At 46.8% G+C, this 143,176-nt stretch overlaps 1 protein-coding gene across 1 annotated transcript; it reads left to right on the top strand.

The window, feature by feature from the left end:
- The first annotated feature begins 27,117 nt into the window (after window positions 1–27,117).
- On the top strand, window positions 27,118–92,021 carry WNT9A (Wnt family member 9A). Its single transcript, XM_064703259.1, has 4 exons — window positions 27,118–27,235; window positions 70,792–71,051; window positions 79,147–79,409; window positions 89,606–92,021. The coding sequence occupies exons 1-4, from the start codon at window positions 27,141–27,143 to the stop codon at window positions 90,077–90,079; spliced, it is 1,092 nt and encodes a 363-aa protein (XP_064559329.1). The 5' UTR covers window positions 27,118–27,140; the 3' UTR covers window positions 90,080–92,021.
- Window positions 92,022–143,176: the final 51,155 nt, after the last annotated feature.

Here is a 143,176-nt window from a genome sequence, read left to right as displayed (position 1 = left end):
TCCCATGGATCCCGCAGATTTTGGGTTCATCAGGAGCACCAGGGCAGCTTTATCTGCACCCAGAATATCCTGGAATTCACAGCTCTTCCTGCACAACGAGTGCAGAGCAGGCAGAGTGGATTCCTCACTTGTAACAGTATGAAAAAACCACTTTTTGTTTGGTTTTGGTTATTTTTGTTCCCTGTAGTTTTTCACTCCCTTGATTCAAAGCCTTGTTTCCAAAGGAGAAAAAGCACCTGAAATAAATAAATGTCTTCAGCTTGGCAAGGATTATTTTATTTAATTGCTGGTTATCTCTACACTGGAGATGCTCATCTGCTCATTCCAGCTCCCGGAAGCCCATGGAAATCACGGGAGAAGTGGGGAATGATGAGTTTTCATTCTGACATAGAGGAACAATTGTGATTTTAGGGTGATCTGGAGCTCCCTGTGCTCCAGGCCAGGTTTGTGTCAGGATTTCTGTTACATTATTCCCCAACTTGTGGCACTCTGGCTGGAGAGACCCTCGTGGAGTGGTTTTGTGTCAGGAAAGAGATGCACTGGATCTTTTTGGTCTCCAAGTTCTTGTTTGTTGTTATCTTATCTAGAGTTTTGCACGCTGTCCACACCAGGCTCAGCATGCTGGAAAAGCACCACAAAAATGGCCAACAATCTCTTGTTCCAAAGTCTTTTAAGACTAAACTATCCAATTAAGAGCTGACACCTGGATTATTTTCCCTTTTAACCCAATAACTGATCCCACAGAGCTGCAATGGGCACTTTTCTGCCCAATTACAAAATGCCACCCAAACCCATGGAGAAGGAGGAAGAAGCAGCATGAAGAAGAAACCCAGGATGACACCCTGTGCCCTCCATCTTGCTGCCATCCACAACACACTAAAAACCCCAAATCCTCAATTTCTCACCAAGTGACACACCTACACTGCTCTCTATAATCTATTGCACACTTTTGTGGGTTCCAGTCTATCTTGAAGTCTGGGAAATTTTCTCCATGGATGAGGGTCAGAGTCAGTGCTGCCCTGGGGGTCAGGGCACCCCAGAGCAGACACAGAAATATTCCCAGTGCCCTGGGTTTGCACACAGGGTTTGTGGCCAACAGATGGGGCCATTTCCACACCCTGCTCCTGCAGATCCCTCAAAGCAGCTTCTCCCAGTGCCACAGCAAGGTGGCTCCAGAGTCCCTGTGATGAAATTTCCATGGGATGTGCTGAGGAAAAGCTTTCAGGTCAGTGGAAAAGGTCTTGGAACAGACCAGCAGGCAGGCAGGAGCAAGTCTCCAACAAATCCTGTTCCTCTGCTTCTTTCCTGTGATAAAAGCTGCCAGTTCTGCCAATAAAACCTGGAAAACTCCCCGAGGGCAGTGGTGGTTCCTCACTCAGAGGAGCAGCAGGGCTTTGCCAGCCGGGAGAACAGCACAGATTTTTCCCAACTTCTTCCACGAGCATAATCTCTGTTCCTGAGCTTTCCACTTGTAGGGATGCAGGATTTCTCTCTGCCCTGGGAAAATCCAGTTTTTCATCATTTAGTGTGCCATGGCACTTTGGGAATCCTGTGATTCCTGGTGTGTATCTGACCTTCTCAGACTGGGCATCAGGGACCAGCAAAGAATCCATCAAAAAGGCAGAAAAACCATTTTTTTCCCCAGCCCCACATCTGGAAAAGCAGAGAAACACCTGCTGCAGAAGCAAATAAGAGCCACTCTTTTATTCCATTTTCAACACTTTTAATGCCTGTGCGTTAAGACCTCGACCTGTAAAAAGCAAAATAAAGGCATTGAACTTTTTATAGCAGGAATCTTCCTGCTGATTAAGAATATAAATAATAATAAATATTAATAAATAAATAAAATATAAATAATAAAATAGAATTAAAATTATAATAAATAATAAATAACTAATAATAAATATTGTTCAATTGCCAGGTGGAAGAGAGCAATGCTGGGACTTGCTTTGGCCTGCCAGGTTCCATCCTATGTGTGGATTTAATTGCCTGAATCACTGAGTTCTTACTTTGTTAACCTAAAAATCTCTAATTAACAGACCAATACCACTACAATCATAAAATCCAGGCAGTAACCCAGCACCACTGTGTTCACCACTAACCCATGACCTGTGGGAAGGAGAGAAAGCCCTCAAAGCAAAGAGAAAAACCCCAAACATCAAAGGAAAACCCAGTAAGGTGCAGTTTTAGCCCAGGACAAGGCTGAGTCACCCAGGCATCATCCAGCAGCACAGGTAAGTGCTGGTCCTGCAGTTTTACAAGGTTCCTGCAAATCACACTTGGAATCACAGAATATCCTGAGCCAGGAGGGATTCACAAGGATCAAGAGGTCCAAATCCTGGTCCTGACCCCAAAATCACACTGTGGTTTAATAAGGGAGCACAAGGGAGAAAATGCAAACCCCAAATTTGCACCTGAGGAAAGGCTGTTACCTCATGTCCTTCACCTCCTCCCAACTGGCTCACCCAAAATCCTCTCCCCAAATTTCAGGCTCCTCCTATTGTAGGAATGTGTTTTGTGTTGACAGAGTGACAAAATTATTTTTTGTTTTTTAAAAAGGAAAGAAGTTTAGAAGTTTTTTCCTTGGATTAGGTGAAAAAGGCATTTTATAGGCCTAGAGGACTTCAAACTTAAGGATAGCTAATTGGACAGGAGCTAAAAAGTTTCATTTGGGCAATTTACAACAAAATGAAGAGAACAAAGGATCCATGAGGATAAACAGATCCAAATCCTGGCCCTGCCCAGGACAAGCCCAAAATCACACTGTGGTTTAATAAGGGAGCACAAGGGAGAAAATGCAAACCCCAATTTTGCACCTGAGGAAAACTGTGTTAGGCCAGTCCCCACATCCTTTACCTCCTCCCAGCTGCCTCACCTAAAACCCTCCTCCCAAATTTTAGGCCCCTCCTATTGTAGGAATGTGGTTTTTGTTGCTGGACTGACAAAATTATTTTTTGGTCTTTTTAAAAAAGAAAGAAGTTTAGAAATTTTTTCCTTGGATTAGGTGAAAAAGGCATTTTATAGGATTAGAGGACTTCAAACTTAAGGATAGCTAATTGGCCAGGAGCTAAAAAGTTTCGCTTGGGCAATTTACTAGAAAAAGAACAGAACAAATAAACCAATGGCTTTTGTGAGGTGTTGTACCAAGAGCAAGAACCTCTTGCACCTAGATTGGTTTTTCTCTGTAAAGAGTTTATAATTTGCCTTTTATTGAACCTTTTTATTTCCAGGACTGCCACAGAAGCCATCCTGCTGATTTTATGCCTGCAAAAGTAGCTGAGCTATCTTGAGTGAAAAAAAGACCTCCAAGAGCTGATGAGACCTGGCTGGAGGAGGCTCCTATTGCTTCAGACCAAGACGAGAAGCACTGACTTCCACTATCAAGGCCACCTTCAGCCCCTAAATCGTCACTCACCATAAAAGCTGCTAATGGGGATTTATCCCAGCCTTTTCCAGCTTGGCCTGCCAATCCCAGGCTTTGCTGCAACTTGCAGGAGCCCTGAAACCTTCAGTGTGCCTTTGCTTCAAGACAGGACCTGAAGGAAGCATGGCCGAGGTCCAGCCTGTGCTGGAAGTGCCAACGAGCCTTGGCCTCCTCGCACATACTTGGGAGGATTTAAAGTCAGTGCTTAAATGGGATGGGAATTGCTTTTATCTGCCCAGCAGCCCAGGCCAGCAGGAACACGCTGCTGGAAGTTGCACACCTTCTTTTTTGGCTTTTGAAGGTGCCCAGTAGAGGAAGCCAGGGCACAGGGGATCCTCCCTTTCCTCCACGTGGGACTGTCACCATGATATTTAATGAAAAATCCCTTTGCCGGGATTTTTCTCCTGAGAAGCCTCAGAAAAGAAATGTAAACAATAACGATCTGATTGCTTCTCCCTGAGTTTTGCTGCTTTGGAATGTGGCAGGTGCATCTTTGATTGGTTCCGTGTGAATTGTTTTTAATTAATGGCCAATCACAGTCCAGCTGTGTCGAGACTCTGGTCAGTCATGAGATTTGATTTGATTTTTAATATATTTATTTATTTATTATTCCATATTTTATTTTATTTTATTTTATTTTATTTTATTTTATTTTATTTTATTTTATTTTATTTTATTTTATTTTATTTTATTTTATTTTATTTTATTTTTATTGTAATCCATTCTTTTCCAGCCTTCTGTCTGTATCCTTTCTATATAATTTACTATAATTTAATATATAACATAATATAATATTTAGTATCATATAATATATAATCATAATATTAAATAGTATAATATTTCATATAATATAACATCATAAAATAATAAATCAGCCTTCTGAGAACTGACTGGTCAGTCACAAGATTTTATTTTATTTTATTTTATTTTATTTTATTTTATTTTATTTTATTTTATTTTATTTTATTTTATTTCATTCCATTCTTTTCCAGCCTTCTGTCTTTATCGTTTCTCTATCCTTTAGTATAGTTTCAATATATAATATAATATTATATTATATTATATTATATTATATTATATTATATTATATTATATTATATTATATTATATTATATTATATTATATTATATATATTTAATATCCAAAAATAATAAATCAGCCTAAAATAATAAATCAGCCTTCTGAGAACTTGGTTTGGGGGTGTGGATGTGAGACCCCTCAGGAGGAGTCTGGTTTTGGGATGGATGTGAGACCCCTCAGGAGGGCTCTGTTTTTGGGGGGGTGGATGTGAGACCCCTCAGGAGGGGCCTGGTTTGGGGGGCTGGATGTGAGATATTGGTTTGGCCTGGAGTTGGATGCAGAAAGAATGTGGGAATAGAGGAAAAAAAAAGACCTGGGCTGACAAGAAGGTTAAGAAGGGGATTAAGAGCTGCAAGGTGTTCGTGATGATTTCTGTGTTTTCCACCCTCACTGCTTTGCCTGGCTCAGGCTCACACCAACAAGCACAAAATCTCTCAGCAAAACACCCAGAGGAGACCCCAGCAGATGTTCTGGGTGTCCTGTGCCTTGGCCATGCCTCACCCACACCAACCTCAGGATTGAGAGGTGACCCTGCAGCAGCTCAGTGCTCCAGGGGCCTCTCTGCAGGAGATTTGTGTCCTTTCCATCACTCCTTTCCAGCACTTCCCATGTCTGAGGCATCTCAGTGTGACAAAGCTGCTTCTCCTACACCCACAGAACCCCCTGAAAATGCCCTGAGCTCCCCAGAGCCTGGCACTTGGGTGAGGAACCACCTCAGGAGCGCTGGGCCTGCTCATAAATCAGGCCATGGTGGCAGGGGATGCTTCAGTGCTCAGCCCCTGACCTGTGGCCTGCTGTGTGTGGGTGCTGACAATGATTTACAGGCCAGCAGAGCTCTGCATGCCCACACACACTGCCAGGGGCCAAAATGCCCTTGCAAACTGCAGCCACAGCCTCCATGGAATCCCCTGGGAATGGGGCAGGGCATGGGTTCTGCTGCTCAACTCAGAGCCAGCAGAGAGAGGAGAGCAGATTGCTTCCCTTGTGCTCCTTGTAGAAGTTTGGGAACAACCAAAACAAAAGAGAGGAGGGAAAGGTGATGACTCAGGTTTAGCTTTTATATTTTCAGATTCTGTGCTGCTCTAGTGTGTGGGTCTGGGCTTCACATCAGGGCATGGTGAGCTCTGTGCACAGAGCAGGGAGACAAAACAATTCCTGCTCCAGCTGGGCACCAAGGACAAATGATCCAAATCTCAGCCCAGGAGCACAAACCCCGTGGGCTGCAGAGAGAAAAACAAGCAGGGTGGGACTGCCTGGGCTAAAGCTGGGATGGGACAATGAACTGCAAGGTGCAAATGGAGCAGAACTGATCCCAGGGAGAGAGCCCGGGAGCGCTCGTGCATTTTGGGGCCATTTTGGTTCATCTTGGGTGCAGCCCTGGCTGGGCTCTGGTGCTGCCCAAGGTGCATCCATGGAGGCCTTTGAATAAATCCCTGCTTTATTCTTTAGCTCTGTCCAGTTTCTGTTCTAGGTCAGGCTGCACAAGGCATCAGGGGCAGATGGGTGATGGGGACTTGGCAGGAGGAACTTGGAGAGAACCTTCCCCATCAAACCTGCATCAGTTTTAGAATATCTCACTGCATTCAGAGCTCAGGTGTGCTAGGCCGGTCCCAGCATTGCCTGTGCTTGCCCAAAAACCCAGGGTATGAACCAGGATCCTGTGGCACTAAATAAACCAAGCTGGAGCATGGACAAAGCCCATCCAGGTCCCTCTGTGGTGTCCCCACTCCAAACAGGGTGGCTGCCCCAAACTGGCTACTGGGAAAATGCATTTTACCTAAAAGTACTCCAGAGATCCCATCCAAAAAAAGGTGTGTTGAAACACATCTACATACAAACATATCCTATCCCTTGCTCCAGGTGTGCACAAGGTTCAGGCAACCACAAAAAGCTTGGAAAAATATTCCCAAGCCAACCACCTGACCTGGGACTCCTGCCCATGGCCCAGTGATGTGATGTGACTGTTTTGGAGGGACATAAAGAAACCTGAGTGCTCAGCAGCTCCAATGCACACAGCAGAACATTTTCCTGCTATCGGCAGGAAATGATTCCAAAAAGCCAGAAGATGAAGGACAGTAAAAGTAACAAGGAGATAAAGTGGAAATTAGTGATCAGGTGTCTCCTAAACCTCCCTGGCAGCTGGGGAAGGAAAGATGCAAATACAGAACCACACTTGGTCTGGTTTGTGGCTCCTTCCAAGGTCAAATTCTCACTCCATGTCCAAGCTGAGGGCATCAGGCAAAGATGTGCAAGTTCTCCAGCCACTTAAGGGCCTCTGGGTGCCAGAAACCTCCCAGAAACCTTCTGAATCCAGCAAATCCAGGGGAGTTTTCCTTACATTTGAGTCATTCCAAGTGGCTTGAGAAGGCCCAGGCATGAGTAGGAGGAAGATCTTTCCAGGGATTGCCCACATTTGGTGATGGGATCAGATCCCCTCAGATCGTAACAAAACCTCAGATTCCCTCTCACATGGAGCCCCCAAATCTCAAATCATCTGCCTCAATGTTATTGTATTTGCTGGGACCCTCGTGGCAGGAAGGAATGATGAATCTGACTCCATGTTCTCAGAAGGCTAATTTAATATTTTATGATACTATATTATTTTAAAGGCCAATTTATTATTTTATAATACTATATTATATTAAAAGAATAATATTTAATATTACATTAAAAGAATAAAAGAATAATATGCTATACTATACTAAAGAATACAGAAAGGATACAGACAGAAGGCTAAAAAGCTAATAATGAAAACTCCTCACTCTCTCCAGAGCCCCAACACAGCTTGGCCCTGATTGGCCAAAGAGGGAAAACAACTCACAGCAGAATCCAATGAAACAATCACCTGTGTGTAAACAATCTCCAAACACATTCCTCATGAGCACAACACAGGAGAAGCAAATGAGATAAGAATTGTTTTCCTTTTTGTCTGAGGTTTCTCAGCTTCCCAGGAGAAAAATCCTGAACACAGGGATTTTTCAGAGAATGTGAATGTGACACAATGGAGGTGTTTAATGTTGTCTGAGACACTGTGGGGCACCTGGGACGTGGAGGTCATCAAACCTTCTGGATGTCTGCATGCAGGTGGGGCGGCCCGTGGGGGATTTTAGGTGGCAGGAAGTCCCTGTGGTCAAACCTCATCAAGGTGCAGACACCAATATTTAGATATTTCAATGTGCAACCAAATCCCAATTCTTCAAGGTCTGGAGGTTAATCCAAAGGTTTCCTGTGGCCAGCAGAGCTTTAAGGGCAGTGGGGAAGAAGAAAGCAGGCAAACTGGTGAATTTGTGGTCACTGGGACCTGGGGGTGCTTTTCCACCCTCTGCATCCTTTTCTTGGGCATGAACTCTGGCACCAAGAGTCTCCTACATAGTCACAAGTTGCCCTGGGCTGCTGCCAGATTTTCCTTTGGCCATAGAGCTGAGAGCCCCAGAGCTCCGGTTTTATTGGGAAGTGATAAAATAAAACCATTTGCTGCAAGAACATTCAGAAGGGGAATCCCCCAGGATCAATGTCAAGTGTTGTACCCAAGCTGTTTTTGCAGGGAACACGTGGCCAAGAGCAATGGCTTCATAAAGGACAGGAAATTTAAACACTGAAGTTTTTATTTAGCAGAAAATTAGTGTGGCAAACAATTTAGACCGGCTGGAGAGAGAAACCTGGCTGAGGACAGAGGTTCTGGTTGCTTTTATTGGTTGGCAATGATCTGTGTTGGGCATTTTTTGGGGATCATCTCCTCTCTCTTCCCTTGCACAGGCAGGAGTTTCAGTTTCTTTTTTAGGACAATGCAAAAGGAGACAAAAAATAAAAGCTTTAAAAGAGTGAGATGGGGAAAGTGGAGAGTGGGTACAGGAAGCAGCAGAGTGATCTTCAGGGAGGAATGATTTTGAAATGACTGATGGATGGATGAAACACTGATTTTCTGTAGCTTGTAGATGCCATTTGCAGAAAATGAGTTGAGATCTGAATTGAAACTGAATTTTATGGATTATAGCCCTTGGAAAAGGCAAAAGTGGCCTCAAAAAGATGTAGCTGGTCAGAGTGAAGAAAGTTCCTGTGATTTTCGTCTGCTGCCCCATCCCTGGCAGTGTCCAAGGCCAGGCTGGAGCAACCTGGGACAGTGGAAGGTGTCCCTGCCCATGGCAGGGAGTTGGAACTGGAGGATCTACAAGACTTCTTCCAACCCAGACCATCCTGGGGCTTTGTACCTAGGCCTGAAAATACATTTAAGCTCCTCCTCAGCCAGGTTTTTCCTGTATTGCCAGTAAAAAGTAAATCAGCCTGGTAGCAAAGGTTTGAAATCAAAGCAATCAGATCACAGCTGTCTTTCAGGGGGATGAGATCCCAAAGGATAGAGGGTTTGCTGCAATTGGATGGAGAGGAGCTGGGCTAAAACAGAGGGGACAAACAGACAGTTTGTTGTGTATTTGAACAGGCAGTTTATTGTCCATTTAAAATAAACTGTGTTTATTTTGAATAGGTTCATTTTCTGTGCAGGGGAGGTTTTTCTGTGTGTTATTTTGCATTTCCCTCTTGAGGACGAGGAGATATTTTCTCTTTGCTCCTTTGAGTAAAATACTCCTTGTTCTTCTACCATTTGCCTTGGTGAATTTTAGCTCCTGAGTGAATTTCCTGGGTGTCCTGAGGTTCCTGGGGTTGGAAGCCAAGCTGGTGATTTCTGAGTGACCCCTCCACCCCCCAGCCCTGTCCCTGCTGCTGCCAGCCAGGCCTGCAGACAGGTCACACTAATGTTTAACTCCAGCCTGTGTCACTGCATTCAGAGCCTGCTTTCCCTCCCCTCCGCACAGGTTTATTCCCAGTGGATGCAGTGACCCCCTCACCTCTCGGTGTCCCCTACACCAAACAAGGCTGGCTGTGCCTCCCCTGCCCTTCACAGGGCATCTCCTGAGAGCTCCTTTCATCTCAGCTCTCCAGCTCTGACCCTCTCCAGGGGGCACATCCTTCCCTGGAGCAGCAGAAGGGATTTGTGTGGGGAGGAACAGGTGGATTCCTGTGCTGGGGTGAGGATGGGGTCCTGAGACAGGTCAGATCCAGGACTGTGGGGGGAGAGGGCTCTGACTTAATGAAAAGCCATCCCTGGGATCCTTTGATGTCAGATTTACTTCCTTATCATTCACTTCAAGGTTGGATATTTGGTCAGGGCAGTGAGATCATGATTGATGACTATGATATGAGGATTACAATGATGATGACGATTTTATGTTTTATTGTTATCTATAGTTGGAGTTATTAGGATGACTATTATGGTTATGGTTTTATTATGTATTTATTGTATTTGCTGGGTCCCCTGATGAAGGAAAGAATGATGAATCTGACTTCATGTTCTCAGGAGGCTAATTTATTATTTTATGATGCTATAATATATTAAAGAATACTAAACTAAACTATACTAAAGAATACAGAAAGGATACAGACAGAAGGCTAAAAAGATAATAATGAAAACTCCTGACTCTCCAGAGTCCTGACACAGCTCGGCCCTGATTGGCCAATGAGTGAAAACAACTCACAGCAGAATCCAATGAAACAATCACCTGTGGGTAAACAATTTCCAAACACATTCCAAAGCAGCAAAACACAGGAGAAGCAAATGAGATAAGAATTATTTTCCTTTTCTCTGAGGTTTCTCAGCTTCCCAGGAGAAAAATCCTGGGTGAAGGCATTTTTCAGAGAATGTGAGTGCCGCATACACTATTCTCATTATTGGTGTGATTATGATTGATGATTATTGATGATGATGATATCAGATTATCATCACCACCTGCAGTACCTGTGCTGTGGGCATTGCCCCAGAAGCTCCTCCAGGAATGCAGAAACCTCTGGCACAAGGGCCCATGGAGTTGTTCCTGTCTGGACCCAGACAAACAGATCCCTGCCAGCTCAGCCTGGCTGTGTTTACCTCACTCTAAATTTCCTTGAGGAGAAGCCTGCCCCATTCCCCCTGATTTTAGAACCCTCAGCACATTTTCCCCCTGGAGACAGGGATTAATTCCTATTGCTGACCCTCTTCTCCAGCCTGGTGGCCACGACCTGTCCCCACCATCCTGGGTGACATCACAGCTTAACAACAGCACAATCAGCTCCATGACCCAAGAATCCAGCCAGGCTGGGGAGCTCTCTGAGTGGGAAGGGAACCTGCACTTCAAAGCTTACTCATCCCTACCCTGGAAAGCTGTGAGTGCTTCCCAAGTGCCAAGTGTCCTCTGGGGAGGAACAAACACTCCAGGTGTTTGCAGACCACTCTCCTCCTGCCTCTTTCCTCCTGGGATGATGACAGAAAGTCAATGCTGCTGTTCCTGGAGTGGACTTGAAGTGTGTTGACCTTGCTGAGTCACACAGGCCCCAAGGCTGCTGAGGGTAGTCCTGTGTCTGGTCTGTCAGCCCTGAGTGGCTCAGGTGTCTCTCTTTTCCCCTCCAGGGTGTTGTTTCCTGGCCTTGGGGGGCCAGGCTGTGTGTTTTAGGAGATAGGGAAATGGTTATATCCTGCTCAGGGTGATGGGAATGGATCGAGGGAGTTATTAAGGATTGGAACCCTGATTGCTGAGAATTTCAGATTTCTGTGCTGCCAGGCACTGATCCCCCAGAGAACACTACACTCACCTCAGACTGTGGAGAAGTTTCCAAAATGGAATGATAGAACTGGGATTGTGGGTGTGGAGTTTGAATAGAAGTGCATGATATCACAGTGTGTGGTATATCAGAGTTTAAGGGTTTAGAATATAGAAATAGATATAAACATTTTTGAGCAGTAACTAGTTCTTCTTCTTCAAGGGTTTCAGGAGTATTTTGTAATTAGACAAAAAAAAAATCCACATTACGAGACACGAGTGATTGGTTATTAAGTAAAAAACAAAAAGGACATAATAAATAAATAATAATAAATTAATAATAAATAAATTTAAAATAAACAAATAAATAAAGGACATGTTTCCAGTGTATTGGGAGTGGTGTTTCCTCCTATAAATTCCTTGTGGGAAGGGACAGATGCTCTGGAAGGACCCAGCTCAAGGGAGTGGAGTTGGATGCTTAATTATGATTATGTGTGGAATCAAACTCCTGTCACATTTAGGTGAATCATAGAATCATGGAATATCTTGAGCTAGAAGAGATCTACAAGGATCGTCCAGTCCAACTCCTGACCCTGCACAGACACCCCAACAATCCCACCCTGGGCATCCCTGGGAGCAGTGTCCAAACCCTCTGGAGCTCTGGCAGCCTCGGGGCTGTGCCCATTCCCTGGGCAGCCTGGGCAGTGCCAGCACCCTCTGAGGCAAGAACCTTTCCCTGATATCCAGCCTGAACCTCCCCTGGCACAGCTTCGTGCCATTCCCTGGGTCCTGTGCCTCTGTCACTGTCACAGAGAGAAAAACTCAGTGCCTGCCCCTCCACCTGGGGTGAAAATGCACATTTGTCACTGTCACACAGAGATGTTTAGGCCAGGATGCAGTAATGAAGTTTGATATTTGCTGAATACACTAAGGGAGAAAATTTGACCCAGAGGCTCCTTTGTTGACACTGACAAACTCTGATTTCTCACCTGGGTGAGGTGACCAGGTAGATGTCCCCAGGGCCACACAGATGTGGTGCTTGGGGACATGGCTCAGGGGGATTTGGCAGTGCTGGATGAATAGTTGGGCTTGATTCCCAAAATCACAGAATCACACAAGGCTGGAAGAGACCTTCAAGATCATTGAGTCCAACCCAGCCCCAACAGCTCAACTCAACCCTGGCACCCAGTGCCACATCCAGGCTTTGTTAAACACACCCAGGGATGGGGACTGCACCACCTCCCCGGGCAGCCATTCCAGAACTTTATCACTCTTTCTGTGAAAAACTTTTCCCTGCTATCCAACCTGTATTTCCCTTGAGGCTGTGTGCTCTGGCTGTGTCAGTGCTGCTGCAGACAGAGCCCAGCCCCAGCTGAGCACAGGCACCTTTCAGGAGCTGCAGAGAGTGATGGGGGCAGCCCTGAGTCTCCTTTTCTCCAGGCTAATGATGGTGATCTTGGCTTTCCAACCTCAGTGATTCCAAGGTCTCCCAGGAATTGAAATATTGGTGTATTCCCTGTGTGAGACATGTTCAAATAAGAAACTCCTCCAAAATGATAGAAAAGAGCAGAACTGAGCCCCCTGACTCCTCCCTGACATCTCTGATGGATCTATTCAGACAGCAAAGGGTGCAGGGTGGGGTGTGCAAGCTCAGGACTTGCATTCAGAGTAAGAGGAGACGCTCCTGAGACCCAGAAACCCTGAATGGTGATGGCTCTCACTCTGCCCTGCTGCTAAAAGAATTTGGAATGAGCTTTGCCTATAAGCTCACAACCATTTGTGTGAAATTCCACCTGCTCTAGGGGAAGGTGTCCTGCCCATGGACAGATTATTTGTAGGATCCCTTCCAACCCAAACCATTCTATGATTCTGTGATATCTGATAATCATTTATCAGATATCTGATGAATTATTTAACTGATATCTAATTTAACTGTTGGAAAACCATTTGGGGTGGAAATAATAATTTAAAGACCAGACAGGAACTCCTCCATGTGCCCTTGTGCCAGAGGTTTCTGCATTCCTGGAGGAGCTTATGGGGCAGTGCCCACAGCACAGGTACTGCAGATGGTAATGATAATATGGTATCATCATCATCATCATCATCAATAATCATCATCATCAATAATCATAATCACACCAATAATGAGAATAATATATAATAAAAGACATAGCCATAATAGTCATACCAATTACTCCAACTATAGATAATAATAAAACATAAAATCATCATCATCATAGTCATCATATCATAATCATCAATCATCAAGGTAATCTCACTGCCCTGACCAAATATCCAACCTTGCAAGTGAAAGGTAGAAATAATAATTTCATCATTTTATTTTGAGGATCTGTGTGTGTTTCTGCTCTGCACACATTTTTGTTTGTGCACACAATGTGTGTATTACAGCCACATATGGATTTAGCAGAGTGTATGTCTAAAGCCACACATGGATTTATGTGTGTTTTTACTCATTTTGTAACCACCAGAATCCTCCCAGCCTGGCATTTTCCCTCTCCCTGCTTGTCCCAGTGTGAAATCCTTTCCTGCTGCCTGGGAAGTCAGCCTGTCACATGAGCAGCAGGCCAGGGGCATTATCTGCCTGCCTTTCCTCCTGAACAATGTGAGTAGATGATTAACCATTAAAGCAACACACTTTGCTGAGCCATTAACCAGGGAGGAAGGCCTGAGCTGGGCTGAACAATGGGCTCCATACAGAAACCAGCCCAGCCTGCCCATCCTGGAAGTGCCTCTCTGACAAAGCCTTGGAATGGCTCAGTTTGGGCTCTCACACAGCCAGCTCCGTGCTCCCCACTTTTCCATCTGCCCTGTGCTGACCTTGGAAGCTGATCTTGCCCTAATCAAACTTTGGGAGGTTTAGGAGCTGCCACTGCTTTTCCAGCCTCCCTTTTGCGCGCTGCAGGAATGCTGTGTGGGAATTGAGGAGCTGCTAATGATGCCTTGAGAAGGCTGACCTAGAGCAGAGACTGGACAGAGTTAAAGAATAAAGCAGGGATTTATCCAAAGGATCTCCTCCATGGATGCACCTTGGGCAGCACCAGAGCCCAGCCAGGGCTGCACCCAAGATGAACCAAAATGGCCCCAAAATGCACGAGCGCTCCCGGGCTCTCTCCCTGGGATCAGTTCTGCTCCATTTGCACCTTGCAGTTCATTGTCCCATTCCAGCTTTAGCCCAGGCACTCCCACCCTGCTTGTTTTTCTCTCTCCAGCCCACGGGGTTTGTGCTCCTGGGCTGAGATTTGGATCATTTGTCCTTGGTGCCCAGCTGGAGCAGGAATTGTTTTGTCTCCCTGCTCTGTGCACAGAGCTCACCATGCCCTGATGTGGAGCTCAGACCCACACACTAAAGCAGCACAGAATGTGAAAATATAAAAGCTAAACCTGAGGCATCACTAAGTCAGCCAGATTTACTTATCTGGAGGCATTGGCCAAATACATGAGACAGAATTAATCATTTCTCTCTAGATAATAATTACTAAATAAATATTTTTGGGATTTATGGTGCTCCATCCCATCCTGTCTGTGTCTGTCAGATTCATCCTCAATCAAACCATCCCAGAATCACTGAAGGGCTTGGGTTGCAAGGATCCTTAAACACCAAGTTCCATCACTCCTGTGTTTTAAAATCCACCCATTTCTATCTGGATGTGTGTTTCAGAGTCCCTCTTTTTGTGTTTTAAGACCATCTAATGTGTTTTAATGACCATCTAATTCCATCATTCCTGTGTTTTAAAGACCACCCAGTTCCACGATTTATTTTGGGTCTGTTCCTGCTCAGCTGTCCCATACTTACCCCCTGGCATTCTCCTTGGTGGGTGCCACTGGAAAATCAGGGAAAAGAATTTCCCAACCCTCTGATTTCAAAAGAGAAGGAAAACTGGTGATGTGATAAAACCAAGGAGGGAACCTTTCTATCTGGATGTCATCAAAATCAGGATGTGACACAAAAACTGGATACTGAGATGGGAAGATTCCCACTTTTTTGCCCCTGCCCAGGTTAGTACATGGATACAGACTGGGGGGATGCTCTGCAGTGTGTACATTTGGTACATGGAATATTCCTGGTGCACCTCAGGCTTCCCAGGAATACTGAAACAGGCAACGCCCCAAAGGCAGAGATCCTTGGAGCTCCATTTGACTCAGATGTCCAAGGTTCTTTAGAACAGTGAGTATGAAAACAGAACGCAAAATATTTCTTTTGGGTCTGGGAGGAAGAGTGAAAAATGGGTGAAAATCCTGCTTTTGTGGCACTTGGAGATCCAGTTTTGGGGTGATTATGTTGGTGTTGGGTTCATGGTTAGAGTGGATGATCTTGAAGGTCTCTTCCAGCCTTGATGACTCTTTGATTTCCCAAATTGAAACTTTGAAAAAATCATTTATTTGAAACAAATAAGGATGAACTTTCCTACATATTGAGCTTCATCTCTGCTTCCCCCTACAAATTCCTTGAAAAATTCCTGTTCAGATGAACTAAATATATGACAGAAATCAGATTTTGGGCCAGATCTGGAGTGACCCAGTACCTTTAGGATGAGTATCCTGCCCTGGATTCTGCACACCCATCCCAGCTTTCCACTGGGGATGGGCTTCCCATTGCTCTGCTTCCCTCCCGGGTTTTGTGTGATTGAAATGGCTCCCAAGGTAGTAAAAAGTCTCTTTTTTCCCAGCCCTGCGACCGAAGAAGAATTCAAGATTCCTCGGTTCTGCTTTTCAAGGTTGTTTATTTTCTCTTATCTATTCCATTCTTTCTCTGACCTGCTGAGATCTGTCCAGCAGGTTGGTTTGGGGCACACTGACCATCCTTGGGGCACTGTTGGCTTTTTATACTAAAAACTATGTGTACTTTATTTACAATAATTTTCCAATACCTATGACCTGTGTTAGACACTCTGTCTCTACGCTAAACCAATCCAGAAGTGCCACCAGCACAGCAGAAGATGGAGGACAAGAAGGAGACAACAAAGAAGACGAAGAAGAAGAAGAAGAAGAAGAAGAAGAAGAAGAAGAAGAAGAAGAAGAAGAAGAAGAAGAAGAAGAAGAAGAAGGACAGCACATGCCCAGATTCCTCCATCTTGCTTCTTGAACCCCCATTCTAAATCCCAAAAATTCTACATTTTCACTCTGTGATAAATTCACTATCATTCTGCTCAAACCCTTGTGGCTTGTAAATCCTCACACAAAGTTGGTAATTGTTTCCATGGGTTAAAATCAAAGGCACAGGTGTTTGTGACTCCGTGCCAGGGTCTGGAGTCCTCCAGGGCAGCCAGAGGAATGTCCTGGGTTCTGACACTTCCCAACTATCCACAAACCCCCATGGTGATGTCCCATCCCAAACACCCACCAGACAACACAGCCCTGGACTCTGAGCTCACCCAGCCCTGTGGACACAGAAATTGGGATGCTCCAAGATTCCAGGGCTTCCAAACTGGGTTTGGTCAAAGATTTGGACAGAAGAAAACGGATGACAGCAAAACCAGAAGGCCCCAGTGATATTCAGATTTTTACCTGTTGAGAGTTGGGATTTTTGTTTTGCTGCTTAGCTGGAAACAATCCTGGGAAAGGATTTCAGGGATGCAGCAGGCTGGGATGAGGTTTGCAAGAACTTGAGCAGCAACTGGAACTTGTAAAATGATTATTTCTGTAATTTTGGCTGGGCAGAGAGGCAAAACCACTGGCAGTAAACAGGCAGAGCAGCAAGAAAAATACTCTGTGCTCAGAAACTCCAGAATTACGGAACAGATTGGGATGGAAGGGTCCTTAAAGATCATCCAGTTCTACCCAGCAACACTTCCACTGTCCCAGGGTGCTCCAGGCCCCGTCCAGGCTGGCCTTGGACACTTGCAGGGATCCAGGGGCAGCCACAGCTGCTCTGGGAGCCTGAGCCAGGGAGGAATTCCTTCCCAATACCCCATCCCAACCTTCTCTCTGTCAGTTTGGACCCATTCCCCCTCATCTTGTCACTCCAGGCCCTTGTTAAAAGGACTTTTGAACTCGAGTTTTCTTTCAAAAGGCTCATTTTACTCACAAGAACAGGGATCGCTCACAGGAACCTTCTGCTAACTTGGCCAAAGCCTGGCAGTGCTCACAAACCAGGCCAGGTGACAGCACCCAGCTCCCAGAGACTCTGGCTGGGGACCAGGCAGATGACAGCCTTCAGGACAATCACATTTCAGTTCCAGCAGGATACCATAAGCCCAGCTTCAAAGAAAGCAAAGCCCTGTGAAATAAAACACTTTTATTAGCAGGGAACATCCAAAAAAGTGAAATAACAGCACCGGCATCACCCGTCCTCCAAAAATAAAAGCAGAGAGAGAATTTTCAGCAGAGCTGGAAAATCCCTGACACACTTTCAATGGGTGGGCTTGATGCTGTGGCTACAAAAATATTTCTGCTCAGTTTGTTTCTGGCTGCTCTGCTGCTGAAGGGTTGCCAGGGTCGGATGGATGTTGCCACATTTCTCTTCACAGAGAAAAGCAAGGCACAATTCTTCCCAAGAATATTTCTGGGATTCATATTCTCTGAACCTCACAGAAAGGAAAAAATAATTCTTATTTGCTGTGCCTGTGTTTGTTCTCAAGGGAAATGCATTGTAGGAGATTGTTTACTTAAAAAAAATTAGTAATTAAATTCTAGTGTGTTTTAAGTCACTAACCAATTAAATCCAAGTGTGTGTGTATCAAGACTGTCAGCTGACAGTCACAAGATGATGCACAGTAAAGTACAATTAAGTGCTTAGCAAATTCAATTTAAATGTAATATAATATAAATATAATGTATTTATATAAATTTTATTATATATACATTTTATTTATATATAATGTAAATTATATATTTATTCTATATAATAAATAGAATAGAATAGAATAGAATAGAAAATACAATATATAAAAATATAATATACAAATATAAAATAAAATATATAAAATAAAACATATAAAATAAAAAATGAAATATACAATATAAAATAAAATATATAAAATAGAATATATGCAAAATATAATATAAAATGTAATATAATGTACTGTAATGTAATGTAATATAATATAATGTAATGTAATATAATATAATGTAATGTAATATAATATATAAAATCATATTTAACCTTCTAATAAGATGAAGTCCTCCTCATCCTTCCTCTCCTTCATCAAAAACAAAAATACCCACTACAGCTGGATCCCTTTTCCTTCAGCATTCCCTAACATGGGATTGCTCATCCCAAAAATGCTTGGAGGGATGGTGGACACTGGGAATAACTCCCCTGGTAAATGTCCTAGAAATATCCCAATATTTTGAGCCACAGCAACTGTCAACAACTTCAAAGAAATTCCTTAAAAAAACCCAAAAAATGTAATTTTTTCTCCAGAATTTCAGGCTGGGAATAGCAGGAGTGAGGAGCAGCAGTTTTCCCATTTTTGTTAAATAAGTGTGGCTGCTCACAGGATGGAGCAGCACAGGAGGACACATCCCTGGGGACACTCCTGCCCCCCAAAAGGTGCTTTGGGGTCTCCCAGAACCCAAAACCAGCCCAAATTCAGGAGGAAGCTCAGGTAGTTTGGAAACAACAAAGGAATTCGGTCTTTTTATCTTCTTTTCCAAGGCTTTCCATCAAAAAACGAAACCAGAGAGCAGCAAATGTCCCTTAGCTCAGCCCAGGACATCCCTGGAGCTCAGTTTTGTTCCCTTCTGAGGGCATTTCACTCTTCCCTTTCCAGCCTTTCCTTTCCACTCTGGGATTTTTTTTTAAATCCAGCTGCAATTTACAGGCAAAAAGGTCATATTTTGAAATATCCAAGGAAATCTGTTGATATTTTGGACCTGCATTGGGAATATTTTATTTTTTTTCCCCATAGAAATTTTCTCTCACCTTTTGTGCCACCCACACAATTTCAATGTGGATTTTTTTGGTTATCTTCTCTTCCCTGCCAATCTCCATTTCCAAAAAATTCACTATTAAAAACAACAAACAAAACCAAAAACCAACCAAACAAACCAACCAAACCAACCAAACAAGCAAAAAAATAAAATAGAAAGAAAAAGAGAGAAAGCACTGCCCAGACCTGCTCCTCATTCACTATTTTTATGATTTTTTCTTCTTTGCTGTGCTAAAAACTGATCCAACATCCCATGTCGCTTCCCAGTGAATCCAATGGAGAGAGGACTTTTTAACTGGAATTATTTTATCAGAACAGTAATCAATTAGAAGAATTTCCAAAAAACCCACCAAAATTATTTTATCAGAGCAGTAATCAATTACAGCAATTTCCAAAAAACCCCCAAACCCATGGTGGAATGCAGCACCCACAGACAATGGAGATGGTTGGAACCTGTTGCAAAACTTCAACCAGAAATCAATTTGTAGAGATATCGAGAAGTTTCTGTTACCTCTGCCCAAGGTGACAGCAGTGACCACAGCCAGGGGCAGCTGAACTCCAGCTTCTACTCCCCACTTTCTACTCTTTTTTTCACTTTTTTCCCCTTTTTCCTTTATTTCTCCCTTTTATCCTTTTTCTCCCCATTTTTTGCTTTTTTTCCTCTTTTTTTTCTTTTTTTTCCTCCTTTTTTCCCTCTTTTTTTTCATCTTTTTCCCCTTTTTTCTTTTTTCCTTCCTTTTTTCCCCTTTTCCCTCCTTTTTCCCTCTTTCCCCCCTTTTTTTCCTTTTTTCCCTTTTTTCCTCTTTTTTCTTTATTCTTTTCCCCCTTTTTCCTTTTTTCTCCTTTTTTCCTCTTTCCCCCCCTTTTTTCCTCTTTTTCTCCCTTTTCTCCTCTTTTCCTCTTTTTTCTTCCTTTTCTTTTCTTTTCTTTTCTTTTCTTTCCTTTTCTTTCCTTTTCTTTCCTTTTCTTTCCTTTTCTTTCCTTTCCTTTCCTTTCCTGAAATTTCCTGAAATTTCCTGAAATTTCCTTTCCTGAAATTTCCTTTCCTGAAATTTCCTTTCCTTTCCTGAAATTTCCTTTCCTTTTTTCTCCCTTTTATCATCTTTTTCTCCCTTTTTTCCTCTTCCCTCCCTTTTTTTTCCTTTTTTCCTCCCTTTTTTTCCTCTTCCTGCCCCTTTTTTTCCCCCTTTTTCTCCCCTTTTTCCCCTTTGCCTTTTCTCCCACACTATCTCATCTCTCCTCTCCCCTCAGGAATTGTGCATTAAATGCTTTAATGTATATTCAAGGTCAAAGAGCCTTGGCTGGGGCATCTCCCTGGCCCCTGCCTCCATCCCCAGAGGGACAGAGGGACAGAGGTGGGTGACCCTGAGGACAGAGGGACAGGTCAGCACTGGGATATTTACCCTCCCTGTAACCCTTGATTCTCCCCCTTCTCCCCCAATTCCTGCCCCCACAACCCAAATTTCTTCATTTCCCCCTTCCAGTCGCTCTCCCAGTGAGCCCAGGTGTGTCACAGCTCAGGAATAGCTCAGGGTTTCAACGTTAATTTTATTCTAGAACAGAATTAATCAGCTCAGGAATACCTCAGGGTTTCAATGTTAATTTTATTCTAGAACAGAATTAATCAGCTCAGGAATATCTCAGGGTTTCAATGTTAATTCTATTCTAGAACGGAATTAATCATCTCAAGAATATCTCAGGGTTTTAATGTTAATTTTATTCTAGAACAGAATTAATCAGCTCAGGAATATCTCAGGGTTTCAGTGTTAATTCTATTCTAGAACAGATTTAATCACTTCAGAGAGGTGCTGAGCTCACACAGGGGTTTCTCCCTCCCTGTGCACAAGTCCAGGTCTCTCTTTTACACCTGATTTTCATAAGGAAATGACAATTTTCCGATTGTCCTCACAGTCCCTCAAATAATGGCTGGTTAATGCAGGTTTTACAGCACAGGCTGAAGGTGGGAAGAGTCCCTGCTCCCTTGGCACTGCTCCTTCAGAGCTCAAAAATCCCTCCTCCCAAAAAAGCTCTGCCCCACAAAATTCCTTCATTCCGGACGTGTCTGGGTGCCATAAAGACAAAAGGGACCCAATTTTGCACTGGGATTAATTGTACTAAAAAGCATTCAGGTTCAGACTATAAAGTCCATCATTCTCCATGAAATTACCAGCAAAAAGGTGAATTCCATGTGAGGAATTCCTGCCTGGGTTTTCTCAGAGGGGCTGTTTTTATGGGATGGATGTAATGAAGATAAAGCTTTGCAAGAGCAGAACACAGCTCAGGAAGGGTGTGCATGGAAGCAGGAGGCAAAAAAAAAAAAAAATTTTAGGTACTTTAAAAAAATAATTTGCCAGCTTTTGGAAACATCAGTGAAAGGAAATGTGTTTTGTTGCCAGAACAAAAGGATTGGACATTAATAGAAGCAAGAAGAGAGAAAAAGAGGGACATGAGGGACTGGAGCCCCCCTGCTCTGGAGGGTTGGGAATGTTCCCCTGGAGAGGAGAAGCTCCAGGGAGAGCTCAGAGCCCCTGGCAGGGCCTGGAGGGGCTCCAGGAGAGCTGGAGAGGGACTGGGGACAGGGATGGAGGGACAGGACACAGGGAATGGCTCCCAGTGCCAGAGGGCAGGGATGGATGGGAGATTGGGAATTGGGAATTCCTGGCTGGGATGGAATTCCCAGAGCAGCTGTGGCTGCCCCTGGATCCCTGGAATGTCCAAGGCCAGCTGGACAAGGCTTGGAGCACCCTGGGACAGTGGAAGTTGTCCCTACTCAAGGCAAGGGTGGGGCTGGATGAGTTTAAAGCCCCTCCCAACCTTTTTATGCTTCCATGATTCCCTTAAGGAAGGCGCAGGCACCTCAAGGTCACTTCATGCAAAAAGGTGAAGAATTGGTGCTTCCTTCTGTTTAACTTGGAAGCAACAACTTCCTAAATTAGAGGGAATCCCTGCAAATCCAACAGCAGGGTGTGATCCCAGTGGGACAAACGCTGTCCTGTGGGCAGGGAGCATTCCCAGTATTATATATGTGGTGTGCCCCCACAAAGGCAGGAATGATGAATCTGACTCCATGTTCTCAGAAGGCTAATTTATTATTTTATGACACTATACTACATTAAAGAATGCTATACTAAAGAATACAGGAAGGATACTTGCTGAATGCTAAAAAGATAATAATGAAAACTCCTGACTCTTCTCCAGAGTCCCAACACAGCTTGGCATGGATTGGACAGTGAGTGAAAACAACTCACCAGAAACCAATCAAACAACCACCTGTTGGTAAACAACATCCAAACACATTGCAGATGAACTAAACACAGGAGAAGTAAATGAGATAAGAATTGTTTTCCTTTTCTCTGAGGCTCCTCAGCTTCCCAGGAGAAAAATCCTGGGTGAAGGCATTTTTCAGAAAACGTGAATGTGACATTCCCAGCTCCTGTCTGTTATTTCAGCCTCCCTCCGGAGGGCACAGAAACACCAGGCCCACTTCTAATTCAGGGAACTGAGGAAGGGAAATGTGAGTGGCTCCTCATGGAGGAAACACCACCAGAGGCTTCTCAGCTATCCCAGGAACGGCCCCGGCCACCCGGCCCAGCCCAGCCCGGTGAGGTCCCTGCCCCTCCTGCCCTGCTTGGGTTACTCCAGCCTGGGAGTGGCTGCCAAATATCTCATGGGGAATCCGTGCAGGACTGGCAGGGAGGGATGAGCGAGATGAGCTCACGGGTATTTTCCTCGCCTCTCATCCTCCTGTGAGTCAGTCCTTCCTTCTGAGCTGGAGTGGCTGCCCTGGAGAGGAAAGGAAACCTCCATGGGCAAAATCCCCTGCTCTACAATGGATTGTTGGATGGTGGGTGGAAGCTGGTGTTGCACTGCAGAAAAAAACACCTGGAGCAAAGCTTTGGGGAGGGAAGGGTGTTGGGATCTCTCGCTGCTCAGAGTGATCCTGAGAAAAGTTGGAAAGTCTCTTTTCCCAGCCTGGCACTTGAAGAAGGAGTCAGAGCTCTTCATTTCTCGGTCTCAAGGTTGTTTATTGTTTCTTATCTATAAAAAATTTTCTTCTGTCCAGCTGAGGTCTGTCCAGCAGGACAGTTCCAGGCACTCTGCCTGCCCCCAGGGCAGTGTTATGTCTTTATACTAAAAACTACATATACAATATTTACAATTACTTCCAATACCCATCACCTGTGTTAGACAGTGAGCTTCTACTCTAAACCAATCCAAAAGTGCCACCATCACAGCAGAAGATGGAGGCCAAGAAGAAGAAGGAGAAAGGCTGGACACACCCAGTTCCCTCCATCTTGCCTCCTGAACCCGCATTCCAAAAACCCTAAAATTCCCTTTTTTCAGCCTGTGATAACTTCACTAATATTCTGTTTAAACTGTTGCGGCTTGCTGATCTTCACATAAGGTTGGTAATTTGCTCCATGGATCATAATCAAACCCTCAGGGGCATGTTGGGCTCTGTTCCAGGGTCCCTGAGCCCCCTGGCAGGGTCTTGGCAATCCAGGACAGCCAGAGGGGTGTCCTGGCTCCTGACAGAAGGGAAGCCCTGGAGAAATGATGAGCTGCAAAAATCACATGGATGGGAGCGAGGGCTCCTCTGGGATGGGGAAGCCTCAGGCAGGTTCTGCTCCAGAGCTGAGTCATGGAGCAGGAAAACCTGAAATCACCCTCCAGATCCCCCTGGGAGGAGCCTGTTGGGGTGGACACAGCAGTTCTGGCACCTGAGCTGCCGTGGGATGGTGTCACCCACAGGACAGGGACACAGGGAATGGGATGTCAGGACCCTTTGCAGGATGCCAGGTTGGATCCTCACACGTCACTCCCACAACTGCTTTGCCTGCAGGAGCACATTGCAGAAGCACAACGGTGGGATCGTGGTCATTTAAAAATTCTCTACAAATGCATTTCCCACAGGGGGAGGACACAGGGTTTGTGCTGCTGCCACACCAGAGGTGACAACAACTCTGGGGCTCCTTGTCCAGCATTATCCATGCACATGACATCTTTTCATCCCAAAGAAAACAATTATAACCCTTTGGAAATGCCACTTTGTGACGGTGTTCACAGGGGTGTCAGGTTGAGGGAAGAGACGAGGATCTGACTCCATGTTTCAGAAGGCTGATTTATTATTTTATGATATATATTACATTTAAACTATACTAAAAGAATAGAAGAAGAGGTTTCATGTCAGAAGGCTGGCTAAGAATAGAAAAGGAAAGAATGAATAACAAAGGTTTGTGGCTCGGGCTCTCTGTCTGAGCCAGCTGACTGTGATTGGCCATTAATTAGAAACAACCACATGAACCAATCCCAGATGCACCTGTTGCATTCCACAGCAGCAGATAATCAATGTTTACATTTTGTTCCTGAGGCCTCCAGCTTCTCAGGAGGAAAAATCCTAAGGAAAGGATTTTCATGAAAAGATATCTGCGACACCACTTACACCACCAAACTCTGGGTGCTTGGCTGCTTCCCCGTGGCTCTGCTGTGTCCCTTCCCTCCCGGACAGAAAAATTCCCTTTTCCAGAGCCTGTGTGGCACTGCTCCTATGTGGCACTGCCCTCTGCTGTCGGTGGCTGCGGGGACAGCGCCCGAGGCCACTGCTCTGAGCAGAAACACCGAGATTTCTGTCACCTGAGGGACCTGGAAGCCACCAAGCTGCCCCAGGAAGATGCTGCACGCGTGGTCCCCAAGCAGCAAAGCCCTGGAGGAGCCACTGCCTGCTCGGGCTTCCCTTTTTGTCCTGGCTGGAAGCAGAAGTGGGGACTATTTTTGGAAAGAGTCACACACACAGAGCCAGGGCATCACCCCGGGTCTGGCAGAGAAAATGAGTAACAGCAAAGGGGCTCACTGCCTTTCCATGACCCACAGGGGCTGCCTGGAGCAACTGGAGTTTCCTTCCACGTGCTGGGATCACCAGCTTCTTGGGGATGTGCGTGGAAAATGACTCCTAAGCTGCTTTTTCCACCAGAGAAACGCTCAGGAAAAGCCTCCCAGTGATAACATTGCTTGTCCTGGCCTCCACCTCCAGCCCTGCCTTGCCTTTTCCCAAGCTGGAAGGGCTCGGGTGGCAGGATAAGGACACTCAGCATGACCTTGGCACTGGTCCTATCTGCCGAATTCTCCTCCAGGAAAGGCCTCTAGATGGGGCTTTAATGAAATAAAATGACTGTGGTGGCCCCATGGGGCTTCTGACCCCCAGCACCCACAGGGGGCTGACTCGGTGCCACTTCAGTGGGAGAAGGAAGCTGAGATATTCCCAGATAATGGTGAATCACGTGGATTTGAGGAAGCTGGAGTGGATGTGACACCCACCCCAAGGAAGTTTCAGCCCTCACCTCATGGGGTGCTGATGCAGAGCCACAGTGGGAGCCCTACATCCCATGCACAGGTGGATGTGGGAAGCTTTGAACGGTGCTTTTCCACAAGGACGCTTTTGTTTTGTCAAAAATGTGGTCAGGGACTGGGCTGAGATGTTTTAAACATTAAAAAATAAAAACATTTTAAAAAATCTTTGTCTTTCTCACCCCAAATATAAGCAGGATCCACACAGTTTGCACAGTGCTGGGAAGGCTGGAAATGCTCAAGGGTACAGTCAGGGGTGAGAATAAATTTATTGAGCTGAATTTTGTGTCGCTCCAGGAGCTATTCCAGGACAGAAGGTTCATCCCCATGAACTGTCCCCCTGTGTGGCTCCTGAACTGCTCTGCCCACACATTCTGGGGGTCAGAAACACCAATGACCCCACTCTGAGCACCTTGCTGTTCATCATGCACCCAATGTCACCTGCTGGGCACAGCTCTGGTGGCTTTGGAGATGGCAGCCCAGTGCCAAGTGTCCTCCTGGCTGTGTCCCCACGGGGACACGGCTGGCTCAGCAGTGTGACACACACACGCTCAGCAGGGGAACCTTCCCGTCCTCGGGAGCTGGAATCACCTCCAGGATGACGGTGACAGTGACATCGACAGACCTGGAAAAACGCTGCCGGCCGCAAGGGTGACATTCAGGGCATTAACTGCTTCCTGCCCGGCCTGCTCGCTGTGCCTGCACTGCTCACAGCGCTGTGGGTGTGCACACGCGTGTGCAACGGCTGTGCCTTCCCACATCCGACCTCTGCACAGCTGCCCAGATGTGCCACACCTATCCTTTCCCCAGCTGCCCACCCCAGGCACATCCAGTCCTCTCAGGACTGCTCCCTTCTTGCACAGCTGCCCAGATGTGCCAAACCTCCCCCTTGCACACCTTCCCTGACCCTTGCACCACCACCCAGCCCTGTCACCTGCAACATCCACACCTTGCACAGCTGGCAGAGCTGCCCATGCCATGCTCAGATGCCAATCCCTTGCACACCCACCCAGATGTAGCACACCTACCCCTTAGCACACCCAGCCCTTTCAGGACTGCTCCATTCTTGCACAGCTGCCCAGATGTGCCAAACCTCCCCCTTGCACAACCTCCCTGATCCTTGCACGGCCACCCAGCGGTGTCACCTGCAACACCCACGCCTTGCTGCCCATGCCATGCCCAGATGCCAATCCCTTGCACACCCACCCAGATGCGGCACACCTACCCCTTGGCACACCCAGCCCTTTCAGGTCTGCTTGATTCGTGCACAGCTGCCCAGATGTGGCGCACCTATCCCTTGCACCACTGCCCTCCCCTGGCACATCCAGCCCTTGCCCAGCTGCCCACCCCTGGCACATCCAGCCCTTTCAGGACTGCTCCATTCTTGCACAGCTGCCCAGATGCGGCACACCGACCCCTTGCACATCTTCCCTGTTGCAGCCCCGGCACCTGCAACCCTCACGCCTTGCACACCTGGCCCTGCTGCCCATGCCATACCCAGATACCAATCCCTTGCACACCCACCCTGGCACACTCATCCCTCTCTCCCCTCCTGCCCTCTCCCCTTCCCCACCGCGTCCGGCTCTCCCCGCTCCGCTCGCGTTCCGCGCTCTCTCCCCGCCCCTCCGCTCCGTGTCCCTCCTCCCGGGGCGTGTCCCCGTGTCGCAGCCCGCCTCTCCCCCGTGTCCCTCCCCCCCCGGCGGCCCCTCCCCGGCCCGCCCCGCCGCCGCTCGGGCTCTCTCCGCCGGCCGCGCTATAAGAAGCGGGGCGGGCGGCGGGGCCGCAGCGGGCGCGGCGGGGGAACGAGATGAGCAGCGCCGGCGCCGCTGCAAGATGCTGGATGGACACGTCCTGCTGGGATGGCTCTCCTCCTGCGCGCTCCTAGGGCTGCTCGCCTGCGCCCCGCGGCCCTCCGCCGCCTACTTCGGGTAGGTGCCCCCCGCTCCTGCTCTGTAACTTTTGCCCGAGTTTGTTTTTTTTGACGCTCAAGGGGTTTTGCGCTTTGGTGGGGATGCCGCTGTTCTTCTGCGGGTACCCTCCGTTCCTCGGGGGTGCGGGCATCCCCTCTTGGAGTGACAGCCGGGACAGGGGCAGCGACAGCGCTGTGCCCGCGGCTGTCCCGCGTCCCAGCGCCCGGAATCCCCTTGGATTTGCCAGGCGGGACCGGGCGCTCCGGGAGCCGAGGGTCACAGCCCCCCGGGAGCTGCCGGGCTGAGTCCCGGGGCCGGGGGCGAGTGAGCGCTTCGTTCCCCCATTCTCCGCACTGAGCGGACCTGCAGCGCACCAGTAACCCCGCAGCACGGGACAGTGCGGAGAAAATTCAGTTTTCCCCGCAATTAAAGCATGGGTTTCTATACCAGGTGCCGGCAAGGGGGTGCTGCCCGTTGTTTTTTGGGGGATCCGCGGGTGCGGGCGCCGCATCCCCGGCGCTCACCTGTGCGCGGGGCGCGGCCGGCAGGGGGCGCTCCCGGCCCGGCGCGCGTCGCGCAGGTGGATCCCGATCCCTTCCCGACCCCCGATCCCGGGGATTTATCCCCATTATCCCGGGGGTTTTATCCCCCTTATACTGAGGTTTTATCCTTCTTATCTCGGGGATTTATCCCCCTATTTTTATCCCTCTTATCCCGCTGTCCCGGCTCCATGCGGTGAGCTGGACCAGCCAATTCACCCCGCTCCCGTTCAATACCCCCCGCAGCCGCCTCAGCTCCGTGCGGGTTTTCCCTCTGTGCTTTTTGGGCTGTCGCTGCCTCTTATCCTTAATTTTAAACCCTTTGTCGCAAAACGTTGTCGGTTTGAGAGAGGAGTTTGACGCGAGCACCTGTGTAAGAGGTTTTGTGTAAGTTTGCACAACAGTGGGAGTTCTTGCTTCTTTTTCTTTTCTTTTTTTTTTTTTTCTTTTCCCTTTTTTTGGGATGTTGTGTTGCGACCACTGGTAGGAGCCACTGGACCAGCCCTGGAGAATGTTTTAGCAGACTTGAGGTTTTCCCCCCTTCTTTCCAGTAAAACAAATCCTGGTGTTGAGGCTTGTCCATTGCTTGTGGTCTGGCAAAGTTTTCCAAACAGCGCTACTTACATCTTCTGTTTCCAACTCCACAACCGTTTCACTTCCTGCTGCTGGGGCTGGTTTTCTAAGGAAACAGCCTGTCCTGTGTGTGCAGGTTTTTAGGAAAAGCCCTTTTCTCCCTGGGCAGTGTGCACAGGGCTGTTCCCAGCCCGCTGGCTCGTGTGTCTGCCCAGGACCACCGGCACTGTGCAGCTCAATTGTGCCTTGGGGACTGACAGGCTCTGCAAGGAGCTTGGCTGTAACTCTCCCATTAATCCCTGCTGTGCTGCTATCTGCTCTAGAGCAGCAGGTAACTCATTCCAGTTCCTTCTGGGGTTTCTCTCTTGGCTTCCAGAGGTTTTAACTGTAGGAGGAACATTCTGAGCCAAGGGCAGTGTCTGCTGTCTGTCCTGACCGCTTTGGGATTTTCTCTGTCTTGGTACAGCTGCTGTTTCTGGTTTGAGACTCCCTGCCTGGCAGAGAGGAGATGCTGCCAGATGTGCCCCCAGCCAGATGTGCACTCCAGGGCTGCTGTGCAGTGGAGTTTGCTTATGCAAAACCTCCTTGTTTCTGGTTAAAGCCCCAGTGAAGGAGCAGCTGATCCCCTCTTTGTTCTTCCAAGAGCAGAGGCTGCACTTGCAGAGCTGCTGGGGCCACTGGGAATAGTCAGTGCTGAGATCCCAGCTCCTGATAACCCACAAGTGTGTGTGGAAGAGCTGAGCCCTCCTTGCTGTGGGTTTCTCTCTGTTGGTAAGGAAAGAAATCCCACCTGGTAAAAAAGCTGGGTGTTCCTGCAGAACTCCCCAGTTCTCTCTGCAAGTAGAACTGCAGAGAGTTCCTGCAGAACTTTCCAGTTTTCTCTGAAAATGCCCTAGGAAGGCTGGTATTGATCTTTTTTCTTTGCCACGTGCATGAAGGAGCTGCTCCAGGTGAGGCAGCACATCTGTTCATTCCGATAAATCCTTGCTAACAGCATGGCTGGATGACCTGAGCTAAAACACACCCTCCAGGCAGGGAAAGGATGCTTCTTTTGAAGCAAAGCCACTTTTTGGTGGCCTGCTGGCCCCTCTGGGTGCTGGCATCGCTGTGGAGGAGGTGGTGGGGCACGGAGCGAGGCAGCGCTCAGCAGATGTCACACTTTGGCTGCTCCCTTCCTCAGCCTGGAGGGGGACAGAGACAGCTGTGGATGATCCCTTCCCCCCCCAGCCCCAATGTCTTATTTCAGGGAAAGAATTCCACGTCTCCAAATGTTTGGCCTGGTGGGGAATGAGTGCCCAGGGACAGAAACGGGGCATGGTTACAGGGTAATGAGATTGTGTCAGCATGGAGTTATGTCTGAGCCTGTCCCAGGAGGGGATGCTGGGCTGGGGACACCACGGCTGGAGGCTGCTGTGCTTCCCTGGTGTTCTTGGAAGGATGCACAAGTGGCTGAGTAGGATAAACACCCTCTGGAAGCAGAGTTTGGGGTGCAGGTGGGGCTCTTGCTGCTGTTCTGCTCCATCCTCAAGCTGCCTGAGTGGGAGATGTGCTGATGGTCTGTGGAGGGAGAGAGAGATTTTCCCATTTTCCCTTTTTCTGAGGGGAATTCTGGCAGCTGGATATTGCTGCCCTCCTCCTGGAGCAGGTGCCAGCAAGACCCAGGGTTCCTGCACCTGCAGTGATGCTGAGCAGAGCTGAGACCCTGCAGGCACCTGCTCAGGAGGGGTTTGGAGGGTTTATCTCTGCCCTAACTCTTGGGAAGCAGCTGGAGGAGCTGCTGGTGGGATGTGGTGATGCTGCAGCTCCTAAACCTTGGCTGATAAGGAACTTTTTGACAGAGAGAAAAAAGCATGTCTGCAAAACTGAGCACAGCCTTGCTGGCTCTTGGTGCACTTAGAGCTGCCCCTAAGCAGATGATGATGATGGGAGTGGCTGAATTTTGTGGAATTTTGAATTTTTGGGGGGAGGCATTGCCTGGGGCTCGGTGTCAGCCCGCTGGGATGCACTGGCTGCCCCAGGGGTGAGCCTGCTTTTATGTCCAGCCACGGCCTCTGCAGCTGGGCTGTCTGAGCACTAATTTGCACCATATTCCAGCAGGCTGCTGGGGGGAGTCTGGAGCAGCCCCAGGCTGCCAGGATCCCTGAGAAAGCATTGCATTTCAGTTTTCCTCCCTGCTCTGCTTTCCCGGTGCCTGACACGCTCTGGGCGTGGGTACCTCCCCTCCCTCCCTGCCTTTCCTCTCTCCAGTGTGGCTGGGGGTGGTGGGAATGCCAGAGCAGCATCTGGGAGTTGTGCTGGGACTTGCACTTCTGGGCTTTGGAGGTGGCAGGTGACAGGATTAGCCATGCTGGGGTGACAGGGGGGCTGAGGAACTTCAATCCTGCTGTGCCCTGTGCTGGTGGGAAGGGAAACCAACCCGTGGGAGCTTCTGCTTTCCTGATCTGGGGTGACCCAAGCCATAAATCAACTCCTATATTTTCTGTTCTGATTTAGAGTCTGATTCAGTTTTGATGCACCCCTTTAAAAAAAAAATATTATTTTTTAATTCTTGCTGGAAGGAATATTTTTGCTGCTGGTTGGGATTTTGCTCTGCTTTCCCTCCGGGAGCAGAAGGATCCCCGCAGCTCTGCCCCCTCTGCAAACACTTGTCAAGACAGTAGTAATGTTACAAGTGGCTCATGCTTACATAGTGTTTATATTGACAGATTGCAATGTTCTGCATAAATGTAACTGATCTGTCCCCTGCACGCAGGCAACAGGAACCCTCAAATGCTCACGGGGGGAGAGGGAGGGAGGCAGGGGAAGCATAGCTTGCCCTAATTTACCAACACACCACTCACTGCGGGCTTTGCAGTGTGGGAAGCGCTGTGTATTTTTATTCCCTTTGGCAGGTGCAGGATAGGTGCCCTGCTCTGCTGTGGGGTAGAAACCTCGCTGTTCAGAGTGTGATTTTGTTAAGAGGGACTTGGAAAAGAGCAGGATGTTGGACTTGAAGGGGCTGTTCAGGCGCCCTCAGGGTTCCTGAGTGGGGCATGAAATCACCGTGAGTTCCAGTGTCAGCCGTAGGACAGAAACCTCATCCTTCAGGGTGTGATTTTGTTAAGAGAAACTTAGAAAAGAGTGAGATGTTGGACTTGAAGGGGCTGTTCAGGGTGTGATTTTGTTAGGAGAGGCTTAAAAAAGAGTGAGATATTGGACCTGAAGGCGCTGTTCATGTGCTGTGAGCACTCTGGGGTGGGTTCCTGAGTGGGGCATGAAGTCACCCTGAGTTCCAGCATCAGCTGTAGGATAGAAACTTCACTGTTCAGGATGTGATTTTGTTAAGAGAGACTTAGAAATGAAGAGGATGTTGGACTTGAAGGAGTGTTCAGGCACCATGAGCACTCTAGAGTGGGTTCCTGAGCGGGATGTGAAGTCACTGTCAACTCCAGTGTCAGCTGTAGGATAGAAACCTCATCCTTCAGGGTGTGATTTTGTTAGGAGAGACCTGGAAAAGAGCAAAACATTTGACTTGAAGGGGCTGTTCAGGTGCTGTGAGTGTTCTGGGGCATCAGGGGAAGCTGAGCAGGGTGCAAAGTCACCCTGAGTTCCAGCGTTAGCTGTGGGATAGAAACCTCGTCCTTCAGGGTGTGATTTTGTTAGGAGAGACTTGGAAAAGAGGAGGATGTTGGATTTGAAGGGGCTGTTCGGGCTGCTGTGAGCGCTCTGGGGCAGGTTCCTGAGTGAGGCATGAAGTCACTGCAAGTTCCAGTGTCAGCTGTAGGATAGAAACCTTGTTCTTCAGGGTGTGATTTTGTTAGGAGAGACTTAGAGCAGGATGTTGGACTTGAAGGGGTTGTTCAGGTGCTGTGAGCATTCCGGAGTGGGTTCCTGAGTGGGGCATGTCACTGCAAGTTCCAGCATCAGCTGTAGGATAGAAACCTCGTCCTTTAGGATGTGATTCTGTTAGGAGAGACTTAGAGCAGGATGTTGGACATGAAGGGGCTATTCAGGCACCGTGAGCGCTCTGGGGCGGCTTCCTGAGCGGAGTGCGAAATCACCCTGAGTGTCATCTGGAATGTCCCCTCCAGAAGAAGCAATCCCACGGGCTCTGCCAGGTGGAGTGTCCCCTCCATGAGAAGCCATCCCACAGGCTCTCTGCCCATTTCCCAGCCCGTGGGCTGCTCTGGGCGATGGCAGAGCCCGTGTGTGTGTGGCTGTCACTGGAGGGTGGTGTGGGGCCACGTGCAGGCCGCTCCAGGCCGCGGTGGCTCCGCCGGGCTCTGGCGTGTGTGAGATGGAGCAGCTGCTTCCCAGCACGACCCAAAAAAACAAAACCTGGCCTGGGCTGGTGAGGCAGGAATGCAGCAGGCAGGCAAACACAGCTGGAGTGCCCGGAAAGGCCGGCTCAGCCATCCCGCCCTGAGCCGCGCGTTCCGCTGCTCCCACACGGCTCTGCGGGGTTCAGCTGCTGCTTTTGGGGTTTTCTTTGGAAAAATGGAAGGGTTTGCCTGGTTTGGGTGGGTGGGTTTGTTTTTTTCCCACCCTTCCTGTGCTTTTTTGGAGCTGGGTGAGTTGTCACTGCTGTGAGTCCTGCCTGGCTTGGCTCCCAAAGTTGGCCTCTCTGGGTCAACTCAAAGCAGTGTTTAACCTCCATTCCTCTGGAGAGGGAACCCTGTGCCCAGAAGCAGCATTTGCTTTGGAGGTGCCTGGAAGTGGAACTGGATTTGATGAAGTGCCATGAGTGTGGTGGCAAAGCCAGGAATATTTGGAAAAATAACCGTGCCAGACCTGCATCTTCATCCCTGGGGAGCAGGATTTGTCCCAGATCGGGCTGGGAAGTGTCTGGAAGCTCTTCCTGGATGGAGCAGCATTAACTCAATCAAGAATTAGTAATTTTTTGGCTTAAGTAGTGGATTGATCACATTGCTTGACATTTTGGAACCACCACCTTGTGCCTCAGTTTCCTTCCCTTGGAGCTGTTCCTTTCTGAACACAGGTTAATGATGAGCACTGCTGCAGCCTCCATGTCCAAATATTGCATTTTTCTTTTTCCCAGTGCTGTAAATGACACCTTGGAGGGGGAAGATGGGTTGTTAGGAGACTATTGAGTGGATAACTGGCAAAGCAGGAGGCTGGTGACTTCCTTTAGCCTGACTGGTGATGCAGAACCAGAGACCAGGAATCCACAGGACTCTGGTCTCCTGCTGAAAGGCCTGGTCAATGATTAACTTGATTTCTGGAAGCTGCTGACAACAATAAAAGGGAGTCCAGCCCCACAACCCCAACACAAAGAGCCCCAGAGTGTTTAATAATTAAAGGCCTTGTGCTTTATCGGGGTAATGAGAATGGCCTGAAGGCTTATTTGGTGGTAGGTAATTGAATTAGGCTGTGGGATTGGGAAGGGGGGAGCAGGTGAAGTGGAAAGTCTGGAAGACTGCATGGAGAAGCCTCTGTGATGCAGCTTAGTCAGAATCTTTCTGACCAGAGCAAGTTTTGTCAGTTTTTGCTGCTTTCTTCATGTTTCTGTCGGATTAATTAATTCTGCTGGCAGACTTGGTGTATTTTCCTCTTGGAGGATCATGGAATGATTTGGCTTAGAAAGCTTTTCTAGTTTCACCTCCTGCCATGGGCGGGGACACTTTTCACTGTCCCAGGGTGCTTCAAGCCCTGTCTAACCTGGCCTTGGGCACTGCCAGGGATCCAGGGGCACCCTGTGCCAGGGCCTCACCTCCCTCCCAGGGAAGGATTTCCTCCTAACACCTCACCTAAACCTGTTTTCTTTCACTTTAAAACATTCCCACTCATCCCATCACTAGCTACCTGTATAAAAGCTCTCCCCAGCTCTCTTGTGGATATTCCTGGCCCAGGGATGCTCCATTCCATTCTCTTCATTTAAGGATGTGCTTACAGTGTTGTTATTTCTAATAAATGTTGGTATTTAAACATTTTTAAAGTTTTTTTTAAGTGGAAAATCTGAATCAGAAGAAACTTTCGAGGTTAAGCTGTTGTGGAGGTGGCTGGGGAGTCAGTGGAGGTGCAGGACCAGTGACCACCAGTGGTGTTCCCACAGTGTGAGGCATTTGTGGTCCAGAGCTTCACAGGGATAGTGGCACATGGAAATGTTGGCTCAGGAGAGCTCAAGACTGGATTTGCCTTCCCTGTCTCCTGTTTCATCCCTGTGCCTTGACCCCTTCTAAGAGGGAGTTAGGTTTTGAAGATGTTAAATCAGAATGCCTCCACTGTGGGGACTGCCAGAGGTGGGAGGACTTCTGATGCCAGAAGCTCCATGTAGATCCTCTCTGCTCCAATTCCATGGAATAATGTGGCCCCTTCAGGGCTTGGGTTCTGTGGAAGAGGAAGGTGTCAAATCTTCCCCTGATGATTGAGGAGAGAACTTGATGCATTCAAATTGTCTTGATCTGCTCCCCTCAATTTCTGTCCCTATGGTTCCAGCTGCCTTGAGAGACCCCTGTGGGGTGGGATGGTGCTGAGTTCACTCTGAAACCTTCTATTAAACACCAACTTCCCAAGTTCCCAACTCCCAGGGCGGTGTTGGAGCAATCCAAGAACTCTCCTGGACCTGTTCTTCTAACCTGAAACCTTCTGAGGCTCTGGCTTCCCTCCACACTGGAGCTGCCCCTTCTCCCTGCAGCCAGAACAGCTCTCTGGTGGCTTGTGCTGTGTTCCTACAATGGGTTCCTCGACCTGAGGAGCCCTGGAGCACAGGGCTTGGTGTTTGCACTCCTGAATGGTCATGGGGGGCCACTGCTCCTCCTGCACAACGTGGCTGCAGGTTCCTGACCAACATCAGCCAGCTAGGATTTGCTTTCATGACTTTTTCCAGAGCTCAGGAACCAACTCAAATCAAGTTGAAAAGTCGAGAGGACCCAGAACTTATTAGGATTATTATTATCGAAAGGGTTAACCCTTTAGAAGCTTTTTTTGACGTCAAGATGCAAATTTTTTTTTCCTCTTCTGCTGTTTGTGACTGTGCTTTATAAGGTTCCTTCAGCTGCTGGCTGTAAGTGCTAATGAGCCTTATCTCTGCAGATACTGTCATAAAACACACTTATGAAGTTTATCAGCTCAGCAAGCTTTACATTTTATTGTAATGCGTGTTTGCACTTCCCCAAGTGGAACAGGGAGTATTTTGATTCTGTGAATAAACACAGCACTTACAGGATTTGCTGGAGCTGATAGAAGAATATATCCTGATTTTTTTTTTTTTTCTTCCCTCAGTTCTTACCAGGAACTCTTGTTTCAATTGAATCCAGCAGCTCCTGATTGTGTTTTGTAGCATTCCAGTCTGTTATTATAAACTGTTCTCTAAGGTGTGGGGAGCATTTTGTTAATTCAGTTGCTGAAGGATTTTGGGGGAAGGGGAAATGACAGGTTAAAAAAACCCTAAACTCTTTTTTGGGCAGGAACACAGAGGAAAACCTCTTTTCTCTTCATCCACCACAGAAAATGCAAACTCAACAATTTCTGACAGAAATGCTGAGTCTGGGATACAGCATGGAACACCCAATTCCTGTTGATTCCCAACAGGCTGGATGGGAGTCGGCAGGAATTTCATGAGCAGATCCATTTGGCCTAGCTGATTAAAACAGCATTAATTGCTCATGGAGTTTGGGGCAAACTTGCTCTGGTTTCTGCATTTGCCATGTGCTGGATGGAGGAATTTCCCAATTGGAGCAAAACTTTCCTGGAAAAATTTCTTGGGGTCTTCCAGAGTGGAGCAGCAGATGATTTCCTCCAGATCTGAGTGAAGCACTGAAAGAGACCCACAGGGACATCTGGGTTTAGCTGCAAACCCTCCCTGCTTATTGTATTTGTGGGGTGCCCCATGGCAGGGAGGAATGATGGATCTGACTCCATGTTCTCAGAAGGTTAATTTATTATTTTATAATGCTATATTATATTAAAGAATACTAAGCTAAACTATACTAAAGAATACAGAAGGGATACTTATAAAATGCTAAAAACATGATAATGAAAACTCCTGACTCTCTCCAGAGTCTCGACACTGATTGGCCAATAAGTGAAAACAAGTCATACCAGAATCCAACGAAACAATCTCCAAACACATTCCAAAGCAGTAAAACACAGGAGAAGCAAATGAGATAAGAATTGTTTTCCTTTTCTCTGAGGCTTCTCAGCTTCCCAGGAGAAAAATCCTGGACGAAGGGATTTTTCCAGAAAATGTGAATGTGCCACACCTGCTGGCTGGCTGAGGCAGGAATGGGCAGAAGTTTCATCAGAACCTTGGTGTGCTGTTGAAATTTTCTGAATTTCTGTGGAGCAGCTCCCAGCACAAAGAGGGTGAAGCCACTGCTGTTTTCAAGGCCAGATCATTTTGGAAGAGGTCAATGGATGAGCAAAAGAAATAATATCAAAAATTAACAGCTTATTTTGAAGTACCCAGGGAGGTGTGTTGAGTGTGACCCCTGGGTGGGGACACAAGTGGCAAAATGAATTGTTCGGATTCAGAGTCCACAGCTTGGCACTGGGATTTCTGCTTCTGGGTCTTCAGCACCTCTTAACTCTGACCTCAGAGCTCCTTCTAGTGCTTAAAGGGGCTCCAGGAGAGCTGGAGAGGGACTTGGACAAGGGATAGAGGGACAGGACACAGGGAAATGGCTTCCACTGCCAGAGAACAGGAAAAATGAAATATTGGGGAGGAATTCCTCCCTGTGAGAGTGGGGAGCCCTGGCACAGGGTGCCCAGAGCAGCTGTGGCTGCCCCTGCATCTCTGGAAGTGCCCAAGGCCAGGCTGGATGGGCTTGGAGCACCCTGGGACAGGGGAAGGTGTCCCATGGCAGGTCTTTCTCATGACTTGCTGGGATTTTTGTAGCCTTCCCTCACCTGATCCTAAAAGGAACAGCATGGAGGGATTGCTGTGCCCTGCTCCTCATGGCTTTCCTACAGCTAATTCCCAGTGCAGACCTCAGTGGGAACCCCTGTTGTCAACCCCTGCTGAGCTGAGGCCATTGTTTCTTTACTATTTTACTAGAAATATTAATATAATAATTCTACAATTACTATAAATATTAATATAATGCAATGATATAATTAATATAAATATCAATATAATACAATGATATAATTACTCTAAATATTAATATAATTAAATAACTAAATATAATTAATAATATAATAAATGTAATGTAAATATAATAATATAAACTTAATACATAAGAATAAAAATATGACATATATATAATACATTACATGTATTAAATGTAATATATATTAATATATATTATATATTAATAATTAACAATAAATATATGATATAGTATAAATATAAATAAGTATATATGTATTTAATAATTTAGTATTAATTATTATATATAATAAAATATAGGATAATTAATGCTAAATATAATTAATATAATTCAATTAATATAATTTCTCATTATCTTTTTGGATTAATTTTTTTTTTTAAGATTTATGACCTGATGTTTGGTATTCCAGCAAAACAAAGCCAGGCAGCCCTGGTGGTGTAAGTGTACTTTTTGTTGATGGCTGCTGAAGCTTTTGGGTAGTGGGGAATGGTGGCTGAGGGCTCATCAGCCAAGGCTTTGAAAATTACCCAGATAATCAAAGAAAATGTGTTTGCACTTGAGTTAACATGGAAAGGCTGCTGGATTTTGGTGTTTCTCAGCTTTTTTACACCCTGGATTGGGAAGCTGGGAGGCAGCTCAGTGGCTGCACTGGGGATGAGCGTCCACCTTGGACTGGATCCACTGGTGTTGGCTGCAGAGCCTCTCCCAGGGCAGTCCATGACTTAGGGGACCGTTCCCAGCTCAGGAACATGGAGATCAGCTGCTCTCCTCTGACAAGAAACCCAATCCTGCAGCCCAAACCCCTCAGGGGACAGCTCACCAGAGCTGATACTTGATTTAAAAGAACTGACTTGTTTGGCTTAATCTTGACAAAATTCTTTTCTAGCCCTAATCCTCTCCCAGTGTAAGGTGAGATCTTGAAATACCTGGCAAACCTGGAGCTCAGCTCTCTCTCTCTGCATCTCTGGGCCTCTCTGCAATCAAAGGTGAGGGGGGCAGGGGAATTTTCAGCATTTTCAGCCCCTGCCAAAGATCAATCTCCTGCTGGGAGCAAGCAGGGAGCTCTTTCCCAGTCTGTGGTTAACAAGTTGATCTGAGAGGCCAGAGGTGAAGCAGCCACTTGAGCTGAATTACAGGGTCTGACCAAAGATCCAACACTTCCTCTGGCTCGTTAGCACAGCTGTGCTGCATCCCTGGGGACTCTTTCTATCTCCTGGCTTGTCCCTTGTTGACTCTGGAAATCCAGAGGCTTAGCATGAGTTTGGAGAGAGAGAGGGCTGGAGCTGAAGAGCTGCCCTTGGGAGGGTGTGAGGGAGGCTTTGAGCAGTGCCTGTGGTCAGTGTTACGAGCTGTAATGTCCAAACTGGTTTGTGGAGCTGAGGAAAATGTGTTTTCAGGCCGATCTGCCTCTCTGCAAGGTGCAGGGCAGGCACTGAGCTGAAGGGATGGTGATTGCAGGGTGGTGGGACCAGGCATAATCCTGGATCAGCTGAGCTTGCGGAGGATCCCCAATGATGAAGAAACAAATCTGATGTTGTGGAGATGCCGTAGGAGTAACTGCAGTGGGATTTTGTGTTCCCAGAGCACAGCCTGGGTTCAGCAGGGCTGTCCCAGGGCAGGAGAAGGGCATCCTCCCTCAGCCCTGCATCCCTGGGGCTGCTCCAGGCTCATGGAAAATCTGAGAGCTCTGCTGGGAGGGGGCAGCTGAGCTGACAGCCTGGCCTGGGCTGACTCACAGCCACACAAACGCCTCAGTTTGGGGCTGACCCTGTGACACCACGGCTCTGGGGGCGTTTCTGCCTGGATGTGCCCCCTCACACACTCATGGTGAGCAGTGGGGGCTGACTCCTCCCAGAGCCTGCAGAGAGCCAGGGCTGAGCTGAGCTGCTCCCAGGGATGCTCAGTGCTGCTGCTGGCCACATCAGTGGCTTTGCCCAAACAGCTGCTCCTCCCTGCCTGTGTGGGGCTGTTTATTCTCCTGCCAGGCCTCTCTGGAGGCTCCTGTCAAGTGCTTTGGGTTGAAGTGGCTCTGGAGCTGCTGCCTGACCTATCTGGATGTTCAGTTTTACCCTGTTGTGGGTGAAGGGAGCAGAGATTGCTCAGGGTGTGCGTGGCTTTGGGTGCTTCAGTGCCACATTCACATTGTCTGAAAATTCCCTTTGCCCAGGGTTTTTCTCCTGGGAAGCTGAGAAGCCTCAGAGAAAAAGGAAAACAATTCTTATCTCCTTTGCTTCTCCTGTGTTGTGCTCACACGTGGAATGTGTTTGGAGATTGTTTACCCACAGGTGATTGTTTCATCGGATTTCTGGTGTGAGTGTTTTCATTTTTTTGGCCAATCAGTGCCAAGCTATGTCAGGACTCTAGAAAGAGTCACAAGTTTTCATTATTATCTTTTTAGCCTTCTGTCTGTATCCTTTCTGTATGCTTTAGTATAGTTAATATAGTATTCTTTAATATAATATAGAATAATAATAAATAATCCTTCTGAGAACTTGGAGTCAGATCCATCATTCCTCCCTGCCACAGGGCACCCCACAAATACAATACCTTCAGGTGTGGCACAGGGCTGTTCTCACAGGGAGCAGCTCTGAGCTGAGTCAAGGATTTGGTGCACATCCTTTAAAGCCCCAAAAGGCTGTTGAGCTATAGATTTTATTTAAAAATGCCCTCAATATGTGCCTGACAAAGCAGAACCCACTGGGTTAGAGTTTCTCCTTCTGTTGCAGCAATAGAGGAGATGCAAAGGCAAATTTGTGTGGGGGGATCCAAAGACAAATTTATAGGAATCTTCCTGCTGAATTGGTTAGGTCTGAAGTGTTTAAAAGCAGGAAACACCAAGCTCCAGCCCTCGAGGTCTGCCTGCAGAACACGCTGAGTGGTGCAGGCTTCATTTTGGGGGTGCAGCGTTGCACCTGCTCTCCTTTCCCAGAGCCTGGCTGGGAGATGCGTGGCTGCATTTCCAGGGCAGCTGCTGCCCTTGCTTCAAGCAGCAGCCACACGTTGCTCCTGCTCCTGTCAGCTGCCCGAGCTCCTCTGTTTGTGTGTCTAAAACTTGAAGGCTGGGGAGAAGGAGGAAACCTGACCAGTGCAATGGAAACCTTCAATTCCCCGCGGTCCCAGGAGGAGCAGAGCAGCTCCAGGCTGGAGCTAGCAATGAACTCCGTTTGTACGCTGCCTCGCCTCTCCAGGAGGAGCAGCAGCCAGGAAAAATATCAACAGTTCCATTAAAAAGTCTGCTGCTTTGCTCGAGTAGTGGAATAAACATACCTGGAGGTAAAGCAGCCCGAACCGCACAGGAAACATTAACGGCAGCGAACACACGCAGCCTCTCCCTGTGGATGTCCCCGAGAAAAAACACTGCATCCATGGCGATGGGGACATCAAACAGCAGCTGGGGGGATTATTCTTAGCTGGGGAAGCAGTGGCTTGCGTGAAACAGGGGCTCTGTGGTTTCCTAGAAAGGCAAAACCTGGGCTGAGGCTGCCCTGTGCTGCTGGTGGCTCTGGGGAGGGGGGATCTGAGGTAAAAATGGAGGCAGGATGTGGTTTGGGGTGGTTGGTAGCCCTTTGTTTGGTTTTATTGCCCTGATCGCTGTTTCTGTGGGAATTGTGTGGGGCTGACCTGTTTTTGCTCTAACTGAACTGGGATGAAAACCGGTGGGAAGTGGGAGCTTGCAGAAGAGTGGGGTGGGTGTGGTAGCGCTATAAATGGGGGATCCAGTCACCCTCAGCCATCAGTGCACGGTGGAGTTGGCCCCTTCCCACCTGCACAGACCCCAAATCCATCCTCTGACCCCTTTGGGACGGGGGAATGGAGGGAGAGCTGTATTTGATATTTCAGTGAGGGATGGTAGCCCTTTGTTTGGTTTTATTGCCCTTCTTAGCTTTCTGATTGCTGTTTCTGTGGGAATTGTGTGGGGCTGACCTGTTTTTGCTCTAACTGAACTGGGATGAAAACCAGTGGGAAGTGGGGAACACCCTGGGAGCTTGCAGAAGAGTGGGGTGGGTGTGGTAGCACTAAATGGGGGATCCAGTCACCCCCAGCCATCAGTGCAGGGTGGAGTTGGCCCCTTCCCACTTGCACAGGCCCCAAATCCATCCTCTGACCCCTTTGGATCCGAGGGGATTGCTATTTGGTATTTGGTATTTCAGTGAGGGGATGTGAGCATGGCTCGAGTGGGAGATGCTGCCAGTGCTTGTTGGACCAGGAAGCTGCCCATAAAACCCAACTTCCCCTTGGCCATGCCCAGCAAAATGTGGTCTGCCCAGAAAATCCACGTGGAAAATGCCTTTGGTAGCAATCAGGTGGCACCTGTCAGGCACCAGGAGACATTTCTATTAGTGCTCTCATTGGAGTGGTTTGGATCCCTCCCAGGCCTGAGCTGTCCTCCCTGGGGCAGATTGATGGGATTATTGCATGCTAGAGACGGTCCCTGTGCTCCCAGGCCTCATCTGCACAGCCACTTAGCACAACTAATCTGAAGTGACTTTTAAAGTGGATTAGTTCAATTACTCTTAACTAGCCCTGGTGGAAACACTCTCCTTGGGGATTAAAGGTCCTTAATTCACTTTAACGGACTCGATTTCAATGCAAAGCAGGCTGAACTGAATTAAGGGCACTTCAGAGCCTTGTTTGGAGGAGGCACTCCAGAAGTGATGTGGTTTCACCACCCCACTTTGCATTCCTGGGCTCCATTCGTTCCAGTTGAGCATTGCTGGAGTGTCCCCTTACCGGTGACTAATGCAGGCAGCCTCTCACACTGAGAGCTGCAAACTTCACCTCGGCTCCTGTGTGAACCAGCTCCTCCTGCATCTGCTGAGCCACTGCTAAAAATTGGTGTTTTACAGGTGTTTACTCTCCTTAATTTTTTAAACTTTTGTTTTCTTTTCCAAATATTTTTTAATTTTTTTTCCCCCTTTAACTCTTCAACCCAAGCTCTTTTTGTTTTTTCACTCAAAAATGCAGGGCAGTGAGTCACACATCGGCTTTTCCCTGCTGTGCTGAATCTCTGGGTGAACTGGGAATATTTGACCAACAGCTCACTCCTCCTTTAGCTGGGGAGTTTCCCTCCTGTTCAGGGTGAGCTGTGGTTGTGAAAGACTTTTTGGCCTCAGTTTTCCTCAAGTTTTTGTGAAAAACAGTCTCACTCCATGTGGTGCCCTGGATAATTCTTGCTTTGGAGGGAGCTGGGTGGGACAGGGCTTTTCCTCTGCGTTTGGAGTGTTGGCTGATGTGGGTGTGGAGGAGAAGAGGGGAATCCTGCCAGTGCCAGGGAAGATCCCTGAGGGGAAAATATCATGACTTCTTATTTCCTTCATGCTGATCCTAAACATTTTGACTGTGAAGGGGAGAAGATGTAGCGCTGACCCTTCTGCAGATGGGGCTCTCCACCCTTTGTCCTCATCCCACACCCCATTCTCTGACCTAATACCATCCTGACCCCATCAGATCCCTGCTTTGCATCCAAGTTTAATCCCTGAGGAGCAGCTTTGAGCAGATTGTGGAGGGAATGGCTGCTGGGCGCAGCTTTGCCACCTTCCCTTCCCAAGGAAGGGTTAAACACAGTGACTGCAGTGAGTGCCAGCATTGCTCTGGGCAAGGCTCCTCCAGCGTGCCAGAGCAAGGTTTATTTTACTAATAGCCCTGTGTAACTTCACCCTCCCCTCCTGCTCAGGATATTTCAGCTCCTCTCCTTGGTTCAGCATCCCTTCAGAGCTGGGGGAGCACTTTGGGTGGCCACAGCAGCCGCTGGCAGCCCTGTAGGGATTTTTTTTGGGGGTTGGTGAACAAACCCTGAGTTTCTTCAGGTTGGGTTGCTCATGGCTCTGCTGAAGGGTCCCTGCAGGCTGTGGAGAAGGGAACAGACCCTGCACACAGGCAGGACATGGATGCTGCTGCTGCTGCCCTGATGTGCTGGGGCTGTGAGACCTCTCTGTGCTGCAGCTCAGAAATCCCTCAAAGGCCCCTCTGTGCTGTCCTGCAAAGGCTGTGTCTCGCTTACAGCTCTGCCTGAGCCCTAAGCTGATTTAATTTCATTTTCTTGCCGCCAAGGAGCTCCTCCTTCTCTCTCCACAGCAGCTGAAGGACATCACCAAGCTGCTCCTCAGGCCCTGGTGGCCTTCAGGCTTGGCTGGAGCTAGGCACAAACAGTGACAATGTGGCTGCTCTGCTTCTGCTCCTGCTCCAAGTCTGGTTTCTCTGGTGAAGTTTTCTGGAGTGGTGATGGAAATCAATGGCCAGATCTGGGGAGGTTTTTCTTATTCTTAATGGAATGGGTTGGGTTGGCAGGAACCTTAAAGATCATCTCATTCCACCTCCTGGCGTGGCAGGGACACCTTTCACTATCCCAGGGTGCTCCAAGCCCAGCCTGGCCCTGGACACTTGCAGGGATCCAGGGGCAGCCACAGCTGCTCTGGGCACTCTCTGCCAGGGCCTGCCCACTTTCACAGGGAATAATTTCTTTCTGATACCTAATCTAAGTGTCTATTCTTGCTCAAAAAGTACCCTCAAAAATAAATACCTTTTTTAATTTAAATTTTTAGTTATATGACATTGCTTTTAATTATCTGGGCCAAGAGCTCTTTCTCCCTAGGTTTTGGTGGCAGTGCCTGGTGAGCTTAGCACCATGAGGTGCTAGTGTTTTCTTCTTTAAGACACAAAGCCATTAACTTCATCTTTAGCATCTCTTAAGACTTTTGGGGACTTTTTGCTCTGGGAAATACTGAAAGACTACTGAGAACACATCAATTTTATCTAGGTGTCCAACTGAGAAACTCCTGAGAAGACACCGAGATGTTGCTGAGAACTCTTTCACCTCAGGACACATTTTTATTTGGGAATGATGCTGGTTTCAAACCTCAGGATCTAGAAAGAGGTGCATTAATGCATCCTTCAAAACCTCCTCCTATCTTAGGGATACCTGGGGGTGCCCCCATCCCTGGGAGTGTCCAAGGCCAGGCTGGACAGGGCTTGGAGCACCCTGGGACAGTGGGAGGTGTCCCTGCCATGGCAGGGGGTGGCACTGGATGACCTTTAAGGTGTTTTCCAACCCAAACCATTCCATGGTTCTCTGTCTGTTCTAGGGTGGCTTTTTGAAGGCCTCTTTGAGGTCAGGCTCACGAAGTTTGAGTTTGTGACCATCAGCCAAAGAGGGAATCCAACAAGCTGCCCTCGAGGTGGGAGTGCTCACATCCAAGAGCAGCCCAGTGTCATTTTCCATCCCTTGTGGCTTCCTGGGCGGATTGTAGAGCTCCAGAGCTGCTCTTCTAAGCAGTCAGGAGTGCTGGAACCATAAATGCAAGACCTGCTTGTCCTGGGAGGTTTTCATTTTAGACCCAAATTAAATTATTTCACTTCAGGGCCGCTTCTTCCATTGTGTGTTGCTGTGACTGTTGGGTGGGGGGCAAAAAGGATCTGCTGGAGTGGCCCTGAAAATGGGCTTTCAGTAGGTAGAACATACCTGGCAACACCTAAACTAAATTTTCCTCCTGTAAAATTTCATTCTTAGGGATGTTGACCTGTGGCATTCATGGGATTGGTGAGGTTTTCTGTATTTTCTCTGTGAGTTGCCCCCTTCTTTCTATCCCTGCAGCTTTTCCACAGGGATGGAAACTCTGTTTGAGGAGATCCTCAGCTTCCATCTGCAAAAACGAACTAATCAGTGTCAAAATTGGGAGTAATGGATTGACTGTGTATGGATTTTATGGCTTTTTGTGGTTTCATGTTGGGAAGAACAAATCTAGGAAGAACCTAAGAACTTCATGAGTTCTTGCTGTGATCAACTGGTGGTTGGGTGGAGGAGCTGAGCAGATTTAAATCTGGAGTAGAATCACAGCCAAGTCCTGTCCCTTTGAGGATCCAAAGGGAAAATTCCTTTGCCCACCAAACTCTTGTCCAGTTAGGCCAACATCTTCTCCAGTAGTTCCTGAGAGAAAGATGATGTTCTGAAAATCACTGAAAACTCTTAAAAATCACTCAAAATCTCTGCTGTGGGATTTATATACATCCTGCTTAATGGGTTCACACTGGAACACTCCTTGATCTCTTGCTGCCCTGTTTTCAGCAGCCTCTGGACAACCTGAGAGCTGTTGCATTTAGGTGCCAGGATAATTTGGTGAGGATTTGTCCTTTTTAATGGTTTCTTTCCCACCTCACTCTTTAAAGCTGCTCTAATTCCATGTTGCCCTAATTGTGATATGCAAACTTTAAAAGGAAAATCGCAGCCAATGTATTTTAAGATCCTTTTGGGCAAGCAGCCCCCTACTTAACGTGATAAATTTGGACAGCTTTTCTCACTAAGGAAAATAAAAAGCTTTCCAAATCAAGAAAATTATGTAAGCAAATCCGATGAGTGTGCTCTAAAATTAAACCTGCCTCACAAGCTTTGGGACCTTTAGTGTGGAACTACTGTTGGGGTTTTTTGGGGACTTTTTGGTTGGGTTTTTTGTGTTTTTTTGGTTTTTTTTTTTTTTTGGAAGCTGTAAAACCTTGCTGGGGAATGTCCAATGGTTTCTCTCTGATTCACCCATCCACTTATTATGACCAAATGTGGAAGAACATGGAATTATCAGGGACCATCCTTGCCCAGGACCTCTTCCCTATCATCCTAAATGAGCCACAGGAGGTATTGGGCCAGAAATATTCTGGAAGCAGTGATTGCCTTGTCCTGTTCCTTCATGGATCTCCTGCCATGCAGCATCCAAGCATGACTCTGTAGAATTCCAGAATGGTTTGGGTTGGAAGGGACCTCAAAGCCCATCTCATTCCAGCCCCCTGCCATGGACAGGGAACCTTCCACTGTCCCAAGTTGCTCCAAGCCCTGTCCAGCCTGGCCTTGGACACTTCCAGGATGGGGAATTCACAACCTCTGTAGGAACTGCAGTGCTGTTGTAGCTCAGTGTGGATTTTCTGTGCTAGAACCAAATTGTGCTGTCTCCTCATCTGTGACCCAAATTGTCTTGTGTGAGGTTCTTAACCTGCAGTTTGCAAACTGCTATGGACACTCTATCTAAATGATAATTATTCCAGCATGAAGGTGGGATAGAAAGGTTTTTACTGGTCACTTTGCCATAAATCCCTGTCTCTTCAGTCCATGTGCATTGGGAAAGTCTCTTTTCTTGCTGCTGTCTTCATCCTCCCTCCTACTGTATCACCTCAACTCTCCTCCACTTTGTCCAAGGTGTGTTTTTCTGTGGCCAAAGTTGCTTTGGGGACCTGCATTCCCTTGCTGCAAACTTGGGAGAGCTCAGCATTATCCTCCAGGGATAGCAGTCAGCAGCTTCCTCCTGAGGGAGTTGGAGGTGCAGGCACTGATCTCTTCTCTGTACTTGATGCCTTGTGCAGGCTGACCTAGAGCAGAGGCTGGACCGAGCCAAAGAATAAAGCAGGGATTTATTCAAAGGATCTCCTCCATGGATGCACCTTGGGCAGCACCAGAGCCCAGCCAGGGCTGCACCCAAGATGAACCAAAATGGCCCCAAAATGCACGAGCGCTCCCGGGCTCTCTCCCTGGGATCAGTTCTGCTCCATTTGCACCTTGCAGTTCATTGTCCCATTCCAGCTTTAGCCCAGGCAGTCCCACCCTGCTTGTTTTTCTCTCTCCAGCCCACGGGGTTTGTGCTCCTGGGCTGAGATTTGGATCATTTGTCCTTGGTGCCCAGCTGGAGCAGGAATTGTTTTGTCTCCCTGCTCTGTGCACAGAGCTCACCATGCCCTGATGTGGAGCTCAGACCCACACACTAAAGCAGCACAGAATCTGAAAATATAAAAGCTAAAACCTGAGGCATTGTAGTGACCAGTGATAGGATCCAGAAGAACAGCAGGAGGCTGTTGAGGGGTTCAGGTTGGATATCTTCTTCCCCCAGAGGATGGTTGGGCACAGCCCTGAGGCTGCCAGAACTCCAGGAGTGTTTGGACAATGCTCTCAGGGACAGGCTGGCATTTTTGGGGTGTCTTTGCAGGGGTGGAGTTGGACTTGATGATCCCTGTGGGTCCCTTCCCACTCAGGATATTCTGTGATTTGAGTGCCTCCATGAGGTTTCCCTGTTGGGACTCTGGTGCCAAATGCCCTTACAGGTTGGAATGGGAGGGAGACCCTCAGCTCTGCACACAGTTGGTTTCTCCAGGCTGAGCAGGAGTTAATTGACCTTAACATTTGTTCTGAGTCCCCTTTGGGCTGTTGATAGCTTGGGGTGACCTTTAGGGGTTCACAGCACCTTTCCTGGCCAAAGCCAGATACGAACATCTGTAAAACTCAAGCATTTCACCCTACAGAGTCTCACACTGTGCTCTTCACTTGTTGGCCCCAACAGCTGTGTCAGCTCAGCCTCCCAGGGTGTTTCCATGTGGGGAAAATCTCCCCTGATCCTGTTTTACTCCTTTATCTGCAGCCTGGGACAGGTTTCCAGCAAACACTCGCAGCAGTTGTGAGCGTTGCTATCCCTCCCCTCTCTCGTTCTTGGCCCTTGGTCCTCCCGAGCTCGTGCAGCCAGGAGACACTGAAATCCCAACTGTGCAGGACACAGCACGGATAAACATCTTAATCTCACGGATCCTTCAATCTAAATGTTTTCTGGGGCCCTCCTTCAGGCGGGATTAGCCGGGAACGGCGTCCCAAAGGTCGCAGCCTTGCTCTGACTCGCGCCGCTGCTCAGGATGCTGAACGTGTGTGAAAGCCTCAGCAGAAAGCCTGAGATGCCATCCCTGTTCTCCGAGGAGCATCTGTGTGTCCTCTTGGGCTTTGGACTCGGGTCTTGGAGCTCTGCCTGCCCCTGTTAGCCATTGTGATAGCGTTGCCTGGAGCGCCCAAATGTGACATGTAGCAACTGGCATTTTGGCTACACTTAAGTGCAAGATTTTTCCAGTGTAGGTTTATATCTGGTTTGTTTTTTTTTTTTCTTCCCCTCTTCTCTCAAGTGTGTGCATATTACTGTTATGATTTATTTTCAGGCTCTAACTTGGGTTTTATCACTTGAAATGCTTTGGAAACTTTGAGGGTTTTTTTTAAATTAATGGCATGGCACTCTTTACCTCGGAGGAAAATTCCACAGTGAAGAATGCTTTTGATTGACAAAGAAATTATGGTAGAAAGGTTTTCCTCTTATCTTTGTGTTCTTTGGGCATTACTTTCCTCCTTGAAGCTGCCATTTGCTTTGCTAAACTTCACTTTGCTTCTAGAATGGATTAGGGTTTTTTACTGGAATGTCAAGCCCTCAAGATCGATATCCTTCAGCAGAAAGTTGGGTGGGAAGTCATGATCCTGGGAAAATAGTCTTGAGTTCTTGCTTAAAGTGACAGAGGGTGGAAGAAATTAATACAAAGGGTATTTTGATGATTAATAGCAATATTTTTGTGCTAGGATGGGTTATTCTTGCTCCCTTCATCCGGAGACCTGTGACAATGAAGTGAACATCTCCCAGGCGTTCCCTCCCTATATCTCCATGATTTTGGTTAATTTTTGTTGCTCCAGCTGCCTGTGAGCGATACATTTTTGGGGCACTGCTGGTTTGGGGCTGGACTGGGGTAAACTGGAGGGATTCCTTTCTCCAGCACCAGGAAAACAAATGGCAAACAAATGTGGAGCACAAAGCTGCCGCCGCCGTCGTTCCCGCGGTCCAGGCCGCGGCATCGCTGGCGGGGTTTCACAGAAACGAGCTGTGGCACATCCAGGTTGGTGTCCCTGGGGTTATGAGGGTCAGGGATGGATGCTGGACACCTCCCCAGCCTCAGGGAGGTCTGGCAGGAGGCTCTGGCAGCGAGGGGCCGCCGAGGCTGGGAGTGGGACCGGGCTCTTGACACGGGGCCAGCGGGAAAGTCTCGGGCTCAGACGGAGCGAGGGGCTGGGGAATGTGATCCCGGCTCCCGGGCAAGGACGTGGCCAAGTTCTGTCACAGAGCTCTTGGGTTTCAGCTGCTGCTTCAGCAACGTGGTTGCGTAGGATTTGCTGAAAGAGCTGCGAATTCTGGTTTGGTTTGTCCAAGAAACCAAAGGCAGATCTCAACCTGCGTCTGCTTAAACTCCCAAGTTTCCTTGAATCTCCTGAATTTCCTTTCAATTTACATTCATGCCCTTCCTTTTAAATATGTTTTGCCGCAGGATTCAGGGAAAAAATAACGACTCAGGCTAAATTGGAGTGCAAGCAGGGCTCAGACAAATTTTTCTTTTGCCCTGAGTTGTCTTCTTGTATTGAGTGGGCAGCTCTGGTTCTGCTTATCCTCCCTGCTGAGATTTATTAATTAGCAAGTTTTTATTTTAATTTTTAATTGGGAATATAAGTATGCTCTTTCTCCAATATCATTATTAATAGTTTTTTTTATATTTTACTCAATAGCTGATCATCTTTGTGACCCTTGAAAAATAATTCAGATTCTTCTGCTTTTATTTTTTTTATATTTTTAGCTTGTTAACTCTAATTCTGATGGGCTCCATGTAGCTGTGCCCTGTATCCTCCTGGGAATAATGACTCAGTGTCCAGATCCACAGAAGTAGGTGGGATGTGGGATTTGTACAGCTAAGCCCACGTGCATTTTGGAGACAGATGGAAACTCCATTTCAGGCTGGGGCTGCTCTGGTTGCGATTAGCTCTAATGAGCATCTGTTGATGGAGTAGTTCAAGAATGGTTCTCAGTGTTCTTTATCCCTGCTCGTGTTGGAATATCAAGAGCTGAACTGAAAAGGAGGATTCAGGTTATTTCTGAAGACTTCCAGCAAAGCTTTCTTGCTTATGGAATATATCCAATATGAGGGTTTTAATATTTATTTTAATTTTTATTCCTCTTGTTGTGCTTCCATGTCGGACAAATTGCACCTGTGTTGTCAAAAAATTCACTTTTTATTTGTTCACACCCCAGGATTTCCCTGGTGTGTCTGTACACTCAGGTACACCCTGGACCCCCTGGAATTTGCTTGTCTCTTGTAGTGCTGGGCACAATTCCTGGCAAATCCATGAAAAACTGAGCATAACCACCAAAAGTGCATCTGCAAGTGAATCCAGATGTAATCTGTGATCCAATGCCAGCACCCCAGGTATCTGGAGACACCTTTTACTGCACAATTACTGCTAATTAAGAGCTCAGAGTTTAATTTGGGAAGCTCCAGAGGAGTTACCTCAGTCATCCCCTCCATGCATGCACCCTGCCATGGAATTCTGTCCCGTGATTCCATGCGAGGTTTGTTCTGCAATTCCTCTCCCCTTGCAGTGAATGGGCAATTACTGAATATTTCTTTTCTGTTCTCATTAACTGCCTGGCCCCAGGGCTGATTTAGAACACATTATCCATGTTCTCTATTCCATGGAAAACACATTTGGGTCCTCGTGGGTGTTTTTAAGGTGCTGTCTGACACAGAGCTCAGAGAAAGCTGTCAAGAGTCCACTTAGTCCAGCATTGCTCCTGATGCTGAAAATCAGATTTCTTTTCATTACTTTGGAGTACTTGGAATTATTATAGGTCATCCTGTATTTGGTTGTCACACCAGGGAAACCTAAAGCCTGGAAAATGAGGAATACTGATGACCTGGGAACAACTGTGAATGTTCTTTCCCTGAATTTGCTTTTTATTGTCACACTATGAGAATGAATTTTAATTCTCAAAAATGAGTTTGCTCCTCCCATTGCCAACTGCCTCTTTTCCCTTTAGCCGTCCTTTGGGAATTAAGAAAAGATGGGAATGTGGAAAAGGATTCTGCTGCCTTGCAGAGTATGGCCATTTTTCTATTATTTTTACTAGAATTGATTTCCTATTGCATACATAGAATTATGCTGATGTTTCCTGCCCTTGAGTGGCTCAAATTCAGGTAATTTGTCTGTAATGATTTTGTTCCTTTTGCTTCTTCCGCTCCTATTCCCAAAGGAATTCACAAGGAACAATTTAGACCCCAAACCTTCAAATCTCTTCATCTCTTTCACAGATGGATTCTGTAGCATTCTGGATGTTTCAGAGGATTTTAGGGATGCAGATAATTATTTCAAATGAGATGTCAGCTCTGAATGTTTAGAAAATTGATTGGGAATGGATCCTGTGTTTTCAGCACAAACACTTTATGTTGTGAGGCAGAACATCCTCCTGGGTCAATGCTCTGTGCAGAAATTGCACCAGTTGGCTTTTCCCAAATGTTTTAATTATTGGGGTCTCTCTCAGCTGGGACTTCTGGCCTCACTGTAGTTCCTCATAGGTGAAACCCAACGCCTTCCATTCAGCTGAAACTCAGCAATCTTTCCAAAGGAAAATATTCAAACCCTGTACTGGAGATTGCACGCCCCGAATCCTCAGTTTCTGAGGTCTAAAGAGTTAGACTCAAAGGGAAATCACAGAATCACTCAATAGTTTGGATTAGAAGGGTAAAGGAGAAATCATCTCATCCTGTTGGACCCCTGGTTACTGAGAATTTCAGATTTCTCTCCTGACAAGCACTGACCCCCAAGAGAACACTGCATTGACCTGAGGCTGTGAAGAAGCTTCCAAAATTAAGTGATAAAACTAAAATTATGAGTGTATAGTTTGAATTAATGTGTATAATATCACATAGTAGGAAACTTAGAATTAAAAATTTTAGAATGTAGTAATATATACAAAACAAAATGGAAGTTTTGAAACAGAAACTAATCCTTCTTCACCTTCTTCATGAGTTCAAGTAGCATTATATAATTAGATAAAAGTCCACATTGTGAAACATGACTAGTTAGTTATTAAGTTAAAAGTGAAAATAATTTAAGTATCGTTTTGTAATAAGACAATTTGTCCTTAAAAAGCCTTATAGAGGAAAAAAAGATAAAAACTCAGCATAATGACACTATCCTGTTGTGGGCAGGGACACCTCCCACTGTCCCAGGGTGTTCCAGCCTGGCCTTGGACCCTTCCAGGGATCCAGGGGCAGCCCCAGCTGCTCTGGGAATTCCATCCCAGCCAGGAATTCCCAATTCCCAATCTCCCATCCATCCCTGCCCTCTGGCACTGGGAGCCATTCCCTGTGTCCTGTCCCTCCATCCTTGTCCCCAGTCCCTCTCCAGCTCTCCTGGAGGGTACCAGAAACATTTCCCTTTTCCCTCAAGTTCTTTGGCCCTTGGAAATGCCCAGTGTGGGATATTGAAAGGACCCAGTGCTAGACCATGGCAGCTTTACTGATCTCAGTCCTGTCTTTCTGCTCTGCTGCTTTTCTGAGCTTTTGTTGGCTGTTTTAGGAAATGGGAACTCACACAGGTTGATTGCAGCTATTCTGGATGATCTTTACCTGCTGGGATAACGCTAAACCTATGGACACTCTTCCCAAGAGGGTTTTTCCTCAAGATACTTCCTATCATGTTTTCTTGTACTTTTAAATTAGAATTGAAGATGTTTTTCCCTTTAACTGAAGGGATGCAGAGGATTGCTAGAGGAATAACATTTTCTTGCACTTTTTAATTTGAATTGAAAATTTTTTTCCATTTAAGTGCAGGGATGCAGAGGATTGGAAGAGGAATAACATTTTCTTACTCTTATTAATTAAAATTGAAAATATTTTTCCCTTTAAGTGCAGGGATGCAGAGGAATAATGTTTTCTTGCACTTTTTAATTAAAATTGAAAATGTTTTTCCCTTTAAGTGGGGGAAGGCAGACGAATAACACAGTGTAGCTCTGCTTTTGTTGGTACTTCCTTCTCCAACACCCCCAGCTTGCAAATCAAATGGTTTCTTTACCTGCTCTGCTGCTCCTGAGGTCACCTTTTTTAGGCAGTGGTTGTAACTCGAGGCTTGCTCCGAGCTGCTTCTTGGAATTGGAGTGGAACAGCCCCAGTTTGATGAAGGATGAGTCTCACAGAGCTGGGCAGCGGCTCTCAGCTCCATGAATATGGATGCAGCTGTGGCATCCCACAACTTCACATCCAGCCCTAAAGCCGGGCTCTGTCCCCCTGAAAAGTGACCCAAAATCCCCCAAAACCCAGCGAGGAACAGCTGCCACATTCAGTGGGGATTGGGCTAGGGTGACATAATGTGTCTTTGCCCTCTGTAATCTTTTACCCCTTCCACCATCCAGGCACACAAGAGCCGATTCAATTCTTAATCTCGGTGTAACGAAACCACCTCGTGGTTTTGTGTGTTTGAGTTGATCTAAATTGGGATGGCAGGAGCTCCTGAATCCGACAGCTTTAGGCTATTTTAGGTGGTGAAAATCTGCCATTGGCACTATGGGAGGCATTTATAAGCAACCAAGCTAATTATGTAAAATGCACACTGTCCACTTGTTAAGATCTTCTTAAAGTTTCATAATCTAATCAGAATTTGCTATGTGTAACACTTGGCTTGTTGTCCTCCCCCCTCTGCCTTTTTAATGCCACTTTGTGGGGTGGGTGGGTGATCAATACAGGAAGGAAATGCTTTCCTTAATACTGGTTGGTGGAGTGTGCCCCACGTGCTGCTTTAATGCACAAAGGATTTCAATTACTGAGCACAAATGCATTGCTTGGAAGTGGATCAGAAAATCAGAGCTTGGGTTGGGTTGGGTTGGAAGGGACTTTAAAATTCCACCCTCCTGCTGTCCCAGGTTGCTCCAAGCCTCATCCAGCCAGGTCTTGGACACTTCCAGGTGTGTGGTGCCTTACAGGGAAGAATTTCTTCCCTATATCTAATCAAAGTATCTCCTCTTTTAGTTTAAAACTCTTTCTGCTTATCCTTTCACTGTATAAAAAAATGGCTCTCCCTCTTTCTCCCATTTTTTATGGTTGCTGTTCAGTCCACAGAATAAAACTGTGGCTTTCCCTGGCTGGGGGTGTTTGGGTTAATGTGGCTCTTTGTTCAGACAGACTTTTTGTAGTATAAGAAAACAGGTATGTGCTGAACTCAGCAAGGATCCTGAGGATGTTCACCTGAAGTGTTGGCCAGGGTAGCTCTGGCTGAGGTCCTTGCCACTGTTCTGCAGTCAAGTCACATTGGAAAGATAGCTGAGATCTAGTAAAAACATCAATATTTATCTGTTTTCCCCCTCTGATTAACCCCAGTGCCAGCACCAGCTTCCCTTCTCCAAAGCTGGGCCTGGATGCAGCCCTTGGAGTAAGGGGGTGAAGGAGCATCAGGAGGTGGAGGGCAGATGCTCACCCTGTTTGTCCTTTCCATTTTCCTCTTGCTGGGATACTTGAGGTGTGGAGGAGCAGGGATTTGGGGGAGCCCAGGGAAGAGCAGTGCTCAGGGTGGGTGGAAGGTGGCGAAGGAAGGAACACACAGTGGCCCTGAGTCTGGAGCAGAACTTGGTTTGTGGCGTTGGTAACAGAATGGAGCAGCAAGAACATTCCCCTGCACTGGTGGCTCCTCCTTACCAGAGTTTGAAACCCAGAACTGTTTTGTTTAGCTGAGGTTTGACCATTAAAGTCCCGTTTGAAGCCTCAGGACTGCAAGGCTCCTTCAGGAAGTCATTCCCACGACACCTTTGGGCATGGGATGAGTTTCCTGAGAGATCCTTTGAGTGTCTTCCTGTTGAGTTTTGTAAGGAATCGACCTCTGTGCTCACTCACAAGGGATTCTCACAACCTGTGCTGGGGCTCAGGATGAGGATAAACTTCCAGCACCCCATCACCCCAAAGCCTCTGGTGCATCCTGCTCTGTGCAGTGCCCTGAATGTTTGTTTTTTCACCTGTTTAGTTTTGAAACCTGCCACGAGGATAATGTGACATTAGAGTGGAAAAGCTATCGGGGCTGTGCAGGGGAGGAATTGCAGACCCGTAAACTGCTCCCAAAATAGCTGAGATGATGTGTCAAACCGCCCAACCATCCCAATCCTCCATGAGCTGACCTCCCAGGGATATCTAATAGGGGCTGGTAACGCTGGGAGGGGAGGGGGAGCCGACACCCCTCCTCCCTGAATCCACATGCTGGTTTCTAGAAGTTGTCATTTATCCAGAAGTTGACCAAGAGCCAGTCCCTGCTTCCAGCTGGGACCTCCAGGTCCTGGATGTAAAACTAGGGCTGGGAAAGGAGGAAGAAACTCATTCTCCAGTTGTTTTTTCTGTCCAAATGAACTTGATGAGCTCTTTGCACTCAAAGGTTTAATTTCATTTGTGTTGTCTGGAGAGTAAACTTGATTTTCTCTTTAGCTGCTGTGCTGCTGGAGCGTGTGTGTGTGCACAGGGAAGCTGCTGCCTTGGCTCCAAGGAGTTTCTTGCCTGGCTGCCAGGCTCTGTGGTCTGGGCAAGGGCAGCTCTGTGGCTGCAGCATCAGCTGGGAACAGACCGGGCAGTGTTGGGGATGGACAGCACCATTTATCCCACAGATGGGAAAAGGCAGGGACAGCCCCAGCCAGACCCTGCTGCTGCAGAGCTGGGCAGCCTTCACCCCCTGTCGCAGACATCTTTTATGAAAAATCCTCTTTTTTAGGATTTTTCCTTCTGGGAAGCTGAGAGGCCTCAGGAACAAAATGTAAACATTGATTATCTGCTGCTGTGGAATGCAACAGGTGCATCTGGGATTGGCCCATGTTGGTTGTTTTTGATTAATGGCCAGTCACAATCAGCTGGCTCGGACTCTCTGTCTGAGACACAAGCTTTTGTTATCATTCTTTCCTATTCTATTCTTAGCCACCCTTCTGATGAAATCCTTTCTTTTATTCTTTTAGTATAGTTTTAATATAATATATATAATAAAATAATAAATCAGCCTTCTGAAACATGGAGTCAAATCCTCGTCTCTTCCCTCATCCTTGCACCCCTGTGAACACCGTCACAACCCCCCAGAGTGGACAGAAGGGCTGGCTGAGGTGTGAGGGAGACAAGCAGGAATTCAGTGGGAAGTCAGATGCATTCCCTGGCAGGGGGAGACTGACACTGACACATGGCCATGGGAGCCGTGCCCACAGCCCGGCGTGCCCAGGCTGCCGTGGGTGGGAGCCGAGCTGGGATTGCTCCCACCCCATCCAGCCTGGCCTCGGACACTTCCAGGGATGGGGCAGCCACAGCTTCACTGGACAGCCTGTTTTTCACCAGCTGAGAACATTTTTGTAGCACCTCATCCAAATCTCTTTATTTAAAACCGTTCCCCCTTTGTCCTGTTCCTGTTGGAACTCTTGCTGCTGAGAATTTCAGATTTCTGTGCTGCCAGGCACTGACCCCCCAGAGAACACTGCGCTGACCTGAGGCCGTGGAGAAGCTTCCAGAATGGAATGACAGAACTGGGATTGTGGGTGTGGAGTTTGGATAGAAGTGTGTGATATCACAGGGTGGGAAACTCAGAGTTTAAGGGTTTAGAATACAGTAATGGATATAAAGCAAGATGGAGGTTTGGGGTGGAGGCTGCTCCTTCTCCTCCTTTCTCCTCCCTTCTCCTCCCTTCTCCTCCCTTCTCCTCCCTTCTTCTCCCTTCTCCACCTTCTCCATGGGTTTGGGTGGTTTTGTGTAATTGGATAACAAAGTCCCCATTGCAGCCACGAGTGGTTGGTTATTGGGTTAAAAGTGAAAATAATTGAGGTGTCACTTCTTAATTGGACAGTTGATCCTTCAAAGGCCTTGCAGAGAGAGAGATGGGGCTCCATGTTTAGTTTGTTGGAGTGAAGTGCTGCATAACTCAGGGTTTGTGAGAGTGTGACAGAGATAAGAACTGATAAACATCTGAGTCCCAACAAGAAATTCCATCTCACACATTTAATCTTGACCTTGGCAGAAAAGAAGACAAGATTTGACTTATTCCTTTCCTATTATCTGTAAAAAGTCTCTCTCTCTCCTTTTTAAGACTCCTTTAAGCCCTGGAAGGCTTCAGTTGGTAAAATATCAGTGTGCTGTGTGCCTGACACCTCTGGGGCCGTTCCTGCTGCCATCCTAAGGGTTCCAGAGTGCAGATGGGTTCAATATTAAATGTCCAACATTTAACATTGTGGAGTGGAGTAAGAAGCACCTTGCAGGTGGTTGGGAACACAAGAGCTGACATTCGGGGTGAATCAAAGATTTCTCCAGCCACTCATGGATCTCTGGGAGGTCCAAGGACAGCTGGGAGCAGTGATGTGGCTCCTGACGTGTCCTCTGGCTGCCTGTGGTTTAAAGGCTTCCTGAGCCCTCGTGTTTCATCACCCAGCTGGCTGAACCTGCCTTTCCTGAGTTTGTTTAATCCATTTTGGAGTCTGTTCATCATTCTGGGCTCCACAACATCCGGTGGCAGCGAGCCTTGATGTTTAATGATGTGCACTTCGGAAAAATGGCTCCCTTCTCAATGGCTGCCTTTTATTTTATTTTATTTTTTTATTTTATTTTATTTTATTTTATTTTATTTTATTTTATTTTATTTTATTTTATTTTATTTTATTTTATTTTATTTTATTTTATTTTATTTTATTTTTATGCTGTGCCTGGTCTGAGTCAAAAGGTCTGATCCCTGCACTGCCCTGAGCAGAGCTCTCCCTGTGGAGCTTCCAGCCCTGGCTGGATCTGCAGGATTTGGTCCTCCTTCTCCTTCTTTCCCTTCTTCTCCATGGGTTTGGGTGGTTTTGTGTAATTGGATAAAAAAGTCCCCATTGCAGGGCATGGGTGGTTGGTTATTGGGTTAAAAGTAAAAATAATTGAGGTGTCATTTCTTAATTGGACAGTTGATCCTTAAAAGAAGGATGGGCAGGAGGTGTTCTGAGAGTTGAATTACCCTTTTGAAGGAATGTTCTTACCTCCTGTGTTGTGCTTTCTGATTCCTTCTTGGCAAAATAAATGAATAAAAAGCAGCATCAGTGCAAGAAGCTCAGGGAATAAACATTTATGGGGCTTTGGGGCCTCTTTGTTTAGATTTCAAATGCCAAATACCATTTATTCTGTGGATCTCCTCCCAGATAAGGGAAGCTGGTGAGAAAGATCATGAACTTGGACTTTCTTTGCTTGGAACAGAAAATCAAAGCTATTTCTGCTATTTCTGCAGGTTTATAAATGACATTTTGGCTTCTAGGAATTTGGGATTTGTGGTAGGAGCAGATGGGTTTCCATGGGGCTCAAGTTTGGCACAAGAAACTCAAACCACTGAGCCTCTGGGCCACCTTCTTTGGTCTCCTGTGTTTAAAATCTTGTGTAAATTCTTTTGCTGTGTTCTGTCGTGTGATCCATGACGTTTGTGGTCCTTTCCTGGTCTTCAATCCCACCAAAAACTGCTCTAAAGCAAGGCAGGGTGATGATGCATATCTTCTGTAAGTGCCATCTAGAAATGTCCTTTGTCTTCTATGTCATTTTGGGCCCAATTTTAGATTAAAAATCATGGAATATCTGGAGTTGGAAGGGCCCTGGAAGGATTGAGTCCAGCTCCTGGACAGGGAACCTCAACAATCTCACCCTGAGAGCATGAATTTCTCTAACCCCATGTCAGGGATGGAGCTGAGATCCTGGGATGAAAGGATATTCAGTAGTGTAAAAAAAACCACAAACGCACAAACTATCCACCCCTCCCCCCAAAAAGCCCCAAACAAAAGCCCCAATATTTTAAAAATCTGTCCCTATTTGGACTTTTGATTTTTTTTCTCTTCTCTAGACCATGTGGAGTGAATGGGTTAGAAAAAAACTTTTATTTTCTTCTCTGGGTTAATTCTTCATCTTCCATTGCACTTTTCCTGCTTCCCTGCGTGAAAGTCCCAACTCCTTGTTGTCTATGCTGCAGCAGGCTCCAGGCCAAAAGAAATGATGTTAGGCTAAAAAAATTGAATAAATAAATTAAATAAATAAATTAAAATAAAATAAAATAAAATAAATTAATTAAAATAAATAAATTAAAATAAATTTATCAAAATAAATAAATTAAAATAAATTAAATAAAAATGATCAGTGGCTGGCCAAGGAGCAGAGGTTTGGACTGGGGGTCCAGGAGCTGTCCAGCCAAGGAGGGGATGGTGTGGGGGATAATTCCTGGCACAGGCTGCCAGGGGCACGGCTAATGCCTCTTAACTCAGCACTGAAAGCCCCTGTTGCCGCCTGGCCCGTGCATTCCACTGGCACCGTTGGGTTGAAAATCCTTTGTAAATCTCCCTGATTGCTGTTTCATTCTTGAGAGGATGAAGGCGAGAGGAAACAACACAACCTTTCCCTCCCCGCCCTCCTTCTCTGCTTGTTTGTGGACAGAGCGGGTCCTTCCAGGGGAATTAGGTCTTGGGGCTGAGATATTTACCTAAAATCAAAAATTACCTGAAATCAAATTGTCTTTTGCTCTGATGGGCTGGAAACCTCCCAAATAAGGTTTGGTGTAAGGAGAGGAGGGGGGAAAGAGGAGAAATTCTTCAGCCACCTTGTGGTTCAGGTGCACCACCAAAGACCTAAAATTGATGCTTTCCTCTGCTGAGTTTGTTCCCCCTCACTGGGGAAGGGAAGGCAAATCCTCTCTTCAGTGAGTTGTAATTCATGACCTGTGCAGGCCTCCTGCTTTTCAGGAGAGGGGAATGCTGCAGCAGCTTGGAGCTTGTGGTGCTCCTGATGGAGCTGTTCCTCATGGCACCTCCATCCCATAAAATCCTCTGCAGGAATGGGAACATCTCCAGCCCTCCACAGCTGAGCTGAGTCACATCTCTACCCTGCTCATCCACTGAGAGGTTTTTTCCTTTATATGTGTGTCACATGCCAAATTTGTTGGTAATTTGTCCAGAGGAAGGTGAGGGCCTGCTTTGGCAGGAAATTGAATGGAAGTTTATTTATGCATGCAGCAACCATCCTGTATCTGGGAGAAAACCATCCATGTTTGGTCCCATTCCCAGAGAAATCCCTTCTGAACTGGTTTAAAAACCTGCTGGTGGTTGGGGTCCAGTGTTCTCCCCAGTGCAGGCCTGGGGAAATTCCTCTGTGTTCAGCAGCCTGGAGAAATCTCCCAACTTCCATGTGAGCGTCATCTACATCTAAAATTGGAAATTCTGTGATAACATCCAGAAAGAACTTTGGGATCAGAGTGGTGTCTGAATGCTGGAGGAAAGCTGTGCTGGAAAGGGGCAAGCTGGAGGTTTGCACCATTGGTTTGCACCATTGGTTTATTTTGTCCAGAAGCAGCTGTTGGAGGTTTGCACCATTGGTTTATTTTGTCCAGAAGCAGCTGTTGTTTTCCCTTTTTGTTGGATGCTGGAATAACTCTGGGTAGGACCCAAGGTTGTGGATCTTTCCATGTCCATGTGTCCATCCTGAGATGGCTCAGAGGAAGCCACTGTATGGATCTGTCCAGGCATGGTTAAAGAGAGCTTGAATGATTGAAACCTACATGAATCTGCACCTTTTTTCCCTTAAAAAAAAACCCCAAAAATCTGTTTGAGCCAATTCCATAAGGAGACTGGTCCTTCCTTTCCTGGTGAGTGGGATCTGCTGGGTTGGAAGTTTCCCTGTGCTGTCGCTTTTATCCTCCTCCTTCCCATTGCTCAGAAGCTGATCCAAGGACCTTAGAGGATTTCCCTCTGTCCTAAAATTCCAGAATCTTCCATTAGAAAAACTCATCAAGCACATGGTCTCCTTTGGAGCAGGGCTGTGGGGTTTGGCTTGCTTCCCACCTGCATGCTGTGAGCTTGGAAAGGCCTCTCACCCCTACTTGGTGTTTTGGGGAGTGTGTAATGTTGTAGTAAGCCCTGAGGAAGCCCTGAGGGAGCTGGGGGTGCTCAGCCTGTGTTGTGGTGTGTTGCAATGTCCGGTTTTAAACTTCCGGGGCCCTTCCCATGTGTACCTATCCCTTCTCCCTTCCCCCTCACCCCTTGCTGAGTGTGCCCTGTCAATCAGGCTAACATACCAGCAAGGTGTCGTGTGATTCGTTGATTTCAAAGGATGCTCCTCAGGCCTGGGGGTCATTGGCCTGTCTAAGTGTCATCCTCCCTTGAGACCCTGCCCCCTTCACCTGGTTGGTAACTCACCTGTCCCCTCCCCTTCCCCTGTCCCCGAGCTTATAAAATGTGAATGAGACCATGCGGCTTCCATTCTGTTATCAGCAGTAGCCCAGTGCAGACGTATCTGTGCTCATGGAATAAACATCTGGCTACCTTCTAGCAGAATCCATTCCCTTTCTCTCCATCATCGCCAGAAGCTCTCTCCTGAGGAGAACGGAGTCCTGTCTTGTGCCCCGCTGCACTCTGCCGCCAGCCAAGGTATCTCTGGGGTTAAACGCCACAGTGCTGCCTCTGGCCAAGCAGCGAAGGTCAGAACTGGCCTAGGCACCATCTAACTGGTTATATTGGGATACCTATTTCAATAAGCCTGGAGAAAAGGAGACTCAGGGCTGCCCCCATCACTCTCTGCAGCTCCTGAAAGGTGCCTGTGCTCAGCTGGGGCTGGGCTCTGTCTGCAGCAGCACTGACACAGCCAGAGCACACAGCCTCAAAGGAAATGTAAGTTGGATATCAGGAAAAAGTTTTTCACAAAAAGAGTAACAAAGTTCTGAAATGGCTGCCTGTGGGGACCCAGGAAATTCCTCTGGCTGCCCTGGAGGACTTCAGCCCCTGCCCGGGGGGCTCAGAGACCTTTGGTTGAGCCCTTGGAAAAAACAATTACCAACCTTAGATGAAGAATTACAAGCCACAACAGTTTAAGTAGAATGATAATGAAAAAATAGAGATTTTTGGGGTTTTTAGAATGCGGGGTTCAGGGGGCAAGATGGAGGAATCTGGACATGTCCAGCCTTTCTCTCCTTCTTCTTCTTGGCCTCCATCTTCTGCTGTGATGGTGGCACTTTTGGATTGGTTTAGAGTAGAAGCTCACTGTGTAACACAGGTGATAGGTACTGGGAAGTTATTGTAAATATTGTACACATAGTTTTTAGGTATAAAAAGATAACACTGCCCAGGGGCAGGCAGAGTGCCTGGGACTGTCCTGCTGAATGGACCTCGGCAGGACAGGAGAAAGAATTTTATAGATAAGACACAATAAACAACCTTGAGACCGAGAAATGAAGAGTTCTGACTCCTCTGAATGCCGGGCTGGGAAAAGAGACTTTCTAACACATCTCGGGGTCACTCTGAGCAGCAAGAGACCAGGAGAGCTGCCCGGGGAGGTGGTGCAGTCCCCATCCCTGGGTGTGTTTAACAAAGCCTGGATGTGGCACTGGGTGCCAGGGTTGAGTTGAGCTGTTGGGGCTGGGTTGGATTGGATGGTCCTGAAGGTCTCTTCCAACCTGGTCATTCTGGGAATTCTGTGATTTCTGTGTGTAGCAGCCTCTGCGTTGGAGCTGTGACTCCTCTAGAAACTCCAACTGAGATTTGGGCGCTGCTGACTGAGGAGGAAGTGACATTTGAGAGGTTGTCACCTAAAGAAAGCTCTGGCCACACTATTGAGAGGAAGATAAGGATCAAACAGCCATTGGGCGTAATTGTGGTGGGAATTGCTTCACTCTTTGCTGGAGTTTATAATTGCTTTATTTCTGCTCTCCCACAGCCAGGCCCCATTGTTTGGGGACAATGACAGGGAGAGGTGAGCCCAGGGCAGAGCTGGTTGGGAATAGACCTGAGGGAGGAGAACTGGCACGGCCTTGAGGGATGGTGGAACTTGCAAAGATGAGTTTTAGCAAAGCTGGGTTTGATTCCTGGCTGGGCTCCAGCTCTGTCCTGTAAAGGCCTGGGTGGTTTGGATTCCCTCAGGCTGGGAAAAACACTTTCCCTCCTGTCACCTTCCTTGAGCCTCACAGTGTCACAGCATCCTGTCAGGGGATCACTGGGAAAATTATATCAGGAAAGGATTGAGGTGGAAGTGGAGAATTCCAGCAGAACAATCTTTGTGAGCACTTGGTGAGATTTCATTTTGGAAGCCTGAAGTTTGGAGAATCTACAGCCTTATTTTTCTGTAATATAAAGAGATCTGGGATATTTTTGAGTTCATCTGGGCCCTTTAATCTCTAAACACTAAAAAACCCAAACAGGACAGTGCAGAATGAGGTGGTTGAGCCTTCCGTGTCCAGCTCTTCTTCCAAATATCAAATCTTCATCACTCATCCTGAAATTCAGATTTTTTTCTTGGACTTTTGGGTTTTTATACTCCAAATATTCAATAGCCTTTGTGGGAGGAGGAGTGTGATAAATCAATTTAGGAAAGATTCACAGAGTGGGAATGTGATGATAGGGGAGAAAGAGAGCAACTGGTGGTTTTTGGGTGCAAAATAAAATAATACAGGCCTGGTGTCCAGCATAACTCAGACTCCTTGAGCTGTGCAATCATTAATTTAAGTATTGTGGTGAAGACTCGTGGTCAAATTGTCAATTTTCCAGAAGGTTTTTTAATTATTAAAGGAAAAGCGGAGGAAAGAAAAGAAAAAGTGCTGAAAGTGTGGCAATTCCACAGGAAAAAATTAATGTGGAAAGTGGAATTAGAATTAATCCAGTCATTGTACAAATGGATCAAAGAGAAATTTCCTAACAGAGGAGGAAGTGGGATAGGAATGCAGAATTTCAGCAGCCCTGTCATTCCAGATGGGAGCAGCAGAGGAAACTCTGGAGCGCCTCAAAAATGAGGGTGCCCTCACAGGTCAGTGTAGGTGCCTTAAATCTGCCTCATCCTGCTCCAATCCCCAGCAGGAAAGTCCCCACTTCAGCCAGGGAAAATCCAGGGGCACTGATGGAAGTGTGAGCTGATGAGGCCATAGAAACTCTTGACCCCTGAGATGAGTGGGAAGCAGGATCTGTCTTGAGTTGCCTCTTGGAAGGGCAATAATTCCATGATGTCACAGATAAAACTTGGCCTGTGTTGTGGCCAGGGCTCTGCTTGGGATCTCTCCCAAATCCTTGGGTGATTGAACTCCAGGAAAAAAAAAAAAAATGCAATTAGCAATGTTTGAGATGAAGTTCACGACCAAGGAAGTGACACGAATAGAGTGTGTGCAAACCAGATGGGTCTTGCTTTTTACATCAATTAATGATAAATGTGGAAAGTGAAAACTAGAATTAATCCAGTCACTGTACAGATGGACCAAAATTTCCTATCAGAGGAGGAAGTGGGATAGGAATGGATTATTTCAGCAGCCCTGTCATTCCAGGTGGGAGCAGCAGAGGAAACAGCTCACCTCGGATCCCAGCTCCAGTGGCACTTGATTTAATTATAAACCTTCTGACTTCCTGGCTTCAGACTGGTGGAACTGGAATGGGAATAGCACAAAGGATCCTGCAAAGGTTCCTCTCAGGGTGCTGGGGCAGCCAGGTCCTTCCTGAGGTTTGGATTTGCACTCGGAGCAGAAATTGGGCATTAAAGATTAAAACCACAGAATATCCTGAGTTGGACCCATGAGGTGCAAAATTCTGCAGCAGAAATTCAAAATCCTGAAATCTATGAACAGTTTCTTGACTCTGGAGGTTGATGTTGCTCTCAGAGTTAATTACCAGCGAGGTAAAGCTTCCTGGCTGTTTGCTCTCTCTCCGGGTTCCTGGTGGACATACACACAGAACCCTTTGGAATCTTGGAATCTTAAAACTTTAAACAGTTTGGCTTAGAACAGCTGGTTCTTAGCTTAGAACCAGCTGAGTTTGTCTTAGATGGTCTTGGCTTTAAGACCATCCAGTTTCAACCTTTTTCCACATAGAGGTGTCCGCTCCATCTCCCACTCAGCCCATTCTTGGAGCAAAATTACACAATCACAGGGTTCTGGCTGGTTGTTTAATCATAACAACTGTGGCTTGGGTGTGTAAAAAACAAAAACACACTCACACACACAGCCCCTGAAACATTTCCTTGGCAAGAACAGCTTGGCCTTTGTGAGGAGCTGAGAAAGCGTCCGACTGACACCGTTGCCTTACAGGACCTCGCTCAGCTGAGGTTGCATAAAAGGGCTTTGTGGGATTAGAAGGGCTCCATGCAGCAGCGTGTCAGGTGGGGCAGCTCTCCCTGCCTCTGCCCGGGCTTTGTTATTGATGCCACGCTCTGCAAAGTGCCACCTCAGCCCCGTCCCCAGGGCCTCTGGAATGTGCGTGCGGAGCCGAGGGCCCCCGAAGGGAAAACATGTGTGTGGGTCTGTGTGTGCGGCTCCTGCTCTTCACCTGGCAGGGTTTCTGTGTGCTGGGGAGGGAAAACCCCTTTTCCCTCTCAATTTACTCCTTGCCTTGTTCCAGGGTGCTTCTGAGCAGTAATGCAGGCAGTGATGGGATCTCTGTTCATTGTGGTGTTTCATTGGTTGTTCTTCTGCCAGTTGTGGCCTGTGAAGCACCATGAGTCCCATTTCCTACCATCTGCTGGACCCTGGATCTTTATTTTGTGTATGTTTAGGTGACTTTTGTCACCGAAACACCATCACTGTCAGCCAGTTTTGGAAGACTGATCTGTGGGAAAGTGTAGTTTGAAATATCCCAAAGCCAAGCTTCTGCTCTTCACCTGGCAGGGTTTCTGTGTGCTGGTGAGGGAAAAACCCTTTTCATTCTCAATTTACTCCTTGCCTTGTTCCAGGGGTGCTTCTGAGCAGTAATGCAGGATCTCTGTTCATCATGTTACCCTGTGGGAGAGTTGTGGCACTGTGAAGCACCTTGAATCCCATTTCCTACCAACTGCTGGTCCCTGGATCTTTATTTTAGGTGACTTTTGTCACCTAAACACCATTGCTATCAGCCAGTTTTCTGGCCAGTTGATCTGTGGGAATCTGGAATTTGAAATATCCCAAAGCCAAGCTTCTGCTCTTCACCTGGCAGAGTTTCTACGTGCTGGTGAGGGAAAACCCCTTTTCCCCCTCAATTTACTCCTTGGCTTGTTCCAGGGGTGCTTCTGAGCAGTAATGGGTGGATCTCTGTAAATTGTGGTGATTTACAAGAAGAGCAACACCCAGGTTGTTCTTCTGCCAGTTGTGGCACTGTGAAGCGCCATGAATCCCATTTCCTACCATCTGCTAGTCTCTGGATCTTTATTTTGTGTGTATTTAGGTGACTTTTGTCACCTACATACCATTGCTATCAGCCAGTTTTGGAAGGCTGATCTCTTAGAAAGTGTAATTTGAAGTATCCCAAAGCCAAGCAAGAAGGGGAAAAGTGGGAAGAGGGTGAAAATCACCAATTGCTCTGCAGAAATCTTGGCTGTAGGATCAGTTCCCATCTCCGTCCTCACTCCAAGAGCTATCTGCTACAGGATCCTTGGAGCTTTTTTCCAGACCATTTAGGTGAACAATCCCTGATCAGCTGGAAAGAAAAAATGGGGAGAGGGAGCTTAGGAAATGCTTGGATGCCTCCCTCGCTCCCTCCCTCTCCTTTGCCTGCTGAGGGACTCTTGTGCCAACCATGGAATTTTGAAGGAATGAATCTTTAGAGTACCAGGGAAGCCAGGAATGAATGTCCTGGAGATTTTGTTACAGATTTGCTCCAGTGAAGCTCAGACTGAGGCGCCTCTCTCCTGAATGAGCTTTCTGGGAGCTTTGGTGGAGTTTTGGGAGGCACCAGACCTGGGTATTGCCCCACTCTCCTTGGGGAGGAGCTGGGACAGATCAGAAATGAAAGGGTTAAAATATGCTTCAAATAGACCTTGCTGTTTGGCCTTTCATTTTCTTCTTCTTGTTCTTCTTCTTCTTGTTATTCTTCTTGTTGTTGTTATTATTGTTATGATTTTTTTTTTTGGGGGAGAGCAGCAAAACTTGAGGGAAGATATTTTTCCATGTTTCCCACCAATCCCTCTTTGCTTTTATCACCGCAGGGTTTTTCTGGAGATGTCAGTACCTTTGAGTGTAATTGAAGGAGAACATTTGCCTGCCCATCTTTGTCCTAAAAATCTCACCTCAGCCATTTCTGCTCCCTCCCTGAGATACATCTGATATTAAATCACCTCATCAGTGCCTCAGTAATGGCTGGATCTGTACTGGATGTGCCTGGCTGGGACTCAGGGCAGGATTTTATGCCCATTGTGCACCAAGGTTTGGGAGTTAAAGCATCCTGAGCCCCTGTGCTACTGACATCCCATTAATTAGAGAGAAATACTCATTAAAACCAGCAAATCACTGCTCCTGTCTTGGGTTTTTAGTGGGTGAAATGGCTTTTGAGGTATTAAAGAGTCTTTTTTTCTAGCCCTGCATCTGAAGAAGTCAAAATGCTTTGGTTTTTAAGGTTGTTTATTTTTTTATCTATTACATTTCTTTTCTGGCTCGCTGAGGTTTGTTTGGTAGGTTGGTTTGTGGCACACTGACTGTATTTGGGGTGGTGTTAGTTTTTTATACTGAGAACTACATGTACTTTATTTACAATAATTTTTTAATACTTATCACTTATGTTAGACAGTCTACTCTGAACTAATTTAGAAGTGTCACTATCACAGCAGAAGATGGAGGACAAAAATAAGAAGGACAGGACACACTTAAATCTCTCTATCTTGCTTTTTGAACTTTTATTCTAAATCTTTAAAATTCTACTTTTTCACACTGTGCTATCATTCTACTTACACTCTTGTGGCTTGTAAATCTTCACACAAAGTTGGCAGTTTTCTCTGTGGGCTAAAATCGAAGGCACAGGTGGTTTTGACTGTGTGCCAAGGTTTTTAAACTCTTTGCCAGGGTCTTGAGTTTTCTAGGGCAGTCAGAGGAATGTCCTGGGTTCCACACTCCTGTGTGGAACAGGTGGGGTTTTAAGGGTTTCCATCATCTCAGCAAATTGGGTGAAGGACCTCCCTTCCCATTCTCATCACTCCATTTTTGCCAGTGCCATTAATTACAGAGAAATACTCATTAAAACCAGCATTAAAATCACTGCTCCTGCAGGACAGGTGGGGCTTTTCCAGCATCTCAGCAAAGAGGGTTCCCATTGCCATCACCCCATTTTTCCCAGTGCTCTTGCATCACTGGAGATGTCCAAGCCCTCAACCTTCCCCAGTGCAGGACTGCAATATTCCAGCGTGTTCCCAGCTCTGGATTTTCAGATTTTTCATCCATTTTTTCCTTTCTGGCTGTGGGATGTGTCTGCAGGTGCTGTGTGAGCCATTCCTCCCATTGCCATCACCCCATTTTTCCCAGTGCTCCTGCAGCACTGGAGATGTCCAAGCCCTCAACCTTCCCCAGTGCAGGACTGCGAGATTCCAGCATGTTCCCAGCTCTGGATTTCCAGATTTTTCATCCATTTTTCCTTTCTGGCTGTGGAATTTGTCTGCAGGTGCTGTGTGAGCCATTCCTCCCATTCCCATCACCCCATTTTTCCCAGTGCTCCTGCAGCAATGGAGATGTCCCCAACCTTCCCCAGTGCAGGCCTGCAATATTCCAGCGTGTTCCCAGCCCTGGATTTCCAGATTTTTCATCCATTTTTCCTTTCTGGCTGTGGGATGTGTCTGCAGGTGCTGTTCATGCCCGGGTGGTGATCCCCGTGGGCTGTGGGCACTGGCACCTGGCCGGAGCAGGGCACAGCCAGCACTGTGGGGCACAGCAGCCTGGCCAGCAGAGCTCTCCTGAGCCCAGCAGATGTTCCTGCAGCCTCTCTGCTCCTGGGGACCATGCCAGCCTGGTCCTGTGCCAGCAGCTGTCACTTGACACCAGGAACAGTCCCCTGGCATCTTTTGTTGCCCACTGTAGAGTCAAGGAGCTTGTGCTGGGGAAGGGAGGGGGTGAGGCAAAGGGACATGAATTTCTTTGGGTTATGGGATTTTTTTTAGGTTTTGAGCTTGTTCTGTCTTGTAAAAGCTTTTGGCAGCATCTCTTGGAATGTCAGGACCCAGCACATCCCTCTGGCTGTCCTGAGCAGCCCAGACCCCTGCCAGGGGGCTCAGGGACCCTGGCACAGAGCCCAAAACACCTGTGGGTTTGATTATGACCCGTGGAGCAAATTACCAACCTTAGATGAAGATCAGCAAGCCGCAACAGTTTAGGTAGAATAATAGTGAAGTTATCATGGGGTGGAAAAGTAGATTTTGGGGTTTTTGGTATGAGGGGTTCAGTGGGGGCAAGATGGAGGGATCTGGGTGTGTCCAGCCTTTCTCCTTCTTCTTCTTGGCCTCCATCTTCTGCTGTGATGGTGGCACTTTTGGATTGGTTTAGAGTAGAAGCTCACTGTCTAACACAGGTGATATGTATTGGGAAGTAATTGTAAACATTGTACATGTGATTTTTAGTATAAAGACATAACACTGCCCAGGGGCAGGCAGAGTGCCTGGAACTGTCCTGCTGGATGGACCTTGGCAGGGCAGGAGAAAATTTTTTATAGATAAGAAACAATAAACAACCTTGAGACCGAGAACTGAAGAGCTCTGACTCCTTCTTCAAGTGCCGGGCTGGGAAAAGAGACTTTCCAACTTTTCTTGGGGTCACTCTGAGCAGCGAGAGATCCCAACACTGGAAAGTGTGTCCTGCACTCCAGCCTTGGGCTGTGGCTCACTGGATTTTGTGTCAGGATCTCCTCTGCTGAGGGCAGGGTGGCTTTCTGTGCCTTCTCAGGGTGTCTCTTGGGCTCTGATGGGACAAATCATGCTCTGTCCCTTCCCCAGATGGATTCTGGCTCTGCTTGGTGTGCTAAAATGATTTTTTTGTTTATTCCCAGTGACAGTGGTGCTCGTGTATTTTTGCCAGTTCCCCAAGTTCATGCAGTGAGGCACCTGAAATGATTTCTTTCCACTTTCAGTTTTAAACACAGTCCTGTGGTGGAGGTGGCCAGGGATTTATGCCCAAACAAGCTCTGTGAGATCCAGTAGGGAGCACAAATCCAAATATTTCCTCTTTCCTGCTGCCACCTTGCACACACACTGTGAGGAGCCCTACTGTAAATCAAGTCCACAGGGATGCTCAGCCAGGAGATCCTGATCCCACCAGTGACCCCATTTCTATCACAGGAAATTGAATGGAACGGATTCATGGAATCCCAGAATGGTTTGGGTTGGAAGGACCTTAAATACCATTTAGATCCAAGCCCCTGCCCTGAGTGGGGATGCCACTCACTAGATCAGTGTCCAGCCTGGCCTTGGACACTTCCAGGGATGGGGCAACCACAGCCTCCCTAAGCAACCTGTGCCAGGGCCTCACCACTCTCACGGGGGAGAATTTCTGAGCTGGGGGTGCTCAGCCTGGAGAAAAGGAGACTCAGGGCTGCCCCCATCACTCTCTGCAGCTCCTGAAAGGTGCCTGTGCTCAGCTGGGGCTGGGCTCTGTCTGCAGCAGCACTGACACAGCCAGAGCACACAGCCTCAAGGGAAATATAGGTTCAAAATTAGGAAAATGGTTTTTTACAGAAAGAGTGATAAAGTTCTGGAATGGCTGCCCAGGGAGGTGGTGGAGTCCCCATCCCTGGGTGTGTTTAACAAAGCCTGGATGTGGCACTGGGTGCCAGGGTTTGGTTGAGCTGTTGGGGCCAGGTTGGACTGGATGACCTTGAAGGTCTCTTCCAACCTGGTAATTCTGGGAATTCTGTGATTCTGTGAAAGGAAGGAGCTTTAATGGCAGGGCAGAAGCACTGGCCAGAGCACACAGGTCTCCTCCAAGGCTGCAGCAGGAGTGTCCCCATCCCAAAAGGTCTCTCTAAACCCATCTCTGCTTTGCTGTCTCTGCCAACATTGTTGTTCTGGGAACTCTTGCAGTAATTTTTTGTTTTCCCTGCCCTCACCATGGTCCCTCTGTGTCTCTCTGCAGGCTGACGGGGAACGAACCCCTGACCATCCTCCCTCTGACCTCAGAAATGGAGGAGGCGGCCGTCAAGGCCCACTACAAGGTGTGTGACCGCCTGAAGCTGGAGAAGAAGCAGCGCCGGATGTGCCGGCGCGACCCCGGCGTGGCCGAGACGCTGATGGAGGCCATCAGCATGAGCGCCCTGGAGTGCCAGTACCAGTTCCGCTTCGAGCGCTGGAACTGCACCCTCGAGGGCCGCTACCGCGCCAGCCTGCTCAAGAGAGGTGGGGATGGGGGCTGCAGGGGCGTCCTTGAGGGAGGGGGGTATGGGGGATTGGGGGGGTCCTCAAGGGAGGGGAGTCTGGGGCCACCTCAAGAGAAATGAGTCTGGGGGGCCTCCTCAAGGGAGGTCTGGAGGGGAGGCCTCTTCAAGAGAGGTGTGTTTGGGGCCTCCTCAAGGGAGGTGAGTCTGGGGGTCTGGGGGGCTCCTAAAGAGAAATGAATCTCGGAGCTCCTCAAGGGAGGTGGAGTTTGGGGCCTCCTCAAGAGACGTGAGTCTGGGGATCTGGGGCTCCTCAAGGGAGATGAGTCTGGGAGTCTGTGGGGCTCCTCAAGAGAAATGAGTCTGTGGGGCCTCCTCAAGGGAGGTGAGTCTGTGGGGTCTGGGGGCTCCTCAAGAGAAATGAGTCTGGGGGGCTCCTCAGGGAAGGAGAGTCTAGGGGCCTTCTCAAGGGAGGTGAATCTGGGGGCTCCTCAGGGGAGGTGGGTCTGGGGATTTCTCAGGGGCCTTCTCAAGGGAGGTGAGATTGGAGGGCTTCAGGGGGCTTCTCAAGGGAGGCGAGTCTGGGGGATCTGGGGTTTCCTCAAGGGAGGTGAGTCTGGGGGGCCTCAGGGGGCTCCTAAAGAGAAATGAGTCTGGGGGCTCTCAAGGGAGGTGAGATTGGAGGGCTTCAGGAGTCTTGGGGGTCTGGGGATTCTTCAAGGGACATGAGTGTGGAAGGTCTCCTCAAGGGAAGTGAGTCTGAGGGGTTCCTCAAGAGAGCTGGGTCTGGGGGGCCTCAAGGGAGGTGAGTCTGGGGAGTGTGGGGGGCCTCCTCAGGGAGGTCTTGAGGGGAGGCCTCCTCAAGAGAGGTGAGTCTGGGGGGCTCCTCAGGAGAAATGAGTCTGGAGGTTCCTCAAGAGAGGTGGGTCTGGGGTGTCATCCTGCCCTGATGGCCAGTCTGGGACGTCCTTTGCTGGTGGTGCTTCCCCTGAGGTCCACCAAGAGCTGCCAGCAAGGCCTGAGCTCATCCCTGGAAGTGCAGGGCAGGCAGAGAATGTGCTAATGGGGGTAATTTATGGGCTTGCCCTCTCTGCTTCCCACTGCTGGCCCTGGCTGCTCCCCTTGGAAGCTGGAGGTGTTTGTGCAGCTCTGTGCAGTTGCATTTTCTGCCCATTTCTGCTCGAAACTGAGCTGCTGCTGGAGGAGAGCTTTGGGAAGCTCTCAAAGCTGTCCCCTCTTTCTTTATTAATTTCTTTCTTATATTCTTTCTTTATTATTTCTCCTGTTCATTTCTCCTATTTATTTCTCCTGTTTATCATGCCAGTCTCTCAGGAAAAAAGTTGAGGAAACGCCTTTCTTAAGGAAATAAGGCAAACCAGACTGTTCTGTGCTGTCCTGTTAGAGGGGGCAAGGGGAGCCCTGTCATAGTGCAGGGCAAAAGCTGCAGATTAATAATAAGTAAATCCTTGCAATAAATCTGTTATTGCCAAGGATGTGAGCAGTGGGTAATTAATTCCCACACCTCTTCCCAGCAGCTCAGGTGGAGATGGCCAGAAATTAGGATTATTGGAGGAGAAGGTGATATTTTTAGTTATTTTCTTTGTACCTCCACATATAATCCAGTTCCTTCCACCCTCCCAGTAAAATCCAGTTCTTATTTTAGCACCATTTTACTGACAGCATTCGAGGGGCTCCAGGGCTTTACTGCCTTCCAGAAAACCCCACACTCAGCAATGGGCCTGGACCTGGAAAAGCCAGGGTGTGAAAGGCTTTAAAGATAAGAGCAGAGGTCTGCAGGGCTTAATTAGTGAGGAGGAGTAATTCAGAAGCACCCGGGGCTTAACTAATGCACTGTCACTGACTGGTGGAAACAAGGAAAGTCCTTATGAAACCCAAGAGCTCCGGGCCAGAGCTGCAAGACATTTAAAAATATCCCTGCATGCCAGAGGAGTCCCTGGATTAGTGGTGTCTTGGGGAAGCCAAGCACTTTCTCATGCTGACACCTGGAGGCCACAGCTCGTTCCTTCAGACCTGCCTGTGCCCTGGGCAGGGCAGCCTGGAGTTAAAACCCCATGGAGACCTCCCGTTGTCAGGGATCTGGGTGATAAATGAGAGCACTGAGGGCTGCAGGGCTCTGCTGCTGTCTCATTCTGCCGTGGTTTATATCCCTGCAGCATCTCTGCCCTGCCCCGCTGCTGTAAATCCTTCAGGTGCTGTTCCTGAGCAGTAACACAGTGCTCTGTAAATCTTCCTCCTCCTCCTCCTCCTCCTCTTCAGGAGCTGCTGGTTCCTGGCTCAGCATTGCAGCAAGTGGTACCCCAGGGCAAAGGCTGGCATGTATCACCCACTAGGGCGCAGCTTTCCAAATCCATCACTGAGGGCTTGTTTCTCCTCCTCCTCTTCCAGAGAGAAAGGAAAAAATGGGGAAAAAACCCCACTTTTTTCACTTAAAAACCCCACTTTTTTACACTTTGGTCACCCTGGCTGCTGGTTTGCAGCTTGGGCTGATGCAGCCCCCGTTTCTTAAAATAACAGGGGATTGTTTAAGGGACTCGTTATCCTCTTTGGATCCTCGTGCACAATTTTGGAAATGGCTGAAACTGGATAGCCAGGCCCGGCAGACTGTCAATGCACTGGGGCTTAGAATGCCTGCATTGATTTAAAGCTCATTATCTTGTTACAAAATATCTTGGTGCAATCAAATAGTGCGTGGTGGAGATGGCTTTAAAATCTGGCCAGAGCCAAATGTCACATGGAGCTCGTTGGGAGCTGTGAGATGATCCCCGTGCTGATGGGCACAGGGAATTTGGGAAGCTCTCAGTGGTGTGGAGAAGGGGAGGAGTGGAGACAAAGCTGGTGGAAAGGGAGAAGCTGGCAGATGAGCTGCTCCTGCTGGCTTTCTCTCAGGTCTGGAATGCGTTGTGGTCGCACGGCGCTGACTTTCTGCTGGGATTCCACAACTGCTCCGGATTCAGCAGGGTGGAGAGCTGGGCTGCCCAATTCAGCAATTCGGGCTGGTGGCTGGGAGCTGAGTGTGCAAGGCCAGCTTGGAGGGAGTTTGGAGTGACCTGGCATAGTGGAAGGTGTCTGCCCAGGACAGGATGGATCTCGGGGTCCCTTCCAACCCAAATCACGCCATGATTGCAGGCTCAGACCTCCAGGGCAATGTTGGCACACCCCATCCCATTCAGGATTCTCTGTTTGGAGGGTTTGCACACCACATCCCATTGAGGATTCTCTGTTTGACACTGGTGCCTCTTCATTCTGTTTGGATGTGGCAAGAATTCTCCAATCCAGGAGCACAGCTGTCTTTGGCAGTGGCATCCCCCTGACAGTCTAACCTGGGGTGTAACCTAGAAAAAACAAAGGATTTTAGTGAAAAATCATAGTTTACAAAGAATGAGAGATATTTAGAAGGCTGATGGCTGGGAGTCAAGTGTGCAAAGCCAGCTTGGAGGGGGTTTGGAGTGACCTGGCATAGTGGAAGGTGTCTCTTCCCAGGACAGGATTGATCTCAGGGTCCATTCCAACCCAAACCACACCTCAGACCTCCAGGGTACGGTTTGCACACCCCATCCCAATGAGGATTCTCTGTTTGGAGGGTTTGCACACCCCATCCCATTGAGTGTTCTCTGTTTGACACTGGTGCCTCTTCATTCTGTTTGGCTGTGGCAAGAATTCTCCAATCCAGGAGCACAGCTCTCTTTGGCAGTGGCATCCCCCTGACAGTCTAACCTGGGGTGTAACCTAGAAAAAACAAAGGATTTTAGTGAAAAATCATAGTTTACAAAGAATGAGAGATATTTAGAAGGATGATGGCTGGGAGTTGAGTGTGCAAAGCCAGCTTGGATGGGGTTTGAGGCAACCTGGGGTAGTGGAAGGTGTCCCTGCCCAGGACAGGATGGATCTCAGGGTTCTTCCAACCCAAACCACACCTCAGACCTCCAGGGTAGGGTTTGCACACCCCATCCCAATGAGGATTCTCTGTTTGGAGCGTTTGCACACCCCATCCCATTGAGTGTTCTCTGTTTGACACTGGTGCCTCTTCATTCTGTGTGGCTGTGGCAAGAATTCTCCAATCCAGGAGCACAGCTCTCTTTGGTAGTGGCATCCCCCTGACAGTCTAACCTGGAGTGTAACCTAGAAAAAAACCAAAGGATTTTAGTAAAAAACCATAGTTTACAAGGATGAGAGATGCTTGGAAGGATGTTGGCTGGGAGTTGAGTGTGCAAAGCCAGCTTGGATGGGGTTTGAGGCAACCTGGGGTAGTGGAAGGTGTCCCTGCCCAGGACAGGATGGATCTCAGGGTTCTTCCAACCCAAACCACACCTCAGACTTCCAGGGCAGGGTTTGCACACCCCATCCCGATCAGGATTCTCTCTTTGGAGGGTTTGCACACCACATCCCATTGAGGATTCTCTGTTTGACATTGGTGCTCTTCATTCTGTTTGGCTGTGGCAAGAATTCTCCAATCCAGGAGCACAGCTGTCTTTGGTGGTGGCATCCCTCTGACAGGCATGTGGGCAGTCTGACCTGGGGTGTAACCTAGAAAAAACCAAAGGATTTTAGTGAAAAAACACAGTTTACAAAGGATGAGAGATGCTTAGAAGGCTGGTGGCTGGGAGCTGATTGTGCAAGGCCAGCTTGGATGGGGTTTGAGGCAACCTGGGGTAGTGGAAGGTGTCCCTGCCCAGGACAGGATGGATCTCAGGGTTCTTCCAACCCAAACCACACCTCAGACTTCCAGGGCAGGGTTTGCACACCCCATCTCATTGAGGATTCTCTGTTTGACTTTGGTGCTCTTCATTCTGTGTGGCAGTGGCAAGAATTCTCCAATCCAGGAGCACAGAGGCTTGGGGACATCTCTCTGGTAGTGGCATCCCTCTGACAGGCATGTGGGCAGTCTGACTTGCGGTGTAACCTAGAAGAAAACCAAGGATTTTAGTGAAAAAACACAGTTTACAAAGGATGAGAGATGCTTAGAAGGCATTTTCTACCCAGAGGAGTCATCTGGGTACCCATGAGTTTTTGTTGTATGAATTTAGAATATAGAACTTAGAATACTCCACTTATATATGAAGAATACTCCTTTCCACATACATATAATATATGAATTTAGAATAATCTACTTCCAATAAAGTATTTGCAGTGCTGAAGGTGTTTCTGGGCTGTCAGAATATTAAAATAAGAAAATTTGTTATTTTAACTCTCACCACTCTTTGCAGTGTCCTCAGTGAATGTAGAGCTGAATCTTCTTTATTTTAGTGTCGTTTCTAGAGAGGAAAAGGTTCCTGTTCTCCTTTTCCAGGTGAGCAGTAGAATGATTGGATAATTCCTACCACAGTTTGGAAGTAGAACCTCAGAACCCTTGGGAGGACCAAGCCTCAGTGTCCTGGGGTGGATTTTCATCAGCCTTCCTGCTCCTGGGAGTGTTTTGGGAAGGCAGACTCTGGGAATGGCTGCATGAGTTTGCTTGGAGTGTCATGAAACTCCCAAGGAACAGTTCCAAAAATGACCTGGCAGTGTCTCTGCATGTCCTTGGTTGACACACCAGCTCACGGATATATCCACTACTGTCACCATCCACTTGTGTTATTTTTGAGTGGGGGATTTCTTGAGTCCCATCCAAAGCTGTTCTGGAATTGCATCTCAAATATGCAGTCGTTTACAGCTTCCATAGCTGGGGAATGGGCAGCTATAAATACTGCCATGTTTGCTTTTTATTTCTGGCTTTTATAATTTGGATTGAAACCGTGGGTCCCTCTGGGTGTCACTTGCCTGTTGGGGGTGTGGATGCTGTCACATCCCTGCAGGTGAGTGTGGGGGTGTAAAGAAAGGCTGTGCATGGAGGTTTGAGGTGTAAACTGGGTATTTTTGAGTGAGATGCTGCATTGGGTGACACATCTCCTGGTGGGGTCATCTGTCAACAATTCTGCCAGTCTGGAGCAGGACCCAGGGATTTGATTCAGGAGGAAAGGGAAGAGTGAGGAGGATTGGAGCCTCTGCTGGGTTCTGCAGTTTGGTGTCCCCTTGGTAGCAGCAGCGGTACCTCCATGTCCTGTCCAACACTTCATGGAGTCAAAGCTTTGGCTTTGAGGGGACCTTAAAGCTCATCCAATTCCACCCCCTGCCATGGGGAGGGACACATTCCACTATCCCAGGTTGCTCCAAGCCCTGCCCAGCGTGGTCTTGGACACTTCCAGGGATGGGACAACTCTTGCTCAACTCTTTCCATTTTCAGGCAGAGACTGTGGGTGACACAGAGTGACAGGCACCGAGCTGGCCGGATTCCATGTGCATTCCTGAATCCTTGTGCCACTCTGTCCATCATTCCTTGCCCTCCCCCGTGCCCTGTTCACCATCAGTGATGCAAGTAGAGTTTCTCATGCTGTGAGGGAGTCAGGAGGGCACAGCTTTTCCCAGTGGTGCCCAGCAGCACCACAGGAGGAACAGGCAGGAACTGGTGCCCAGGAAATTCTGCCCGAACTTGAGGAAGAACTTCTTTCCTGGGCAGTGACTGAGCACTGGTGTGGAGTCTCCTTCATTGGGGATGTTCCAGAGCAGTCTGGATGCAATCCTGAGCCCTGAGCTGTGGGATGGCCCTGCTGGAGCAGGGAGGTGCCACCAGCTGCCCCACCGTGGTCCCTTCTGTCGCCGGCTGGGATCTCTGTACAAATCACCAGTGGGATGGGGCTGCTGTGGAACGTGCCTTGAGTGTTTTATTTTCCAGCATCAGTCTCATTCCATGGTTATGACAATGGGGAGATGCCACCAGCTCACATCCCAGGCAGCAGACCAAGAACTTAATGTTACAACTCACTTTATAAGTTTTTTGACCAATCACACAAAGCAAAAGCACATTGACAGTAGTTCCATCCAACCACTGTAAGCACAGGTACCTTTGGTTAAACAATGCTTGCTTATTTCAAATACAATACCTGCTTGTGAGCCTTAAAACACAATGCACAGAGCTCCATTATTAAGCTTCAAACTTCCTAATATCTCGCCAGATAAACTTTTCTGTAGCTTAGAGTTATTCTAGACAAGCATTAATACACAGATCATTGTTCTATTTGTCTTTGCTTTTCTACAGTTTAAATAATTTTTCTGCTGACCAATCTCATGGCTGCTGCTTAGCTCTAATCACAGTTTTGCTGTCTCTGGGGTCTGCCTTTTGCAGCTTTCCCAAAACCCTCTGATTTTGTGAATTCCCACACCTTCCAACCCTACCACTCTCTTACTCTGTGACACAACTCACGCTCTTCTCCCAATAGGCTTTACCTCCATTTCCTGTGAGTTTTTCCTTTCTTTAATGTAGGATTGATGGGGGGTAACATGTTGGGACGGATGGAGACGAGAGATCTCTAAAGCCAGGTCATGGAACTTGGGGTTTATTGCAAAGGGCCTGGATGCAGGGGCCTTTTGGAATTTGGGGTTTATTGCAAAGGGCCTGGGTGCAGGGCCCTGCTGGGATTTGGGGTTTATTGCAAAGGGCCTGGGTGCAGGGCCCTGCTGGGAGCTGCCAGACACAGCTCAGAGCAGGCCTGAGAGAAGAGAGGGGGAGAGAGGATGAGAGGGTAAGAGAGCAAAAGCATAAGAGAGTAAAAGGGTAAGAGCGTAAAAGGCAAGAGCTAAGAGACAAGAAGTAAAAGACGAGAGGTAAAAGTGTGAAGTTCCCGTTACAATACAATAAATCTTCTTCTGTGTTGAATATTCTCATTCTCACTAACCAATCTAGTACAAGATACAAATCCTATAGCATTTCCATACAGCCTATAAGAATCACTACATTACCATACTGTGTTACATTTTAAACCCCAAAAACTCCTCTTTGGGCCCCTTCTGCCAAGCTGTAGGGTCTGCTCTGACCCTTGGGCCTGTCTGCAAGCAGAGGGTGTTGTTTTATCAAAAGGGGATCACTCTCAGCCAGCCACACCATTGTTTTCCCATTGTTCAGTAGCTGAGGGATCTCAAAGCTTCCTTTCATTTCAATCTCGCTTATAGTGTCCATATTCTCAAAATCTTTTGCCAGAAAATCATATTTGTAAGGCTTTCCTGTTTCATCTTCCCCAACAGTTTAAGCTGCAACTAGAGCCTGTCCCTGCTTGTCCCTGCAGGTTTCAAGGAGACAGCCTTCCTGTACGCCATCTCCTCGGCGGGGCTGACGCACGCCATGGCCAAGGCGTGCAGCGCGGGGCGCATGGAGCGCTGCACCTGCGATGAGGCGCCCGACCTGGAGAACAGGGAGGCCTGGCAGTGGGGAGGCTGCGGGGACAACCTCAAGTACAGCAACAAGTTCGTCAAGGAGTTCCTGGGGAGGAAGCCCAACAAGGACCTGCGAGCCAGGGTGGACTTCCACAACAACCTGGTGGGCATGAAGGTGCGTTGAAGGCGCCGCGGGGTGGTGGTGGTGGTGGGGTTGGGCGGCTGTGGGGTTTTGGGGGGAGTTATGCTGTTTTTGGGTGTGGAATAGGAGTGTTGGAGGTGAAATGGGTGGAGTGGTGCTCCTTCTGGAGGGCAGAAGGCTGAGCTGTGGGATTTTGCCCTGGTTTTTACTGTGCAAAACCATTGGAGAGAGACTAGAGGGAGAGGAATGGGACTGGCCAGGTTTAGGAAGTAGGAGGTGGAGACAAAGATTGCTGGTTTCCCACATGGAGGAGAGGGTTTCACACCACAAAGGGATGGAAAGGCTTACATGAGGTAGAAATGGAGGAAGGGTTTTATGCTGCCACAACACATCCTTGAGGGACGCTTCTCTTGCAGCAGCTCAGTAGAGCATGGACAGTGTAGCATCTCCTTGGCCAGGTTTCTTTAAAACTGGCTGGAGAAACAGCTGGCAGGGAACCAGGGTGGAGAGATTAATTTCTGGCTGACCTCAGACCTAATAGCCCCTTCAGTTTTGTCTTCTGGCAGAAGCCTTCTATGTCACCTGGAGCACAGAAACCTCCTGTGTCACCTAGAGTGGGAGATGGTGCTTGGTTGTAGAGTCCCTTTGTCCTTTTCCCATCTTCATCCTCTCTTCCTGTTCTTTACACCCCCTCTGAGGCTGCCTAGGGGCCTCCCTGCAGGACTGCCAGAATTCAGGAAGCATTTGGACAATGCTCTGGGACACATGGTGTGATTTTTGGGTTTGTCCTGTGCAGGGCCAGGATTTGGACTCGATGATCCCTGTGGGTCCCTTTCCAGCTCAGCATTTTCCGTGACAGATGTAAAGGACAAAGTGTCTGCGAGTGCTGGGTCATCTCAGCGAGGGGAAAAGGAAGAGGCTTTCCACCTTCTCCCATAAAATGCTTGGCTGTACCTAGCCTAGAGTTGCTCCAACACAAAAATCCCTCAGATTGGCCAGCACAGGTGCTTAGGATCAGTGTTTCATTGCACCAACCTCCAAGGGGGACATACTGCAGGGCCAGAAATAGCCCTCGAGCCTTGTTATTGTCTGTGTGATTGGATGCAGGCTTGGGGCTGGGATGGGGGACCTGGGTCTCCAGTTTCCCAGGCAAATGCAGCCCAGCCAGTTGTGCATTCTAGGAATGGCCACCCCAGCTCAGTTGTTGCTGTGTCTATGTATAAAATGTCATTCCTCGCGACAGAATTGGGGCATTGGGGAATGCCACCAGCCAGGGCTGGCCAGCAAAGTGTCTCCCCCTCTCCCCACTACCAGATGCTCCTAGACAGCGCTGAGATCAGGATTAGAAATATCCTGGATTTAGCTGGTGTCTGGTTTTGGCTGACAGCTTTCCTGCTCTGGATTAAAGGGCTCAGTGTCTCTGAGCTCCTGTGGCAGCTCCCTGACGTGTCAAACAGGCTTTGCAGGATGATGGGACTTGTCTCAACCCTGGTGTTGGTTGCTCTGTCCCATCTTTTGGAGTTGAGTGTGTAGCAGATGGGATGGCAGTGGAAAAGGTGGCCCATGGTGGGTGTTTCCATGCTGGATATTTCTGTGAGATGTCCTGGCTCTCCCTTCATTCTCCTTCCATTCCCATCTTTTGGAGTTGAGTGTGTAGCAGATGGGATGGCAATAGAGAAGGTGGCTCATGGAGCTGTGCTTCCATGCTGGATGTTTCTGCAAGATGTCCTAGCTCTCCTTCCATTCTCCTTCCATTCCCATCTTTTGGAGTTGAGTGTGTAGCAGATGGGATGGCAGGTGGCCCATGGAGCTGTGATTCCATGCTGGATGTTTCTCTGAGATGTCCTGGCTCTCCTCTCATTCCAGAGCCACACAATACAGTCTCATCAAAACCTCCAAGGATGGGACTTTGGCTGCCACTGGCACGTCCTTGTAGCTCCAGGGGTATCCACCAACAGTGGCAGGGGTAAAAACCTCCCAGATGGGTTTGGCCCCACTCCCAGTGTTCCCAATCCCAGGAGCTGCAGTCAGGATGTCCATATGGCTGAGGCCACTCTTGGATTTAGGATTTGTGTCCTTAATTATCATCTGTGCTCTACACTGCACAGCTCTGAGTTAAACAAACTCCAAGGATGAGCTGAGAGGTTGAACCTTCCCTTCTGTGTCCTGATCCTTGTGAGTTAGCTCCCAGGGGAAGATGCAGGACTCCCCAGCATCCTCTGCACTCCCCTTGGCACAGTGGGACTGTGGCCACCGGCAGTGGTTTCTCAGTGTGGTATCTGGAGCTGAACAGCTGAGTAACAGTTGTGACGGCTGTCCAGACACCCAGAGCCCTCCTGGCAACCCAGGTCTCAGACCTCTGCTGTAGGTCAGTGATCCACTGCTCCTATTTTCGTCCACTCACAACGTCTCTGTCAAGCTGGGATTGCTGTGTGACAGCTCTCCTTTGCCTGTTTGCAGCAGCAGTTGAGATGATTTCTCTATCTGTGCTGCTGGATATAACAATTCATTGTGCCATGGCGTGGTTGGAAGCCAAGCCAAGCAGCCCAGCGGGCTCACAGCTCCACCATGGAGCCAGGCAGAGAAGGAGGGAATGCTGAGGAGGAAACTTTCAGGAGGGTGGTGGTAGAAGATCAAGAGGACACACATCTGTATGGTTGGGATATTCAGCTCTTAACCCCTGGCACAATTTGGTGTCACTAAGATGATGATCAGAGTGAGGACCCAGCCTGACTTTGTGACTACAAAGTCAAAACTTGCAGTGCTTAATTCAGATTCCAGAATATTGAAACCAGTTTGACCTTCTTGATGTGGTGGATGGATTGTCTTTGGCACTGCTTGCTCTCAGGTGTGGATTAATACTGGGTTTGATCCCTGTTCTTCCTCCTGTTCCCACTGCAAGTGCAGGGATGAGGGGATGGAGGCTGAGAGCACCACTGCATTCCTTGCTGAGTTTGTGGATATTTCCCTTGAGGAAGGTACTGAGTTAAAGATGATTCTCAGCACGTTTTCTGTGCCTTCAAAGAGGCTGCCCACCAACCAACTCCTTCCATAAAGACTTTGCCTTTAGCAAGCAGAGTTTGCTCAGTGACTGCAGCAGAATGAAACCCCTTTGGACTCACCTAGCGTGGTTATTGGAACAATAACTCATCTGGGTTTGATTTGGGGTTGATCAGAGGCAGTAGAGGAGTGCAGACAGCCTTGATTTGTGCCATTTTGGAGCTGAGCAGTTTGGAGCTGAAGTTCTTTCAGTGTGTGGATGCGTGTGTTCACTGAGGGAGTGGAGAAGTCTCTACCAATGATACAGCACAAGCTTGGTGGTCTCTCACTGATTCTTTACGTGTCATTTCTCCCATCTCATTACTCCCAACCATGGCAAAACATACAAATAGTCCCTTGAGACCCAGCAAAAAAAAAAAAAAGGACCTGTGCTGGACTGACTAATTTGGCAAGCAACCCTCTCCCCTCCTGGTCACCACACCAGTTTCTCCATGGTGTCACACCAGCAAACAATCCCTGTATTTCTGCGAGGGTGACATGATCCTATCCCGCCTAGTTTTAGTGTCTCTTGGTAGACGTTCTCATTTAATTATGAATTCACTTCTGCTCTTTTACAACCTTGATGGGCTGCCTGTAATTTTGCTGCCACCAGTGAAATAATCACTGAACATGTTGTGCCCGTGGTGGCTCACCAAGTTATATGATATGACCTCAGTGGTTAATGAAAGGGTGAGCTTGTCTAGTGTGAGGATGAGGTAATTAGACCAGGACTTCTCCAGCCTTCTCTTTATTGAAAAGCAGGAGCTCTGAATAGACCACTTATTAAAAAAGCAATTTCCCTTCCTTTGCCAGATCTACTCTCCCTCATTCAGCCATTCTTTCCGAGGGGTCTTGGGTGGAGAGGGTGTTTTGGGGGGAGAAGTCAACTGTATTAAAGCTCCATTGCCAGCAATGAAGTTTCTGAGTTATATTAAATGAAGCCCAGGCAGCCTTGCTAAAGCTCTCATCTTCTCTCCGTCCTCCCCCCTTTTCCCCCTTGTACACACAAGTGCAGCCCTCTTTTGTAACCCATTAATGAAAAGGCGGAATATTAGAGCACTCAATTAGTTCCACTGGGCTTGAGTAAGTGATGTTTTAATTAAATTTGCCCAGTTTCTCAGCCAAGTATCATTAAACATGACTTTCCAACTCCCTCTCTGGAGCGTTGCTAAGTTTCTTAATCCCAGGAGTGCTGACCTCTTCCAGAGGTATGTCTGGTCAAGCATGTCTTACAGATCCAAGGGGCACAATTAAAAGGGGCTGCTGTTACCCTAGGAAAAAAAATTATCATGTTCTCACTGCCTTTTTCCTTCATCCTTCCACAAACCTTTGCCTGAAGTCCATGTCTTGAGAGCTGAGTGTGTTTAATACAAAATTATGGGGAGGTAGAGATGGAGAAGAAGAAAAGATCTCTCTTCCAGCAGTTTCCTGCTTTAAAACTGGTTCCTTTCATGAGGCTTCATTGTTTTTTGCACAAGATGCTTTGGTGTGTGCAGAGCAAGTGTTTCTGAAGGACCACAGAATCCTGGAATGGCTTGGGTTGGAAGGGACCTTAAAGGTTGCTTTGTCCCAAGCCCTTCATGGTCCTTGTCACCCTTGTAGGCTTCAATTCCAGACCCACCCTGAGACAGCCACACCTGGAACCATCTGGGATGCTCTGGAGAGGATAGAGGGAGGTGCCTGGACTTTCCCTTGCTGTTGACTTGCTTATTTTGGAATTCCATCTGAGGAATGGCTTTTCCCCCCCAGGCAGCGCTGGCAGGGATCTCTCTGGAGGGCTGGAGATGCACTCTCCATATCAGGGAGATGTTTGCCCAGCTATCATCTGTCTGAGGAGCTTCATGAGCTATCACATAACACGCTATCAGAGCATGCCACCCTCTTCATTTCTGGAGCTCCGTTGGGCAGAGGGGGGAAATTGAGACCCAGAAAGATTAAGTGACTCACTAAAGGTCACACACAGGCGGAGGGAGGCACAACTCTCCTGTTGCAGAGACAGTGTTTACAAGCACTGACCATCCAGTCTCACACAGTTCCTGCTCATTAACACAGTTCCAGTCCAACTCCAGGCTTTGCTGCACCCTCATGATGTGTAATAATTGCTATTTTGGGGCTTAATCCACTTGGTGCATGCAAAAAAAACCCCCAAAAGACATAAAGCATCCTTCTTGGCTGTTTTTTAGGGATGTGTTTGCAGTGAGAAATGGGGCATCACATGTTTACCAAGGTACAAATCAAACCCAGCAAATAACAGCCTGAGAAGAGCTCTTAATGTACAGATCAGTTTTCAGGGCCACCACTGGTATTAGTTGCTGCAGGTTATGACAGGTAGGAATGCCCAGGCGTGCTCTCTGGATTTTCCTCTCATTTCAGGCTGAGAATGGCTCAGCCAAAGCCTTTCTTAGGCCTGGAAATCAATACTCTGGAAAAAAAATTGCTTGCTGTGTCCCATAAGTGATTGCAGTTGGTTGTTTATGTGGAGCTTTTTTAGCATGGGAAGCATGCTAGGAATACTGAGCATGGGGAAAATACTTCTGAAGTTCTCAGTTTTAAGTAGGGTTATGTTGTTCTATGCTTAAATGTTTGTGTTTTAATACCTATGTCACTAAAATATGAATGTTCCTATTTTTTTAAAGAGGGAAGGGTGGTGGGAGAGGAAAGCTGTTGTGAAAAAGCAGGTTGAGAACAGGCTGAAAAGAAGGGTTTTTAACAAGGTAGAGAAAAAAAAAAGAAAGGATGACAACAAACAATCTGTGAAACTTTTATAGTTCAGCCAGTGGCATTGGCCAGTGTGAAGGGACAAGTCTGGTCCACTGGTTGTGTGTGGGGACCGTGGCTGCTGTCCAAACAAACGTTAATACTCGAGCTGAGAGAATGACTAAGCCTATTTAAATTGGAGAGGGGACAGAGAGGATTGGATTTGTGGGGAGGCATCCCAAAGCCCTTCCCAAAGCCAGGCAAGGCTTTTCCCTGGATGATCTGCCTGCAAGGAGGCTTTGCTGCCCTCCTCTCCCCCAAACCATAGCGAATGGTTTGAAGCCCTGGAGCCGTAGCCCAGCCATGACGACAGCGGAGCAATGAGCGCGGAATTCCCACGGCCGGGTGTCCGCCCTGGGCTGCTGCTGCCCAGACAAGAGTTGTCTGAAAAAAAAAAAAAAAAAAACCCACCAAAAAAAAAAACCCACTGCCAGAGCCCCGTGACCCAGCTGGGAATGAATGGGAATCCTGTCCTCGGCGTTTCAGCTAAAACACTGAGAAATTGTGTGTTGCAGCATGTCTGAGACTGATCATGACGGGGGCACTCAGTCTGAGCTTCGCGGCGCACCATTGTTGGGAGGAAGGATTACATGTTGCATAGCAATGCTCTGCTGTGATCCCTTTTCCCCATGTAAAGCCAGTTGGGAAGGCAGTCCAGCAGAGCTATCTGGTTTCCTCCGAGCTGGAAAACCCCAAGAAAAACGGTTCTGTCTTGCTTTGTGTTTCCCTCATTCTGATTTTGTCAGTATTGGGTGTTCTCACGGCAAGGTCAGTGGGAATTTGTGTTCCTATGTCAAGCTAAAAATCCTTATTTTCCTCCCAAACTGTTCTGTTTGATACTGCCAAACCAGGTGGTTCTTCAGAGGAGAGTGGGAGGACAGAATTCCCATGTGTGATGCCATCCCTGACCCACCACTTGTCTTTTTTTGGCTTTGTTTTCATGGTAGGAGCTCTCTACAGCACACAGTACAAAAGGGATGCTCCTTGTTGCTGCTACTCTTGAGTTACTACAACCCTGTGTGGTATCTGTGGAGTTGGAGCCATGGGGAGCATGAAATATTTTGTGCCTTGGATGGAAACTGAGCCATTCTGCTTCACATCTGTGACAAAGGTGCAGGTGGCCACATCCTTGGTGTGGATGAAGTGATTATTCAGTGGTGAGTTCAGGACAAGTTCAGGTCTGTGTAGGATGGAGGTAAATCAGGCTCTGAACTGTGATGAGCCCTGACAAGAAAGCAGGAGCTGCTACAGCTCTTGAAATATGATTTTATATGGTAAAACCTTACTCTTCCTCATCTAACTAAGAGTTCTTTGGCAATAAAAACAGTGTTTTTCTCTGCTGGAAGAAGGATAGAAGACCTTCAAGTTTGAAAGCACGATCCAGACATTTGTCCCAGGATCCAGCCAGCAAAGCTTTCTCCAAGGAACCTGCTGACTTGGATCAGTCTTGCTCTGCTTCCTGAAGAAATGAGGTGGATTTAAGTGCCTGTGACAGGAGCTTGCACCAAGAGGAGGAAAGGTCGTTGTGGAAGCTGGGGAGCGGGACGGGAACCAGAAGGGCTTTGCCAAGACTCGTTTTGGCTCGTGGGTGGCTGGGGCTGCAGGCAGCAGTTCCCCATCACGCAGCGCCTCGAGGAGCTGCAGCGTGACTGACAGCAGCAGGGGAGGCTGCCTGGGCAGGGAATTTTTCTAGGATTTTCACTCTTGCTGCCTCGTAACATTCTTGAGCCCTTCCCGGTCCTTCCAGGAGAAGCTTTACAGGGCGGTTGGGATGCACCGCACTTGCACGGCAGCCACACAGCAGGAAAATCCACATGGATTTCATGAACTGCTGCATTCATGGGGACAGGGACAATGGAAACCTTTTATGCTTTGGTCCACCAGAGCCGTCTCTTGCTTAACAAGGAGCTAGAAGCGAGTCAGGAAAATCCAGACTGGGGTTCATGTGGAATTTGAGTCCAGATTAGGAGAATAGAATTAATTTACCCAAATACACTTATTAGTACCCCTTGAGGGACCTTTATGCTGCTACAGGGACAGCTGGTGTGATGAGAATGTTTTAAAGCACCTCAGTTAGTGCTAGGTGGAGATATTTAAACACCTGAGTTTGGCCCTGAGGGTGGGATTCTGCTCACAGACTCCCCTGAACTGAGGTGCCTCTGTGTGGGCTGGGTCCCCAGGCTCCTGTTGGTGATGGAGATGTGCTCAGCTGTCAGAGGGAGCCTGGAGAGCTGTTCAGTGGAGCAGGTGTTTGCCTCACTGCAGATCCTGCCCTGCTCTGGCTGCCCTGACTGCGATGAGAGTTCGGAGGTGTTTCTCAGACCGAGGTGTTTAAACTCGAGTGTTTGCCTCGGTGAGGTCAACCCTGGCTGGCTGATGTGATTCAAGTGCCTAAACCTACATGCTTACACCTGACTGAAGGTCCTGCGCCATCAGCCAGCTGCCAATCCATCAGGATCAGGTTTTCCAACACGTGTTGGGCTGTATCCACCAGCCCCACGTGGACGCCTTGGCTGCAGCGCTCCTGCAACGTCAGCACTCCCACTGAGCTCCAGAGAGGTGGCTCCTGACAAGAACAGCCCCGAGTCCAGGTTCCCTTCCTGAGTTTCATGACCCTGTCTTGTTCAATCAGCTCCGAGCCCAGGAGCAGGACTGCAAGCTGAGCCAGTTCCTGTTGGTTTCTTGCTTTCCCAACTCCTGGGCAATGGGGGTTGCCTCCTTTTCCAGGTGGAGCAGATGCAAATGCGCTGGGGGAGGAGGAGAGGTTGAGGAAAGCCCGAAGTGATGAATGACTGCAGTGTGCAGCCCTTTCCCAAGTATCCCAGCAATTTCTGCCCGCTTTGCTGATGGTGTGGGCGTGAAATCAGGTGGAGGAGCTTTGTTTCACACGAACTCAGCTCTCACTTGCGGACAAGCAGTGAAACGAGACTTTACACCAGGGAGGGGACGGGTGAGGGTTGGGGTTTTCCCCCCTCCCCCTCGGTGTTGAAATGTGTTCTGCACGCTCTTGTCTGACATTGTGGGATTTCTTGTGGACTTGGCGAGACACTTTGGCACACAAAGCGTGACAGCCCTTACCCAAGGCATCCCAGCTGAGCGCTATAACCAGCAACACATCTCCCCCTGTAACCCGTCACCGCTCCGAATGCTACTGTGTATTATTGGATTGCACTCGCAAAGGTCTTTGGCTGTCACAGGAATGAAGTGTGACCATTGGACAGGCTCTGCTGAAGGCTGCATTATGCATATTGTCTTTCTAAAAATGTTTCTGGAATATCACAATTGGGCCAGGCCCCAGTTCCGAGTCCATGACCTATTGCACGGTTGCACATGGGGCTCAGCAGGATTTGTGCAGCCAAATAATTAAGAACCGGATGGTCAGGAAATGGACTGCAGCCAGTCCTCTGCTGTCAGGAGGCCACAGCAGAGCCAGATGCCATCATGGGCACGGGGGGAGGTTGTTTTCTTCTGTTTTAGGTACCGTAGATGCCCAAAGGAAGGGCACTTTCAGCAGTACTTTGGTCCCTTGTCAGGACTCAGCTCTGTCAAACAAACTCTGTCCTCACCTGCTGATTTAAGGGGTCGTTGTACCTTACCCATTTAAAGTTAACAGAATCTAATTTTGGGGAAGGGGCAGGGTGGGAGAATTAGAAATACAAATTTGTGTTTATAATCTGTGGACAAAATGTGGGGTATGTGTGGCTGTCCAAATAACATCTCTGCTCATGTGCTGCCCATGGAGGTACCCCAGGTGTAAATTTCTCTCTGGAGAAGCAGAGATGGAACATTCCAATGCTGTTTCTAAGTAGGTGGATGTTGTTTTGTGCCGTGAAACTTCTTTATTGCATTGATTTGAAAAGAATGGGATTCTTTGTTTAGCATCAGTCAGCTCATGGGGCTAAACTAAAATTGCTTCTTGTACTTGGGTTTGGGATCCTGTGGTATGGAGAAGGTTCCTATTGTCCACGCTTCTGTTCTGGAGCATGTGCCACCCCACCTCTTTCTGTTTCTTCCACTTTTATATCTTACCTACTTATTATTGACAAAGATAAATAGGTGTTAAAATATGTATTAATCTCTTAGTTGTATCACAATTTCAGATCTTTATCTACGCAATGAATGGCAGCACTGGACAATCTTCGTGCACCTTTCTAGTATCTTTAATTAGCCAATTAAGCAAAGTTTTTGCAGGTGAATGTCGTACTCTGGGAACTGAGATCCGTTTGAAGTATTTCCTGTAGGATGTGTTTTGAATGTCATACTCTGGGAACTGAGATATTTTTGAAGTATTTCTTGTAGGATGCATTTTCTGTCTGATTGCAACAGATGTATTGTCATCAGCTTTGTGTCCCTGAAGCCTCTTCTAGATAATATCATGTTTTACTTGATGCTTTGATGACTGATTCTCTTTGGGGCCATGTGTGTGTCTGCAGGTCATCAAAGCCGGCGTGGAGACCACCTGCAAATGCCACGGCGTGTCCGGCTCCTGCACCGTCCGGACGTGCTGGAGGCAGCTCTCCCCCTTCCACGAGATCGGCAAGCAGCTGAAGCAGAAGTACGAGACCTCGCTCAAGGTGGGCAGCACCACCAACGAGGCCACGGGGGAAGGCGACATTTCCCCCCCTAAAAAATCCATCCCCGGCCACAGCGATCAAATCCCAAGGACTACGGACCTCGTCTACATTGACGACTCCCCGAGCTTCTGCCTGATGAGTCGCTATTCCCCCGGCACGTCGGGACGGAAGTGTTACAAGGACAAGAACTGTGACAGCATCTGCTGCGGCCGGGGCCACAACACGCAGAGCCGGGTGGTGACGCGCCCGTGCCAGTGCCAGGTGCGTTGGTGCTGCTACGTGGAGTGCAAGCAGTGCACCCAGAGGGAGGAGGTTTACACCTGCAAGGACTGACACGACCCGCGGCTGCTGCTGCACTTGGGCCAGCTTGGAGAACTGCCTATGGAGACAAACAGGGTTTGATTGACCTTCTGGCATCTGGAAGCTATGTTGAGACATAAGCACTTTGTAGGGTACAGGTGACCCAGCTGTGTTGCTGTTTTGTTTTGGGTTTTTTTGTTTTGGTTTTTTTTTTTTTGTTTTGTTTATCCTGTAGACTGAATTTTCATGAGGTCCAACCATGTGGAAATAAGTGCCTGTCACACTGGGGTTAGACACCAGTTGACCTTCACCTTCGTCGTCTATGTAGTTTGACGGATCATTTCTCCTTGGAACGTTGTTTCAGCCATCCTCCATGAACTCCTGGGCTAAGAGATTCCCTTTGGCATGAATATCCTGTACTTCTTTATTCCTGGAGCTCACCCAACTGCTCAGAGAGCTGAGCAGATGCAAAAGATCTTTCCGCTTCGAGTGCTGTGGTGCCAGAAGCGGACATTTATTTCTCCTAAAACTCAAGAGGAATTTGTAGGGAATGATGGGTTCTTCCAGTGGAGTTTCTGCACATGGAGCAAAGCAGGCTCTGACAAAGAGACCCACTGGGAGCATCAGCTCTTTAATGACAGCTCCGTCTCCGCGTGCATCGTCACCAGCACAGCTCGGAAACGTTGGGTCCACCACGCTGCAGACAGAAATAGATCCAAGAAAGAGGTTGGGAAGACAGCAGAACACCAGATGTGCCTGTCCACATCAGTCCAATCCCATTCTTTATTTTAAACAATTCACCCAAATGCAGGCTCTTTAGCACTATCGCTGTCTTAAATTTAATTTTTTTTTTTTTAAACCACTAGATACTTTTGTTTCATTTTCACTTGGCGCATGATTTATTTTTCTCTCCTCTTCCCACCTCTTGCTGATGGAGGTCAACCTGTGGTAACTGCTTCAGAAATCCCAACTGGAACTCGTTGAGTTGAATTTGGACGTGTTTCTCTTGAGTAGGACAAGAGGAATCCGAGTGCCTCTTGGAACCCGGGGCTGTCTTGCCTTGTGGAGCAGCCGTTTCGGCCTGGATCAGACCTCTGGAGGAGCTGACTTTTCTTTCCTAGGTCATCATTCCATTTACTCTAAACCATGGCAGTGGTACATGACACAAGCTGTATGTAAACCCTATGACCTTAAGATGATTTTGGTTTGTTTTTTTTTTAACCACTAGATCGAGAACTGTACTTTAAAAACACACCTGCTAAATCCTAACAAACTCATGGATTTGGAATAGCCAATCGACACAGAGACAACCTGAGAGAAGCCAGAAATTTGAATGCAGGGGTTGATCACTCCAACGCTGTGAAACACATGACAACCTCCAGCATTTCTTTTTTTGCTTGGAAGAGGAGATTTACAATCCAGGACTTGGCATGCCAATATTCTTCATATAAAAGTGGATTGGAGGCAGCCAGCAAATTGCCTGAATGAAGATTTCTAAGGAAAAAATGGGGAGCAGAGGGTGTTTTGTTTGATTTTTGGTAGCAATTTTTGATTGTCCAGTAGTAGCAATTTCCACCGAGTTTCTATAAGCCATTGATCTGGTGTTCAAAAGAGGAGATTCTCAAACATTAGTAAAAATTAGTAAAAAAACAAAAAAAAAAGAGCAATTTCCCAAGACAAACCATAATTTTTCAAAGTCTTTTTTTCCTTATTTAATTTTTTCCCCTCTAATTGTAGCCACTAATATTTAAGCTGTTCATATGCATCTACTGGGAAGAGAAAAGATAGATCTGGGGTTTTCTTAGTTAAAAATACCTGCAGTCCAGCCTGGCTCGTTGGCATCAAATCTTGAGGAGGGGGCAAGGGGAGGGACAGGGCGTTGCTGTTTAATAGCACCATGGCTCTGCAGAGTGAACCAAAATGTCTCTTTTTTTGGTGTTTCCTTATTTGCTGTACAATTCTGGGGGTTGGGATAATGCTGGAGGAGTGAAAGTGGAATCCACATGTGGAATTCTCACCTTCCACCCCAGCAAAGCACCGGAAGGTCTCACAGCTTTTGGGAAAGTCACCCCTGAGCAGTTTATCTAATGGTTTAAAAAATAAATCGCCTAGAAACCTATTATTCAGTGTGTATATATAGATATATATGCACACCTTGACACATAAATATATATATATATCTATAAATATTGAACATTTATTTATTGTAAAGCCCTTCAGAAGGACCTTCTTATGGTTTCAATGTGGTATTATGTTAAATTCTCTTTCTCCCTCTGTCTCTCTCTCTCTCACACATATGTGCAAACTCACTGTTACATTTTTGTGTGTTCTAGAATAGCTCTTCCCCTTCAAAGTAAAGCCAGATCCAAACCTGCTCAAAACAGGAACTTTGGGGTCTGAATTACTATTTCTGGCACCATTCTTTCTTTTTTTCTTTTTTAATCTGTTCTTAATTAAAGGATGGGCCGCAATTTATGTGCATTATTATTATTATTATTAATTATTATTATTATTATTATTGTTATATTTAAACCATGGGCCTCATTTTCCTTCTTTTCACTGGTGTCTCTGTCTCCGTTGACCTCGCTGGAGTAACTCCACATTGCACTGGTGTGAGAGGAGAATGAGTCCCTAGAAGCAGAAGAGAGGGGAGTGTTGGCATGGATATCCTGGCCAAAAAAAAATTCCAGGATGGGATGGGATGGGGTAGGGAAGCTTGGTGTGTTCAGCAGTGTGGGGGAGAGAGAGATGGGGGGGAAATCAGGCAGATTGTCCAAGCTTGTCTAGAAGGAAGCAGCAAAGAGTGAATGAACTACTGAGTGAAAGAGCTCTTCTGTGTATTATAACTCACGCACTGAAGCCTGGATGCTTTCTGTAAGTATTTAAAAAAAAAAGACAAAAAAGAAAAAAAAAGACAAAAAATAATTACAAAAAAAATGAATAACAAGAAAAAAAACCACCACAAATTGTATTTATGTTCATGTGGATATAGTACTTGCCTGTTATATATTGTAAATAGCAAGGTTTATTCTCCTGTGGTTAAAAAAAAAAATTATAAATAACTAAATAGTATCGAGGCACATGTGTTAAATGTATAGGCAGTGTATAAAATATACTAACACTCTGAAATCAGGAGAACTTGTCTTCTTGGCCTTTTGACCTAGGGTGGTAAAACAAATGTGGGTTATTTTTCTTCTCCCCCCTGCACCACGCTGTGGGTGTGTTTTGCGTGGGGGGTCTTTAGTTCCAGCGTTTTCCAATGTTTGCCTTATCATTGAAGAAAGAATTGGGGCAAAAGCCTCCTTTTGGAAAAATCCAGTGGAGCTTAAGTAGGAGCTGGGAGAAAATCTGTCAAACCATCTCAAAACCCTTTGGAGTGCTAGGCCTGGGTTTTCTGATGGTGAGAAATGTGTTGGACTTTAATTAACTCATGGAGCACGAGTGCTACTCCATCCAAAAACCCTGAATAAGAGACTGGGAACTCCTGTATAAAACACTGGGGGGTGTCCTGTAAAACCCTTTTTGTCCCAGCTGGATTAAACTGGATTTTTCCAGAGAGGCTGATTCTGCCACCACACCATTGGATCTCCAGTGCAATTCAGTGAAATTGCTCGGTTTTGTAAAACTACTTCAGCGGTGGATTTGGGTCCCTGAACTTTTTCATGGTGTCATTTCATATATATATATATAAATATTAAAAAAAAAAAAAGTGCAAAGCAACTTTCCCCCTTTTTCTTATCCCCAGAGAAACAGGATTTTGCTCAGATGTAACTGGAGAAGGACAGAGGGGTGGAGGGGAGATCTCTGGTTCCTGACCCCCTTTCACCCCCTGTCCCCCCAAAAGTGTCAAAGTGTTGGTTCTCCTAAGCTGATCCAGCCAGATCAGTTTTGGGGTGGGGGGGTGCAACCATTATTTATATAACTTTTTTATTAATTTTTTTAAAAAGAGAAGTTAGCTGATGGAAGAATATTTTTATTGAATAGTGCATTTTAGTTATGTCAGAAATATAAAAAAAATATATATAATATTTTTGTAAACAAGGCAAACTGAAAATGTTTGCTGTTTTATATTAGAATTTTCTATTAAAAGAAATAAAAACCCACAGAAATAATTGTTGCACCCGTCATCTGTTTTTTAACAAGCTTCTATTCTGTGTGACTGACTCATTTATGCCGGATGTGGAGAAATGCAAAACAAGTCCTAAACATTATGTTCTCCTTATCTTCCAGTTATCAAAAACTCCAGTTGGTGAAACAAGCAGTGCTTAATCAAAGGGGATTTTTAATTATTATCATTATTAATGCTAAAAATGAAACATGAGTAGCTTGTAATGGAAAGATAAAAAAAATCTACCCCAAAATTTCAAGTTTACCCTTTTTTAGTTGAACATCCTGGTTTTGAGATGGGTCTGGATGGAGGAAATCCCAAATCTATTTGCAATTATTGGGGATTTGCCATTGAGCTCAGCTGGCTTGGGAAGAACAGCTCTTAAAAAGGTGGTTGGGGAAAATAAAATCATAATCAGAGTACATTGGAAGGTTAAATGAAGAGGACCAAATTCCAGGCTTGATCCAACACAAGCAACTTTTATCTATTTGAATGGAGCAGTATAAAACCGGGGAGCTGGATATTTGATCTGCCGTGATTCGGGAAGTTTATCCATCACCTTGGGAAGCAGGGAATGATTTATGGACCCCCTGTTTTCTTAAGAACTTTTGGGATTGCTGGTTTGGAGACCTGAGCAGGGGCTAAAATAATTCCTGAGGAGATTTTGCTGTCAAGCAGCTCGTTGACATCTGCCTTCCTTCAGGCCAGGTCTGGAATTCCTTTGTCCGCGGTTTTTCAGCTGCCCTGTTTTAGGGAACATACAGTCGGGTGTTTTGGCTGGGGTAGGCTTGGATGAGACCCCAGATGAAGGGACGGATTTCTCAAGGGTACTTTCATGGAGTAGATGCTGCTTAAGGTGATTTTCTGGTGGATTATGGTGCCTGTGAAAAATTCCTCAGTTGATGCTGCAGTAAAATCCGGTCTGTTCTGTACCCTGTGGAACAGGTGCAGTAAAGCTCCTCATTCCCGGTTTATCCAGCTCTGCGGGCACATCTGTTGGGTTGAGTCTGGCTTCCGTGGCCAGCTCATCCTGGATTTCAGTTTTTAGGGTGCTAATTAGGTGATGACTTTTAGAAAGTGACGTTTTCCCACAAGAAATGCAAGATGTGGCCTTTCTGGACCGCATCGCTCAGTACGGCGCAGGATCAGGTCCAGAGGAACCATAGGAACCATGGAATGTTTGGGGTTGAAAGGGGTCTTCAAGATCCATCTCATTCCAACCTCCTGGTTGAATCTGCTCAACTCCCTGAAACCTGGTCATGGGTACCACCACTGAATAGCTTTTAGATCTATTTTTCACTAACTAGCACTGGATTTGACCAAATTATTCACAAGCAGAATATTTCTGAATAGAGCAAATAAAAGAATAAAAGGGAATCTTGAGGCTTTGTGGGTGGGGAGGAAAGGAAAATGGATTTGGCAGCACAGTTTTACTTTGGCTTCCTGTAACTACAATTCCTCAGGTGCAGGGAGGGAGTGGGGAGTGAGGCCAGGAATTATGCAGACACATCGAATTCACCTGTCAGGGGAAACATCGGGATTTTCCCTTTCTCTCAGTTGTTGCTGAGTGTTTTTAGAAATGGGATAAAACCCTTCTTAGCACTGGGCAAGATGACCCAAAAGGCCAGGAGATGACTTCCCTCAGGGGTGTTGGGAGAGGTGTTGGCACTGATGTGGGTCTGGAATGACCCCCTTGGGAAAGGAGCCCCTGGTCTGCAGCTCTGGGGCACCTCTGCGAGGGGCTTGGCCCATGTGGAGGTGCCAGTGTTCCCTGCTGACAGCAGAAGGGGATAAAGACATCCAGCTTAGCAGAGGTGAGATTGAATTCAGGAAAATCAGGAGATGTGTGGATAATCCTTCCAGCTCCCCTTGAGCATGGATCCATCTGAAACACCAATCACCGAACCAGCCCAGGAATTTCCCTTGGACCACCCCCACCTTCAATAATTTGAAGCAGGAATGTAAAGTCTAGGATTTGTTTTGCACACCTGGGATGGCATTTCCTTTTAAAGGGAGGTGGGAATACTAACATGAAGGATTAGTATTTTTCTTGTTTTTCTTTTTGTTTTGTTTTGTTTATTTTCCAATGTCTTATGGGAGCCTAAGTTATTTTTCTCTACCTCATATGTACAGCTTGTAGGTATAAATCTGATTCTGAGTGACTGTTGAGAATGTATTTAAGTTATTTAACATCTTTGTATAACAAAAAAAAGAAAAAAAAGCAAGAACAAATGAAACAATAAATGTATTTTAAATTATACTTGAAGCGTGCTCCTCTTTCTTCACATCTGTTGGAAAAGTCTTTGTACAGTGGTTGTGGGAGATCCTTCCTTCAGCCTTATTCATGAACATAAGCCTGGCCTTGGCGTTAATTTAAGCCCCAAAAGTGGTGCCCTGAACTGGAGAAATGCCTCTCCATCCATTGCAAATGACATCCTTAAACAAGCTCAGGAGGCTGAGGGACTCCATCAGCTTCCCATGAGATTCCATGGTCATCATACTTTGCTGGAGAAGTCAGGATACCTTGGCAGAGTGTCCCTGTCAGGATGTGATTCCAAAATAACTGCCTGGAGCTCAGAATAGGTTGGATGTGGCCAGATTTAGTCTGGGGGAATGACAACAATTAAAAAAACCTGTTGTTATCCCAGGCTCTGACTTGCTTGGCCCGTTGATGTCAATCTGCCCTTGCTTGGCACATTGTCTTGCTTCATTAAATGTCCTTTTCTTAACAATGGGCCTCTGGAGCTGCTCAGTTCCTCATTGCAGCTGAGCTTTAAATTCCCAGGGTTAGGAGGGACCCACAAGGATCCTCCAGTCCAACAATCCCACCCTGGGTATCCCTGAGAGGATTTTCCAAACCCTCCTGGAGCTCTGGCAGCCTTGGGAATGTGTCCATTCCCTGGGGAGCCTGGGCAGTGCTCCACCACCCTCTGGGGGAAGAAAATTTCCCTGATATCCAACCTAAACCTTGGAAGAGGATCATTTTTAAGGTCCCCTCCAACCCAGACCAATGTATGGTTCTGTTACTTTGAAAACTCTCACTTGGGTCTCCAAAGGGTTTCCAAACTCCCTTTGGCTTTCCAACTCTCTCCTTCCCATGCACACAAAATTCTTGCATTTATTTATTTATTTTACCTTCCAGTCCCATTTCCTGCTGTGGGAAAAGCACCCAGGCTTTTAATCCACCCCTTCAGAGCTGGTTCCTTTACACAGAGTCAGAGCTGCCATCCTCAGACAGAAATGCTGGAGCTTTACCCAGGATTGTGCTGGTGTTGGGATGGTGTCCCACTGCTGTTCTCCTCACAGATTATTGTTCACTCAAGGAATTGTGTGATAAATCAGTGAAAACTCTGCTCAACCAATGCTCCTCCTGCTTTTGCTTTGCTTTGTCCATTCTTATGGTGAGAAACATCAGCTCGAAGCTCAGAGGAACCAGGCAAACATTTTGATCCAGGTATTTTTCGTACAATCATGGAATGGGTTGGTGTTGGAATTCAGGACATCCCTCTGGCTGTCCTGGATTGCCTGAATCCCTGCCAGGGGGCTCAGAGACCCTGGCACAGAGCCCAAGATGCCTGGGACTTTGATTATGACCCATGGAGCAAGTTACCAACCTTATATGAAGATCTGCAAGCCACGAAAGTCTAAGTAGAATGATAGTGAATTTATCATGGGGTGAAAAATAGATTTTTGGAGTTTTTAGAATGGGGGTTCAGGGGGCAAGATGGAGGAATCTGGGCATGTCCAGCCTTTCTCCTTCTTCTTCTTGGCCTCCATCTTCTGCTGTGATGGTGGCACTCACAGATTGGTTTAGAGTAGAAGCTCACTGTCTGACACAGGTGATAGGTATTGGAAAGTAATTGTAAATATTGTACACATAGTTTTTAGTATAAAAAGATACTGAATACTGCTGAACAGACCTCAGCAGGCCAGAAAAAGAATTTTATAGATAAGAAGCAATAAACAACCTTGAGAATGAGAACTGGAGAGCTCTGACTCCTTCTTCGATAGCTGGGCTGGGAAAAGAGACTTTGTGACACATCTCAGGGTCACTGTGAGCAGCAGAAATCCCGAGAGGTTGGGTTGGAAGGGAGCTCAAGGATTACCTAATTCCCATCCCCTGCCATGGGCACCTTCCACTAAACCAGCTTTTAAACCAGAAGAACGAACAATTGGAGATGATGGGATGGGAGATGGATCTACCTCGGCTTTGCTTCCCACCAAACCCTGCAGGGCAAACCCCTGCCTTCTCCAGCTTCCCCACCGACCTCCCATTTGCACTTCCTGGCAGTTGGGTAATGGGAACTGGCAGGTCTGGAGCCTCACAGGCAGCCCCTTCAGGAGCTGCTAATGGGAGTTGTAAAGCCACAGGAGCCGAGGATGTGGTGGGGTTTTCACAGCTGTTCCCGCAGAGGAAGTGGGTGACTCAGAGTGCATTGTAAGAATCTGGGATTAAAACAAGGATCAGATGAGAGATTTCATCTCCAGGAAAATAAAATAGGTTTCTTTCCCCTTTCTCTCACGTTGTTCTCATCAGTGTCACTGAGATGCCTTGAAGGTGGTGTCAGGCTGCAGCTGGGGATGTGCTGAGCAGGAGGGGAGCATGAGAAGTAAAATCCAGTAAATTTAGCTTAGAAAGAAGTAATGACTTGCCTAAATCTCTTACAAGCTTGCAGGTACACCGAGGGATGAGTTTTGTGTGGAGTTTTGTGTAACCCAGCTGGGGAACCAGTGATGGAGCACAGATGAGCGGAGAAGAGCATGTGAGGAAAAACACAGAATGAGGAGAAAGAGAAAACACAATGAGGGGACAAACTTTATACTGAGCTTCCTTTTAACCAGGCATGAAAGACTAAAATCTGACTATTATTTGGACAAAAATAAAATTAATCACCAAGAGATGAGATGAAAGAGTCAGGTCTCAAAATCACCGAATGATTTGGGTTGGAAAGGACCTTAAAGTTCCTCTCATTCCACCCCACTGCCATGGGCATGGACACTTTCTACTGGATTTAAGTTGCTCCAGCCTGGCCTTAAACACTTGATATTGATTCTTCTTCATCATCATCATCATCATCAACATCATTAGCACCATTAACATAGCTCAAGCTGTGTAGTGCTTTTGAACATCTCCTTTTAGAGGTTCTAATTGAGCTGCTTAAAGGACTATTTTTAGCCTAAACAGAATGACAAATGCAGAGCTAGAGAGGTGAAAGAGGGCCAGAAATGAGACATGACTTGGCCAAACTCATCCCTTAATCCCTCTGAGAGCTGGGGCCAGGTAGTGGGAAGTGCCCTCAACACTGTTTGAGATGTGGGGGCACCACAGGTGAGCAGGGCAGAGCCCCAAGTTGTGCCACATTTCAGAGCTCACATCCTGCTCTGTGCTGTGGGATGTGGAAGGGATTTTCCTGTTTTCCAAGGAGTTTTCCTGTTTTCCAAGGGATTTGCTTCAAGCTGTCTCCTCCACTTCTGCCAGTGGCCACTCCTGCAGTGGGAACCAAAGCTGGAGGTGATGGTGAAGGTGCGACTCCCTCGTGAGCTGGTGGCTCCAGGGTGTAACAGCTGCCAAATGCAAAATGGGGAATTTCTCTCAGGATCTGGGATATCCAGGTGGTGGGAAGCTGCTTGGAAAAGAGGAAGAGGAGCCATTCAACCTTCCTCATCCTCTCCCAGGCCCTCTCTGCTCCTGCTTCCAGGAGTTATTGTCGGTACAGGGAGTGGATTGGACTTTTTGGCTACAGCTCCATGAATTAATTAAACACAGCCCTCCTGCTGGTGCCACCTGGCCCAAACCAGCCCACATCCAACCTGTGAAATGTCCTGGCCTTCCAGAACAAGGTGGCTCCGTCCAAAATGCCCCCTGGGAATGGCCCTTGGCCCGTGCCAGCTCCTGAGCCATGCCAAGGAATTACTTGGGAGCTGCTTTTACCTGAGCCAGCAGCACGCCAGGGATTTTCTAATATTTTAACAATTTATTTGAGCGAGTTCCACTGCCCAGGAATGTTCCTTGCCACTCTTTAAATGGGCTAAAATCAATGTAGAATTTCAAGTGCTCTGCAAGTAACTCTCACAAGCCAAGCCTGAAGTGTTTTGGGTTGGTTCTTTGATTCTGGTGGTGGAGAAACCACACTTCTGGAAGGATGACCTTCCTGGTTGGACTTAAAGAATTAACTGAAGGAATTAAAGCAAGGAACAAGTCCATGGAGCTGCTCCAGCACATCAGCCTCTAGCTACCCCTGAAGAAATGGTGAGTAAACATAATTGGACCTTACAAAAGTCATGATATTTTATATAAAACATGGCCAGGCCTTGAAAAAAAGCCTCATATCAAGTGACAAAGTGGAGGTGATCCATTTGGGGGCTTATCAGTGTTTGTAGGCCCTTAAAACCTTTCCATGGCTTTATTCCACATCCTCAAGGACTGAGCAGCCACAGCTTCCCTCAATTATTTACATGAGGGAAAAGAGACTTCAGGAATTCAGGGGGTGCAACCTCCACCTGGGGATAATGGGGGCCAATCAGTGGGATTTAGAGGGAAGTGGTGCCTTTCATCCTCCTCTTCCTCTGCTCTTCGTGCCTTGGGTTGTTGGTGTGTCTGGCCTCGCACTCATTTATTTCTTTTTTTGTTTGAATTCTCTGAATTTGGTCAAAAAATGTGTGGCTGTGGCACTTGGGGTGTGGTTAAACGGTGAACATGGTGGTGCTGGGTTCACTTGGACTTGGTGATCTTAAATGTCTTTTCCATCCTAAATTATTCCCATTAATGACTTAAATTCCCATATCCTACAAAGCTAAAGGCTGGCAGCATTCCCGGCAGAATTCCAAACTCAGGGACTGGGACGAAATCTTGATTCGGAATCTTCTTGAGTCAACAGACAGACTCTGATGGCCCCTGACCAGACCAGAATCCCAGATCCACACAACTAATACCAGAATATCAATTATAAACATCAGAATATCGATTATAAACATCAGAACATCAATTAAAATATTAAAATATCGATTATAAATATTAGAATTCAAGCCCAGGGCCTGGTTTTTAATCCATTTCCCACCTCTCCTTCGATGATGAACTCCCTAGAATGGCATTCCTGTCTTGGGTTCTCTTTCATTCCTGCCCTTCTCAGCTTCCCAGGGCAGTGTTAATTTGCAAGGTGCTAATTACAAGGGCACTCAGCCTAAATTAACACTCATTTCTCCCTCTCACTTGCAGGGAAGAATCTCTCAAAGGATTAGGGCAGGTTGGATGGGGCTTGGAGAAACTTGGTCTGCTGGGAGCTGTCCCTGCCCATGGGACAGGGGTGATCTTTAAGGTCCTTTCCAACCCAAACCAATCTGAGATTCTCCTTTTTTAAAGTAAATTCTGCTTTAAAGCTTTTCAGGCTCTCCCTGAGTGATGTCCCAGAGGAACTGGGCAGCCTTTTGGGAGGGCTGAGGGAATAAAATGAAAATAAAGTGGTTGGGCTCTGAGGTGTTGACCAATGGGATCTCCAACTTAAAGAAATTCCCCAAAACCTGCTGGGAAATTCTACCAGTAAACCCTGCTTGGTGAAGCCCCTGTGCGTCTGAAATTTCACTTATTTTTGTAAGAATTAGGGATGAAAAAAATGGGGTTTGTTACGTCTAACAACGTAGAACTAAAATTATCATGGTCAGAGCTTTAAAAAAGGCATAAAAAAGACATTTGGGACACTTTGTCTGATTTGGTGTCTTGGTTATGAATGGCCAAATGTCCCAAACATCAAGGCTGCTGTGGAATCATGTTTTCCATGAGCCACCCCTCTCTTGTTCTTCTATTTGTTGTCTCCTGAGGCAAGGAAACTCCAATAAAACCAAAGTTTTCCCCTCCTCAGGTGGGAATGACCTCACTTGTGCCTGTTTTCCTTTGTAATTCCTTGTGACAGTCACTGGGACACCAACCCAGCTCCAAAACTACAAAGCCACAGTGAGGAGGGGGTTTGTTTGTAACTGAGTTTTATTTCTGGGTTGCATTTGCCATTAACTTTGAATTTTCCTTCTTAAAAACCGTACTTCAGCTAAAAATCCTTTCTATCAGCTGCCATTTGGAAAAAAAAATCATAAAGAATAAAGAATAAAGAATAAAGAATAAAGAATAAAGAATAAAGAATAAAGAATAAAGAAACCATTCCTGACTTTTTTGGATGCTCTGGGCTGGTGGTGGCCTTGCCCAAACCATGTTTGGTCGAGTCTTTTTTGGTTTATTGTGGCGATAAATTGGATTTTGAGTCGAAAGTGGGATCTGTAGTGGGAGGGCTTTGCTGGGGAGAAGCTGAGCTGAAGGTTTCCACTTTCAGTCATGGTTTGAGGCTACAAAGATGGGAGAAACAGGCACAGGTGAATTTTTCTGGTGACAGAAAAGGTTTGGTGACAGAAAATGAGCTGGAAGAAGTTATTTTAACAGCATTAAAAAGGACCCAGGTGAGAGTGACTGTTGTGGGTTGGAAAATGTTTTAGGTTGTTTCCTTTTTATTTGTGCAAAAAGCAATTTTTTTTTTGTTGAAAAACTGAGGAAATAATTAGAAATTCAGCTCTGATGCCTCAAAAATCAGAGTTCAACAATTTCCATTCCCACTTTCCCCAATGGAAAAGTACACCAGATTATCCTGATGCATGAAATGTCCCCTCCATGGGACATAAATTGGCCAGGAAGTTTGGGCTGTGTCTCAGCAGAGATATTTGAGTTTTAATTCTCATTAAAAAAAACTAAAATAATTCTTTCAGTGCACGGAAGTAAAAAAAAAAAAGGATAGCAGAGAAGAAATCTGATGAAAAAAGCAATATTTTTTATGAAAATCAGAATATATTTTATTAAAAAAAGGTAGTTCCACTCCAAGAATTTATGGGAATTTTTAGGTTTTCAGCAGATAAGAGGATTCTCAGAGATCATCAGGAAAATCCTGAAGATTCCTGATCCACTTTCTTGGCTCCTAGGCCAAGATATTCCAAAGGCCAAACTCACCCAAACCACCTCGATTTTACCTCTCACTCTCCTGAAATCACATCTGAGATGTTCTGCAGCACTCTGAGAGGGGGAAGGTTGTTTACATAAATCCATATTCCATTTTTATTTTTGGATCCTGTATTGTGAATTTCTGAGAAATCCAGAGCCAGTTCTAGCAGGTTAAACACACTCAAAATGCAAAACAAGCAGCTGTGTGGGAGGCCTGATAATTTAAGTATTCAGGAGTTATAGAACTGAAAATATGGTTCCTAATCTAATTATTATTCATTTTAAATTAGTTGTTTTTAAAATTCCTGTTATTTTCTGTACAAATGATCATTCTGGAATATTCTTGCTTTGCACAGGGCTTTTAATTCCCTATTAAATATCTGTGTGGAACATTTGGTGTAGGAATCACCAATGGAAGGAATGTGAGTTATTGCTGATTATTCTGAGGAAAGAAAAGCATAAAATGGAAGTAGTATCTAAATTATTTATTTATTTTAAACCTTTTTGCTGGATGTCCTCCCTAATGTTCTGTCCAGCTGGGCTCCCATTGGATGCCCACTTCAGCTGAAATGGGAATTATTATGACAACTGTCAAATATCCTTGGGAATCAATCAGTAATTCCTGACTACCCTGTGGTTATTTCCAAGCATTTTATTTTATTCTAGAGTTGGGGGACAAAGTGTGGCTCCAAACCTTCCTTTTTTCAGGGTGGGAATTCTCTCCCCTGGCCCAGGGAAGAGCCAACTGCACATTTGTTTTAGTTTGAACAGACAGGTGTCTGCTGAGGAAGGCAGGAGCCTCCCTTGAAATGGAAAATGTAAACCCCCTCCCTCCAAATTATTATAATTTTGAAATTTAGGGGCTCTCAGGCAAAGATATGGGAATAGGAATAGCAGTTCTTTAATAGGAAAATTAAAAATACAAATGCAATAGTGCAAACAAAAAAACCCCAAAAAAACCCAAAAACGTGCCAGACCATGCCCTGCCCCCTGTGTGCCAGGGGGTGTCCCAGCCCCATCCATGGGGGCTCAGCCCTCCTGCAGTGCCAGCTGTGGCTCTGCTGCAGCAGGGATCCTGCACAAGGGGGGAGTTTTCCTCTGCAGTGAAGCAAAGTAAAAATTTTCCAGGATAGAAATCCATTTTATGTTAGGTAAAATGTGCATTTTTGAGTTGAGCCTGTGGTGAGAAATCGTAGTTATTTGGCCAGGCTGCAAGGCCTAAGCTCAGTGAAGTTACTTCAGTGAAGGACAGAGATAAAGGGGAGGAGACAGAAGATGATAGAGAGGAACAGGAACTGCTGTAAGGGCAAGTCAGCCTGACCTCGGAATTCTTTCTGATAAAAAGGAACTAAAAGTGGTAAAAGTCACACGAAACCCATAAAAATGAATATGTGCAAATCTATTGTGAAACTGTATGCATATGTATTTGAGAGGGGGATAAAAAGAGACCTGAAGTTCTCAGAGGCACGCATGCCTTTTGAGGAGAGTTTTCTCCGCATGTGTCCGGCGCCGTAAATAAACACACCGAGCTTTACAACTTTTATAAAGCTGTGAGGTTTCTTCTTTTCTCCGCAAAACAGCAGCTCCAGGGCTGCTGCAGATGGGCCTGGGCTCCCTCTGGCCATGCAGGGCAGCAGAAAGCTGCTCCTCTGGCAATGCAGGGGGCAAAGGCTGCTGTGCTGGGCCAGGCTCAGATTGGATCCAGGTAGGAATGCTTGGCTCCTCCCCTGGGCGGAGCATCTCCCCATGGGATGCTGGGATTGGATCAGCCCTGCAGGGACACTCAGTGGCCATGGACAGCAGAGATCTCCTGGAGGGAGGGTTGGCTGTGGAGAGATAAAGAAAAAACTGCCCAATGAACAGGAGATAACTGCCCCACCTCAAACAGATGTGATAGAACACACATATCTTACAGCCCAGGACAACATTCCATGTTCCATCCTGGCATGGGCATCTCTCCCTTCCCACAGGGATGTGCCCGAATGGGTGGAGGATGTGGAGCAGCAGGAAACACCCCTGGAGATGCTGATGGGTGGGGATTGCATTGGGACATCTGCTCTGCTGGTCTCCACATGGCCTTAGCTCACACTGGGGTGATTTACAGAATAAATGGAATTCCATGAGATGCAGAGTTTTAGGAACTGTTGCCATGGCTCTGCCTCCCTTCCCCACGCTTCCTGATTCCATATTGTCTCTCCACAGCTTCACCAGTGCTTCCAAACCTGGAATTTCCCCCTATAGCTCCCATAATCCCTAGAAAGGCTCCACTTCCCACACCCTGATGTTTTTCACGCCAGTGACCTCAGCTCCTGGCATGTGGAAGCCAGGGGAAGATCCCAAATGGATGCACCCAGCATTCCCAAGCCACTTCCAGCAGCCATAAATAACAGTGTTTGGAATCAGCTTGATGATAGAAGTCAAAGCATTGCATGTTTAGGGCTGTGACATCTTAATTAGCCATGAGCCAGGCCCAGGAATTTTTGCCAGCTCATGATTTTTTGATAATTTATGATGTTTACAAATTAGATATTTATTTTTAAGAAAAAGTTGGGACTTTTTCATTATTCCTTTTTCTTTATTTTTTATTTTCTCAGGAATATATTCTGTTATACATTTTAAAATATCAAATTTCTAGTATGCAAAAAAAAAAAAAAAACAAGAGCCATTATTAATTCCTGCTTTTAGAGAAAGTTTTGCATTTCTGCAGCTACCTGGATTTTCTTCGCAATCTACTTCCTCTCTTTCTGGTTTCTTTCTCTCCCTTTCTCTTTTTTATTCTATCTCTCTTTCCTTCTCTCAGTTGGTGACACTAAAAACCAGACAAAGATGTTGCTGCTGCTGTTCTAATTGTGTCTGGAGAAATTTGTGTTAAGGCCTGGTCTGAGCTGTATTCTGGACCAGGAACTGACCTGATCCTGCAGATATTTTAATCAGGATTTATTTTTCTTTAGTCATTCAAAGGGCTTTGAAGGGTCCTGTACTTATCTCATGGTGTCTATACCTGTATCTTATCTTTTTACAACCCCTTATCATTACTGTCATGTGATAAAGCTGAAGTTATCTGCACCAGCCGTGAGGCAGCGGCGCCACCTCCACTCCTTCATCTGGGAAGCAGAGCAGGACAGGTGAGACCCTTCAGATTATCTTAAAGGACACGAGCTGGCCAGTTCTGAGCAGCTGAGTTCAGTCTTGGACATCCCAAAGTCCAGTCTGGGAGATGTCACTGCTCTGGTCCCACTTGGAGAAGCCTTCATGGAATCACAGATTATCCCAGGTTGGACAGGACCCATCAGGATCACCAAGTCCAGCTTCTGGCCCTGCACAGAGCATCCACAGAAGCCACACCCTGCACCCAAGGGTGTTGTCCAAACTTTTCTTGATGGTCTTACAGGTCAAGAAAACTTCAACCCCCAGGCTCCCTCTGCTTTCTTCCCAAGTTCCTTCCTCCCAGCTGTGACTGCCCCACGGCGCTCACCATTGGCAGGGGACGGGGATGGAATTTGCCTCACTGTGCAGTGAAGGGCTGTTCCCACCCCACAGGAGGAGTCACACCATTGCCATCCAGAACGAGGGACTCAGCAGAAACAATCCCTGTCCCCTTGGAGCCCAACCTGATGACCACAGCAATGGCCCAAATGTCCTTTTTGCCACCAGGTGGAGCTGGGAGAGAATTCCTTGGAAGGGGCCAGCTGACAGCACCCCAGGATGACGGCACGAACAAAAGGAGGAATTTTTGTTCGCTCTTCTGGTTGCTTCCAGTGCTTCTCACAGAAAATTCTTGTCTTTCTCACAGGGAAATTTCCTCATAAAAACCAAAAAAAGGGGAAATCACAGACTGTTTGATTTGCAATGAATAAACTGGCCCTCAGGTTGGGAAGGATGTTGAGATGCTTGAGAGCATACAGAGGGGGCAACGAGGCAGGAGAGGGGCTGGGAACACAAACCCTGTGAGGAGCCCCTGAGGGAGCTGGGGGTGCTCAGCCTGGAGAAAAGGAGACTCAGGGCTGCCCCCATCACTCTCAGCAGCTCCTGAAAGGGGCCTGTGCTCAGCTGGGGCTGGGCTCTGTCTGCAGCAGCACTGACACAGCCAGAGCACACAGCCTCGAGCTGCACCAAGGGAAATACAGGTTGGAGAGCAGGAGAAAGTTTTTCACAGAAAGAGTGATAAAGTTCTGGAATGGCTGCCCAGGGAGGTGGTGCAGTCCCCATCCCTGGGTGTGTTTAACAAAGCCTGGATGTGGCACTGGGTGCCAGGGTTGAGTTGAGCTGTTGGGGCTGGGTTGGACTCGAATATCTTGAAGGTCTCTTCCAACCTGGTCATTCTGGGAATTCTGTGAGCTCCTGTGTAGCTGATTGGAACTTGATGACTTTTAGGATCTCTAAACCCAAACCTCTGTGGGATTCTGGGATTCTCTGGCTTCAGAGGAGCAGTGGGTACAGCATTGTCATTGCTCACCTCATGTGTGACTTCTTGGTCAGCGTTCACTCCTGCCTGTGGTCACCTCATGGCCCAGGACTGTCCAGGCTTGCTGGGAACAAGGCTGGCTTCGAGCTATTCCCATGGAATTTCTGTCCCCATGCCTTGGTGACTGCTCAGGGAATGGTAGCAGCATTCCTGAGCATCCTGTTGGATCAGCCCTGGGCCAGCAGGTGTGGAAATGCTCTGTCCTTGCCCTTCTCCCGAATCCACGAGAGGCTCTCAACCCCAGGAGACACTGAGACAGCTTCTCCCACCCAACAACTCCTGGGAGCCCTTCTGTAGACAGGTGGGATTGGTCTTTTCTCCCAGACAACAAGGAGAAACCTCCTCACCACCAGCGAAACACCCCTCACTTTGCAGAGCAGAGCAGGGCAATGTTTTCCAGAGTGCCCACCACATCATAGAAACCCAGAATGGTTTGGGTGGAAAGGACCTTAAAACTCATCTCATCCCACCCCTGCAACCTTCCCTTGCTCCAAGCCCACCCAGCCTGGCCTTGATCACTCCCAGGGCCATACACGATTTCCCCGGGCAACCACCAGCTTCACAGTAAAGGGTTTTTCCCTCTCAATTTTACTTGCACCCAACCAGGGTGTTTCTAGCCTGTCTTTTTTTGTTTCCCCCAGCTGTGCCATTCCTTCCTCAAGCTGGTTTATGTCTTTTCCATACACTCGGCATCTTTCACAGGGCTGCTGGAAAGGCTTTGCAAGCTCCCATGGAGGTACCCTAGGTAATAAAATTCATGTTACTGAATGCTGTGCAAACAAGTGAGGTCACCCTGTTTAGTAAATCTGTTTTTCCCCCGACTGAGGATAAAACCTTGTTCTCTCAGAATGCTGGAAAGTCTTAACACCTTCCTTTTCCCCCTCTTCTTTCTTTTTTTTTTTTTTTTTTTTTTTGCTTCTTTTGCTCATTTTCAATTCCCTCCATCGGTTCCCCTTGTGAGTATCCCACCTATTTATCCAATGCTGTTATTGTTGTTGGATGACTGGAAAAGATCTGCCTTTGGTGAGCAGTCTCCCAGCCCACAATGCTGCCTTTTTCTCAGCAAAGACGCTGAGGATCACTAATACCAGCTTTATTTTCCTTGGCACTTCCCAGAGCTGGAGCCACCCAGCCTTTCCTTGCCGAGTGCTTCTTAATCAATATTAAAGGGCTGAGAGTGCAGGCAGCTTCCCTCTGCAAATAATTATTAATCAATGGTGTGGGGCTTTGGTGGGGAAGGGAGTTCAAGAAGCCTGAATTGGGTTTTGGCTGAAGGGATGGGTGTTTATGGCAGGTATTGCTGTTTAGATTAGATAGAAAAAAAATGACATTTTTTTACAATGAGGGTGGTAAAACGCTGGCACAGAGAGGTGGTGGAAGCCCCATCCCTGGAAACATTTAAGGACAAGTTGAACAGAGCTCGATTTAGTTGAAGATGTCCCTGCTCATGTCAGGGAGGTTGGAGTAAATGACCTTTAAAGGTCCCTTCCAACCCAAACCATTCTGTGATTCAAGAATCCACCTCAAGCCCAGACTTAATTTGAAATTCTGGAGTAGCTCAAGTTGTATATTGACATTTCTTTAATTTAAGGAACATGTAGGTTCTTAATTGAATCAATATATTTTGAAAACCAAGGGTATAAGAATTTAAATTTTGAGAAAATAAAGAATTGGCTCAATGTAAACAGTTTGAATTTAGTCATTGGTCCTGCACTGCTCCTGAATGCACTGATTGAAATATTTAAATTCTTTCAATTTAAAAGGATTCAATTCCAATATAATAATTTTCTGTGAAATGCATCTTCTGGGAAAGCAGCAGTTGGGCAGTTGGAATTCTTGGAGAGCAGAAACAAAACCCACTCTTTGTGACCTTGATATTGCAAAGCCCTGCTTGTGAGCCAGTGGGAAATTTTAGCAGGAATGTTTTCCCGTTGGAAAAAGCCAGTTTGATAAAACTGATAGGGTTTGTAAACAGCAATTCTGACAAGCTTTCTCTAAAAAGAAAAGTTTTGGTTTTCCATTTCAGGAAGTGTTTTTATTCCTATATTTTTTTAGATGCCGCAGCATGCTCTTTATATAAAAACAATAACCCTCAACTCAGTCCCAAATTTTGTCTTTATTGACATTTATATCAGCTGCAAGTGTCTTTTTCCCTCAGAGCCCTGTTTAGTAGGAAATCTTGAAAATATTTTGCTTTCCCTTGCATCCAGACTGGAAAGATATTTGAAAGCATGGGATTTACCACAGAATGGAAAGTTGGATTCTTCTGCAGCTCCAGCACTCACAGGTAACGGGTGCTTCACGGTGCTTTTGAAAAGGACACGGGACCAGGTTGTGGAAAAGCCTTTCCAGGAACGTGGTAGAACCCCCTGGTGCTTGAGGAATGTTGAAGCTGATTTGACAAAGCCCTGGAGAATATGTTCTTGAGGGCAATTTGGGATTGGCAGGCAAGTGGCCGGGTTGCCTTGAGACATTCTTTATGCTTCCATGAAGGGAGGACAAAATGTTTATTTTGGTTTCAGGGTTTAATAGGTTTGGAGATATTTCAAGCTACTGGAGGCTTCAAAATTATTCAGCCCAGAGACTTCTCCTTATTTTTCTAATTTTTCTTTTTCAGTACTAAGAGCAATCTGGGCAGTAACAAAACTCCAGCTCTTGACACAAAACCTCTCTCGTGTCACAGCTGGGGTCAAAAAGCACTTTTCCACCTGAAAAATGAGATTTTAGAGAGCAAAGTTTTCTCCCTCTGTCAATGCACTACTAAATTTCCTGGAACCTTCAGTCAGATGGACTTGGGAAAAGCTCAATCTGAGAAATAAAACGCCTAAAATGAATATTAATTCCTGAGATGAACATTCCCAGTTGTTTTCTGCAGGAGGGCGAGTGTCTCACGGCCTCCTCGTCTCCGTTTCCGTTGGCTGTTGACGTTTCCGTGAGGCTTTGCAAAGAGGCAAAGTTGTTTTTTCTGTTTTCTCCAGAACGTGGAGACTTTCCTGCCTTTCAGTTTTCCAACTGCACGTCAGGGAGCCAAAGCTCCCTTGGAAATGTCAACTCCAAGGGGAAACAGGTGATGTGAACTCGCCATGAGTAAGGCTGGAGGGTGGCTGCAGGAATATGACATTCCAAGAGTTTTACATAAAAATGCCGATCTGCTGGAGCATGAAATGACCCCGCTGGTCTTTCTTTTTTCTTTTTTTTTCCCCTTTTCCCTTCTTTTCCTGCCTCTTTTAATTGTGTGTGTCCTTTTCACTGCGCTGTGGGTTGTGTGTTTTGGATGAGGAGGAACCTCCTGCTCTCTCGTGCGACGGGATCCAAGGACGGGCCCACCAAGAGCAGATAAAACCTCGGGAAATCTCCCAATCCAAGTGTGAGTCACCAGAAGAGTTGATTTGAAAGGACAGCTGTACTAACATTGACTAAGATGCCTATTAAAAATATTGGCAGCCACGGAGGGATCACTCAGTATTTGATCATCCATTTTGGAAATTAGTAAAACAATCCACAGAGATTCTGAATAATATTTTCATGTCAAGATAAGAAGTTTGAATTTGTGGGCGTTTTTTAGCATTTTACGATTTCCTCCCAATTTTACTCAGGAAATCATAGACACACAAAATTCTCCTACTTTGGTGGAACTGATATTTGAAACAAAAACAGAAGCCTAGGCTACGTTTGGTGAACCTAATTATGATTTTCCCCCATGATCCATTATTCTCTTTATTAGCCTGTGACAAACTGCCTGAGGTTTCTGGGAAATGAGCAATTAATTCCATGTCCTCGGGGGCTCAGTTTGTGTGTGGTTTAATGCCTGGGTAATGCACAAAGTTTTGGGGGCACTTGGAGACTTTGTGGGAAAACCCTCAGCAATGAAGATGCCTTTCCCATGGGAGCTGATGGACATTGCAAGATCTGCTCCATCCTCCAACGCCTCATGTTCAGGTGTGGTTTTGGGATCACAAGGTTTGTCCTGTACCTGGCAGTCTGTCTCTCCATCAGGAGGGCTTTATCCATCAGAAATTACTTGTTAAGGCCAGGAATGCGTCCATCCATTCAGAGAGCCTCTGCATCCAAGGCTGATCCTCAGATCCTTGGGAATAAGGAGCTGTGTGAATTCCATGGTGGGATAAACCTGGCTCCTCCCAAAGTCAGGAAGGAACACAGAAATGTAGGATGACTTTGGTGAGGAAGGACCCACAGCCAGATTCCTGGAATCCCTAGAAGGGATTTTCCTTGAGTTTCCTTCCAGGGAATCCCAACCTTCAACCTCTGTCAGTCCTTCCTGCTTCCCCCCTTGGCCCTTTATCCCTTGCCATATTGGGGTGCAGCAGGGTTGGGCTTTGCTGTTTGCTCTCTCCAGAGGTTGGGATAAGTGGCAGCACTGGATTCAGTGTGGAGACCTCTTGGGAACTAAGGAATCATGGAAAATCTTGAGTTGGAAGGGACCCACAAGGATCATCAGAGTTCAGCTCTGCAGATGGAGCATTTCTATTTCGGCTCACATTTCCTCTGCTCTCTGCTGTGTTGGGGGCTTGGGGGACATCAAGGTTGTTTTTTCTACTTGTTGATCATTTCGATGAGAACAAAATTAATTTTTAATATGGAAATCTTCTTTAACTGACGTTTTAACTGAAGAGTTGAAACTTGTAATTCTTGGGGTTTTGTTTTCAGGTTTTTTGGTGCTTTCTTTTTGATTTGGTTTGGTTTTTGTATGTTTGCTTGAGGTTTTGTTTTGTTGTTTTTTTTTTTTCTCCCAAAGGAGAGAGGGGCAAAACCTCTTTGCTTTTGTCAAGGCTAACAGTTGGAGTTTATGATCTCAAAGGCCTTTTCCAACCCAAATGATTCTGTGATCCTGTGATTCTACATTTGTGTGAGCCTGCGTGCAAATGAAAGCAGAAGGTATAAATAATAGGAGTAGGAAAACACATCTTTTTTCCAAGTGCCATAAATACGCTACTTTTTCAAGAGCTTTCACACACTTTTCTTACCTTAAGACAAAACTGAGCTCCCTGAGCCCTTGTTAAAAGATATCAGAGGCATGAAGCCCATGGGAGAACAGCCCAAGAACTGGTACCGAGAAAAGAGAGCAAGGATATGCTGAAATTGGAATTTAGACCTCCCATGTCCCAGATGATTTGCAGCCTCACACAGGCCAGTGCTGGAGGGTGAGTGATGGGTTGGTGGAGCTCATGCCATGACAGCAAAGCCTGGATTCTCTCTTCTCTTCTCTTCTCTTCTCTTCTCTTCTCTTCTCTTCTCTTCTCTTCTCTTCTCTTCTCTTCTCTTCTCTTCTCTTCTCTTCTCTTCTCTTCTCTTCTCTTCTCTTCTCTTCTCTTCTCTTCTCTTCTCTTCTCTTCTCTTCTCTTCTCTTCTCTTCTCTTCTCTTCTCTTCTCTTCTCTTCTCTTCTCTTCTCTTCTCTCTCCTCTCCTCTCTCTCTCCTCTCCTCTCCTCTCCTCTCCTCTCCTCTCCTCTCCTCTCCTCTCCTCTCCTCTCCTCTCCTCTCCTCTCCTCTCCTCTCCTCTCCTCTCCTCTCCTCTCCTCTCCCTCTCCCTCTCCCTCTCCCTCTCCCTCTCCCTCTCCCTCTCCCTCTCCCTCCTCCCTCTCCCCTCTCCCTCTCCCTCTCCCTCTCCCTCTCCCTCTCCCTCTCCCTCTCCCTCTCCCTCTTCCAATAACTGTTATTTTCCAGTAAGTATTATTTTCCAATAATTGTTATTTTCCAGTCAGGCCCTCAGTATTTGTACATAAATTCTGCAATGCAGTGATCGTGGTCTTGTCCTCCCAATTCCAGAGGAGGGGATCAAGGGACAGGAGAGATTTCCACCCATTCCTTGTCCTTGCCTGTGCTAACACTCAAGGAAAGTCCCTCTTTCACCAGAGATGATTTGCACTGCTCTGACTCGAGCTGGGCTGTCAAAACCTCTCTCCATGAATCCATGGGTTGCAAAAAGTGGGGGAATCTTCTGCCTTTCCAGCCTTTGATGAAAATGGGAATGACTGGTGAAGGAAACCATTGAAAGAGAAGCAGAACTTCATCCCTCTCCCCAAAGTCATCCTCCCTCTTGCCACTGTGGTGCCAGATAAAATCCAGATTTATGCTGCTCCCTGATGAAAATCCATTTCCCGCCCGTGCTCCTGTTGACAACCTGCCAGGAGAGGTTATTGATACCATCCCTAAAGCCTGTGCACACTGACCTGTTCCGAGGGAATCAAATAAAAACCTATTCCTGCCCCAGCCTGGGCCCACCCAGGGAGAAGCAGGCTGGTGGCTTGACAAAACTCGGATTATGCTGTCCAGAAAGCTGCACTTTTAATGGATTAAACATCTCTGTCTTTTGTGGTTGCCTGCTTAAGAAAGAAAATCATTACAAGGAGAAAATGTTGAACCGGTGTATATTTTCATCTTTTGATTCAGAGTCATTTTTCTTTCCTCCCTGCCTTCCTCCTCTCCTGCTTTTCTCCGTACAGAGGAGTAAATTTTGCCTCCGTGATGTTTCTTTGGCTGAACATGATTCAGCACCGCTGGTGCTCTAAATCAAGGTAATCAAAATAATCCTGTTCTTTTAATCCAGCCACTGGACCCAACCCTGTGTACTACATATATATTTTTTTCTGAAAGGTTTGGCTCTGACATCACTGAAATATTGCAGCAAAATATCAGGAATAAACCAGCATTGTTCGTTCCTGCTTTCATCTCCAGCCAAACACCCGCTGCTCTCCACAGGCCTCAAAGAAGACCTGGCTGCCTAGAAATGCCCAAACAAGATTCCTTCTCCAGTGCTGGGCTGCTCAGGAAGAGGATTCATTAAGGGGAAAAGCTGGAATTAAAGATTCCAGGAGAATTGTAGTGTTTTAGGTTGGAAACACAAGAGGTGGAAGGAGGTGTGTATTTATTGCCATCTGTCAGAGCTGGGGCAGTTCTCTGCTGTTCCTGGGGCAGTTTTTTCTTTCTCTCTCCCACAGCCAACCCTCCCTCCAGGAGTGCAGCGGAGCCAATCGGGAAAGGTGAGGGGATGAACTTCACAGAACTGACACTCCATGGAGACCAATAACCAAAAGGTAAAGGAGGTGTCCTGGGACCCCAGCCAGCCACCATCTCCAGAGAGGAGAAGGCTCTAGAAACCTGGGAGGAGGAAGGGGGTGATTGACTGGACAGGGAGGAAACAACTTTCACTTATAAGGGAAACCAGGGGAGGAGCAATTACACATCGGCAACTATGAATAGCGGTTACTATGGCAACTTAGCTGACAGACTAGCAGTGGCGGGAAAAACTGGGGGAACGAAACCATTTTACACATAATAGGGGAGAACAATACATAAATTGGGGGAATAACACAAGAAACTTAACAACACACTACCACACAGGAGATCTCTGCTGTCCATGGCCACTGAGTGTCCCTGCAGGGCTGATCCAATCCCAGCATCCCATGGGGAGATGCTCCGCCCAGGGGAGGAGCCAAGCATTCCTCCCTGGATCCAATCTGAGCCTGGCACAGCACAGCAGCCTTTGCCCCCTGCATTGCCAGAGGAGCAGCTTTCTGCTGCCCTGCATGGCCAGAGGGAGCCCAGGCCCATCTGCAGCAGCCCTGGAGCTGCAGAGGAAAACTCCCCCCTTGTGCAGGATCCCTGCTGCAGCAGAGCCACAGCTGGCACTGCAGGAGGGCTGAGCCCCCATGGATGGGGCTGGGACACCCCCTGACACACAGGGGGCAGGGACTGCTCTCACTCTGGCAGTGGTGTTCTGTATTGCTATATTTATATTTATATTTATATTTATATTTATATTTATATTTATATTTATATTTATATTTATATCTATATCTATATCTATATCTATATCTATATCTATATCTATATCTATATCTATATCTATATCTATCTATATTTTTATTTTTATTTTTATTTTTATTTTTATTTTTATTTTTATTTTTATTTTTATTTTTATCTTTATTTTATCTTTATTTTTATTTTTCCCTAATAAAGTACTGTAATTCCTACACCCATATCTTTGCCTGAAAGCCCCTAATTTTAGAATTATAATCTAAAATAAAATAATATTTTTTTATTAAATTACAATTAAATTGAATATCATTACTTAATATTAATAAAAATATTAAAATTAATAAATCATAATTATAATAAATTAATTTCAAAATTATAATTTGGAGGGAAGGAATTTACATTTTGCATTGCAAGAGAAGTTCCTGCCTTCCTTCGCAGACACCTGTCTTTTCAAACCAAGAGAAAACAAACAGAGGGAAAAAAACCCACAATAACAACACAACAAAAATCAAGATGATCCTGGGTCGGCTCTGGGCTGATGTCAACCAGCAAACAATGTCCAAAGCTATCCCTGCTAAATCCAGATGGAGATTTGACCCAGGATATTCCATCTGAGGCTCCTGTTTGCCATCCAAGGATGTGGAGTCAGAGATGGTTTTTCCCATGAAGCCCCAAAAACGAGCTCCTGATTCATCTTCTCCACATCCACCGAGCTCTGCTGATCCATCCCAAGCTCTGCTGTGCTCTCTCTCCCCTCTCCAGCCCTCCAAGGCTGCTGGAGGTCACTTCCACCAGTGGGAATGGTGCTGGAGGAATGGATTTGCCTCTTGAGGGACTGAGAGGCCGATAAAGAATTTGGGAGCTCCACCAGCAATGCGGGTAATATCTGATATCCCAGTTTTTGGTCTTTGCTCGTGCTCTAAATCTCTTCTTTGCTGCATGAGTGGCTTTCTCCTCTTGTTTCCACATCTAAACCTCCTGGAAAGCAGAAGTTTTCAGCTCAGATAAAACATTTAATCCCAGCTATGTTGTTTAAAGGATTAAGCTGATATCTTATGTCGTGCCAAAATGGATTATATGAGGGAATTGGACAAAACTAAGTATCAGGGTAAGATTCCATTGCTCACTGGAGATGTTCCCAAATTTTGGACCTCTTTTAGGAAAGGAAACCCCTGCTGCCTTCCATGTGACCACTACTGTCGGGTTTTCGGCTGTTTGGGTGGCCTGGAAAGGCCCGGGGTGGCCTTGGGGCAGCCCGCGTATCGAAGGACGAGAAGAGGCTTCAGTTCTTCTTTCGGTCTCTGTGTTTATTAATTGTTTATCTAAAAGATTTTCTCTCGGCCCGACAGAGCTCTGCTCAGCAGCCAGCCATGAGCACACTCCCTGCCCTCCGGGCGGTCACCTATCTTTATACCCAAAGTTACGTGTACAATATTTATCATTTTTCCCCAATACCTTTTTCCCTTATTGCCCAGTGCACTTTTAGTAATGACCAGTCCCAAAGTGCCACCATCACCACAGAAGATGGAGGAGAAGAAGAAGAAGAAGAAGAAGGACAGGACACGCCCCAATTCCTCCATCTTACTTCTCTAAACCCCCCTGTACAGAAATCCTAAACCCTGTGTTTCACTCTCTAATTAACCAATCCCTTCACCATTCACCCCGGTGAAACCCTCCTGTCCTCATACAGGTGTCGTCTCCTGTGTGGGATCAAAGTCCAGCCACCAGACACTTCTGGAACATTCCAGGACTCCCGAGCCCCCCAAGGGTGCTCTCGGTGACTCGGCACCTCAGTCCTGAGGTGCTGAGATCCCACACACTACAGGTGATTACCACTGTTAAAAACAGAAGTTTTGGTGCCTAAATCTTAAAATACAGAACATTACATATATAGATGTACCTAAATCCACAGCTCCTGAAAATTTTGTGTGTGTTCTTCCTGATTTTTTTTTTTTTGAGAATATAAGGTCTGGAAATCAGCATGAACAGTTAAATTTTACACCCAGTCTCTCTCCACTGATATCAGGGAGGCTGCATCAATCCCTTGTTTGAAACTTTGGCTCTGGGAAGTTGCTAAAAATTCCTGGGAAGGAACCAGCTCGAAGTTTCAAGGAATCTCACTGAGGAGTTATGAGTAACAGGAAAAAAACCAAAGGCCAAAGCTGGCTTTCCAGCTAACCATTTATTTTCCCAGAGAAGTCCCTTATTAATTTTTATGGTGCATAAATACCAGAAAACGAGACACCATTAATTAGTGACTGGTTTTGGTCTTCGTACTCAACTCAGTTCAATCCAAGCCAAACTGGGATTTTTTTCCTTTAATTTTTTAAGAGTAAAAGAAAAGTTCAGATGTGGATTGACAGACAGATTTTGGTGTTTATTTGATTTTCTGAGCAACTCTGATCCTAATTTAAATTAGTGCAGTTTTCTTTTTGTTCCAATCACTGGGATCCTCTCTCAAAAAACATTTTTCTTCACTTTCACCCCCGATATTCCAGGATGTGCATCATGGTGCTTTAGGGATGGATACAGATCCTGGAAGGGCGAATTTCATGTTTTTTAGATCTTGACCCAAAATCTACTGGCTCAACACAGATATCCTAATTTAAATTAGTGCAGTTTTCTTTTTGTTCCAATCACTGGGACCCTCTCTCACCTCCATCCCAAATATTCCAGGATGTGCATCATGATGCTTTAGGGATGGATACAGATCCTGGAAGAGTGAATTCCATTTGGTTTACATCTTGACCCAAAATCTGTTGGCTCATGGGCATCCTTAGGGTGGTGAGAGAGCCCTTTGGGAAGTGCCTTGCTAAGATGGATGAGTGTTGGATGTGCAGTTCCTCTCAGACAACATTCCCTCCCCAAAAATAGGACAAAAAGGGCAGGAGATGATCCCCAGCAGATCCCTGCACGGCCCAAGAAACATTCTGGCTGCCAGAGTGGCACCAACGCAATTTTCCTCCTCTGAGAGAGGAATCCTTGTAGCTGACCTTCACCCCTCATCTCTCACAAGGATTGGGATGGGCCCCTTGCTGTAATCCAGGGAGACAGATATTCCCTTGATGCTGATTAGCTGGAATTTGGAGAAGACAGCCCTGACAGACCTGGCCAATCTGCAGTTTCTCTTTGCTTTCAGTTCCTGGCAGGTTCCTTTCAGTTCCAAGCTCCTCACATGGAGCTTGTTTTTAGGCTTCTATGAAAGACCCATCTTCAAAAAGCTGCAGATAATTACACCAGGAATCTGCTCTATGAAATTCCTGAGCCTGAGAGGATTTGATGATTGCCTTTAGTTTTTATATTTTCAGGTTCTGTGCTGCTTTAGTGTGTGGGTCTGAGCTCCACATCAGGGCATGGTGAGCTCTGTGCACAGAGCAGGGAGACAAAACAATTCCTGCTCCAGCTGGGCACCAAGGACAAATGATCCAAATCTCAGCCCAGGAGCACAAACCCCGTGGGCTGGAGAGAGAAAAACAAGCAGGGTGGGACTGCCTGGGCTAAAGCTGGAATGGGACAATGAACTGCAAGGTGCAAATGGAGCAGAACTGATCCCAGGGAGAGAGCCCGGGAGCGCTCGTGCATTTTGGGGCCATTTTGGTTCATCTTGGGTGCAGCCCTGGCTGGGCTCTGGTGCTGCCCAAGGTGCATCCATGGAGGAGATCCTTTGGATAAATCCCTGCTTTATTCTTTAGCTCTGTCCAGCCTCTGCTCTAGGTCAGCCTTCAGGGCATTGAGTGTATTGGTGACTGGCACTGGTAAAGGATGATTTTTCTCCAAGCCTGCATGTGCCAGTAAATAACACAAAAGTCTGACTTTTAATCCATGTGCATTTTGGAGATATGCCTTAGGTGCTCTGTTAACCCTTCTCTTGCCAGGCTGTGTTTCAGGGCTGGCTGCAGAGCTGATTCCAACACAATTTCCAGAAGTCCACAAGAGGTTTGGAAAGAGCACTCACTGAGTCTTCAGCACCTAAACTCACTTAGATACCAAGAAAAAATAAATAAAATCTAAATATCTAAGCCCATTTTCGTTTGAAAACATCAGAGATTGGATTCACTGGCAAGATCACACCCTGCTATGTCTGAACAATACCTCCTCAACCCAAAGCAACAATATCCTCCTGCAGAGACCAAGCTTTGGCTTTTGTGTCAAGGTCTCATTGCAGATCCAACACTTCTGCTCCAACTCCCACCAAGTCAGGAAAAGAAATCCCACCCTACGAGGTGTTTTTCTGTATCCTCTACTGTCCCACTGGATGAAAGATTAGCTTGGTTACACCTCATGCTGGTCTGAGGTGTAAAATTCTTTGGAAATCTCTCCATCTGGAAGAGATTTGCTTCATTTAGGGTGAGGGTATTGCTGGAATGTGACTGGGTCCAGCTGAGAGATGAGTTACACTGGTCACTGCACAGATGGTTCAACAGCCAAGCTACAAATTTACCTTCCAAATAAAGAATTCCTCCTTTTATTCCCCTTTTTAAAAATTTTGATTCCACAAATGACCTCTCTGCCTATCAGCTGGAGCAGTGTGTGTGTTTAGCTTGAAAAGATGGGTAAGGACCGGGAGTTTCAAAGATTTCTTGAACCCCCAAAAGGAGGAGGTAGAAAGGAGGTAGAATGGCGTTTTTCTGCCTCACTCCACTGTGGTTTCCTCTCCAGTTCTCAGTGTCCCACCTCACTCACAGCTGTTGTGTGGTAAAACCATCATGGAACATCCATCAACCCATCCATGTCATTGCTTGGGTATTTTTCACCACTTTTTGCTTAACGAGATAATTATTGAACAGAAGAATTAATTCCAGAAGCCAATATAAACCAGAGCAAGAAGCACAGCTCACTGACAGCACTTTGCCTCCAGGCTCTGCCAGCCCTTCGGAATGAGAGGACAATGTAAAAATTGGAGATCTGGGTGTTCAGACCGCAGAGCTGGGAAAACGGAGCTGTCTGAGTGTAGGGTGGTGAGAAATGGTGTGAAAATTACAGGTCTTAGGCTGGAGCACAGCTGTAGAGCACCCAGGGGTATGTGCTGCTCTGGCTTTCTGCTATTCTTGGCTCTCTCAGTCCCTCTGAAGTGGCAGATGACATCCTGAGAGTCCCCATGGTCCGTGTGCCCTGGGAAAACTCCGTGCAGGATTTGCTGTTGGCTCAGGAGGAAACCTGGAGAGGTCCTGGTGAAGCCAAAACTCGGTGTCATCCAGGGGAATTCATTCCCAGGAGCTGCTCGAGTGGAGCAGCAGGGATTTGGGGGCCTGGGGAAAGGTTCAGAGGGACTTTGGGTCCTTACCCATCTTTTCAAGCTAAACATGCACACTCCTCCAGCTGATAGAGAGGTCATTTGTGTAATCAAAATTTTTAAAAGTTGAATGTTTAAAATGTTCTCTCTGGGCTCTTCCTGCCTTCCCTGCTGTTCCACCCCAGGGCTGGGGAACGTGTGTGGGCAAGGAGAGCTTTTCCAGAGGCTGGTTTAGGGCCCGGCGCCTTCACCAGTAAAACTGGACTCATTTTTCAATATTTGCCTGAAATCACTGTTGATGTTGCAGTTTAACTGAAGACAGACTCACTTGTGGCTTAGGAGATGTAGGTGCAAGTCCCAAGTGGGATTCTGGACAAGCCACTTGAACCTCCCCCGTGCTTTGGCTTTTTTTTTTTTTTTTTTTTTTTTTTTTTTTTCTCAGAAATGAAATGTTTTGGTTTTAAGCAAAACTGTTTTCCCCTCTTTCAAATGTTTCTCCCTCCCATTTTTACATTTCAGATGGAAAATTTCAAAAAGTCGGGGTTTGTTTTGTTTTGTTTTCCCGGTTCCAGTTCCTGTTGGAGAACATTTTTTTTTTGTGGAAAACACAACTTTTCCCATAAAGTGTTCTGAACTCTACCAGAGGAAAGCACAATATGAGTTCTATTATTCTTGTGGTGCAGCTGGGGTCAGGACACATTCCCTGGTCACGTAGCCTTACCCAGTGTGCTCTCCTGGAATGGGAATGCTGATGGGAGAGGAGCCCTCAAGGACATGGTTTGGGGTTTTTTGGCTCTATTTGCTCTTTAAACATTTCTAACCTCTTCTTAAATGCAGCCTTCTGCTCCCTTTTTTTTTTTTTTCAACCGTTTCCAAAGGGAGGCATCCCAAATCCATTCCTCAGGAGTTTTTTTTCCTGTGTGGAAGTACCACACACAGCTCTTATTACCCTGCTTTGCCTCTCCCCATCCCCACTCCTCATCCTCTTCCCTCCCAAACACTTGGGCTTGGCTCATTCCCGAATCCAGCTTGGTTTTCCCTCAAGGAGCCTTCCCGCAGCTCCTGTTGCAAACCACACATTAGCAAAGCAACGAGCTCCTCCAAGCCTCTGGGCTGTTGTGAATCCAGGAAAAAAATAATAAAATTCCTCAAGAATAACAAACATCCTTCCCACCCTTCTACAAACCTGGTGAAAAATCAGGATGTTCCCATCCCGAAGTTCATGGGGTCGGCATCCCCGAGATCCACGGCGCAAGGGGGATTTTCAGGGAACACTGAACTCTTTCACCGACCCCTTGGTGGATTCACTGTCTGGTTTGGAGCAGAACCCACGACCTGGAAGGGAATGTTTAATTTAAAAGGGAACCTGGAGTTTAATTGTCCTTTGGTTTTGGCTGTGCTGCGAGCAAAGCCCTGGTGTGCGTCTTGCGGAAAGGGAGCAAACCCAAATCTAGTCAGGCCTGATTGGCTTGGGTTTATTTTGTTTAATTTGCAGGAACATAAACCAAAAATGGTTCAGAAGTGGGGTGTCTGAGCAGAGGAGCCGGGATGGGATCAAGGAATGGGACCAAGGGGTGATTTTCCAGCAGCGTGTTCATCCCCAGCTCTCAGATCTCCGGCCACAAACTCTGATTCTCACTTGCCCCCAGACAAGCAGGGGAGGCAGGGCTCTAAGAAAGACACCAGGAGCCTTCCTGAGGCTGCAATAATGAACTCTAATTATTAGTTGGATGTCTGGGTTTCTACGTGGGGATGGATCAGCACGGAGAGGCAGACTGGAAGGCACACAAAATGTGTGGGATCTGCCTGCCCCTGGCTTTGAAGAGAATTCTGGAACTCAAAAAACACTGTAAACTTTCCCAAGAAGTTAATCCCCTTCCTTACCCTCTCCCTCCCCCAGATTGCTTGAATAACATGAATCATTCCACCCTGCACATGGCAGACGAGGAAATTTTATTCTTAAAGCATCAATTTTCTATTGGGTTTTTTTTTCCCTAGAATAAAGCGTTATCAAAATCAATTTGTTTTCACATGATATTTCCTTCTTTTTACATGAAAAACAAACTTTCAGATTAAAACCTCTCAGGAGCTCGACAGCCACCAGGATTCTGACATATTGTGTCACTGTTCCTTGCTTTGTCACCACTGCTGGTAAAAAAGCCCTGTAAGAAGTAACCAGCCCGTGGTCAGAGAGTGTTGTGATGTCCCAGTCAGCACCAGTGGGAAAGGCTGTGCTGGAAACATCCCTGGCTCTTTTTTGGGTGCAAACCAAATTTTCGAGATGTTCTTTAGGTCACAGGTATCAGTGCTGACTTTCGAATGTTATAAATTCCCTCCTTTCTTTTTTATTATTTCTTCTTTTTTGACTGACGGCTTATTGGTTATTTAGGGTTGCTCTGCCCAAATCCTTCTTTTTCCCACTTCCTTGTTTATGTGTGTAACAGTGCCTTGAAACAAGACTTTCAGTGGTGTTTTGCTCAGACATGCACGGACTGGTAATCAGAATTTAACAATGGACAAAGGGGGAAATATTTTTGGGGAGATAATGGGGACAGAGCTGGCTTGTCCTGGTCACTGCCATCCTTTGGGATGGATTGGTGGGGTGAGCCTGTTTGCTCCCTGGACTCATGGAGAGGGTTTTGTCTTTCAGCATTATTGGTTTTCCAATAGGGAAAAATAAGTGGGGTTTTCCCACTCTTTATCCAGGAAGGGCTGTTAACACAATGTTAGAATAGTTTGGGTTGGAAGGAACTTTAAAGATCCTCCAGTTCTACCCCTGCCATGGCAGGGACACCTTCCCCTATCCCAGGCTGCTCCAAGTCCTGTCCAACCTGGCCTGGAACAATTCCAGGGATCCAGGGGCAATCACAGCTTCTCTGGGCACCCTGTGCCAGGTTTCTTCACCTTTATCTTAATATTTAATCTAAACCTACTCACCTCCATCTTAAAATCATTCCCCCTTTTCCTGTCACTCCAAGCCCTTGTCCAAAGTCCCTCTCCAGCTCTCTTGGAATTCCCTTTAGGCTGGAAGGGTCTCCTGGGAGCTTTTCCTTCTTCAGGATGAGCAGTTCCAGCTTTCCCAGCCTGTATTTATCATTACCCACCTCCTGGTTATGGTTTGGGCATCTTTGCCCTGCCCTCACCTCCTGGGTGATAAATGCTTGGTAAGAGTGATAAGCAGATGAATTTTGAGAGAATATGGGCAGTGATGTGAAGTCAAGGTGAGGAAATTAAATTCTCATTATGGTTAATCACTCCAGAGCTCCACTGTGCATTGGAAATTTCTGTACATCCCCACAAAAATCCACCCAAATCTGATTTTATTCTATTTTTTTGTTGCCACGTCTCTGCCCCTCCCCTGCAGCGACCCCCATTTCCTTCAGAGCATTTTGCACAATGAGTGGCATTTTCTCTTCTGCCCATCCTCTCCCCATTTTCCAGCCTGGAATGTGGGATTAGATGTTGTAACGTGGCATTAGGAGCCATAAAGGTCAATATCCTGCCTTCCAAAGTCACTCCTGGGCTCACAAGGCTTTGTTAATGAAAACCCCACAACCCTCCCCTGCCTCCCTCTCCCTCCCGAGAAAAAGGATTTAGGAAACAGCTCAGAAAGGGTGAGAAAGGGGGAGGAAAATAATAATGACCAATAAATTAAATAAAGACCAAGCCTTGTCCTGCCATGCACAGGAGTCAGGAGCCCTTTTGCATTTGAGACACCCAAGCAATTACCAGCTAATCCATTGGGCAAATGCAAGATGGTGCCTCCAGCCATTCTTCCCAGCCCAGCTGTGTTGTGTGGGGAATGTTTGCCAACAGAATTAAGGGACAAGAAGAGAAAATGCCTTTCTTGTTCCCCCCAGGGCAGCACAAGAGTGGCTGCACAAAGCCTCGGGCTCTTTGGGCCGCAGCTTTTGGGATGTGGAGATGTCTGGGAAGGCTGGAGGAGTCCTGGAGCTTTTGGGGGAAATTCTTGGGTGCTCCTTGGTCCCCACCCTGCTGGGGGAATTCATCCTCTGCAATTCCATCTGCTGCAGGCCATGCTGCAAGGCAGGATTGGGCACAAGCTGTGGTGGGAAGGAGGAGGGTGGGAAAGCCTGAGGTGCCACAGAAAGGTAAGAACTTTGCTCCATAACTCAGGGATTTGGCTCTGGAAGCTCTGGCAAGGACAGAGGCATGGGGAAGGGAATCCATGGTGAGCTTCCTTTACCTGCCTGTCCTGGTTTGAGCAGACAGGTGTCTGCTAAGGAAGGCAGGAGCCTCTCCTGAAATGGAAAATGCAAACCTCTCCTTCTGAATTATTATAATTTTGAAATTAAGGGGCTCTCAGGCAAAGATATGGGAGTGGGAATAACAGTTCTTTACTAGGAAAAGTAAAAATAGAAATGCAATAGTACAAACAACAACAACAACAACAAAAAATCAACCAAGAAAAAACCCTCCAAAAAACCCAAAACCTGCCAGACCATGCCCTGTCCCTGTGTGTCAGGGCAGTGTCCCAGCCCCATCCATGGGGGCTCAGCCCTCCTGCAGTGCCAGCTGTGGCTCTGCTGCAGCAGGGATCCTGCACAAGGGGGGAGTTTTCCTCTGCAGCTCCAGGGCTGCTGCAGATGGGCCTGGGCTCCCTCTGGCCATGCAGGGCAGCAGAAAGCTGCTCCTCTGGCAATGCAGGGGGCAAAGGCTGCTGTGCTGTGCCAGGCTCAGATTGGATCCAGGCAGGAATGCTTGGCTCCTCCCCTGGGCGGAGCATCTCCCCAAGGGATGCTGGGATTGGATCAGCCCTGCAGGGACATTCAGTGGCCATGGACAGCAGAGATCTCCTGGAGGGAGGGTTGGCTGTGGGAGAGATTAAAAAAAAAAACTGCCCAATGAACAGCAGAGAACTGCCCCACCTCTGACAGATGGAAAATAAAATCTATGCATATTTTACAACTCAAGACCCTCCCCCCTGGGGATTTTTGGAAGACTGAGGCTCCTGAGCACACAGGAAGGATGTGTGGTGCAATCCTGATTGCCTTCAAGGTTGGAATGACTCCATAGTCTTCCTCTGCTTCCTCTTCACTCTGCCACAGGAGCCCTCTCCTTGGACTGGGGACTTCCACTGCCATTTGGAAAAGTGTCGTTCACACCTGTGTCTGAAAATGAAACAGGCTGAATTTGGAATTACCATGAGAGTCTGAAGTGTAGGAAATGGAACACAGGGCCAAGTTCAGCTTTTCTCTTAAAATCCATAGCAGTCAGAAAGATGCTGCCAGTATTTTCTGTTTTCTACCTGGATAACTTAGAAAATGGATATTTCTTTGATATATCTTTGTCCTTCACACCTTTGTCTAAAAATGAAACAGGCTGAATTTGGAATTACCATGAGGGTCTGAATGGTAGGAAATGGAACACGGGACCAAGTTCAGCTTTTCTTTTAAAATCCATAGCAGTCAGAAAGGTGCTGTCATTATTTTTTGTGTTCTACCTGGATAACTGAGAAATTGGATGTTTCGTTGTCTGAAGTCAGCAGAGCTTTTCAGGAAACTAAGGAGTTCCAAAGGCAAAGAGCTAGGAAGGAAGAATGCTTACAGAATTAAATTCCTGCATCATCATAAATCCCAGAAATTGGTCACTGACTCTGGTTTCCCAAGCTTGGGAATATTTTTCAAGCTCTGATGGGAAATTTTACTCTGAACCTGACATGGTCTAAGGTAGTGTCTTCCTGAAAGAACAAATTTTTCTGTGATGAAATGACATTTTTCCGTTAGAAAATTTTCCATCACTAACAATAGTCCAGGAGCCCTTTGGAACCAAGCAAATTTCCAAGCAATCTTATCTGAGTGGCATTTACAGCTTAATTGAGCAGGATTGTCATGCTCTAAATAAGAAGTTATAATTTTGCTAGGTCAAAAATATTTTGAAGGGAAAATCCCAATAAATAATAATATCTCCACAGCATTAGGAGATATTAACCATGTCTCTTCTGGTTATTTCTTGAGTGATTCCATAAAATAAGAACAGTCCTTACTCCTGCTCTGGACTAGGTAGCTTTGTGCCTGTTGATATTTGAATTCCTATAAAATTCTAATTTCTAATATCCAAAGATGTCCAGAGTTGGATCTGGCCCTTAAGAGAATTCCCTCTAACTTGCATTTGCCTTGGAAAGATGGCTGTGAAAGCAATTCATGAAGCCCACCAGATAAACACATCCTGTGATTTGTCTGGATTAGAAAAGAAAGGTCAGCATTTGTTTTTATTCCATCTGTGGAGATTCTAAGAAAGGGACGCAGTATTGACAATCAAGCAGTGCCACCGAAGAAGTTGGATCCACTTTTATTGTGAAAAAATAGAAAATATCCCTCTCCTGTTTTTCTTCCAGCTTGGAGCAGCCTGTTTTGGTAGCAGTGGCCAAAGGCTCTGGAGTGTTGGTGGTGACTGACGTGAAGCAAATTTGTGGTCTCAGCCCATTTCCCAGTACACCCAGGGGCTGTGTCATCCTTAACATCTTTAATTGCCCAGGGATTCGGGGGAGCAGCCAAAGCCAGCTCTGGTGCAGGGGTTAATTGATGGTGTTCTGCAGAGCAGAGGCGGCGGTTGGGAAGTGGGAAGAGGCACGGTGCTCTGACCCTGATTAAGTGTGGATTTGTGGAGAAAGCCATCCCCATTTCTGAACCTCGAGGAAAACCAAAGCAAACCAAATAAAGCAAAGCAGAGAGAAATCACAGAATCATTCTCAGCTGGAAAAGAGCTCCAAGATCATCGAGTCCAACCATTGCCTCAGCAGTGCCAAGGCCATGACTAAACCCTGTCCCCAAGTGCCGAATCCACACATAATTTAAATTCCTCCAGGAATGGCTGCTCAACCACTTCCCTGGGCAGCCTGTTCCAGTGCCTGACAACCCCTTCAGGGAAAACATTTTCCTTAATATTCCATCTAAACCTCCCCTGGCCCAGCCTGAGGCCGGTCCCTCTGCTCCTGTCCCTGTTCCCTGGGATAAGATCCCAAATCCCCCCGGCTGTGCCCTCCTGTCAGGAGCTGTGCAGAGCCACAAGGCCCCCCCTGAGCCTCCTTTGCTCCAGGCTGAGCCCCTTCCCAGCTCCCTCAGGAATTCTCCAGCCCCTTCCCAGCTCTGTTCCCTTCTCTGGACACACCCCAGCCCCTCAATGTCCTAAATCACTTCCTTTTCCCCTTCTCCCATCCCAAGGTGGGAATGTAGCTGTTCAAGACTGATTTTGGTTTTCACCCCAGTCTGGGGTGTCTTATCCTCATCCAGATTTGCCCTAGATTTGCCTCCCAGGACAGCTGGGGCTGCATTTTGTCCCCTGGTTCTTTGGATGGGTGGGGTAGTTAATGGATTATGTCCTCAGGCCCCTCATGGATTGTTGTTGGCTTTTAGGGAAACCACAGAGCCAGTTTTGGACTTCTTTTTCCTACCTCTCTCAAAGTAAGGACTGAAACTCTCAAGACAGGATTTCACATTCAGGCTTAGATGTTTATTATTTCTTATCTATGTCACAGTCTCACAGCAGTGAGTTCTGCAGTATTTCACTAACAAGGCACAAAATGGCCAACTATCTCTTGGTACAAGGCCTTTTAAAGCTAAACTATCCAATTAAGGAATGACGCCTAAATTATTTTCACTTTTAATGGAATCATTAATCACTTAAAGTCTGAAATATGGACTTTTCTGTCCAATTACACAAAACCACCCAAACCCATGGAGAAGAAGGTGAAGAAGAAGAAGAAGAAGAAGAAGAAGAAGAAGAAGAAGAAGAAGAAGAAGAAGAAGAAGAAGAAGAAGAAGAAGAAGAAGAAGAAGAAGAAGGAGCAGCCTCCACCCCAAAACCTCTGTCTTGCTTTATATCTATTACTTTATTGTAAACCCTTAAACTCTGAGTTTCCCACCCTGTGATCTCACACACTTCTATCCAAACTCCACACCCACAATCCCAGTTCTGTCATTCCATTCTGGAAGCTTCTCCACGGCCTCAGGTCAGTGCAGTGTTCTCTTGGGGGTCAGTGCCAGGCAGCACAGAAATCTGAAATTCTCAGCAGCCAGAACTCCAGCACCATAGGATTTATATGATAGGGTCAATGGTTTGGGGTTGAAAGGACCTTAGAGGTCACCTTGTTCCATCCCCTGCCATGGCCAGGGACACCTTCCACTCTCCCAGGCTGCCCCAAGCCCTGTCTAGTCTTGGGCATTTCCAGGGATGGGCAGACACAACCTCTGTTCCAGGTGCAGATGATGTTGGCATTGCATCCACCTTGGAAGGCTTTGCACTCCTCAACCTTCAGCCTTGTAAAAGCAGAGGCTGGGAACACCTTTCTTTAGGCCTAGATTTTCCCAGGAGCTTTTCCAAACAATTAAATTAGAAGTCAATGTTAGTAATACTCCTGCTCACCCATTTATCATTTGATTTATAATGAAGAGAAAGGATTTAGTGCATTAAATGACTTTAAGCCTCCTTCTCACAAGTCAGCTGTCTTACCACAGTTTCCCCAATGTGAATAAAAAATCTGTCATTCCTGGTTTTCTAATATCCATGGTTTTAAGGGACTTTGCTTTATTGTCCTTAGCATCTTGCCTGCTGTGCCAGAAGTATTTCAGGCTCTCAGCACTCCACTCTTTGTGGTGACAAATACATGGTGGGCAAGAGCACTAAAATCCCAGCAATTTAGCTGACTCCTGTGTCCTGTCCCATTATTTCAGGAATCATTTCTCTGCTGTTTAGCACTTTTATAATAAGTTGATTCCACTGGGGGCCGGTGGAAGAGAAGGAGACAGTTTGACCAGGCCAAAATCAAACCCAGAACTCATCCCAAAATAGAGTCGTATCTATTTTTGAGAATTTGATTTCTGGTTTTAATAAAGGAAACCTTCAGATGGTCAGAGAGCCCCTGTGGCTTTGCAGCAAGCACAGGGGGTTCTTGGTTCGGGGCTTGGAGAGCTGAGCCCTCCTCTGGGGCACGGTGGTGGGATGGGGATGCTTGCAGGGAGAGGTCATCCACACATCCCCAGGGTTTGTGGGCTGGCTCTGAGTGCCAGGGCTTGGCCTGGAGGGATTTTGGGATGGTGTCACGCAGGGAGGGTGACGAGCCCTTTGTGACACGCACAAGGAGGGCAAAGTGATTTGTCAGAGCTGTGGGACGAGGGGGAGCTGAGAGGGATCCTTTGTGTGGTTGAACACAAGGTTTATTCCAGCCAGGAGGGTTTTCCACTTGGGAGGGAGCCCAAAGGCTTTAGGAACGTCCTGTGACAGAGCCCACGGGTCATTGCTGCTCCTGGAGGGGCCCTGGCACCCCTGGATGCAGCTGGATCTTGGGTTTGGAACCACTTGGGGTCATTCCCATGGGATGGATGGGACACAACCCCTGGCTCCTGGTCATTCCCATGGGATGGACACAATCCCTGGCTCCTGGGCATTCCCATGGGATGGACAGGACACAACCCCTGGCTCCTGGTCATTCCCACAGGATGGACACAATCCCTGGCTCCTGGGCATTCCCGCAGGATGGATGAGACATAATCCCTGGCTCTTAGTTATTCCCCTGGGACAGACAGGACACAATTCCTGTCTCCTGGTCATTCCTGCATGATGGACACAATCCCTGGCTCCTGGTCATTCCCATGGGATGGACTAGACACCATCCCTGGATCCCAGGGATGGACAGGACACAATCCCTGGCTCCTGGTCATTCCCATGGGATGGACACAATCCCTGGCTCCTGGTCATTCCCATGGGATGGACAGGACACAATCCCTGGCTCCTGGTCATTCCCATGGGATGGACTAAACACCATCCCTGGATCCCAGGGATGGACAGGACACAATCCCTGGCTCCTGGTCACCTTGCCAGAGACTGGGGCTGTGCTGTGTCACTGCCTGAGGGGACACTCGGGTGACAAGCAGACAAAAGCTGAGGATTTTTTGGGAAGGAAATAACCCATGGAAGCAGCACTGGAGAGCCTGAGGATTTGATGGGAGGGAAATAACCCATGGAAGCAGCACTGGAAAAGGGAGCCTGAGGATTTTTTGGGAAATAACCCATGGAAGCAGCACTGGAAAGGGGGACACAAGGATTTGATGGGGGGCAAAGAGCCCATGGAAGCAGCATTGGAGTGCCTGAGGATTTGATGGGAGGGAAATAATTCATGGAAGTGGAGCTTGAAGAGGGAGCCTAAGGATTTTTTTGGGAAGGAAAGAGCCTATGGAAGCACCACTGGAGAGCCTGAGGATTTGATGGGAAATAACCCATGGAATAAGCACAGAATAGGGAGCCTGAAGATTTTTTTGGGAGGAAAAGAGCCCATGGAAGCAGCACTGGAAAGGGGAGCCTGAAGATTTGATGGGAGGGAAATATTTTCTATGGAAGCAGCACTGGAGAACCTGAAGATTTGATGGAAGGGAAATAACCCACGGAAGCAGCACAGGAAAGGGGAGCCTGAGGATTTTTTGGGAAATAACCCATAGAAGCAGCAATGGAGAGCCTGAAGATTTTTTGGGAGGTAAAGAGCCTACAAAAGCAGCACTGGAATGGCGAGCCTGAGGATTTTTTTGGAGAGAAAGAACCTATGGAAGCAGCACTGGAAAGAGAAGCCTGAGGATTTTTTGGGAAATAACCCATGGAAGCAGCACTGGAAGGGGGAACCTGAGGATTTTTTGGGAAGGAAATAACCCAAGGAAGCAGCGCTGGAAAAGGGAGGCTGAGGATTTTTTGGGAGACCAATAACCCATGGAAGCAGCCCTGGAATGGGGAGGCCGAGGAGCTGTGGCAGCGCTGCCGTGCCTGTGCCAGATGTGGCTGGGATGGACGCAGGGCCATCCAGCTGTTGCTGTGCTGGGGAATGCTCCCTCCAGCTGTTCCTCCTCACCAGCACGGACAAACCCAGCCCTCACCCTCCAAATGGATCAATAATCCCAGCCTCTCCTCCACTCCCATTCCTCAGGGCCCCTTGGCCAAGGTGGCAGTGGGGAAACCAGCTGGGTGGATGTTTTGTTTCGTGACGAGGATATATTTGCATCATGACACGTTCAGGTCTCAAATAATGAGCTCAGATTTTTCTTTCACCCTCCCCTCCTCCTCCTCTCCCTGTTCTCCTTGCTTTCCAGGGAATGCTGGCAGGTTTGGCTCTGTGCATCATACCACAAAAATCTCACTCCTCCAGAAGAAGCCTAATACACGGAGGAGCTTTCTACCAGGCTGATGTATCCCACATGCTTTTCTATCTCAGCTTGGATTTCTCCAGGCCAGACAAAAGGATCAAAGGCAGGGAGGGGCAGGGCTGGGGGGAGCTTTAATCCTTGCAGACGTGGAGAGCAGGGCAGCAGAGCAGGGCTAGAAAGGCTCAGACGGAGCCAAATTTAAGGGCTGGTATTTATGAGCTGTGCCTAGAAATTGCCTCTGAGGATTGCAGAGCAGCTGGTGTCCCTTTCAGCTGACATTTGTACACACAGGCATCAGCAGGGGAGACAAATCGTGGATGGAATTGGGGGATGCAGGAGCAGGAAATCGGTGTTGTGTGGTCCAGGTTGCGTTTTTATGGGTTTGTGTCACGTTATCTGCACGGAGATAATGCAGGTATTGATCCCAAGGCTGAAATGCTGCTGGGATGGGAGGAAATTTAAATGTCTTCAGCTAAATCAATCTTCAAGGGACACCAGAGAGGGTCTGCTAAGGGTGTTCACCTTTCAGCAGGTGAATATCTGAGATTCTGCCATTCTTCTCCAGCTCTGAGGGTTTCCTGCCGTCAACTTTCCATTTGGATGAGTTACCTGGGAAGGAACATGAGTGGAATTCCAGCAAGGGAAAGAAGGATGTCAGCAGGAGGAGCTACCCAAGAGGAGTAATTTAAAATGTATTCCAACTCACAAATATTTGAAGGGTTTTTCCAAACATAACTCAGAAGGGTTGCTGTGCTTGTTAAACGCTTGTTAAGAAACTGCTCAGTGTTTCTTACACAGAGTCGCTGAGTTTTGACTGGGGATCATTAACACCCACTCAGTAACATTTCACATTCCAGGCTCTGGATTTTAAGGCAGTTTAATGTATTCAGGAGACTGCAGGAAAGAAGAGAAGCTGGTGACAAATGAGCATCATCCTGGTGACACACATGCACATCTCCTATAACTGTCTCCCAGTGAAGAAATTCTTTTTCCTGGCCTCTCACAAAACTAAAAAAAACAGGTTTTGTGCTGAGGTGCCATGTGAAGGATTCAGCAAGGTGAAGGATTCAGCAAGGAGCTGTTGTCCCCAAGTGAGCAATGAGGTGACATTGCCAACAAGAATTGGGAAAAGACATTATTTCCTTTAAGTGTGGTGGATCAGGAGTGTCACAGCCCACACCTGACCAGCAGCTCTTAGACTGGACTCTGTGTCTTTGAACATTTTTATGTGACAGAGGATTGTACCCCATGGATGCACTGGATCATCTCCATGGTAGGATCTCATTCCTGAGTCAATAAAGGCATTCCCATCTCCAAAACTGCCACCAAACATCAAAATGGACATCCCAGAGTGTCAGAACCCAGGACATCCCTCTGGCTGCCCTGGGTGGCTCCAGCCCCTGTCAGGGGGCTCAGAGACCTTGGCATGGAGTCAAAAACACCTGTGCCTTTGATTTTAACCCATGGAGAAAATTACCAACCGTCTATGAAGATTTACAAGCCAGAAGAGTTAAGTAGCTGTCGTTAAGTAGAACGACAGCTAGTTTGTTATGAGGCAGAAAAGTAGAATTTTGGGGTTTTAGAACAGGGGCTCAGAAGCCAAGATGGAGGGATTTGGGCGTGCCTTGTCCTTTGTTTTTCTGCTTCTTGGCCTCCATCTTCTGGGTGATGGTGGCACTTTTGGATTGGTTTAGAGTAGAGACAGACTGTCTAACACAGCTGATAGGTATTGGAAAATTATTGTAAATAAAGTACAGGTATTTCTTAGTATAAAAAGCTAACATCACCCCAAGGTGGTCGCTGTGCCACAACCCAACCTGCTGGACAGATCTCAGCAGTCAGAGAAAGAATGGAATGGATAACAGAGAATAAACAACCTTGAGAACCACAGCTGAAGAACCCTGACTCCTTCTCCAATCTCAGGGCTGGGAAAAAGTGACTTCCCAACACCTCAGGGTCATCCTGACCACAGAGACCCCAAGACCAGAGGTGGGAAACCTGGGTCATGTCATGGCCAGCCTTGGGTGGGGTTCTGTCCTGCCTGGACAGCTCTGGAGGACACTCAGCAGATCCATGGGGTTGTGTTGTGGCCTTTGGGATCAGGATCTCCTCATTCCCTGGCCCTGAGAGTGATGATCCCATTCCATGGCCCATGGCCACGTTCACCCTTGCTGGGACACCCTGGGTCCAGACAGGGTAAGAAGTGACAGCACAGTGTGGAAAAGTCCTGCAGATCTCCTGAGCCTGGGCTGCCTCCTCCTTCCCCATCCCCTCACACAGCAGGCATCCCTCCACCCATATTTATATTTATATTTATATTTATATTTATATTTATATTTATATTTATATTTATATTTATATTTATATTTATATTTATATTTATATTTATATTTATATTTATATTTATATTTATATTTATATACATAGCCATAGCCATAGCCATAGCCATAGCCATAGCCATAGCCATAGTTGTTATAGTTATAGTTATATTATTTATATTTATATCAATATTTATATTCATATATATATACACTTACAGCAATAGATACATTATTTATATTTAAATTATATATATTTTTATATCTATATTATATTAATATTTATAGTTATATTGTGCATAGTTATAGCTACAGTTATAGTTAGTTATAGTTGTTATAATTATTTACATTTACATTTACATTCCTAATTTTTATATTTGCTTTTGAATATTTTTATTTTTATTTTTATTTTTATTTTTAATTTTATTTTATTTTTATTTTTAATTTTATTTTTAATTTTAATTTTTTGTATTTCATTTGTGCCACTTTTACTGAGGACAGAGGTTCTCTGGACCCCAAATCAGACTTGCCAAGCCCAAGAAAGCCAGGCTTATGTTGACAGCATGGAAGGAGGGAGAGAGGGAGAGAGGAAAAGAGGGAAAGAAGGGAAGGGAGAAAGAGGGAAAGAAGGAGAGAGGAAAAGAGAGAAAGAGGAACAGAGGGAGAGGGGGAAGGAGGGAAAGCTGGAAAGAGGGAGAGAAGGAAAGACGGAAAGGAGGAAAGAAGGAAAGAGGGAGAAGGAGGGAAAGAGGGAGAGAGGGAAAGAGGGGGAGAAAGGGAAAGTGTTCCTTCTCCGCCTCCTCCCCGTCAGCCCAGCCCAGGTTTTACCATTCCTTGCCGCTTTATTTTCCTTGCAGGAAGGGCTGGAGAGCTCCCCACACATTTTTGTTCCCTCTGCCCCTGCCTGGGCTGGCAGGAGGGGTTGCTAAGCGCTCATTGTGCGTGTTTGTACACACTCGCACCAGGTTACCGCGAACATTTGGGAAAGACTCAGCCTGGAGGTGACGTTTTCATGGATACAAGGTGACTCCCTGAGCAGTTTTCCAGGGGTGCAGGGAAATTCTCACTCTTTGCAAACATCAATAGGATTTAATTTTATTTTTTTTTTCAGATAGTGCCAGCATTTTTGTTGTTCTTACAGCCTGCCCTATGACAAGACATCAGCAGGGATTGGGAAAAATCCTGCTTGGAGTAAAAGTGGGAAGAAGCTGTGCTTTCAAGGGCTGCACATCATTAAATAAATTCATTTGCATCACCCAGGGACAGGGAGGGGGCATGGAGAAAGTTTATCCCTGCCATTTGTTTGGAAATTGGGAGCGGATGCAAACCAAGCCCCTCTCTCGGGTGCTCTCAGCCTGGAAGAAACCAAAACCCCCACCCACCCAAACCTGACTCCAGTGCTGCTTTCCAGGGGTGTCTCAGCAGCTCTGGAAAATCCTGATTCCAGTGTCTTTAAGGGCTGGACTGGGAGATGGGAAGGGATTCTCAAAACACAGGCTCCTGGAGCCACGACAGGACTGAGTGTGAGAGAGGTTCAGGGGAAGTCTTAAGCAGCAGGAGGGCAGAACAACAGCCCCGGTGCTGTATCCTGATCCCGCTCCAGTGGATTTACAGCTGGTTCCTTTCCTGGAATGAGAAGATTAGGATCGCTGGAGCTGCGTGTGCGTCTTCCAGCGAGGAGAAGTAGGTATGCAGCAGCTGTAAAAATAAAGAGCCCTCTCAGGCCGTCGTAGTAAAAAGGTTTGGAAGCTGTTGAAAGTGGGGTGGGGTGGGAAAATCCTCAAATTTCCTACCTTTCCTTTTTTTTCTACCTTTTCTTTTTTTTTTTTTTCTTTTTTTTTGGGGGGGGGGTATTGTGAATTTCAGCCTGCAAGTTTTGAACTTGGTTTGAAAGAACAGAAAGAGATTTACACGAAATTGAGAGGGAAAGGCCTAAAATTACAAAAAGGCTTCTTCTAAACTTCCTTGAACACTCACAAAAATCAAGGTATTTTTGTCTTTTTTGTCTCAGTTTGCTTTTGTCTCATTTTGCTGCCTTTCCCAAGGGCCCTGCTGGTGTTGGAGGGCCTGGCTGCAAGGAACCAAGGCCACAAAACCTGATGAGAGGAATTCCAGAGCAAACTGACAAGGCTGGGCTGGGTGCTTGGTTTTGTGGTTGGTTCAGCTCATATCCATGATTTGGGAGCTGAAAACCCATGGGAATCATGGAGGGACAATGCAGGTGAGCAGGGATTACCCACCTGTGACTGAATTTATGATTCTCACTGAAGGAATCATGGAGTGGAATCATGGAATCATTGAGGTTGGCAGAACCCTCCAAGATCATCACCCAGCAGTGCCAAACACACCAATAATCCACATCCCCAACTGCCACACCGAGAGAATTTTTGGACACTTCCAGGGTTGGATTTTATCTGCCAATGGGGAGAGATGACACTGGAATAAATGATCCCCTTTTTTTTCTGGATCTGGATGACTGGCACTACCCATGGACTTTCCTCCCAGGCCAGACCCAGAATCAGAGGATTCCTCCTACCTGGGGAGGTCCCCAGTCCATGAGCTCCAGGGAATGGGATGGTGCCTCCAAAGCTGCCAGGCAATGCAGGTTTTCTTGGGATAACCAACCCATGATGGTGTCCATCATTAATTTGCTGATTTTCTGGTGCAATTAGGCTTTTCTGGAATTTCACTTTTAGGTGAATTTTCTGGAATTTCACATTTAGCTGAAACTTTCCCACCTAAATGCAAATTTTTAATTCTAAACCCCTGAATTTTCTCATTTGATACCAAAACCATGGAGGAACTGCAGGGAAAGCAGAGTGGACTGAAATTGTTTCTTCTCAGAGAAAAAAAAATTAATAAAATTGTTCAATAAAAAATTTTCATTTTATGAAAATACCCCTCTTGCCTATCAGTAAGTGAAATGTGTCAATGTCTTTACACACTGAGGTGAAATTATTAATTGCGAACTTACTGGCTTGCTTATTCTAATTTTGAGTCCCCTGGGCCTCTTCTCCCTCTTTTTTACCTCTGGATGTGCTCCCTTGAGCAGCTCCTTCCAGGAAGGTGCTCCTGGTTCTGAGCTCCATGAGGCTCCACATGGGCAGGAGGACTCCACAGCACGTGGTTTTCTTCCTCTCATCCTGGTTCCATTTATTTCCTGGGAATGGAAGCTGATATCCTGACTCAAATACACACCCAGAACCTCTCCTGACTCCCAAAATGCCATCTTCTAAAGGAAAAATATTCATAATAACACACAGGGAAAGCTGCCCTTGCAAAGTTTCTTCCTGACTTGTGTCAGCAAGAAATCAGTTTATTTTGGGAATTTCCATGCTGTCCCAAAAGTCCATGTTAAAATTCCTGATTAATCTTCTTACAATGTTATTAATCAACATTTCTTTTAAATACACAAGGACAATACTGGAGTTTGCAGAATTATTTGTTGTGCAAAGACTTTTTTCCCCCCCGTGCTTTATAACTTTTCACAGCCCCTCACAGAATTTGTTGAGCAACCCCTGAGATTCGAGGCTGGTTTGGACTCGGTCCTAGAAAACAAGCCAAGCAGGATAAATAAAATAAAACATCTGGAAGTCTAGCCATCAGAATATCATCAGATATCCTCTGATTCCGAGGGTATCTTGTGTATGGAAGGTAATAATCTGAGGCATTGGGCTGTTCATAACACATAACTCTCCCAAAGAATGTGGAATGAGACACGAAATAATGTTGATCTGTGTTGATTGTCTCGAAAATTTACTGTGGAAAATCATGAGGTCTGTAATGAATAGTTGGATCGCTCAAACAAATGTCTGTGCCAATAAAACCTAAACATATATTTAAAAAACAAAGATAACAGAAGTCAGTCTCGCCGAGCAGAGATGGAGGGAACAATGTGAAGGATAAACACTGTTGAAAGGGGGGAAAAGGCAAATAAGGTTCTAATTAGGGGGAGGGACTGAATAGATTACACAGAAAAAGATAAAAGCGAGGAGACCTAATTGGAAACACAGCAGTGTGGTATCAAACAATCCAAAATATGTTATCTGGGACAAATGGGGGTTTGGATCTTTCCACAGCGAGGAAAAAGGTTGATGCTCTGGAGTTTAGGAGACAGGAAGCAGAGAGAAGAAAAAAACATTAGTCGGGACTAAAATCCCATTTCCCAGCTTGAGAAAGGCCATGCAACCCTTCCTCCATGTGGAAAACTGCAATTTCCTCCTCAATCCTCATGGAAATACAAGAGCCCAGAGTGATGTTCCATGTCATACAACCCTTCCTCCACAAGGAAAACTGCTATTTCTTCCTCAATCCTCATGGAAATTCAAAGATATGGAGTGATTATCAATGTTCAAAGTGCTCATCAAGGACCTGCTGTTTCTTCAGGTCTTTCAGTGCTGGTGGAAGCAGAACCCAAAGTTCAGCCTGGCCTCTGCTCCCACACCATCTCTCCATGGTGGCCCAGGAACAAAGAGTATTTCCCTGAATTTATTAATTATGATGTTAACTATGGACACTTCATGGTGTGGCAGCAGGAAAGATCAGAGGGGCGTTGGTTGGAGATGGTGAAGGAGATGGAGAAAGGATGAGAGAAAGATGGAGAAAGGGTGGAGAAAGACTTCTTGTTCAGTTTGGGATGGTGCCTGAACAGACACCTTATCAAGGGCTTTGAGGCTCCTTTTGGGACCCAACCCTAAATCCAGATTCTGAGGAAGGATGGACAACTGAAGGAGCAGGAAATTGTTCTCCTGAGATTATGGCACCCATGCTGATCTTATGTGCTGCACCTGGAGGCTGGAATATGTTTGTTCTCTGAAATATATTTGCTTTCTGGAACATATTTGTTCTCAGAAATATGTTTGTTCTCTGATATATGTTTGCTTTCTGGAATATGTTTTTTCTCTGGAATATGTTTTTTCTCTGGAATATGTTTGCTTTTTGGAATATGTTTTCTTTCTGGAATATGTTTTTTCTCTGGAATATGTTTGCTTTTTGGAATATGTTTTTGTTCTGGAATATGTTTGTTCAACCCCCAGTACTCTGTGGAATTTTCCTCTGTGGTGTCCTTGTTGTCAGGTCCAGAATAAAAAGCACAAAAAAAGAGGTCCATTTTCCCCCAGATTCTTTATATTTAAAGAGAAAGGAAGATACCAGATCTTGGAAAACTCTCTGGTTAATACTGACTGCCTTTCCTCACTCTCTGTCTCCCAGGTTGTGATTTCCTTGAATTAGGGCTCCAACTTTGGGTTTTGATCCACTGAGAGTGAGCAGAGGTTCATGAGACCCTACAGGTGCCCACAGCAGTGGGTTCTTCCTTTGAAGGGACGTGCACAGATTGGGAAAGTTGTTTTGTAAAAAAAAGAAAATCCCATTTCCAAACATCTCCAGGCAGGATTGGCTTGGACGTGCGGTGGCACTTGGCGAATTCCCCCCTTGCCGAGGATGCTCCTCATGGATTTGGCTGCTCCCTCTCCAACCAGCCCTGCCAGCAGTGCCAGCTCCTCAGGAATTTCCAGCACAGGCATATTTGTGGTCATTTCTCCTCGTTTCACAGGGCCTTGCTCAGCAGTACTTGGAACACGTTGGCCTCGTGGATTTCTGGCTGAGGGCTGTGATCCCTCTAGGAACAGTCTGTCTGTCTGTCTGTCTGTCTGTCTGTCAGTTCTATCTGTATTTTCAGCAAGCTCAGCTGTGCCTGGCATGGGCCTTTCCTTCTCAGGGGGACCCATCCAAAGGCCCATTCCCTCTCTGAGAAGCAGCTGCCCTGGTTTTCCTGATTTTACTTTTATTTTAGTAAACAGGGCCATGGGATCGTCTTTGCCATGAGTCCCCCTCAACCTGGTCCATAGATAACTTAGCTTGGTCCTTGAGAGAAGCTGCATTTTTAATCTTTTAAAAAGGAAATATATTCAAAATTTTGAATGTGGCCTTCTCTGCTCTGCTATTCATAGCAGAAGTGTCACAGATGCTTTTCACTCCTTCCCTCTTCTTCCTTTTCCCCCTAAATCCTGATGAATAAACAAGAAAAAGAGGACAATTTTAGCCTTTCCTACTGTGTTTTGAGGGTCAGTGAATAGCTAAAACTTCCCAGCACAGTTCACAGCACCTCTGGTGTTGTAAAAAGATCTGATTAATAATGTGGAAATAAAAGTTCACTGTTCTGTTCACCCCATGATGGCACCAAGTGACCCAACCACCCCAGAACTGACAAAAAAAACCCCAACGAGCCAATGGTGAAACATCTCTAAATAAGGAGAGAAAAGACGGATTCTAAAAATGAACGATGCCTCATCTCAGCATGTGGGAAAACTCTGAGGTTATTGCTGGGGGCCAAAATATAAAAAGCAGCTCTCCATATGTTCTCTTGATGGATTTGAAGCAGGGGACCGAGCTGTGGTTGAGGTTTGCAGCTCAGATACGGAGTGATACAGTCACAGAAAAATTTGGCACGGCAGCCGAAGGTCGGGAGCGGCGGCGGCGCAGACACAAATGGAAAGTTGGGAGGCAGGACAAAGGTTAGGAAGGAGCAAAGGGATCAAACAGCCTCAGGAGCAAGACCTGAATGTGGCCTCTGGAGTGAGTCATCCGTGTGCTGTTCCCAGCAGGAGATGGGATGGAGTTTGTTTTTTAGATTGGATATTTGGAAAAATTTATCCACACACAGGGTGGTCAAGCATTGGGCCAGGCTGCCCAGGGAAGTGGTGGAATCACTGTCCTTGGAAGGATTGAAAGATTCATGGACAAGGTTCTTGGCCATTTCTGGACAAGAAATGATCTATTGGTGGATGTGATTGGGCTGGATGATCTGAATGGTCCTGTCCAACCTTCCTGATTCCATGGTGGTCCCCTCATGGTTCAGCCCCTCCAGGCTGAATTTTCCCAGATTCTTGGTGGGAGCCTGGATTCCTGGTGGGAATCCATCTTTTCTCTCCTTATTTTTAGCACTGGAGGAGGCTGCCCAGGGAAGGGGTGGAATCACCGTCCTTGGAAGTGTTGAAAGATTCATGGACAAGAAATTATCTATTGGTGGATGTGGTTGGGCTGGATGATCTGAGTAGTCCTGTCCCCTGTCCAGCCTTCCTGATTCCATACTTGTCCCCTCATGGTTCAGCCCCTCCAAGCTGAGTTTTCCTGGATTCCAGGTGGGAATCCATCTTTTGTCTCCTTATTTTTAGCATTGGATGAGGCTGCCCAGGGTAAGTGGTGGAACCACTGTCCTTGGAAGTGTTAAAAGATTTCTGGGCAAGAAATGATCTATTGGTGGACATTGGTGGGCTCAATGATCTGAGTGGTCCTGTCCAGCCTTCCTCATTCCATGGTTGTCCCCTCATGGTTCAGCTCCTCCAAGCTGAGTTTTCCTGGATTTCAGGTGGGAATCCATCTTTTCTCTCCTTATTTTGGTTTGCCAGGCTCCCTCCAAGTCCTTGCACATGGGAACCTCAATCACCTGCACTGATTTTCTCCCTTCCAAGACAAGTTTCCCTGGAAGTCAGACCATAAGATAGGTGTTGAAGATTGCAATGCAAGATGTTTTCTATTACGATCTCTATGCCAGATTACCCTTGTCAAGTGGGCATTTTGCCTTATCTCTCTCTCTGAGTGACCACAATCACTCCTCCCTGGGGAGGGGACATTGCTGATAACAGCTATTGAATGTCCCTGCATGGCTGATAAGAACTACAGCATCCCATTGGGAGATGTGAGCCCAGAGGGAGGAGCCAAGCATTCCTACCCGGATATAATCCAGAGGTTTTGAGACACCAGCACGGCTTCTCCACTGGATTCCCCAGAGGAACAGCAGCTGCCTCTCCTTCCACTGGATCTTCAGAGGAAGAATCCATCCTTCTCTACAGGATCCCTGCTCCAGCAGAACCAGCCCTGGCACTGCAGGAGGGCTGAGCCACAATTCCAATGGGACTGCCACCAACACCCTGACCCACAGGGTGTCAGGCTGGGTTCTGACTCTGTCACTGTTGTTCTGGTGTACTGCATTGTTTATTTTATCCTTTTTTCTTTTCTTTTCCCTATTAAAGAACTGTTATTTCCTGCTCCCATATTTTTGCCTGAGAGCCCCTTAATTTAAAATCTATAGCAATTCAGCAGGGTGGGGAGGGTTTACATTCTCCATTTCAGGGGAGGCTCCTGCCTTCCTTAGCAGACTCCTGTCTTTCCAAACCAAGACAACGGGGAAATTCAGGTCAGAGGAGGCTTCAGCTCACCTTGCCCAACCTCATGCTCAAAGCAGGGTCAGAGATGAGGAGAACTCAGGGCTGGGTGGGTGATCTCTCCCCTCACACCCAATTTTTGTGAAAGGATGATGAAAAAGGACACAGGAAAAGATTTCCCATCTGACATTGAGGGATGGCCTTTCATGAGCCAAGCAGGGTGGGTGCCACTTGTCACCCCCAGCCCTGGGACAAGCAATGATGTCAGGCTGGCAGAATTCCTCTGAGCCTCTGGAAAAGCCACTGGTTTCAAAATGACCCAAAGCTGTGAAGAAGGGCCCTTGTTTCCCTTGTTCCAGGGATTCTGAGTTCAGCATGGCTCATCGTTTGCAGGGAATGGAATAAAAAGATGGAATTCTGGGAGCAGAGTGACTGATCCAGAGCTAAATTAAAGAACAGTGCTGAAGACAATGCTGGGTAGGTCTGGTTGCTCTAGGAAGTGGTTTCAAGGTCTCCACTGCTACAAAATTACTTTTTTGGTGTCTTTTTGCACCATCTGAAGTGTGCAATGGCACCATCCTCATTCTCTGAGCAAAAACTGGGGTTGATATAAAGAAAAGAGAAGGTGTAATGTTAATTTCAGTCAATATTACCCATCTAAAAGTAGATACCTTATATAAAATATTTTCATTTTGTTTTATGTTTTCCTTTAGAGGGCAAATTATCTGATTCCAGAGGATCCTGTCATAAATGAATCCATGTCAGAGGATCATTCTGAGGATTAGGAATGGAAGAGGGGTGAATCAAAGTGAGCTAAATACTTCATTTCAGACTTTTATCTGCAAACCTGTTTTGCTGAGAATTCTTTTCCAACATTAAAGCAGTAATTTACTCAGCAACAACAACAGAAACCTCCAAATTAGTTAATTATTAGGCCTTGGA

Source organism: Zonotrichia leucophrys, chromosome 2 (genome assembly GCF_028769735.1).
Source record: "Zonotrichia leucophrys gambelii isolate GWCS_2022_RI chromosome 2, RI_Zleu_2.0, whole genome shotgun sequence".
Classification (NCBI taxonomy): domain Eukaryota; kingdom Metazoa; phylum Chordata; class Aves; order Passeriformes; family Passerellidae; genus Zonotrichia; species Zonotrichia leucophrys.
Note: the sequence above shows the minus strand (reverse complement) of the source record. Positions and strands in the feature narration are given on the sequence as shown.

Coding starts and splice junctions, on each gene's coding strand:
- WNT9A (XM_064703259.1), top strand. CDS start 27,141: ATGCTGGATGGACACGTCCTGCTGGGATGGCTCTCCTCCTGCGCGCTC. Junction 71,052..79,146: donor CGCCAGCCTGCTCAAGAGAG/GTGGGGATGGGG, acceptor TTGTCCCTGCAG/GTTTCAAGGAGACAGCCTTC. Junction 79,410..89,605: donor ACAACCTGGTGGGCATGAAG/GTGCGTTGAAGG, acceptor GTGTGTCTGCAG/GTCATCAAAGCCGGCGTGGA.